The sequence below is a fragment of the Phyllobates terribilis genome, unplaced genomic scaffold (assembly GCF_046119375.1).
Source record: "Phyllobates terribilis strain yellow unplaced genomic scaffold, ASM4611937v1 Scaffold_1__5_contigs__length_1240528914, whole genome shotgun sequence".
Lineage (NCBI taxonomy): Eukaryota > Metazoa > Chordata > Amphibia > Anura > Dendrobatidae > Phyllobates > Phyllobates terribilis.
This window is the reverse complement of record NW_027362761.1, coordinates 33,538,146-33,682,324: the sequence shown is the minus strand read 5'-3', so window position 1 is coordinate 33,682,324 and position 144,179 is coordinate 33,538,146. Positions and strand designations below refer to the sequence as shown.

At 45.3% G+C, this 144,179-nt stretch overlaps 1 protein-coding gene across 1 annotated transcript; it reads left to right on the top strand.

Moving 5' to 3' along the window:
* The first annotated feature begins 39,646 nt into the window (after positions 1–39,646).
* Positions 39,647–130,790, top strand: SHC2 (SHC adaptor protein 2). The gene is made up of 13 exons (XM_073660715.1): positions 39,647–40,374; positions 74,923–74,993; positions 88,100–88,160; positions 88,270–88,389; positions 92,668–92,721; positions 92,812–92,863; positions 103,633–103,759; positions 106,339–106,525; positions 106,684–106,750; positions 107,048–107,212; positions 112,625–112,920; positions 120,850–120,984; positions 128,465–130,790. Exons 1-12 carry the CDS (start codon positions 39,700–39,702, stop codon positions 120,982–120,984), a joined length of 2,010 nt encoding a protein of 669 aa, XP_073516816.1. The 5' UTR covers positions 39,647–39,699; the 3' UTR covers positions 128,465–130,790.
* Positions 130,791–144,179: the final 13,389 nt, after the last annotated feature.

The window sequence follows — 144,179 nt, the reverse complement described above, 5'->3', positions numbered from 1 at the left end:
ATTTTACACTACTGTCTGACGCTGTAAACCCGTAATACTGGGTTATGCTCTATTGTGCGATTTTTTGTCACCTTTTAGCTAATCCAACTGTCTAAAAACCTTTTATCCAGGAATCCAGAACAAAATACCTTTAATTTAGATAAAATCAAGTGATAACAGTAAGATTGTACGTCTATTCAATGTTAGCCAAGTGCTCTAGAAATTGAAAACCTCAATTCTACTGTAGAACCACAAAATTTAATCCATCTGCGTTGGATCTCTTGCCCTCTTCGTAGCCAGTATTCCAGAAAACACGAAATCAGATGATCTTCATATTACCATTCACTAGTGATGAGTGAGCACTAATATACTCGGGTGCTCGTTGCTCGTACTGAGCAATTCCTGATACTCGAATGCTCGTTATGAGTATAATGGGAGTCAATGGGAAAGCCAAGCTTTTTTTCCGGCAGACCCTACAAAGCGGTCTGGGAGGCAGTTAAAATGTTCCAATGGATGGGAAAAGTGCTGAATGGAAGGAGAACAACATGGGGAAGACCCTTGAAAGTATCTCTGACTCCCTGATCGCTGCTGAGAACAATGGTGTCACACTTTTACTCCACTTTAAGGAGTGAGAATAAAATATTCTAAACTGACAAGAAATTGCATTTTACAGGAACAAAAATGTTAAGAATCATTTTTTCCTGTATAATGACTTGCATATAAGGCCAGATTTAAAAAGGATTTTAAAAAATTATAATTTAAGTAAACCAAAATTGTTTTTTCATCAAAAAATAGAAAATTTCAGTTTCATTTATGAAGAAAGCAAGATTTCCAAAAATTAAGGACACAGAGGGACTCAGATACACCCTGTATTAGACATAAAAGAGGGTCTCATATGCATTTTGTTCAAATTGTCATGTAGTGGTACTCCTAGACTTATAACGGCTATGCACTTTTGAGGGTTATATACCAAGGAATTGTACTCCAGACCACGTAATAGTCTATGGGTGAGCACTATAATACCGATAAAAGTTTGAACAAGTTGTTTTGAGGCTTACTGTATATAGCAACGAAATCTACCCAAGAAGATGTAATACCCTATGGATGATCAATATAATACCGATACATTTTGAAAAAGTTTTTCGAGGCTTATATACCACTGAAATCAACCCAAGAAGATGTAATACCCTATGAATGAGCAATATAATACCGATTAACTTTGAACAAGTTTTTTTAGGCTTATATAGCCATGAAATCTACCCAAAAAGATGTAATACCCTATGGATGAGCAATATAATTCCGATCAATTTTGAACAAGTTTTTTGAGGGTTATATATCAAGGAAATGTACTCCATGTTGCACAGCTTCTGGATATTCACAGTTGTAGTAGAAAACTTCACAGAGCAGATTACATGGGATAACAAGCTTTCACTTCTCAGAACATGAGTTAAAGGAAAAAACGCACAGTCACACAGTACTGCATCAGGAAGTAAGAACAAAACAGAAAAAACGAGACTTTTTTTCTTTTACAATACAGTAAACAAGGAAACTTTACACAACATTGCCATCTACTGTCAGATCAGCATAAAGTCCTCCTTCACACAAACAAAGAAGTCCACAACTGTTGCATATACCAACACCCTTTCTCAACAGTAAGGACTTATTCAGTCAAATCCAATTTCTTCATCAGTCCCTGATGTTTTTCAGCATTCAATGCCTTTGTGAAAATGTCTTCTGTCATATTTTCAGTTGGACAATATTCTAATTTCAGGATTCCTTGCTCCTGATGGTCCCTCAAGAAATGATACTTCACATCAATGTGATCGGTTCTTGGGTTAACTCTTTCCATCTGAGCAAGAACAAGACAAACCTGATTGTCCTCATTTATTTTTGCTGGTTCCAACTGTGCTTGTCCTAGGTCTGTTAGCAATTGTCTTAACCATAGAACTTCTTGACTCACATGTGCTGCTGCAATATATTCTGCTTCTGTTGACGACAGCGTTACTATTGATTGTTTTTTACTAGTCAAACTAATTGGTCCACCTGAGAGAAAGAAAAGATAGCCACTGGTAGATTTTCTGTCAGTTGGATCTCCAGCCCAATCTGCATCAACGTATCCAGTTAAAATGCATTTATCACTTGTAGGCAGTTTCAGTTTAACATTACTGGTTCCTTTCAAATAACGTATTACTCTCTTCACAGCATTCCAATCCGCTTTATTTGGCTTGGACACTTTTTTACTCAGAAGTCCCACTGCTGCTGCAATGTCGGGCCTTGTAACAGTCACTAGATACAGTAATCTTCCTATCGCCATTCTGTACTCTTCATTATTTGGTAACACATTTTTCTCACTACTCATCTCTTTAAGATAATTAGCTTCCATTGGAGACTTTGCTGGTTTTGCATCCTTCATTCCAAATGTTTCAGTTATGTCTTGAATCATGTGTTTTTGATTAAGTAGGAAACTTCCATCTTCTTCTCTTTCTATCTGTATTCCTAAGTACTGTTTCACATTTCCCAAGTCTTTGATCTCGAAATGTTGATTCAGGATTTTTAGCTTGTCCTCTTTATCCCTTTCTTTTTCAAAACAAACTAAAATGTCATCAACATATATGAGTAGATAGATCCATCTGTCCATTAGTCTTTTTGTGTACAGGCAAGGATCAGCTTTGCTTCTTTTAAATTTTTCATTTGTGAGCACCTCTGTGATTTTATCATTCCACGCTTTAGCAGCTTGTTTTAAACTGTATATACTTTTCTGTAATTTGGGTTACATTCATCTTTGAATCCTGGAGATTGTTCCATGTAAATATCTTCTGTTAAACTTCCATTCAAAAATGCTGTCTTTACATCCAGATGTTTCAGTTCCATTTATAAAATCATAGAATCATAGAATTTTAGAGTTGGAAGGGACCTCCTGGGTCATCTGGTCCAACCCCCTGCTCAAAGCAGGATTCACTAAATCATCTCAGACAAATGTCTGTCCAGCCTCTGTTTGAAGACGTCCATTGAAGGGGAACTCACCACCTCTCGTGACAGCCTGTTCCACTCATTGATCACCTTAACTGTCAAAAAGTTTTTTCTAATATCTAATCTGTGTCTCCTCCCATTTAGTTTCATCCCATTGCTTCTAGTCTTTCCTTGTGCAAATGAGAATAAAGATGATCCTTCTACAATGTGACATCCCTTGAGATATTTGTAGACAGCCATTAAGTCTCCTCTCAGCTATTTGTTTCATTGCTGCAACTGCAAACAAAGTTCTTATTGTAGTATGTTTGACAACTGGAGCAAATGTTTCATCATAGTCTTCTCCATATTTTTCAGAATAACCTTTAGCTATGAGTCTTGCTCGGTATCGTTCAGCTGTGCCACTTTACTTTAAAAACCCATTTACATCCTATAGCTTTTCTTCCTTCTAGTAATTCTGTTAGTGTCCATGTTTTTGAGTCATGCATGGATTTTATTTCTATTTTGTTGCCTCTATCCATTTATTGGCTTCTTCTTCAGGAAGTCGAGATATGTCTTCTCAAGAGGTAGGCTCATAAATTTTACTTGTACTTGCCTTGTATGAAAGACGTATTGGTGGTTTTCCTTTGTTTTCTCTTATTGAACGTCTTGGTTCTGTGTCTGTTTGTAGTTGTTTCTCTTCACTTTCAGTATTCTGTTTTTTATTAATTTCAACTTCTTTTTCATCAGCTATTCCTTCAGCTATATCATTGCTGTTTTTCTCATTTTTTGTTTCCAGTGAAATCATAGTGTCTTCATTTAGATCCTCAATGAATGTCACACTGTTACCATAACTCTGTCTGTTTTGGGATCTAGGATTCTATATCCTTTGCAATTTCCACTATATCCAACAAATATTCCTTCCATGGAGCTATTTTGAAGTTTGGAATGTTTTTCTGTTGGAATGAATACAAAAACTTTACAACCAAAAACTCTTAAATGATTTACACTTGGTTTCATACCTTGCCACAGTTCATATGTTTTTTTTTTTCAATTTTCTAGAAAAAAGTCGGTTCTGTAGATATGTAGCTGTCATTGCTGCTTCACCCCAATATTTCTCTGATAGTTTGGAATCTGTCAGACTACACCTTATCATTTCCGTCAGAATTCTGTTTTTCCTTTCTGCTACTCCATTTTGTTCAGGTGTGTATGGAACAGTCTTTTGATGCACTATACCATTTTTTTTAAGTAGTTTTCTATTTGGTGTCCTGTGAATTCACCTCTATTATCACTTCTAAAGACAATTGGCTTCCTCTGAAATTTGTTATTCGACTTTGTCACGTAGTCTAGTAGTTTATTGAAAACTTCGCTTTTGTTCTTGATCAAGTATGTGACTGTGTATCTTGAGCAGTCATCTATAAATGTCACCATATATCTATTGCCTCCTGATGTAGTCACTTTCATGGGTCCACATACGTCAGTATGCACCAAATCAAGTGGTCTTGTGCTTTTCGTCTCACTTTCTTTAGGAATAGATATCCTTATGGCTTTTGATTTTATGCAACATTCACATCTTACAGTAATTGAGCAATCAGATATCAATAGATCCTTTGTCAATTCTTTCCTTTGTAGCTCCATTGTACTTTCAGGATGTCTGTGTCCTAGACGTCTATGCCACATGTGAATACAATTCTTGTGATCATGTGTACACAACTTCATCTGTTCCTTTAATGTGTCTAGATGATATAATTGTTCATCTGCCTTGACATTGGTTATTACCTTGTTTCCTGCTAGGATTGTACACTCATCATCTTTGAATTTTACAGTAAGTCCTTTAGCTATTAGACGTTATACAGATAACAATCCTCCTTCTAATCCTGGAACATATAACACATCCTGTACAAGTATTTTTTAATTAGTCCTATACTTGTTAGAACAGTTTAGCATTCCTTGTCCAACACCTTCTGCAGTTATTTTGCTTCCATCTGCAAGATAAATGGCTTCCTTCTTATTTAAATTAAGTTCAGTAAAGAAATTTGTATTACTTGTCATGTGACTTGTTGCTCCTGAGTCAATAAACCAACCCAACGATGATTTCTTATCAGTCACTTTAAATGTGCCATTCCAATTATTTTCACATGAATCAGAAATTGTGTTTTTCACCTTCTGTGTATTCTCTTTATGATGTAATTTCTGTTGTTCTGCTTTCCATATAGTACAGTCTTTCTTTAAATGTCCTTTTTTCTTACATCTGAAACATTCTCTTGTCTCTTTGTTATAGGGTCTTTTTGATTCTGTAGCTTTAAGAGCATTTCCTTTATCTTTTTCAGTAGAAGAATCATTTGTTTGTTCTTTCCTTCTTTGATATTCATGTATGAGTCTGGTCTTCACAAACTCTACTGTAATGTCTGTTTCAGATCTTGTCTCTAGTGCATTTATCAAAGCAGTATATGAATCCGGTAAACTGCACAATAATATTGCTGCTACATGGCTTTCCTTAATATCTTCACCAGTTGATCTCAGCTGTGATATCACTTCCATAATAGAGAATATATGCTTCTGCATGTAATTGTCTGCACTTAGTCTCATACTGTAAAGCTTTCTTAGCAGAAATAACTTGTGATTTAAGCTGGGCCTTTCATGTAGCTTTCTTTGTGCTTCCCACATTCCCTTTGCTGTATCCTCATTCCTTATGCGGATTAATTGAGCATCATCCACTAATAGGCTGATGGTAGCTTTAGCTTGTCTATTTTTCTTATCCCATGTCTGATTATCCTCATCAGGTCTATCTGTAGTGATTACTTCCTATAAATCATCTTTAGACAATAGCATTTCTACTTTGAACTTCCATAACTGATAATTCTCATTATTCAGCTAAGCTACTGTGAGTTTTAGCTCTGTGCTACTTGTCATCTTTAACTTGTCTTACTTGTTCGGAGAGAATTGTACTGAAGAATTCTTCTGCATTCACCAGGGTCTTGCTGAGAGTTCCGGTGTCCTGGGTGTCTGGGGTCCTCGGTGCCTGGGCCCATAACCTGTTGCACAGCTTCTGGATACTCACAGTTGCAGTAGAAAACTTCACAGAGCAGATTACATGGGATAACAAGTTTTTACTTCTCAGAACATGAGGTAAAGGAAAAAAACGCACAGTCACACAGTACTGCACCAGGAAGTAAGAACAAAACAGAAAATACAAGAGAGACTTTTTTCTTTTACAATACAGTAAACAAGGAAACTTTACACAACATCGCCATCTACTGTCAGATCAGCATAAAGTTCTCCTTCACACAAACAAAGAAGTCCACAACTGTTGCATATACCAACACTCCAGACCACAGAATAGTCTATGGGTGAGCAATATAATACCAATAAATTTTGGTATTTGGGGTCAACATCCCCACTGATAACTGACTATCAGCAGCATCCAAACTCTTGTCTCTTACTTCATCTTTTGGACTTACTCAGTGGTCCTCCTCAGCCACCCACACAGATGGACAAACATTGGACCTCATCTTCACCCGACTCTGCTCCCTATCTAACCTCTAAACCTGCCCCCTCCCCCTTTCTGACCACCATCTACTCACGTTCCCATCCCTGTCCTCCTCACCTGTCACCCATGTCCAACAACTAGCACACCCACACAGAAACCTTGCACATCTAGACACTCACACACTTTCTGACTCTATTCTACCACTGACATCCATATCTTGACTTCACGAGACAGACAGCGCCACTGCTTTCTACAATGCCACTCTCGTATCAGCTATTAACTCGGTCACCCCTCTTGTACATGGCAGAGTGCAACGAATCAATAACCTTGGCACAATAACCTCACTAAAAAGCTTTGTCAAGCGTCCAGAGTTGCGAAGCCGCGTTGGAAGAAAACACATTCGCAAGATGACTTCACTGCATTCAGACAAGCAACACTGACATTCAAATCAGCCCTCACCTCTGTTAAACAGGCCTACTTCACAACTCTCATCTCTTCCTTATCCTACAACCCTAAACAATTATTTAACACTTTTAATTCCCTCCTCCGACCTCCACTGCCCCCTCCGACCTCTCTCATCGCTGCTGAGGACTATGCCAAACACTTCAAAAATAAGACTTACCAAACAAGGCAAATCTTTATTGTCCGACCACCACAACCCCTTTGATTTCCAGACCATTGCCCTTCCCTCATAACTTTGCTCTCCAACATCACTAAAGGAGAGCTTCCTCGCCTCCTCTCCAAATCACACACTTGTGTACTCGACCCCATCCCATCACACCTCCTCCCCAACCTCACCCCCCACACTCATCCCATCCCTAACCCATCTCTTCAATCTATCACTAACTTCTGGTACCTTCCACTCTTTTTTAAAACATGCCACAATCACTCCAATCCTCAAAAAGCCATCGCTCGACTCAACCGCTTTGTCCAACTATCGCCCCATATCACTGCTCATATTTGCCTCCAAACTCATTTAGCAACATGTTCATGCTGAACTTTCCTCTCATCTAACTCTCTCTTCGACAACCAACAATCTGGCTTTCGTCACTACCATTTCACCGAAACTGCCCTAACCAAAATTACTAATGACTTACTTACAGCCAACTCTTGCAGACAATTCTCCATACTCCTCCTTCTAGACCTGTCCTCTGCCTTCGACACAGCTGACCACAGACTCCTACTACAGTTTCTCTCTTCCTTTGGTATCAAAGACCTTGCCCTATTCTGGATCTCCTCATACCTTTTCAACTGCACATTTAGCATCTCCCACTCCCACAATACCTCCTCATCCCGCCCTCTCTCTATTGAAGTCCCTCAAGGCTCTGTCCTAGGACCCCTACTCTTCTCCATCTATACACTTGGCCTGGGACAGCTCATAAAGTACCATGGTTACCAGTACCATCTGAACTCTGATGACACTCAGATCTACCTCTCTGGCCCAGATGTCACCTCTCTGTTGTCCAGAATCCCAGCGTGTCTATCAGCCATATCCTCCTTCTTCTCTCGTTTCCTCAAACTCAATGTGGACAAATCTGAACTCATCATCTTTCCTCCATCTCACGTATCTTCCCCATCTGATCTATCTCAATAAATGACACCACGCTTTCCCCTGTACCAGAAATCCGCTGCCTCGGACCTTTGACTATACCCTGTCCTTCAAACCACTTATCCATGCTCTCGCCACCTCCTTCACTTCCAGCTCAAAAATATTCCCAGAATCCATCCTTTCCTCAACCCTCAATCTACTAAACAGATTGTGCATGCCCTCATCATCTCCCGCCTCGACTTCTGCAACATCCTCCTCTGTGGCCTACCTGCTAACACTCTTGCACCTCTCCAGTCCGTCCTTAACTCTGCTGCCCGACTGGTTCATCTCTCTCCTCGCTACTCCTCTGCTACCCCCCTTTGCAAATCCCTTCATTGGCTCCCAATTGCCCAGCGTATCCAGTTCAAACTACTAACACTGACTTACAAAGCCATCCATAACCTTTCAACTCCATACATCTCCCGATATATTCCCTTACGTAATCTCCGCTCCTCCCAAGACTTCCTCCTCTTTTCCACACTCATTTGTTCCTCACCCAATCACCTCCAAGACTTCTCCCGAATATCCCCAATCCTCTGGAATTCTGTGCCTCAACACGTCCGATTATCCGCCACATTTGGATCCTTTAGACGGAACCTGAAAACCCATCTCTTCAAGAAAGCTTACAACCTGCTATGACCACGCTGCCACCTCACAACCACCAGAGCTGCTGCAACCCCCCAACCTACTGTCTCCTTCCCAATCATCCTGTAGAATGTAAGCCCGCAAGGGCAGGGTCCTCTTCCCTCTGTACCACTCTATCATTGTTAGTTCATTTACTGTAACTGATATCTGTATTTTGTATGTAACCCCTTCTCATGTACAGCACCATGGAATCAATGATGCTATATAAATAAATAATAATAATAATTGTGGAACAAGTTTTTGTAGCGTTATTTACCACTGAAATTTACCCAAGAGCACGTAATACTCTATGAATGAGCAATATAATACCAATAAATTTTTTAACAATTTTTTGAGGGTTATATACCAGCGAAATGTACTCCAGACCACAGAATAGTGTATGGGTAAGAAATGTAAACAAGCTAAATTTTTAGATGCTTTTTGGGAGTGTTATATACCATCAAAATGTAACAGAAAGCACGTAATACTCAAATGGATGAGTAATCTAATCCAGAAATATTTGTCAAAGCTTTTTCTAAGTTTTACATACCACTGTAATGCTACAATAACTGTGTTTAACTGTATGGATGAGTCATTGAATCCATAAAGAAAATTTGAACGTAAACATTTTGAAAGTATACTTGGTGTACTTATACAGTCATAAAGGCTAAGCAGAAAGTGCAAAGCCGGATAAAAATTATAAGAAGAGTAGCCATAGACCTCTGAAAGGCAACAACTGGTGGGCCTCATTACAATATTGAATATTAAAACCACTTTACGTGCTGTTGTCATCTGGTGGTGTGCAAAAGTGTGGGCTAATCCAGGCTTTGTTCATTTTCATGAGAGTGAGCCTGTCAGCATTCTCCATTGACAAGCCAAAGCGCCTTTCTGTTATGATCCCCACGGTGACACTAAAAACCCCCTCAGACAAGACTCTAGTGGCAGGGCAGTACAACATCTCCAAGGCATAGAGGGACAGCTCATGCCAGGTGTCCACCTTTGAGACACAATAGTTGAAAGGCGCAGAGGAATTAGGGAGTACAAAGGTTTGGTTGGCCAGGTATTACTTGACCATCTTTTAAATCTTTTCCCTTCTTGTCAAAAATACTCAGTCATGAGGGCATGGACGCTGGGAGGATGTCTTGAAATTGGCCAAGGCCTTTGACAGTGTACCCCTGCCTCTGCTGTACTCGGTGTGTGTCTTCCTCGCCTCTCCTCCTTGGTTGGGCAATGAAGCTTGCCCCATGCTGCTAGCGTTGTCTGATGTGAATTTTTTCAACATATTTTCCACAATGGCCTTCTGGTGTAGCACCATTTTAGAACACCTCTCCACCTCAGGAATAAGAGACACAAAGTTCTCCTTGTAGCATGGGTCTAGCAGGGTGAGCAACCATTACTGTTTTTGGACTAAGATGAATGTAACGCTAGGGTCACGGGAAAGGCAGCTGTACATAAAGTTTGCCATATGTGCCAAGGTCCCTACAACCAACACTTCCCTGTCTCCACCATGAGGACCACACTCCATCTCCTCCCTCTCTTCCTCTTCATTACCCTCCTTAGCCCATCCACGTAGGAGAGATGGGACAAAGCTTGTGTGGGTACTACTCTGTTTTGCACTATTAGCCAGGTCCTGTTCCTCCTCCTCAGCCTCCACCTCCTCATTATTAACTAATCCGTGCTGAGCAGATGAGATGAGGCTGAGCTGGGTGGCATCTCACTGTATCCTGTCTTTCATTGTCTCCATCTGGTCCGCATGTAAAGTGTAGCATCGGCGTCCCTGCCCTCTGCTAGGCAGGGACGCCGTCTCTCTCACCTCCGCGCTCCTCACGTGGGTCCCTCCAGCGCTTCTCTCTCTCGCCCCCCGGCTCCTGGCGCGGCTTCTCCCTGCGCTCCGTTCCCTGCTGTGGCCGGCGCGCGTCCCTCCTCCAGCAGAGTGCTTAGGGCGTGCGCGCGCGCACTCCCCCCCTCTTAAACGGACTGCGCGCGTCTTCCTAAAAAGTCCCCGGCCAATGGCCAGAGGACTTCCCACATTTAAGGCACCTCCTCCAAAATGGAGGTGCCCGAGCAACAGTTGTCGCACTGTGTCTTCACCTCTGCTTCAGCCCTCAGGTCCCTCTGCTAGCCTGACTAGTCCAGCCTGATTCCTGCCTGTCACCTGTCTGCTACCTGGAAGCACCTGCCAGCACCCGCTGAGTCTATCTTCCAGCTAACCTGGAAGCACCTGCCAGCACCCGCTGAGTTTATCTACCTGTTTATCCGGAAGCGCCCGCCAGCACCTGCCGTGGCTATCCACCTGCTTACCCGGAAGCACCTGCCAGTACCTGCCGTGTCTATCTGCCCGCTGGGTTGAAGGTACCTGCCGTCTACCCAGAGACTGTCCCCGTCACTTGCCGTGACCTCCTGCCTGTCTACCCAGAGACTTTCCCCGTCACTTGCCGTGACCTCCTGCCTGTCTACCCAGAGACTGTCCCCGTCACTTGCCGTGACCACCTGCCTGTCTACCCAGAGACTGTCCCCGTCACTTGCCGTGACCACCTGCCTGCTTACCCAGAGACTGTCCCCGTCACTTGCTGTGACCACCTGCCTGTCTACCCAGAGACTGTCCCCGTCACTTGCCGTGACCACCTGCCTGTCTACCCAGAGACTGTCCCCGTCACTTGCTGTGACTACCTGCTTGCCTTCCCTGGCAGTCACCCGCTTCCTTACAAGGACTTCCCCTTTGTATTGCAGCTCAGAGGTTCCACCTCCCGGACCCGTTACATAAAGCTTCATGTTCAATTGTCAGCAGCGACTGTTTAAATAGGCACAGAATCGGGATCATTGTACTGATGATGGCGTCATCGTCACTCACCATCTTTATTGAATCCTCAAAGTCTTGGAAAACCACACAAATGTCAGATATCCATGCCCACTCTGCAGTTGTTATGTGCAGAGGCTGACCAGAATACTGACAGGCAGGTTGGAGCTGGTATTCCACAACTGACCTCTGCTGTTCACAAAGCCTTGCCAGCAGGTGCAGTGTGGAGTTCCAGCACGTGGTCACGTTGCACACCAGTCAGTGAGCTTGCACTTGCATGCGCTGCTGCAGCTCTTCTAGAGAGGTGGCAGCTCTAGCTGACTCACTTAAACGGGCAGAGACACAGCGTACCTTGACCATATGCTCTTGAAAGTCTGGGTAGGTTTTCAGAACAAGCTGAACTAACAAGTTGAGGTCATGTGCCAATCATGGGACGTGTGTGAGCTTGCCAAGCTTCACAGCCACCACCAGGTTATGGCCATTATCACACACAACCATGTCTGGTTGAGCGTCAAAAAACACAGATCTGTCTGTTATTCCTTTCAATAACTCTGGCGCGGTGTGCAGCTTGTTTCCTAGACAAATTGGCTTCAGCAGAGCCTGTTGCTGCTTAGCTGAGGCAGTTCTGCAGAGCTTCCGGCTGATGTGGACAACATGCTCTGAGATAACAAATTGGAGATGGAGGAGGAGCAGGAGGGGGTGCAGGAACTGGTGTAGGAGGTGGAGGAAACTCTGGTAGAAGTGGGGCCAGCAATCCTTGGTGTCGGTAGCACATGTGCCATGCCAGGGTGGGACTCGGCCCCGACCTCCACAATGTTCACCCAGTGTGATGTCAGGTAAATGTAGCGTCCCTGGCCACAAGCGCTTGTCCACGTATTGTTCGTTAAGTGGACAATCCCATAATTGTCTTAGCAGGACAATTTGTTTGTTTTATTTCAAAGCAACAAAATTTGACACAAACCAAGTTTTACAGTATAAGTGACAATAGTCAAATTTTGAACAACCACATTTCTACAACTGTTCCAGGCCAATTTTGTTTCTTTATTTCAAACTAACAAAATTACACACGAACAGAGTTCAACGGTATATATCATAAGTAAAGATGAGCGAACCCGTGGATGTTTGGGTTGGCCAGTCATACAGTAAAAAGTTGGTTTTGGGTCCGAACTTGTCCTCAAACTTGACCCCGGACGCTAACCCAATACAAATCAATAGGGACATGAACTTAGGTGTTTTAAAATGGCTTAAAATGGTCATAGACAGGGCTATGGGAGCTGCAAAAGGAAGCTAAATGGAGGTAAGAGCAGGACAATTGCCCTGCAAACAAATATGGATAGGAAAAGGACTTAAAGGGGTCCTGTGACTATAGCAATCATGGTAAAATAGGAAGTAAATGAATATGTTTCCATATTTATCCCATAGAAGCTGATAATACATTTCACCCACAGAGCATGTTTTCAAATTTCCTTGAGAAAGCTGATTAAAAATTTCACATTCACACAATGGGGCACAGTACCCCCACAGCCCAAAAATGTCTGCTCCAGTAGTGTACGTTACAAATGCCGCAGATGAAAAGCTGTTAATATGATCTTGGGTCGAGCTGGCGGTCTGCAGCGAGGCTTGCTACCGGCAGACAAGTTAAACATTTCAACCACAAAGCATGCTGTTGACACATTTCCTCTACAGCTCCAAAATTTCACCTCCAGTAGCGCACAAGCAGCCGCAAATAAAAAGCTCGTAGTTTGATTCTGAATACAGCTGGTGGCCCACCGCGAGGCTACGTACTGCCAGTCCCAGCCCCTTTACCTTGAGCCGCCTCCCAATGCTTTTGACTTAAGGTACCAGGGGTCCAAAGTGTTTCCCTTGAAAAAATTAGTGTTCAAAGCTGGCAACAACACATGAATATTTCAGCTAGGAATAATGGAATTGTACTTTGTTTCTATTTTCTTGTTTGTTCCAAATGGGGCCATGATTAAGAGTGGACCCGGTGGATCACAAAGTGAAGGAGCTGGACGCACTTCTCGGCCATCCAATCTCAAACCACCCACAGGCCGGGTTGCAGAGTACACACGGGTAATGGAGAATGCAGTTTCTATTCTGGAGATGCAACCTGAGAAACGTGTACCACTTCCAAGGATGGCAGCAGTCAAGCAAATTAACCATTTCTCAACTGAGTCAGCAGTTGATATTGCATTACAGAAAAGCCATCCATGACAATTTAGAGGCTCTGTAATTGGAATGGGTAGTTAAATACTTTAATGGCCTTTAGGTCTGGTCACAAAGGTAGAGTAAAATTATTTTTTAGGCGCACTACTCATACTGACACGGCTGCAGAGTACATAGAGGCTTTTGCTAGTACCCCCATAGAAGGTATACTAATAACAAATTTCACCCACAGAGCATGTTTCCACATTTATCCCACAGAAGCTGATAATAAATTGCACACTCAGACAATGGCCCACAGTACCCCCTCCAGCAGGGTTGCAGAGTACACACAACAACTTAAAGGCACATTACTCCCACAGATATGGGGGATCAAGAACACTTACTGTATTTTTCGGACTATATCAGATGTAGCGGACCATAAGATGCACCCCAAACTTTGGGGTGGAAAATAGGAAAAAATATTTTTTATAAAATGGGGGTCTGTCTTATAGTCTGAATAGGTATACACTGTGTTCCAAATTATTATGCGAATAATATTTTCTCAGATTTTCCCAAATTACCTATATGAATTGCAGTCATTGTAATTTTCCAGTCAAATAACTATTAGAGTACAATTGAAAGGTTTTTGTACAAACTGCCTATGATAACAGTATATTTTTAAAAAAATAAAAAACTCAAACTGCACTCAAAATGCATGTTCCAAATTATTATGCACAGCAGAGTTTTCAACCTTTTCATTTTAATAAAGAAAAAAAAATGGTCATTTTTGAAATTATAAGCATTAGCAGGTTATTGCAAACTAAAATCAAACAGTTTTCAACTCAAAACTTTATTCTAGGTGATGTTACATTTGCACATAGGACCCCTTGTTCGAAAGGAGCTTCTGAACTCTCTTGTCCATTGAATTTGTCAGGTTTTGGATGGTTTCTGCTTCAATTGTTTTGCATGAGGATGGCATACCCTCCCAGAGCTGTTGCTTAGATGTGAACTGCCTCCCGCCATCATAGACACTACTTTTGATGATGCTCCAGAGGTTCTCAATGGGGTTGAGGTCAGGGGAGCATGGGTGCCACACCATAAGTTTGTCCCCTTTTATGCCCATAGCAGCCAGAGATGCAGATGTGTTATGTGCAGCATGCGGCTTGGGATCGGGCCTTTGTGGTTCGGGGAAAGCGGCCGTGTAGCGTCGGCGTCCCTGCCTCCTGCTTGGCAGGGACGCTGTTCCCCTCACCTCTCCGTGCCCGGCGTCTTCCTCCCGCTCTGCTGGCAGCGCGCGCTGCTTCCCGGCCACTGTGCTTAGGGCGCGCGCGCGCACGCTCCCCCTCTCTTAAAGGGGCCGTGCGCGCCGTCCTAAGGAGTCCCCGGCCAATGGCCGGAGGACCTCACCATATATAAGGCACCTCCTCCAAAATGGAGGTGCCCGAGCAATGTTGTTGCATAGCCTATCACTCTGCTTCAGCCCTCAGGTCCCGTTACCAGATACCTGCCAGTTACCTGCCAGTTACCTGCCAGATTCCTGCTTGATACCTGCCTGATACTTGTCTATCTACTTGCATTCCTGTGGTCCGACAGTCTGCCTACCAGCCCTGCCAGTCTGTCTATGGATCTGATTGCCCGCTCACCTGGGAGCGCTCATCTGCTACCTGCCTGCTAGCCTACCTGGAGGCTCTGCTGTCACGTGCTGTGACCACCTGCCTGTCCAGAGACTCTTACCTGCTCACCTGGGAGCGTCCGCCTGCTACCTGCCTGCTAGCCTACCTGGAGGCTCTGCCGTCACGTGCTGTGACCACCTGCCTGTCCAGAGACTCTTACCCGCTCACCTGGGAGCGTCCGCCTGCTACCTGCCTGCTAGCCTACCTGGAGGCTCTGCCGTCACGTGCTGTGACCACCTGCCGGTCCAGAGACTCTTACCTGCTCACCTGGGAGCATCCGCCTGCTACCTGCCTGCTAGCCTACCTGCAGGCTCTGCCGTCACCTGCTGTGACCACCTGCCTGTCCAGAGACTCTTGCCCGCTCACCTGAGTGCCTCCACCTGCTACCTGCCTGCTAGTCTTCCTGGAGGCTTAGCCATCACTTGCTGTGACCACCTGCCTGTCCAGAGACTCTTGCCCGCTCACCTGGGAGCGTCCACCTGCTACCCGCCTGCTAGCCTATCTGGAGGCTTAGCCGTCACTTGCCGTGACCACCCACCTGTGAAGAGACTGTCCCCGTCACTTGCCGTGACCTCCTGCCCTTCTTCCCAGAGACTGTCCCCGTCACTTGCCGTGACCTCCTGCCCTTCTACCCAGAGACTGTCCCCGTCACTTGCCGTGACTACCTGCCCGCCTACCCTGGGAGCCACCCGCTTCCTTACAAGGACTGCCCCTTTGTATCGTTGCTCAGAGGTTCCACCTCCCAGACCCGTTACAGTTTGCTTGGGCCATGGAACCCGGTGGCACCCAAGCTCCCTTGCTCTCGGACTTGTGTCATGAACTTTCCCGTCAGAGGTCCCAATAGGAGTCCATCCTGAGTCATCTGCGTAGTGTTAACTCCCGCCTGGACACATTGTCTACCTCTTCGGGAGCTGCCTCCACATGCACACTTACTACCCCGGCACCGCCGCAGCCCATCAACACCATGGCATCTCTTCCAGGTCCCCGCCTCTCCGCTCCTCCTCGTTTTGGCGGAGATCCCAGCCAGGCACGGGGCTTCATTAACCAGTGCACTCTGCACTTTGAACTGTTGGCACACCAGTTTTCCACCGACCGAGCCAAAGTAGCCTTCATCATGTCCCATCTCACGGGAGAGGCACTGGCTTGGCTAAATCCTCTATGGGAGAGAGGAGACCCCTGGTGTCCAACCTGCCAGCCTTTCTCATGGCTTTCCAGAAAGTCTTCGACGAACCAGGACGGAAGACCTCATCCGCATCATCTCTGCTACGCCTCCGTCAAGGAAATCTCACCGTGGGCCAATATGCCATACGGTTCCGTACCCTTGCTTCGGAGCTGGCCTGGGATAACGACGCCCTGGTGTCTGTCTTTTGGGAGGGTCTGTCCGGCCGTATTAAAGATGAACTCGCCGGTCGGGACATTCCTACCACTCTCGACGACTTAATAACTCTTGCCACCCGGATAGACATCCGGTTCCAGGAGCGCGCCAAAGAGGTCACCCGTGAGAGGAGGTTTCCACGTCTAGCCCCTACCTTCCAGAAGCCCGTCACTTCTCCCGTTACTCCCCAGGTGCACTCACCCGAGCCTATGCAGGTCGACCAGACCAAGATGGTCAAGACCCGTCAAGAGTTACGCCGAGCTGAGGGGAGCTGCTTCTACTGTGGCAGTAAGGAGCACCGGATCCGTTCCTGCCCGGAGAGGTCGGGAAACGCCTGTGTCTAGGATCGCTCAGAGAGGTCGTCCTAGAGAAGAGTAAATCCTCTCCATCTCTGTTGCTGTCGGTCTCTATCATCTGCGAGGAGAACCGTTATTTTGAACTAGCCCAACTTGACTCTGGAGCTGCCGGAAATCTCATTTCTCAGTCCCTGGTAGAGAAATATCGCATTCCCACCAAACCTCTAGCTGTACCCTTATCTGTCGCTGCCGTAGATGGGGGCCTCTTACCACATCCCATCTAACTCATCACCGAATCCATAACCCTGCAGGTGGGAATGCTGCACTCAGAGAGCATCTTCTTTCATGTTCTGCCTGGACTCTCTCACGCCCTCTTGCTAGGCCTACCTTGGCTTCAGAAACATGCACCCGTGCTTGATTGGCAGACCAGAGAAGTCCTTCGCTGGGGACAGGACTGCCATAAGACTTGTTTAGTTCCCGTCCATCCTGTCCGTCCTTCTCCTACCCCAGCCAATCTACCTGGTCTTCCGGTTCCCTATTGGTCTTATGCGGACGTCTTTAAGAAAAAGGAGGCAGAGACATTACCCCCTCATAGACCATAAGACTGCCCAATCGACCTGATGCCCGGCGCTACTCCTCCCCGTGGGCGTATTTACCCTTTGTCCGCTGCTGAGACCCGGTCCATGTCTGAATATATTGAGGAGAATCTGGCCCAGGGATTTATCCGGAAATCGACCTCCCCGGCGGGAGCAGGCTTCTTCTTCGTCAAAAAGAAGGACGGCTCACTCCGTCCCTGTATAGACTATAGAGGCCTTAACCAGATCACTGTGAAGAATAAATACCCCCTTCCGCTCTTTCCGGAATTATTTGATCGTCTGAGGGGGGCTAGAATCTTCACCAAGCTGGACCTCCGTGGGGCGTATAACCTGGTCCGTATCCGTCAGGGGGATGAATGGAAGACGGCATTCAACACCCGGGACGGCCACTATGAATACCTGGTAATGCCCTTCGGTCTCTGTAACGCTCCCGCCATCTTTCAAGAGTTGGTCAATGACATCTTCCGGGACCTTCTCTACTCCTGCGTAGTGGTGTATCTGGACGACATCTTGGTCTTCTCCCCGGATCTCCTCACTCACCGGAGGGATGTTCGTCAGGTCCTGCTCAGGCTCAGGCAGAACCACCTCTACGCTAAATATGAGAAGTGCCTCTTTGAGCAGACCTCGCTTCCGTTCTTGGGCTACATAATCTCTCAGACCGGCCTACGAATGGATCCTGAGAAACTGTCTGCCATCCAGAAGTGGCCCCGACCAGAGGGGTTGAAGGCTATTCAGCGGTTCCTGGGCTTCGCCAACTACTACCGCCTCTTTATACCGCACTTCTCTTCCCGGACTGCCCCAATCTCTGTGCTCACCCGTAAGGGCACTAATCCCAGAGAATGGCCGCCCGAAGCAGAGGAAGCCTTTCTTTCCTTAAAACAGGCTTTCTCTTCCGCCCCGGTGCTGCATCGTCCGGATGGCAACAAACAATTCTTCCTGGAGGTGGACGCCTCCTCCTCTGGAGCAGGAGTGGTACTTACCCAAAAGTCGTCTTCCGGAAGAATGGTAACTTGCGGCTTCTTCTCCAAACTCTTCTCCCCTTCTGAGCGCAATTATTCTATAGGAGACCGAGAGTTATTGGCCATTAAGCTGGCACTGGAGGAGTGGCGTTACCTGCTCGAGGGGGCTCTTCACCCAGTAATTATTTACACGGACCACAAGAACTTGGCTTACCTCCAGAGCGCCCAGAGACTTAACCCGCGCCAAGCCCGGTGGTCCTTGTTTTTTGCCCGCTTTGATTTCGTTCTTCATTTTCGCCCGGCAGACAAAAACATCAAAGCTGACGCCTTGTCCCGATCCTTCCTGGTGTCTGATCTAGAGGAGGAGCCTAAGCACATCATTGATCCCGCAAGAGTAATGCAGGTGGCCCCCGTGAATCTAAATCGTCTCCCTCCCGGTAAGACGTTCGTAACAGTACCTGATCGGAAGAAGATCCTACACTGGGGTCACTTGTCTAAGCTAGCTGGCCACGCCGGTCAGAAAAAGACACTCCAGCTTATTACCCGGCATTACTGGTGGCCTACCCTGCACAAGGACGTAATAGACTTTGTTTCAGCCTGTGTGTCCTGCGCCCGCAACAAGGTTCCGAGACATCTGCCAGCCGGTCGCCTCCTTCCTCTTCCAGTACCTGCTGCCACATGGCAGCATATAGCTATGGACTTTATAACGGATCTCCCTGTCTCTGCCGGTTGTACGGTCATTTGGGTGGTCGCTGACCGCTTTTCCAAGATGGCTCACTTCATTCCCCTGCCGGGCCTCCCGTCTGCACCCGAGCTGGCTAAAGACTTTATCCGCCACATCTTCCGTCTCCATGGCCTGCCCCTCCACATCGTGTCGGATCGTGGGGTTCAGTTCACCTCACGCTTCTGGAGAGCCACTTGTAAGCTGCTGGATGTCACCCTGGACTTCTCCTCCGCTTACCACCCACAGTCCAATGGTCAAGTGGAGCGGATCAATCAGATCCTGACCAGTTACCTCCGGCACTTCGTTAATGCCCACCATTCGGACTGGGTGGATCTCCTACCATGGGCCGAGTTCTCTTACAATAATCACGAGAGCGAATCTTCCTCCAAATCCCCATTTTTTGTAGTCTTCGGTCAGCATCCTCGGATCCCATTTCCCGTCTCCACCTCAGTGGACAATCCGGCTGCGGAATCTCTCGTTAGCGAATTCTCCTCCATTTGGGAGAGTACCCGATCCGCACTCCTTCAGTCGTCCGAGCGGATGAAAAGACACGCTGACAAAAAACGCCTGGATCCTCCACAATTCCGTCCTGGAGATAAAGTCTGGCTCTCGTCCAAGTATGTCCGGCTCAAGATTCCTTCCTACAAGTTAGGCCCACTGGAAGCCACTGGAAGTTATCAAACAAATCAACCCAGTGGCCTATAAATTGAAACTCCCGGCCAACTTGTGGATCCCTAACTCCTTCCATGTATCTCTCCTCAAACCCGTGGTACTTAAATCTTTTTCCAAGTCTACAGGTACGCCTCCTGCTCCGGTTTCCGCTGAAAACGAGTTTGAGGTAGAGAACATTCTGGCCACCAAAAGGGTAAGAGGAAAGACCTTTTTTCTAGTGGATTGGAAGGGGTTTGGTCCTGAAGAGAGAACGTGGGAGCCCCGGGAGAACATCCATGCACCTCTCATCCTTGATAAATTTCTGTCTGGCCTAAAAAAGGGGGGCCTAAAGGGGGGGGTACTGTAGTGTCGGCGTCCCTGCCTCCTGCTAGGCAGGGACGCTGTTCCCCTCACCTCTCCGCTCCGTGCCCGGCGTCTTCCTCCCGCTCTGCTGGCAGCACGCGCTGCTTCCCGGCCACTGTGCTTAGGGCGCGCGCGCGCTCCTCCTCTCTTAAAGGGGCCGCGCGCGCTGTCCTAAGGAGTCCCCGGCCAATGGCCGGAGGACCTCACCATATATAAGGCACCTCCTCCAAAATGGAGGTGCCCGAGCAATGTTGTTGCATAGCCTATCACTCTGCTTCAGCCCTCAGGTCCCGTTACCAGATACCTGCCAGTTACCTGCCAGTTACCTGCCAGATTCCTGCTTGATACCTGCCTGATACTTGTCTATCTACTTGCATTCCTGTGGTCCGACAGTCTGCCTACCAGCCCTGCCAGTCTGTCTATGGATCTGATTGCCTGCTCACCTGGGAGCGCTCATCTGCTACCCGCCTGCTAGCCTATCTGGAGGCTTAGCCGTCACTTGCCGTGACCACCCGCCTGTCAAGAGACTGTCCCCGTCACTTGCCGTGACCTCCTGCCCTTCTTCCCAGAGACTGTCCCCGTCACTTGCCGTGACCTCCTGCCCTTCTACCCAGAGACTGTCCCCGTCACTTGCCGTGACTACCTGCCCGCCTACCCTGGGAGCCACCCGCTTCCTTACAAGGACTGCCCCTTTGTATCGTTGCTCAGAGGTTCCACCTCCCAGACCCGTTACAGGCCGTATCCGGACTATAGGCTCCTGCCACCTGCGCTGTCCTGCCAGCTTCCTATGGCTCCAATATTCCTCCTGTCACTCCCTAGGGAGTCTCACGTGATTATGCCATCTTTGTCGCCCACTAAGCACGTTTCACTGTATGGATGACTAATTGAATCTATAAAAAAAATTGAATGCTTTTTTTGGATTGTTATATCCCACAGAAATATACCCTAGAGCATGTAATACTCTATGGATGAATAACTGAATCCAGAAAACTGTTTCAACACTTTTTTTGAGTATTATATAACACCAAAATGTACCACACAGCACGTAATACTGTATGGATGACAATATAGTCAATTTTTTCACACAAAAAAAAAAGAATGTGATCATCTGCCACAGCTATATATTTAGCCACTCTCCCTGCTCCTGCAACTCGCTCTCCCTCCCTAGGCTAAATGTAGAATGTATCTGTGTCAGGATTCCTATTGTCCTTCTACAGTTTAACCATTAGCGGCTGCTATTGTTCACCTTAATGATTGTGCTACAATATCACTCCTTACCACTGGAGGCTGCAGTTGTGTTCTGCAATTGCCCTTTACCAAGATGGCAGATTCTGAACCTATGAAATCCATCTTGTTTCCTGTTTTGGCCTACTTAAAGCCACATGGATTTCTCACTCATTGCTTGAGTATTGTGTCTAGCTGTTTAGTCTAGTTCCAGTCTCCAGCTCCTGGACTGTCTTACCCAGACTGTTCTCACCTATCTACGGATTGTTTCCTACAACTCCTTTGCTAACTCCAAGAACTTCTACTATCACTTGCTGTTCCTGTTTGTGCTCCTTCGGCCACTGGATTCCAGCAGTTCTATGCCAGTATCGTAAAAATCTGATACAAACAGCAAGGCGCAAAATTAGCCCTTACAAGGATTGTTAATATGATGGTTCAGCTTCAGCACCAGTATCAACACTACAGGACTCTGCTTCATTAAACTGTGCACACACACTCCTGGACAAGCTCTTTCTTCCTCAAATAAGAACTGTCACAGAGCTGTGCAATCGCATCAGTGTGCCGAGCCTGGCGGCGCCTGTCCTTTTATAACCCCTGATGATGTCATACGGCTATCCAATGACAGTAATGCCACTACCAAGATGGCTACAGCATTATAGTGACTCGCAGGCAATCCCTGCATGCTTATTTACTGTGTCTGTTGCAAACAAAGAATTTGAGATTGAAATCGAGCACCGCGTAATGCTCACCGAGTAACGGGCACATCCGAGCACCCAGATACTCAAGTGATATCCGAGTATCACCAAGCACATTCTCTCATCCCTAGTGGGGTGTAAAGATTATGGACAGTGCAGAGATATATGAGATGAAGGACTGCTGATAAGCTGTGCATGAAAGAAAGATCCCCTGATCTATTTGCTGTATGTCCAGTAGGTCAAAGCCACAAATCTAAACTAGCAATGAGTGAACAGAAGTGGAAATGTCTGCAGTGGGAGACAACTAGTAGCTGGCACTTTAGGCATTTTTACTGGGGTAATACAGCATTTTCTGTTAATAAAGTGATTTACCATTTTGCTATTTAGTATGCTGGATAGCAATTGGACATAAGTTTATTGAAGAGACTGTGACCCCAATCTTGCTGCCACTAAGCTTGCAGTTGATGATTCCCCTTGAATGTATGGACCAATGTCAGTCAAATACCAGTTTGTCGGTTCAATAGACATATTTAAAGAGAATCTGTCAGCACAATTTTGTAATGTGAGGTAAATACAGTACATGGCTGTAATGGCGCTGTTTACATTGATTGGTGAAGAAATCTGCTTTGTTGTTCTTCTTTAATCACCATTTGAAGTTTTCTGCTAATTAGATGTTGGTGCACAGGGGCCGGACTGCATATGTAGCGCCCCGAGGGTTCGGCCGCTACAGGGGTATTGCACCTCTGCCAGAGGTGTAATGTTCCACTCCCGGGTAAGGATGGAGTATGGACCAGGGCTCAGTTAGCTGCATACAGCACACACACCCCATTTCCGGGGGACAGCTCAACGGTGCTCCCATTAGACAGTAATGCAGGCACGACAGAATCTGTCCCTGGCTGGTGTGGGGAGGGGGGAGAAAAACCCAGTGATGTAGGAGCAGGAGGGGAGGGTTTCTGGGCATAGGTAGGAGCCCATTGGTTGCTGGTCACCGGGGCTCATGGTCAGAGGGAGGTATAAAAGGTGGCCACCATCTTAGTTCTAGGAGAAGTTCTGTCCAGAGAGGAGAAGACAAGGAGTAGAGGCTCTGTAGGAGCTCTACCCCAGTAGGGCCTGGAGAAGAGGCCAAGGGAAGGAGGAGAAGACAGAACAGGAAAGAAGGAGAAGAGACAGAGAAACAGAAGGGCTCAGGAACAAGAAGGTGGAAGGGACCCTAAGAACCCATGAGAATCTAGGGTGCAGGGTCAGGCAGATTAAGGGTGCCGGATCCCAAGTTGGTGGAGGAGAAACTACCCTCAGCCAAAGACCGGACGTCGTGACCATTTATTGGTGCGACACCTCATCAAACCTGCTAGGAAGGCATCATATAGGACAGCGGAGGACGGGGCCCACGTTTAACCGCACAAGTCCGCAGTAGCGGGACAAAAGTGGGTCGCTGTTGAGGCAGGCCAGAGGAAGGATTAAAGGGGGTCCTGAGCCATACTCCTGAGCTGCCTGGGAGTTGACCGAGCCCCTCACCTGGTGGACGCCGCACGGCTCGGGCAGTCATTCCCTGCAGAAGTGACTTGGATATTAACCGTGAGTAAAGACCCTGGACTGCAGTACGTTGTCTGTGTGCTTTTTCGCTCCTCCGGCACTACCGGTACTGGGACTCTCACCACCATCACTCCCACCATCCACTACACTGCCCTGGGGCCGCACTCTTCCCGTGGTGAGTCACACCATCCCAGCTGCATACATCATCAGCCCCAGCGGTCTGCCCTGCAGCGGCGGTTCCTAATAACCGCAATCCACGGGTGGCGTAGTCGGACATTATCTAAAAGACTGCCACTGGTCTGACCACCCTGAGCCACGGGACTGGGTCGCCACCACTACCCCCATCGTCTACCTATTGCCCGGTTCCGGGTGCCCCACGGCCCAGGGGGCGAGTCAGCTTTGGCGTAGTCGGCAGGATTTCGTGCCCGCTAACAACAGGTACTGCGCGCCTGAAAAGAGACTGTTTCACTGTACTAAAGATGGCGCCCGCCCCAGAAGAACGAGCACCATAATGTGCACGCCAAAAGACCACAGGAGGCCGCCTCCCATCGTGGGCCAGGTCCCAGAATGGCGCCAAAGAAGGAGCCCGCCCCCAACAGCCATGAGTACGGCTGTGGAAATGTCCATCAAGGTGGGGGGGCTGCCCCTGAAAGTGATTGTCACCAAGTTGCCCCGGGACCACCCCCAATGGGGGTGGGAAGAGAAGAAAACCGTGGGGCAGGGCGCGGTCTGGATCAGTCCAGACAGACCGCACTCGGGGAAGGACGCCTTCAGCAGCACGAGCCTCCTGGCCCGAAGTCTGCTGCGGGCTGAACCGCCCTGCAGCCTAGCAGAGGTCTTAGCGCAGCTCCCTAGAGACCCGGAGCGTGCGCAAGCTGCACTGGAGGACCTGGAGCGGAGGATGGTCCGGGCACAGCGGGGTGCACTCACCGAATGGAAAGAGGAACTGGCCCGGCAGGCTGAAACCCGCCAGCGGCAGGTACCGCCCGCACCCTGGAGTCCGCCTGCCTCTGAGGACAGAGCAGGAGAAGTGAAGGCCGGACGCGGCGTCACGGAGGAAGTTATGAGGACCGAGGCAGGTACAGGGGACGTCACCACCCCAGGCCCAGCAGCTGCAAGCCTGCCCCAGCCTCCCGTAGCAGAACCCGAGGCCCCACTTACCACACCGGTTGCCGCGCCGCCACTGCTCCCCGCTAGGCCTCAAGCGGTGAGCGCCTCGGCCACGCCCCGCCCGGCGCCACGCCCATCGACCCCGGGCGCCGTAAAGCGAGAAGCGTCATCGGCCCGGTCGCAAGGCCTGGATGACCCGGGCGCCATTGCTAAGCCTGCGCCCCTGTCCCGGACGGGACTGCCATCGGAGGAACTACAGCACTACGGCTATGAGGAGAGCCAAGAGGGCCCGGACGGGTCTGAAGAACCATATGAGGAGGAAGAAGGAGCATATGGAGGACACCGCTACTGGTAAGTAGCAAAAGCATATGTGTAAATAGTTACCCGTCGGGGTACAAAGGACTTTTGTGAAACTGTTTCCCGTGTGAACTTTACCCCCTACATCCCCCTGCCAGGCTGAGGACTGTGAGCAGCCATTCCCCTCCCCAAAACTGGCCGAGGACTGAGAGCGGCCAATCCCCTGTAAATAGTTGCGCTTCCTAAAGCGCCCCCTACTGGTTTTATAAAAAGACTACCACGTCTACCTCGGGACAGCAAGTCCCTCTTGTTTACAAGTTTGCCAAAGTTCCTGCACTTACAAGAAGAGTGCACACCTGGTCGCAAGTTGCACGGCGGCCATGACCCAAGAATCTAAGAATGTGCTTTACTTAAAAATGTTTGACGTAGGAAAGTTTTATATGCTGCTAGGTGATAATGCAAGAGTTTTATAAGGTGTTTTATACAAAAGAGTTCCGGAAGTATTGAAAATATTTCATAATGCCTAGTGAAAGAAAAGTGTGTCCCATAAAGGGAATTCATCTGTGTCGTCCGCTTCTAAATGTAAAAAGTTATTGAAAAAGTTTTTGCATGTCCTGTAATCAACTGTTTTTGCTCTTTTCCAGCCCGAGGACGTGCTGTGGTTTACCAGGAGGGAATGTAGCGCCCCGAGGGTTCGGCCGCTACAGGGGTATTGCACCTCTGCCAGAGGTGTGATATTCCACTTCCGGGTAAGGATGGAGTATGGACCAGGGCTCAGTTAGCTGCATACAGCACACACACCCCATTTCCGGGGGCAACTCAACGGTGCTCCCATTAGACAGTAATGCAGGCACAACAGAATCTGTCCCTGGCTGGTGTGGAGAGGGGGGAGGAAAACCCAGTGATGTAGGAGCAGGAGCGGAGGGTTTCTGGGCATAGGTAGGAGCCCATTGGTTGCTGGTCACCTGGGCTCATGGTCAGAGGGAGGTATAAAAGGTGGGCACCATCTTAGTTCTAGGAGAAGTTCTGTCCAGAGAGGAGAAGACAGGGAGTAGAGGCTCTGTAGGAGCTCTACCCCAGTAGGGCCTGGAGAAGAGGCCAAGGGAAGGAGGAGAAGACAGAACAGGAAAGAAGGAGAAGAGACAGAGAAACAGAAGGGCTCAGGAACAAGAAGGTGGAAGGGACCCTAAGAACCCACGAGAATCCAGGGTGCAGGGTCAGGCAGATTAAGGGTGCCGGATCCCAAGTTGGTGGAGGAGAAACTACCTTCAGCCAAAGACCGGACGTCGTGACCATTTATTGGTGCGACACCTCATCAAACCTGCTAGGAAGGCACCATATAGGACAGCGGAGGACGGGGCCCACGTTTAACCGCACAAGTCCGCGGTAGCTGGACAAAAGTGGGTCACTGGTGAGGCAGGCCAGAGGAAGGATTAAAGGGGGGTCCTGAGCCATACTCCTGAGCTGCCTGGGAGTTGACCGAGCCCCTCACCTGGTGGACGCCGCACGGCTCGGGCAGTCATTCCCTGCAGAAGTGACTTGGATATTAACCGTGAGTAAAGACCCTGGACTGCAGTACGTTGTCTGTGTGCTTTTTCGCTCCTCCGGCACTACCGGTACAGGGACTCTCACCACCATCACTCCCACCATCCACTACACTGCCCTGGGGCCGCACTCTTCCCGTGGGGAGTCACACCATCCCAGCTGCATACATCATCGGCCCCAGCGGTCTGCCCTGCAGCGGGGGTTCCTAATAACCGCAATCCACGGGTGGCGTAGTCGGACATTATCTAAAAGACTGCCACTGGTCTGATCACCCTGAGCCACGGGACCGGGTCGCCACCACTAGCCCCATCGTCTCCCTATTGCCCGGTTCCGGGTGCCCCAGGGCCCAGGGGGCGAGTCACATACAGGGTCTTCTCTTCCCTGTCTGTGATTCCCCGCCACTCCACCTGCCTCCGGTCTTCAAATGGTGAATAAAGAAGAACTACAAAGTGAATTTCTTCACTAAAGGTATCAATTTAATCTGTACCACAGCACCATTACAGCCATGTCTCTACTTTTTAAAATCATGCTGACAGGTTCCCTTTAAGATACATATGTCCAGTTTTTGTCATAATCCTTTATTGGTATAGATCTAGATTTAGTTGTTTTTATTTGGTATGAAAGCTTATATATATTTTAAGACAGTGTCGGATACAGGCAGACAGAAGACAGCCCTTGTAAAATATGGGACCTTTGCGGTCCAATAGCTCATCATTATGCACAACCCCACCTGCTATGACGGTAGAAGTAGGCCCCCTTACCTCTTGGTCTCCTGTGTGGTTGCACCAATTCTATGTCAGCCACTGTTTAAAGACATATAGTAATGACTCGCCCCCTGGGCCGCGGGGCACTCGGAGCCGGGCAATAGGGAGACGATGGGGGTAGTAGTGGCAACCCGGTCCGTGGCTCAGGGTGGTCAGACCAGTGGTAGTCCCTTTATAGGTTTTAAGTGATGTCCGACTACGCCACCCGTGGACTGCGGCTATTACGAACCACCGCTGCAAGGTAATCCCCTGAGGCTAGTGGTGTGTGCAGCTGAGATTGTATAACTCCCCACGGGAAGAGTGTAGCCCCAGGGCAGTGCAGGGGATGGTGAGAGTGATGGTGAGGAGAGTCCCGGTACCATTAGTGCTGGAGGAGCAAGGAACACACAGACAACGTACTGCAGTCTAATGCCTTTTACTCACAGTTCATATACTCCGGGTCACTTCTGTACAGGCAATGACCGCCCAAGCCGTGCTGCGTCCACCAGGTGAGGGGCTCGGTCAACCCCCAGGCAATTCAGAAGCGTGGCACAGGACCCCCTTTTATCCTTTTTCTGGCCTGCCTCACCAGTGACCAACTTTTGTCCAGCCGCCTCGGATCTGCACGGGTAAACGTGGGCCCCGTTCCCCGCTGTCCTTTATGGTGCCTTCCTCGCAGGTTTGATGAGGTGTCGCACCAATAATGATCACGACGTCCGGTCTTTGGCTGAGGCTAGTTTCTCCTCCACCAACTTGGGATCCGGTACCCTTAATCTCCCTGACCCTTCGCCCGGTATTCTCATGGGTTCTTAGGGTCCCTTCCACCTTCTTGTTCCTGAGCCCTTCTGTTTCTCTCTCTCTTCTCCTTCTTTCCTGTTCCTTCTCTTCTCAGGCCCCGGCCTTTTCTCTAGGCCTGCCTCTGAGCAGAGTTCCTACAGAACCTCTGCTCCCTGTCTTCTCTGACTGAACTCCCTCTGACTGAACTGACCCTGATCTAAGATGGTGCCCACCTTTTATGCCTCCCTCTAGAACATGAGCCCAGGTGACCAGCAACCAATGAGCTCCTACCTACGCTCAGGAACCGTCCCCTCCTGCTCCTACATCACTGGGTTTTCCTCCCCACTCCAGCCAGGGACATGGTCTGTCGTGCCTGCATTACTGCCCAATGGGAGCACCGTTGAACTGTCCCCCGGAAATGGGGTGTGTGTGATGTATGCAGCTACCCGAGCCCTGGTCCATACTCCATCCTTACCCGGGAGTGGAATATCACACCTCTGGCAGTGGTGCAATACCCCTGTAGTGGCCGAGCCCTCGGGGCGCTACATTCCCCCCTGGTAAACCACAGCACATCCTCGGGCTGGAAAAGAGCAAAAACAATTAAGTACAGGACATGCAAAACTTTTCAAGACTTTTCACATTTAGAAAACGGACGACACAGTTCAATTCCCTTCATGGGAAACACTTTCCTCACTTGTTACACTATTGTAAAACACTTTGCTAATGCCTCTGGAACTCTTTTGTCATATAAACATTATAGAAAACTTTCACATTACTATTTAGCAGCATATAAAACTTTTTCATATAAAACATTTTTAAGCAAAACACATTCTTGGATCCTGGCCGCGGTGCAACTTGCGACCAGGTGTTCATTCTTCTTTTAAGTGCCAAAGCTTCAGCAAACTTTTAGACGTGAGGGACTCTCTGTCCCGAGGTAGACGTTGCAGTCTTGTAATAAAACCAGTAGGGGGCGCTTTAGGAAGCGCAACTATTTACAGGGACGGCCGCTCTCAGTCCTCGGCAAGTTTTGGGAAAGGGGATGGCTTCTCTCAGTCCTCAGCCAGGTTAGGGATGAGGGGCAACGTTCAAACAGGTAACAGTCTCTTAACAGTCCCAACGGGGACCACACACTCTCTAGAAACAGTTCCTTCAACAGTCCTTATACCCTGACGGGTAACTATATACATTTGTGTGCTGCCATTTTTCAGTGGCGATGTCCTCCTTGCGCACCCTCCTTGGGATAGTCTTCAGACCCGTCCGGGTCCTCTTGGCTCTCCTCGTAGCCGTAGTGCTGCAGTTCTTCCTCGGTAAGCCGATGGACATGGAGGGCGTACGGTCCTTTTGCGCCCTCGTGTCGGGTAAAGGTGACCACATCACCAGGGTAGAGGTCACGTCCACGGTGTCCCTCGGGTAGATGGCTTTCGACGTCCCTGCGGGTTACAAAGACGTCGCCGACGGTTTCCGGATCTCTTATAAAGCCCCAGCCATTTTCCATGTGGAACTTTATCACGGTCCCGGTGGCTCGGGGACCGCGGGCGGCCCGGGGATCTCGACGGGCCCTGCGCTTCTGCTCGGCGCTCTGGGCCTGGAGCAGCTCCTCCCTAACGCGCCTCTCTCGCCGTTCCCGCTCAAAGGTCACCAGCTGCTGTTGGCAGGAATCCAGACGACGGGCTGCGTCCGCCCGGGTCTCCTGAGTGAACCCCATTAAGTTCTCACCAGCGGGGTCCCACTCGAATTGGGCATCCTCTAGTGGGGGCAGGGTGACTTCTACGGGCTCCGGAGCAGGTATCAGGGGCTCGCGCGGGGGCTGGGTCTTCCATGGTTGGCCGCTGACCAGCTCGGCCGGCCACACTAACGGCAGTCCATCCGGACCGGTGTGTTGGGCAAACAGGTCCATGCCCAGCGGTGGTATAGCAGAGGGCCTCAATTTGGGAGCAGCGCCCGGGGGCACTCGGCCTTGCGACCAGGCCGGGGGTCTGCTGGTTGTGCCCGATGGCGGCCCAGTCCAGGAGGGGGGCGCTGGTGGGGTGACGGCGCCCGGGTTTACCAGACCTTGCGACCCGGCCGGTGATGCCTCCTTCTTCACCGCGCCCGGGGTCAGGGGTCGTGGGGCGTGGCCACGGCTTCCGCCGCTTGAGGCCTAGCCGGGAGTAGTGGCGGCGCGGCAACAGGTGCGGTGAGTGGGGCTTCGGGCTCTATAACGGAAGGCTGGGGCAGGCTTGCTGCTGCTGGGCCTGGGGTGGTAACGTCCCCTTTACTTGCCTCGGTCCTCGTGGCTCCCTCCGCGACGCCGTCTCTGGCCTTCACTCCTCCCGCACCATCCTCAGAGGCAGGCGTACTCCGGAGTGCGGGTGATGCTTGCTGCTGGCGGGTCCCAGCCTGTCGGGCCAGTTCTTCTTTCCACTCGGTGAGTGCACTCCGCTGCGCCCGGACCATCCTCCGATCCAGGTCCTCCAGCGCAGCTTGCGCACGCTCCGGATCTCAAGGGAGCTGCACCAGGATCTCTGCCAGGCTGCATGGCGATTCAGCCTGCAGCAGGCTCCGGGCCAAGACATTGGTGTTGCTGAACGCTTCTTCCATTCCCAGGTGCGGTCTGTCTAGACTGATCCAGACTGCGCCCTGCCCCACAGTTTTCTTCTCTTCCCACCCCCATTGGGGGTGGTCCTGGGGCAACTTGGTGACAATCACTTTCAGGGGCAGCCCCCCCACGTTGATGGACATCTCCACAGCCACACTCATGGCTGTTGGGGGTGGGCTCCTTCTTTGGCGCCATTCTGGGACCTGGCCCACGATGGGAGGTGGCTTCCTGTGGTCTTTTGGCGCGCACATTATGGCGCTCGTTCTTCTGGGGCGGGCGCCATCTTTAACACAGTGAAACAGTCTCTTTTCAGGCGCGCAATACCTGTTATGTTCTGCTACCAGAGCTAAGGAAAGAGAGGAGATCTGTCCCTACGATAGAACTCAGCTGAATCCCTACGATGAAACAGGAAACCTGATCCTGCGATCAGACCTGCTAATGTCCTAAGCTAGTCTGTACGGAGACCTATAGATGTGGGGAAGGAATCCCTACAAGTACTAAGGACTGGGAGGAAAATGGGACACCTCCTAACAGAAATAGTAGCAGACAGACGAACAAACAAAATATATAGCACATAGAGGTCCGTAGACCAAGCAAACTAACAGAGTTAGATGCAGAGCACAGGCTAGCTAGAAAGTAGTTATACAATGAAGTCCAGCAAAGCCAGAAGGGCGGAGCAGGATTAAATAGGCCAACAAGGTCATGTGACCAGCAAAGGAAAAAACCTAAGAGCAAGGTTCTAACAGTACCCCCCCTTCTAAGAGGATCCTCCGGATCCCCTAGGACCAGGCTTATCAGGAAATCTCCTGTGAAACGCTCTGATAAGTCTGGACGCGGAAACATCATCAGACCTCACCCAAGAGTTATCCTCGGGTCCGAAACCTTTCCAGGCCACAAGATACTGCAAACTACCTCTATACCGTCTAGAGTTAAAGATGCGAGAAATTTCATATTCCCCGTCCTCCACCACCGGAGGAACAGAGGCAGAGGCGTCACCATCCGACACAACAGCTTTTTTTAACAGAGAGACATGAAATACCGGATTAAGTCTCCAGGAGGTAGGAACCTCCAACCTAACAGCAGATTGGTTGACAACCTGAAGCACCTTAAAGGGCCCTACAAACTTGGGACCCAATTTCTTAGAAGGAATCCTCAACCGCAGATTCCTAGAGGACAACCAAACCATGTCACCAACAGCGAACAAAACCTCCTGTCGTTTCCTATCAAAGTAGTCTTTAGATTTTCTGTTGGCCTCCTGAAGATTACCACGCACATCCGTCCAAACTCTCTCCAAATCACCGGAAAAATTCTCCTCCTCAGGCACGGCAGATCCCAACTTGGAGAACGACCCAAACGACGGATGTCTCCCAGAACAACAAAAAAAAGACGAACAACCAGCAGAAGAAGATGTATGATTGTTCAGAGCAAATTCAGCAAGTGGCAGAAACTCAGACCACCCCTCTTGATTGTCTGCCACAAAACAACGCAAGAACTGCTCAACATCCTGGTTTTTCCTTTCTGTCTGGCCATTAGATTCAGGATGATATCCGGACGAGAACGACAAATGAACTCCCAACCTGTCACAAAAGGCACGCCAAAAACGAGCCACGAACTGAGGACCCCTATCAGAAACAATGTCAGTAGGAACGCCATGAAGTCTGACAATTTCCTTGACAAAGGCCTTAGCGAGAGTTTTAGCGCAGGGCAGTTTGACAAAGGGAACCAAGTGACACATCTTGCTAAAACGGTCCACGACCACCCAGATGATAGTAAAACCCTCAGAGGGGGGAAGGTCAGTTATAATGTCCATAGCCAAATGTGTCCAAGGAGCACTGGGAACCTCCAAAGGACAAAGCAACCCCGCAGCAGGAGTATGTGAGGACTTAGATCTAGCACATATAGTACATTGACGCACCCACTTAATGACTTCCTTCTGCCATCCAGGCCACCAAAAACTGCGACCCACCAGTCTCTTGGTCTCAGAGATTCCGGGATGACCTGCCAACCGAGATTCGTGACACTCAACAAACAAATCTCTCCTAAAGGTCCCAGGCACAAACAACCTCCCATGAGGAGTGTTAGATGGGGCATTCTCCTGTGCTTTAAGAATCTCATCTTCCAAAACGGAGTCCAAAGCAGCTATCACAACACCTTCTTGTAAAATGTTCTCCTCTTTCTCAGCACCGACTATGGGAGAAAAACTGCGAGACAAGGCATCCGCCTTAACATTCTTAGTACCAGGGATGTAAGTAACGGAGAAATTAAACCGCGAGAAAAACAGTGCCCACCTAGCCTGACGGGCATTTAGGCGCTTGGCAGCATCAAGATATATCAGATTTTTATGATCCGTAAGAACCTGAACGGGAAATTCCGCACCATCCAAGAAGTGTCGCCAGTGTTCAAATGCGAGTTTAATAGCCAATAATTCCCGATTACCAATATCGTAATTCAGTTCAGTCTCCGAAAATTTTTTTGAAAAAAAGGCACAGGGATGTAATCCATCCCCGTTATCCTGAGACAATACTGCGCCAACCCCCACAGAGGAAGCATCAACCTCAACCAAAAACGGCTTAGTCACATCAGGCTGCATAAGGATGGGAGCAGAGGTGAACCTCTCCTTGAGATACACAAAAGCTTCAATGGCCTCAGAAGACCACTGAACCGCATCAGCACCTTTCCTGGTGAGATCGGTCAGAGGTTTGACAATACTAGAAAAATTTTTTATGAATTTTCTGTAATAATTGGCGAAACCTAAAAACCTCTGTATCGATTTCAAACCAATAGGCCTAGGCCATTCCTGTACAGCTTGAACTTTAACCGGGTCCATCTCAAAACCTTCGCTGGAGATAATGTAACCCAAAAAACTAATTCTCTGTACAGCGAACTCACATTTCTCCAGCTTAGCAAAAAGCGAATTGTCCATTAATAACTGTAATACCTCACGTACGCTCCGCCAATGAGACTCCAGATCCGGCGAATAAATCAAAATGTCATCCAAATACACAACCACATTTTTGCCGATCAAAGGTCTAAGGATGTCATTAATAAGATTCTGAAAAAATGCAGGAGCATTAGTAAGACCAAAAGGCATAACCAGATTCTCAAAATGACCCACAGGAGTGTTAAAAGCAGTCTTCCATTCGTCACCCTCCTTCATGCGCAACAGATTGTATGCCCCCTTAAGGTCAATTTTAGAGAACCACTTGGCCCCCATTAACTGGTTAAACAGATCAGGAATCAATGGCAGTGGGTAAGGATTGCGTACAGTAATTTTGTTAATCTCACGAAAATCCAGACAAGGACGTAAACCGCCGTCCTTTTTTTTTACAAAAAAAAATCCAACCGCCACAGGAGACTTAGAGGGCCTAATGTGACCGGCGGCCAAACTTGTCTGTATGTATTCCTCCAAAGCCTTCCTCTCAGGAATAGTAAGGTTAAATAAACGACTTTTAGGAAGAGTCGCTCCAGGGACAAATTCAATAGAACAATCATAGTCTCTATGGGGAGGCAAAACCTGCGATTCCTTCTCAGAAAAAACTCTCCAAAAATCCTGAATAGGAACAGGCAATTCTCCCCTATCCAAAGCTGCAATACGCCCGTTACAACACTTGTCATAACATTTATGGCTCCAGGATTTAATTTCACTGGTAGACCAATCCAGTACAGGATTGTGAAATTTTAACCAGGGCAATCCCAATATTACTGGAGAAGGCAAGTTATTCAAAACTACCAAATCCAATTTCTCATGGTGAACACCATTAATAGTGAGAGGAAATTCACAGACCTTGAGAGTAATATTCTTCAAAGGGGAACCATCCACAGAAACCACAGCAATGGGGGATGATAAAGGTTCGGGTTTTAAATTGAGTCTTTCCAAGAATCCCCCATCAATTACATTCAGAGTAGACCCACAATCAACAAACACCCGAAATTCCATTAATTTTTCCTGAGCAATCGTGGAAGCAGCTAAAAATACACCCTTGGAATTTAAACAGGCAATACGGGCATGACTGACCATTTTTTTTTCTTTCTTCATACGAAGCTCACAGCCTTTAATCAAATGACCAGATTTTCCGCAATAGAAACACAAGCCTTCAGAAAATCTACGGTCTTTTTCTTGAGAGCGAGGTGCCACCGATCTAATCTCCATTGGTTCACCACTGTTAGTACACACATTCTCATAACCAGAAACTGACATAGCAGAGGATTTGCTCTCATTAACCCTTGCACGCAGTCTCCTATCCACCCGTATAGCTAATTGCATAGCCTGTTGCAAATCTTCAGGTGTAGGATAAGCAATTAGCAGGTCTTTAACCCTTTCATTGAGCCCAGCAAGAAATAGACTTTTCAGAGCAGAATCGTTCCACCCTGTTTGAGTAGACCAACGACGGAAATGAGTACAATATTTTTCCACATTACCTGATCCCTGTTTCAAACGTCTCAACTCAGTCTCAGCTGATGCGACACGGTCAGGATCATCATATAATAGTCCCAAAGCAGAAAAAAAACTATCCACTGATCTAAAGCATGTATCACTAGGTTGCAAAGAAAAGGCCCACTCCTGAGGCTCTTTGCGCAAAAGTGACATTATGAACCCTATGCGCTGGGATTCATCCCCAGAGGACTTGGGTCTCAAACGAAAATACAATAAGCAAGCATTTTTAAATGAAAAAAATTCTCGGTGTTCACCAAAAAATAAATCCGGCAAACATACCTTAGGCTCCAAGAAATGTGCTCCAGGACAGTTACTCACGTGCTGACGGAGCTCGGCCACCTCCAGAGAGAGTCCCTGCAGGCGATGAGCCAAATCCTGAACCGACACCATGATGGAACAGAAAAATCTTTCCTTAGAGAATTTGCAGGCTGGACTTACTGTTATGTTCTGCTACCAGAGCTAAGGAAAGAGAGGAGATCTGTCCCTACGATAGAACTCAGCTGAATCCCTACGATGAAACAGGGAACCTGATCCTGCGATCAGACCTGCTAAAGTCCTAAGCTAGTCTGTACGGAGACCTATAGATGTGGGGAAGGAATCCCTACAAGTACTAAGGACTGGGAGGAAAATGGGACACCTCCTAACAGAAATAGTAGCAGACAGACGAGCAAACAAAATATATAGAACATAGAGGTCCGTAGACCAAGCAAACTAACAGAGTTAGATAAAGAGCACAGGCTAGCTAGAAAGTAGTTATACAATGAAGTCCAGCAAAGCCAGAAGGGCGGAGCAGGATTAAATAGGCCAACAAGGTCATGTGACCAGCAAAGGAAAAAAACTAAGAGCAAGGTTCTAACAATACCAGCTTGTGGCGGGTTGGTAACGATCCTGCCGACTACGCCAAAACTGACTCGCCCCCTGGGCCGCGGGGCACTCGGAGCCGGGCAATAGGGAGACGATGGGGGTAGTAGTGGCAACCCAGTCCATGACTCAGGGTGGTCACCAGTGGTAGTCCCTTTATAGGTTTTAAGTGATGTCCAACTACGCCACCCGTGGACTGTGGCTATTACGAACCGCCGCTGCAAGGTAATCCCCTGAGGCTGGTGGTGTGTGCAGCTGAGATTCTATAACTTCCCACGGGAAGAGTGTAGCCCCAGGGCAGTGCAGGGGATGGTGAGAGTGAGTCCCGGTACCGTTAGTGCTGGAGGAGCAAGGAACACACAGACAACGTACTGCAGTCCAATGCCTTTTACTCACAGTTCATATACTCCGGGTCACTTCTGTACAGGCAATGACCGCCCAAGCCGTGCTGCGTCCACCAGGTGAGGGGCTCGGTCAACCCCCAGGCAATTCAGGAGCGTGGCACAGGACCCCCTTTTATCCTTTCTCTGGCCTGCCTCACCAGTGACAAACTTTTGTCCAGCTGCCGCGGATCTGCGCGGGTAAACGTGGGCCCCGTTCCCCGCTGTCCTTTATGGTGCCTTCCTAGCAGGTTTGATGAGGTGTCGCACCAATAAATGATCACAACGTCCGGTCTTTGGTTGAGGGTAGTTTCTCCTCCACCAACTTGGGATCCGGTACCCTTAATCTGCCTGACCCTTCACCCGGTATTCTCATGGGTTCTTAGGGTCACTTCCACCTTCTTGTTCCTGAGCCCTTCTGTTTCTCTCTCTCTTCTCCTTCTTTCCTGTTCCTTCTCTTCTCAGGCCCCGGCCTTTTCTCTAGGCCTGCCTTTGAGCAGAGCTCCTACAGAGCCTCTGCTCCCTGTCTTCTCTGACTGAACTCCCTCTGACTGAACTGACCCTGATCTAAGATGGTGCCCACCTTTTATACCTCCCTCTAAAACATGAGCCCAGGTGACCAGCAACCAATGAGCTCCTACCTACGCTCAGGAAGCGTCCCCTCCTGCTCCTACATCACTGGGTTTTCCTCCCCACTCCCCACTCCAGCCAGGGACATGGTCTGTCGTGCCTGCATTACTGCCTAATGGGAGCACCGTTGAACTGTCCCCCGGAAATGGGGTGTGTGTGATGTATGCAGCTACCCGAGCCCTGGTCCATACTCCATCCTTACCCGGGAGAGGAATATCACACCTCTGGCAGAGGTGCAATACCCCTGTAGCGGCCGAGCCCTCGGGGCGCTACAGTAACAGCAGTTGATGTCAAAATGATAAATGTTAATTCATCTAAATGATGTTTTATATACTTATTCATATTGCAACATTTTAAAATACACCTGTACAGGGCCTATTCCATCATCCCTCTATATGTACAAAGATTCTGGAAGGATGAGATAGTGGGGAAAAAAGACACAGAAAGCACTATCTAAGCGTAGTAAGTTTGTCCGATTTATGAAGGAGATGAATGCTTATACAGGTGCTTCTCACTAAATTAGAATATCATCAAAAAGTTAATTTATTTCAGTTCTTCAATACAAAAAGTGAAACTCATATATTATATAGAGTCATTACAAACAGAGTGATCTATTTCAAGCCAATAAAAACACAAAAGTCATTATCTCAGTAAATTAGAATACTTTATCACACCAGCTTGAAAATTGTTTTTAAAATCCGAAATGTTGGCCTACTGAAATGTATGTTCAGTAAATGCACTCAATACTTGGTCGGGGCTCCTTTTGCATCAATTACTGCATCAATGCGGCGTGGCATCGAGGCAATCAGCCTTTGGCACTGCTGAGGTGGTATGGAAGCCCAGGTTGCTTTGATAGCAGCCTTCAGCTCGTCTGCATTGTTGGGTCTGGTGTCCCTCATTTTCCTCTTGACAATACCCCATAGATTCTCTATGGCATTAAGGTCAGGCGAGTTTGCTGGCCAATCAAGCACAGTGATACTGTTGTTTTTAAACCAGGTATTGGTACTTTTGGCAATGGGGACAGATGCCAAGTTCCGCGGAATTATGAAATTTCCATTTCCACAAAAAGCTTGTCGGCAGAGGGAAGCATGAAGTGCTCTAAAATTTCCTGGTAGACGGCTGCACTGACTTTGGTCTTGATAAAACACAGTGGACCTATACTAGCAGATGACATGGCTCCCCAAAACATCATTGATTGTGGAAACTTCACACTACACCTCAAGCAGCTTGGATTGTGTGCCTCTCCACTCTTCCTCCAGACTCTGGGACTTTGATTTCCAAATGAAATGCAAAATTTGCTTTCATCTGAAAACAACACGTTGGATCACTGAGCAACAGTCCAGGCCTTTTTCTCCTTGGCCAAGGTAAGACACTTCTGGCATTCTCTATTGGTCATGAGTGGCTTGACACAAGGAATGCGACACTTGTAGCCCATGTCCTGGATACGTCTGTGTGTGGTGGCTCTTGAAGCAATGACTCCAGCAGCAGTCCACTCCTTGTGAATCTCCCCCAAATTTTTGAATGGCCTTTTCTTAACAATCGTTTCAAGGCTGCGGTTATTCCGGTTGCTTGTGCTCCTTTTTCTACCACACTTTTTCCTTCCACTCAACTTTCCATTAATATGCTTGGATACAGCACTCTGTGAACAGCCAGCTTCTTTAGCAATGACCTTTTGTGGCTTATCCTCCTCGTGGAGTGTGTCAATGACTGCCTTCTGGACATCTGTCAATTCAGCAGTCTTCCCCATGATTGTGGAGCCTACTGAAACAGAATAAGGGACCTTTTAAAATGCTTAGGAAGCCTTTGCAGGTGTTTTTTGTAAATTATTCTAATTTACTGAGATAATGACTTTTGTGTTTTCAATGGCTGTAAGCCATAATCATCAACATTAACAGAAATAAACACTTGGAATAGATCACTCTGTTTGTAATGACTCTATATAATATATGAGTTTCACTTTTTGTATTGAAGAATTTAAATGAATTAACTTTTTGAAGATATTCTAATTTAGTGAGAAGCACTTGTATATCACACTCACCTTTATGAGTTGTGCAGTTAGGCACAACTCTAAACATCGTTTTGGGTAACATAAAGATTCCTTCACTTGGTAGCTGCCGTTCCAGTGTACCTTGTAGGTAACTATTCCTTTCCAGATAACCTTTCACGTTGATGTATGAAAAACAAAGAATGGGGTTTTCTGGCTGGTGGTTCTGTTTCAGACGGAATCTCCAAAGTGAGTCAGAGGAATATTTTCATATTCTCTATATGTACAGAGAGATGTGTACAGTCCATATTCTCCTGATTTATATATCTGTATATGCAAACACACAAAAACATGTCACATACATTTCACCTTCTCATAATGCACTGAGATTACACGATTATTAGAGAACATAGAAACAAACATGATAGTTATCTGCTCTTCCTAGTATGCAGTTTTTCTGTAACCATTGTTTCGGGAGATTTGGTTGCTTAGAAACGTTCCAAGATAAGGACAAGGCATTCACAAGATAAATGTAGAATATACTGTAGTGCATGATATGCGGTAATAAACATAAAGGTTTAACTTGTCTTTTTATTAGGTATCCTGCTATGTATAGCTGTATATTAAGAGGTGGGGGATGCGATGATACTATGGCAGGTTCTGCTGACCTGAGCTGGGATGTTGCATGAGGTGGGGGCTACATGAGTAATATGAGAATGACATCATCTTGTGAGAGTGGATCCTCCCCAGGGAGAAGAGAAGAGCAGGAGGAGGGAATGAGAGAGAAAAGCAATCACTCTGAAAGCTCTGGATGGATCCCAGCACACGGCATGCTGGCTGACTCCAAGTATGGACGCTTTCGCAATGAGTCTGTAACTTCAGCAGAGGAACAGACAACTCTACCAGCCGGAGCTATGAGTGGACAAGTTGCCCCTAGTACACCAAGCACATCACCATCACTGGGTCAACCATTCTCTGAACCACAGTGCCCAGAAGAGCAGGATGTAGCTACCACCTTCTGCATGATGATACCCAGGATGGGACAATGGAAATTCTCAAGTCCTGCAGCTTTTCTGAGCCGATCCCCATCCGGTGCCAGCAAGGATTTATCCTTGGAGAAGTCAGGGGCTTCTGGTGGACTAGGGTCAATGTTTGGAGCCTGCGATCCTGTTTGCTCGACACCTTGCACTCTGCAGGTGATAAACCGGTTGCGAGGTGGTGCAGGAGGAGGAAGTAGAAAGGCTTCTCGAACAGAGACATTTAAATTGCCTGGGGAAGAATGGACTCGTAAAGGGACTTTTATCAGCAAACCAGCCCAGGGTTGGCTTCATCCTGATGATCGATTGCAAGGACCTGGGGTCTCTTATATCGTGAGGGTAAGTGTTGGTGAATACAGGTTCAATTAAGTTAGGAGAGGTGACATGAATAATCATATAGGGTGGGGTATACTGAGAGTAAAACAGACACATTAATGTGACAAAATGGTCTAGGGATTGGAGGCCATTCATCTGAACTCAGTAAATTAAACCCGTAAAGCCAAGGCAACGACAGTGATATTAATATACAGCTATAAAAAAACAGTCAGAAAAGATGGCCAATACAATATAAAATCATTCCATCCTGAAGGCCTACAATTCTTTAAGTGATACGCCCTATGTCCCACAACATTCAAATATGAGCAGTTCCCTTTAATTAATGGATCAGCGCTGCAAGAGCAGTGCGCAGAGTGTTATGTTCTGTTACCTAATTGGATAGCTTTTCCCTTCCCTGGTACTGATTTGTAAAAGTGCTGATGCAATGTTTTTCTTCTTTGTTTTGCTGTGCGCTCATTGGATGATGGCTCCTTTGTTTTGAAGGAGCAAAGGAAGGGCTAGGGTAACCATATTAGATTCTGGAACAGTTGTTCTTCTATAGTCCATCCATAAACACATCAGACCAGAATACCATATACATTTCACAATTAACCAAGTCTCATATGGTTTCCAATTCCTAAATGCATTATTACTATTATTTAATATATTGAGCATAATCTATAACGTTACAAGTTAGAATTATTGTTTGACATTTTTGGATATTTTCAGTTACCGTACTGAAGACATCTACACATTTATAGAAGTAATTTGTACTCTGCTATGTCATATGTTATAAATCTTCATTGCACATTATTTGTTACTTTACTTTTTTTTAAATATTACTGAGGGGGTCAGTCTACCTTGTATAATCTGTGATTTCGGCTGACATCTACCCCTTCTGTTGGACATGTCCTTGCCCTAGATTGCCCTGTTAGGGCTCATCTTCTCTGATGCATCTCCCATGGGTAATGAGCTGAGCCAGCGGAGTGTTCGCCGTCTGACATCCATTCTGGAGATTTTCAAACTCATTGCTTAATTCAATACATTTCATTACACGACAAGAGCAAGATGGAGGAATAGAAAAGATAGGATAAGGCAGATAGGCTGAAGAATGAGGTATATAAGATGAGCTTACAGGAGGTAATTTACTTGATTTTAGAATAAGATATGCTAAAACTTTTCCTTGCAAATTATCATTAACCATTTAAGATTCTCATGTGTTATAAAGATGAACGACCTATCTCCTAGCTCTGCCCTCATCATAAATTATTATTCCTTGCAATCACTGGGATAACTAATGTGTCATCACATGTTTTATGTACATCTAATATGATGAGATCATTTGAAGACACCAACACAGACATCGATCGCTTAGAAGTCACACGCAGCCTCCATTGTCACCCATGTCTGTTTACACATATCTATGAATGTCCTGAAGAGGGCAGGTCAGGCTACTGTCTAAGCATGGAGGATCGAGAATTCTAGAAAAGCTCCTAAAGAAAACCTCACAAATATACACCCATCAGAAGATACACAACACAGTATATTCTTCTTTCACTAATTATGGGTATTGGTGGGCCATGGCTTGTGGTATGACAGGTCTTTATTAATATACCTATTGTTTTCAGCAACATTTCTGCTGTTTTTTCAGATCAATGCCTTTCATGCTATTTAATCTATTCAATAAATGAAGTACATTTATGACACGTTGTTGTAAGTGTTAAATATTGTATTTAATTCCTGGCAAATCATAGTACAAAAAAGATCCATTGGTTAAGAACCATAAGGTGGCTTCAATGTAATCGATAGCAATATGTGGTAAATAGATCATTATTCTGGCATCAAACAGTTGCAAAGTTTGGTGCAAAGGGTATTTCCTAAAAATTATGTGACTTTGCACAGGGCCGGCCTGACACTTTAACCTCTGGACCTCTAATTTACTATCACGTATGCCAGAAAATGTAAATTAGTGTAAATTTTAGCTTGAATCTATGCATATTTAATTTTTCTTTTGTTCACGGGCAGCCCTAAAATGTGCCAAATTTATTATGAGGCATGTGCCACCTCCTAATAAATCTGGTGCGCCTTACTCCTGCAGATGTAAAGTCTGTCAGAAGCAGTCAGCACCATAAAATGCTACCTCAGACAGACTTGACTCAAGCAACTCTATCTAGCAGATGCCAGAAGAACCCTGGCCATCACCCTTTAACCCTTATAGAGGGATCTGGACTTACTGCAGGCTTCGCTGGATTGCATCCATGGAGTAGCTGCTGGCAAGAAGAGGGAGCCCGAGCCAAAGATGTTAAACTAGTCGGGCCAATAACCAAAGAGTCAAAACCATAGTCAGGATTACAGCAGAGGTCAGATACCAAATGGTTAGTGAAAGCGAAGTCAGTCAGGATTCTGAAGAATGGGGTCTTAAGGTAAGATCAAAATCAAAACAAGAAAACCACCAGCAAACCCCCCCCAAAAAAACTGGGGTGTGGTACTGCCCCATTGGCCACAGCAAGGAGCTGGCTACACAGCACACATGCCCATTCTGACTGTCTGAGTAGCACCACAAATCCCAAGCACACCAGTATACCTGGCTGGACAACATTTGCACTGCCCATTAATATTGGCCATAACACATCTATCACCAATGCTTCTCACGGGATGAATATGGCCGCAACTGGCAACAGAAGCAGAAGCCACAGGAGCAGGTCCGGATAGAGCTACAGCAGTGTGCTGTTACTTCAAGACTGGCATATGAAAAACTGGACTTGATAAACTCCCAGCATGATGTAAAGATTTATATGAGAAAAAAAGCATTTGGTCTCATGCCAGTTCAGAGAATATCAGATTAGTCCATGTTCACATGCAGCATTTTTTATGCAAATGAAAAACTGCTTTTTACAGTACCAGCAAAAGCTATGAGACTTCAGAAACCTCGTGTACATGCTTTTTTCTTCCTGGCTGAATTTGAGAACTGCAACGTTGAAATCTACAGCGTGTCATTTCTTTCAGCGCGCATCATTTTTTTCATCCATAGAAAGCAATGAGAAAGTGAAAAAAACATTGCAAAAAGCACAACAAACATTGCTGCAGCGTGTCCGCTGCATTTTAAGCATTTTTGGTGAATAAAACTAACTTTATTAAACATATACTGTAGATAAAGCACACATGTAATCCGCACCCAAAAAAAGCGCAACTAAAACACCGCAAAAAAATGAGAAGACAGGCATTTTGAACGCAGTGTTTTTACAGCCAAGAGAGTAGGTTTTGGCTGCAGAACAAAAACCTACAGAATTTGTCCAAAGCCAAGGGCCAACCAAGTATACAATTATCAAACCTATAAAGAAAGGCTACACATACCATAAATAATTCAAAGACATAACTTTATTAACAAATAAAAGAGACAGTCTTAGAAATAACAATAAAGAAATGAGTGGTTATGTTTACATTAATCCAATGATTCAAAATATATCTAAAAATTGGCTCCAAAGTGCAACATTTGATACAGTGTTATAGGACATATTAAAATAGATATGATCAAAGAATAAGGCGAAGATGACTTCCCTAAATATGGTAAACGTTCCTAATATGTAAATTCCCTTCTGAAATATCACAGCATCACCACTAACAGAGGTAGATATGTAGGGGAAAAAAGTTCTTACTTAGTAGAAAAATAGTAATTCATAAAAAGTTATTTGGATTGAAAATGAAAAATATGTAACACTATATGCAAATATCCAATAAAGTGCAATAATAAGAATGCAAAGTGACTACAAAGCGCAAAAGGAGTGCTACATATAATAAGCTGCACAATATGGCATAGATGACTAGGTCTTCCTCATAAGCAGATAATGGATGAGCCCTTCCTTATGCGTTCACATAAGGAACCACACAGAGGAAAGGCGTGGATGTTCTGTTTATATTACTAGAAGATATAATATGTCTTCAACCTGTGCAACTGCTTAATCATATTAGTGGTGTCTATGAGATCACATGTATGGGGCTAAGCGCATTCCTGCTCATAACTCACAATTACTGGTGGATGTTTAGGAGATCCATTCATGAGTGGGACTTTGTGTAGCACACTGCTGGCATTAAATTAACAGATGGCAGCCTAGAAGCCCATATTCAGTTCCTCAAAATAGCTAATTAGTGTCTGCCCTGTGGTCGCATTTTTTGCGTTTTCAATTTTTCCTCCTCTTCTTCCAAGAGGCATAACGTTTTTAAGTGTATGGAGTGAGGCAGCGCTGAATGGCCGGGGGTATGTATAACATATACATACCCTCTGGTCCCAGGTCTCATACCGGCGAATCCCCGCAGCGCACAGTGCCTGCGTTGGGGGCATTCATAAGTCTGCAGTCACACAGAGTGACTGCAGACTTATCACTTTTGACCGGACAACCTCTTTAAGCAAAAGGCACCACTAACCAAATAACACCATGATGACCAAGGAGATCTCCAAACAAATCAAGTTGTTGAGAAGTACAAGTCAGGGTTGGGTTATAAAAAAAAAAAAAAATTATCCCAATCTCTGATGATTCCCTGGAGCAGTATCAAATGCATTATTATCAAATGGAAAGAAAATGGTACCACATCAAACCCAAGAGAGGGCCGCCCACCAAAACTCTCAGTCCGGGCAAGAAGGGCATTAATCAGAGAGGCAGTAAAGAGACCAAAGGTAGCCCTGAAGGAGCTGCAGAGTTCCCAAGCAAAGGCTGGAGTATCTGTCCATACGACCACAATAAGCTGTTACACTCCATAGAGATGGCCTTGATGGAAGAGTGGGCAGAAAAAAGCCTTTACTTACACATAAAAATTGTAGGTCTTGCTTTGAGTTTGCCAAAAGACATGTGGGAGACTCCCCAAATGAATGGAGGAAGGTGCTGTGGTCAGATGAGACCAAAATTGAACTTTTTCGCCACCAAGGTAAATGCTGTATTCTAGCGCCAAACCAACACAGTTCATCACCCCAAGAACAACATCCCCACAGTGAAACATGGTGGTGACAGCATCATGCTATGGGGAAGGGAATGTTTTTCAACAGAAGGGACAGGGAAAATGGTCAGAGTAGAGGGGAAGATGGATGGTGCGAAATACAGGGAAATTCTTGTGCAAAACCTGTTTCAGTCTGTCAGTGATTTGAGACTGGGACAGAGGTTCACCTTCCAACAAGACAAAGACCCAAAGCATACTGCTAAAGCAACACTCGAGTGGTTTAATGGGAAATGTGTAAATGTTTTGGTGTGACTTAGTCAAAGCCCAGACCATAATCCCATTGAGAATCTATATTCAGACTTGAAGATTGCTGTTAACCGGAGGAAACCATCTAACTTGAAGGAGTTGGAACAGTTTTGCCTTGAGGAATGGGCAAAAATCCCAGTGGCAACATGCGGAAAGCTCAGAGACTTATCCACAGTGAATTGCAGATACAATTGTCGCAAAAGGAGGCTCTACAAAGTACTGACTTTAGGAGGGTGACTAGTTATGCACAATGAAGTTTTCAGTTATTTTGTCCTATTTGTTGTTTGCTTCACAATAAAAAGAAAACCAAATTGCCACAGTTGTAGGCATTTTCATTACATGAACTGATGCAAACCCCCCAAAAAACTGTGAAATTCCAGGTTATGAGGTATCAAAACATGAAAAATGCCAAGGGGGTGAATACTTTCACAAGCCACTGTACGACATTTTGATAGCTTTTTATTGGATTTTTTTTAGTGAGGAGTGGTGACTAAAAATGCTATCCTGATGTTTTGTCCTTCTCTCTGTAGCACCCATTTAATCCGCTTCGGTAGACAGGGTGTCTAGTTGTTCTCACCTTAGTATGGCGCAGTGCATCCATCCAAATCTTGCTGGGAGCTCTAGGTGAATGCAGGAATGTCTTCCTCTTCTGCCAGGGGTCAACTCGGAAGAACCCCTCTCCACACTCCCTACACATTCGCAAGAGATGAGATTGAAACACTTAGGCCGTGTTCACATGTTCAATATTTGGTCAGTATTTTACATCAGTATTTGTAAGCCAAAACCAGGAGGGGAACAAGCAGAGGAAAAGTATAATAGAAACATGTGCACCACTTCTGCATTTGTCACCCACTCCTGGTTTTGGCTTACAAATACTGATGTAAAATACTGACCAAGTACTGAACATGCGAACATGGCCTTAAGGGTTCCCTGAAGGGTCTAGTTTCCAAAATGGTGTCACTTGTGGGGGGTTTCTACTGTTTAGGCCTATCAGGGGCTCCCCAAACAAGACATGGCGTCCGCTAATTCAAGCAAATTTTACATTCAAAAAGTCAAATGCCGCTCCTTTCCTTCCGAACCCTGCCATGTGTCCAAGCAGAGGCTTTCTCAGGAGAAATTGCACAACAAATTTTGCGGTCTATTTTTTCTTTTTACCATTGCAAAAATAAAAAAAATTGCGTCTAAAATAACATTTTGTGAAAAAAGTTAAATGTTCATTTTTTTTTCACATTCCAAAAATTCCTGTGAAGCACCTGAAGGGTTAATAAACTTCTTGACTGTGGTTTTGAGCACCTTGAGGGGTGCAGTTTTTAGAATGTAGTCAATTTGGGGTATTTTCTGTCATAAAGACCCCTCAAAGTCACTTCAAATGTGATGTGGTACTTAAAAAAAAAATGGTTTTGTAAATTTTGTTGGAAAAATAAGAAATCGCTGCTCAACTTTTAACTTTTTTAACTTCCTAACAAAAAAAAATTTTTGGTTCCAAAATTGTGCTGATGTAAAGTAGACATGTGGGAAATGTTATTTATTAACTATTTTGTGTGACATATCTCTCTGATTTAAGGGTATGAAAATTCAAATTTTGAATTTTCAAATTAAAATTTGAAATTTTCAACGTTTTTGCCAAATTTCCGATTTTTTCACAAATAAACGCAATTCATATCGAAAAAATGTTACCACTATCATGAAGTACAATATGTCACGAAAAAACAATCTCAGAATCATTGGGATCCATTGAAGCGTTTCAGAGTTATTACCTCATAAAGTGACAGTGGTCAGAACTGTAAAAATTGGCCTGGTCTTTAACTTGCAAACCACCTTCAGAGGTAAAGGGGTTAAACGCATCCAATTGTGAAAGTTATTATTATTCCAAGATTTATTGATTAAAATGAACTTTCGTTTGTGGGAAAACCCCTTTAAGTTTATGCAGCAAGCTTACCTGTGGATCTCATTGTAGGACCAATCTTCATGCCAGTTTTGATTATCTAATCATTTATTTTGAAAATTTTCCACATATGTAGGATGGGTTATTGTTAGATAGTAGAGCTGGTTATGCTTACGTATATATTCATTGTCCATTGAATTGATATATTTGACATGTTAAGTATATTTGTCATTTTTTATTCCTTTGTCTATTTTGATCATCTTTGGAATATTAAATACATATGCCTTTTTCCTTATCATTCTCATGTCTAATATGATTCAGGGTGAACATTAGGGAATTCAGGGCTGCTGACGTTGAGCGGGGACGCCTTACCGTTTAACATTAGGGTGCCAACCTCCACAGCAAGGCAGGGAAAGAGATAGGACATTCTAGGGTAAGATTAACCCCTTCTATGCCACACTTGTGTGAAAGAATTATTCCCTGATAATATACCTATGTCTCCTTTTCTCCGCAGTAGGGTAGTATGACTACCAAGGATTATTGAATCCCCACTACCAAATATGTGTATAAATCTTTTACCGTCGTGCTATATTTGTATGGGGATATTTTATATGTTTTGTTGTTAGTCTTTATGCTTTTAGAATAAAAGCAAGTTAATATTTAGGTGTCTACAGTGAAGGAAATAATTATTTGATCCCTTGCTGTTTTTGTAAGTTTGCCCACTGACAAAGACATGAACAGTCTATAATTTTAAGGGTAGGTTAATTTTAACATTGAGAGATAGAATATCCCAAAAAAATCAAGAAAATCACATTTTATAAATTAGATATATTTATTTGCATTTTGTGGTGAGAAATAAGTATGTGATTCCTCTGGTAAACAACACTTAATACTTGGTGGCAAAACCCTTATTGGCCAGCACAGCAGTCAGACGTTTTTTGTAGTTGATGATGAGGGTTGCGCACATGTCAGGAGGAATTTTGGTCCACTCCTCTTTGCAGATCATCTCTAAATCATTCAGATTTTGAGGCTGTTGCTTGGCAACTCAGAGCTTCAACTCCCTCCATAAGTTTTCTATGGGATTAAAGTCTGGAGACTGGCTAGGCCACTCCATGACCTTAATGTACTTCTTTATGAGCCACTTCTTTGTTGCCTTGGCTGTATGTTTTGGGTCATTGTCTTGTTGGAAGACCCAGCCACGACCCATTTTTAATGTCCTGGCGGAGGGAAGGAGGTTGTCACTCAGGATTTTACGGTACATGGCTCCATCCATTCTCCCATTGATGCGGTGAAGTAGTCCTGTGCCCTTAGCAGAGAAACACCCCCAAAACATAATGTTTCCACCTCCATGCTTGACAGTGGGGACGGTGTGCTTTGGGTCATAGGCACCATTTCTCTTCATCCAAACACGGCTAGTTGAGTTAATGCCAAAGAGCTCAATTTTTGTCTCATCTGACCACAGCATCTTCTCCCAATAACTCACAGAATCATCCAGGTGTTCATTGGCAAACTTCAGACGGGCGTGCACATGTGCCTTCTTGAGCAGGGGAACCTTGCGGGCACTGCAGAATTTTAAACCTTTAAGGCGTAATGTGTTACCAATGATTTTCTTGGTGACTGTGGTCCCAGCTGCCTTGAGATCATTAACAAGTTCCCCCCTGTGTAGTTTTAGGCTGATCTCTCACCTTCCTCATGTTCAAGGATACCCCACGAGGTGAGATTTTGCATGGTGCGCCAGATCGATGTCGATTGACAGTCATTTTATATTTCTTCCATTTTCTTACTATTCCACCAACAGTTGTCTCCTTCTCACCCAGCGTCTTACTTATGATTTTGTAGCCCATTCTAGCTTTGTGCAGGTCTATAATCTTGTCCCTGACATCCTTATAAAGCTCTTTGGTCTTGCCCATGTTGTAGAGGTTATAGTCTGACTGCTTCATTGAGTCTGTGGACAGGAGTCTTTAATACAGGTGACTATGTAAGACAGCTGTAGATTTATACTCTAGGCAGAGGGATAGCTCGAACAATTTATGGGCAAGTCTCCCACTTCTCATCTAGTTTGCTGGAGCAATGATTCTTTTTAAGCCGGACTCGATATCCGACAGTTAAAGGTTTTGCTTTGGCATTCAAGTTGTGGTTCTTTTCTTGTCTCTGATGAACGCTTTTATTCTCTGTTCCACAATGACATTAGCTACTTCTAGTCGTCGCTGATGCTCTTTGAACCAATCAGTGTGTGGTAGATGGTTGACTGTCTCTGGAACGTGCACTTCCAAGGCAACATCTGCTGGTAGTCTTCCTTGTCGACCAAACATCAGGTAATAAGGCGTATACCCGGTGGAACAATGGACATTGTTATTGTAGAGATAGAACAATTCTGGCAGTAGATTCAGCCAATCAGTTCTCTGCTGAGCAGGTATTGCATGTAGCATGTCAATTAGAGTCTGGTTCATTCACTCACACGGACCATTACACTGAGGATGATATGCAGTTGTTCTCACTTTCTTACAGCTATAGAGGCTACACAGTTCTTGGAACAGTTCAGATTCAAATGCAGCACCTCTATCAGTTAGGATCTTTTCTGGATATCCATAAGATTGTACAAAAATCTTCTAGAAAATTTTGGCTGTCGTTTTTGCTGTAAGATCTTTGACTGGAACTGCCACAGCAAATTTCGTATTCAGGCCATAGCTAGTGAGTGTGTTGAAGACCTCTGACAGGTGCTCAAGGTGTTCCTCATATCTTCTGGAAAACACAATCACATCATGCAGGTAAATCAGGACCGTCTCAAAGTTCTTATGACCTAGGCAGTATTCCATTAGACTTTGGAAAGTTTCTGGGGCATTGCACAGTTCAAATGGCATAAAATTGAATTCAAACAGGCCCATAGTCGTTATGAAGGCTGTTTTCTCTTGGTCTTCTGGGGCTACAGGTACTTGCCATTACCCGCTGGTCAGGTCCAATGTTGAGAAGAATGCAGCTAACTTTAAGGCTGTGAAGGATCCCTCAATACGTGGCTTGGGGTAGGCATCTTTGTGGGTGACACTATTCAGCTTTCTATAGTACATAGAGAAGAGGATGTTCCTGTCTTTCTTCCTCACAAGGACAAGTGGTTCCGCCCAAGGACTGTGACTGTCTCTGATAACATCTGTGCTTTTCATGTCCTGGATTAACTTTTTCACTGGCTGGTACATCAATGGAGGAATGGGCCGGTGTCTTTGCCGGATAGAGGTGCATCTCACATAATTAGAATATCATCAAAAAGTAAATTTATTTCAGTTCTTCAATACAAAAAGTGAAACTCATATATTATATAGAGTCATTACAAAGAGAGTGATCTATTTCAAGTGTTTATTTCTGTTGATGATTATGGCTTACAGCCAATGAAAACACAAAAGTCATTATCTCAGTAAATTAGAATACTTTATAACACCAGGTTGAAAAATGATTTTTAAATCCAAAATGTTGGCCTACTGAAATGTATGTTCAGGAAATGCACTCAATACTTGGTCGGGGCTCCTTTTGCCTCAATTACTGCATCAATGCGGTGTGGCATGGAGGCGATCAGCCTGTGGCACTGCTGAGGTGTTATGGAAGCCCAGGTTGCTTTGATAGCAGCCTTCAGCTCGTCTGCATTGTTGGGTCTGGTGTGTCTCATCTTCGTCTTGACAATACCTCATTCTCTATGGGGTTAAGGTCAGATGAGTTTGCTGGCCAATCAAGCACAGTGTTACTGTTGTTTTTAAACCAGATATTGGTACTTTTGGCAGTGTGGACAGGTGACAAGTCCTGCTGGAGTATGAAATGTCCATCTCCAAAAAGCTGGTTGGCAGAGGGAAGCATGAAGTGCTCTAAAATTTCCTTGTAGACGGCTGCGCTGACTTTGGTCTTGATAAAATACAGTGGACCTACACCACCAGATGACATGGCTCCCCAAAAGCATCACTGATTGTGGAAACTTTACACTTGACATCAAGCAGCTTGGATTGTGTGCCTCTCCACTCTTCCTCCAGACTCTGGGACCTTGATTTCCAAATGAAATGCAAAATTTACTTTGCATTACTTAGTGTGGCAATGACTGCCTTCTAGATATCGGTCAAGTCAACAGTCTTCCCCATGATTGTGGAGCCTACTGAAACAGACTAAGGGACCTTTTTAATCGCTTACGAAGCCTTTGCAGGTGTTTTTTTGTTAATTATTTTAATTTACTGAGATAATGACTTCTGTGTTTTCATTGGCTGTAAGCCATAATCATCAACATTAAAAGAAATAAACACTTGAAATAGATCACTCTTTAATGACTCTATATAATATATGAGTTTCACTTTTTGCATTGAAGAATAGTGATGGGCGAGCACTAAAATGTTCGGGTGCTCGATGCTCGGGTCGAGCAGACTGGAATATTCGGGAGTAGTGTTGAGCCACCCCCGTAGTGTTCGAGTTCGGTTCGGTTCGTCGAACACCCGTGTGTTCGCCGAACTGTTCGTCGAACTGTTCGTCGAACACCTTCGAACACCGTTAAAATCAATGGCAGGCAAACAAAAACACATAGAAACACATAGAAAACACCTTCAAAGGTGTCCAAAAGCTGACAAACTGCTCAGAAGACACAACTAACACATGGAAAAGTGACAAGTACATATAGTCATGCGAAAAGAAAAGAGGTGGAGGAGTAAAAGGAGGGGGAGACACAGATATAGGCATGTCATGCCCTTCTAAAATCCAAAAAGTGAGAAGCCGACACGTTCAGTCCGCTCCTGCCCGTGCCACCTCCGCGTCGCCGGGTTTGTGCCAGAGCCGCGGTGAACCCTGACGGCCAGCCCCCCTCTCCCAATACTGGTGCCTGTCCGCTGGTGGGTCGAGCGAGCCCCCCTGTGGTGGAGGCAGCTCTAAGCTTTTTAATTTAAATTGTCTCTCTAATTTGAATGAATACACTTTAAATCCATTTACAAGGATCTATTGGAGGGCAAGTCTCATGCCAGCAGCCGCGTAATTCCAGCTCCAGTAGCGTCCACTAAAGCTGCTGCAGTTAAAAAGCTTTTATAAGGATCGAGCTCGGCTGTCCACCGCAAGGCATCCTACTGCCAGTCCCAGCCCCTATGCCTTGGGGTGCCTCCTGATGCTCTTCACTGAGTATCCCGTGGTCCCGAAGCATTTCCTTTGAAAAAATTAAGTGTCCAAACTACAGGTGGTGTAGCTTGCTTAACAGCCGGGATAATGCGCTGACTAGCAGACACTGCTACTAGGCACAAAGTATTTCCTGGGCTAGATGCAGTTAAAAATTTGTAATTAGATACTCTCGTTGGATGCTGAGAAAGCATTCCATAGAGTCTCCTGGCACGCCATATATGATTCTCTTAAAAAGCTTGGGGTAGGGGTCTAGGGGACCCTTTTATAGCCAAAATCACGGCCCTGTATCGCAATACGTCACCTAGGCTGAAGATAAATGGAACTGTAGCACCCTGAGGGCTCGGTTGCTACAGAGGTATTGCACCTCACCCAGAGGTGTGATATCTCACTCTCAGGTAAGGATGTAGTGTGGATCAGGACCCGACACCTGCATGCATTACACCACATTGCCGTGGGGCAGGGCGACCAATATGCCCCTGAGATGGGCACGACAGTCCCTGTCCCTGGCTGGAGTGGGGGGAGGGAACACTGAGGAAGGGGAACCCTGTAGTGCAGGAGCAGGGAGGAAGCAGTTCCTGGGTGCATTGAGAAGGGAGTATAAAAGGTGGGCACCATCTTAGTTCAGTGCAGAGAAGTCTGAGCAGAAGTGGCAGGGAGCAGGGGCTCTGCATGAGCTCTGCTCCGGAGGCGGGCCTAGTAACAGAGGCCCAGGCCTGGAAGAGGGAGAAGGAAGGAAGAGGAGCGGAGAAGGCTCCAGGAACGAGGAACGAAGGGATCCCAGGGGTGCGGACGGGCGAGTCGCCACCGCACGCCCGAATCCACCTGCGTGGAGGGGTCAGGCCAAAGGGGGAGACCGGTCCCCGAAACTAGTGGAGGCAGGAAACGACCCTCAGCTAGAAACCGGAGGCTGTGACATTTTATGTGGCGCAGCCCCTCGCTACACCCGCTAGGAAGGCACCACATAGGGTCAGGGAAACTGGCGCCAAGTTTACCAAGAGGAGGCCCGAGGCAGCCGGACAGAAGGGTTGGTAAGAAAGGCCAGACAAAGGACACACAAAGGGGGTCCTGTGAAGCGCTCCAAAGTTATCTGGGAGGTGTCTGAGCCCCTCACCTGGTGAGCACAGTACGACGTGGGCAGCCGTTACCTGCAGACGTGGTCTGGATAATAAGAACTGTGAGTAAAGGCCCTGGACTGCATCACTGACTCCGTGTCGTTACTGCTGCTGCCCTGCACCATCACCCCATCCTCCGCATACACTGCCCTGAGGCTATACTCCTCCCGTGGGGAGTTATGCTACGCTCTGCTGCACCCACAACACCAGCCTCAGCGGTCTGCCCTGGAGCGGCGGTTCACTCTGACCGCAATCCACGGGTGGCGTAGTCGGACATTTAAACATCAAAACCACATAAATAGTTCCGCCACTGGTTTGACCGCCCTGAGCCACGGAACCGGGTCGCCGCCACGGAGACTACAACCACCAGCATCCACCAAAAAGGGTCCGGCTCCGGGTGTCCCAAGGCCCAGGGGGCGCATCAGAACATTTTCATCACCTTTCACAATCACCAATGGAACAAGGCAGGGATGTTCTCTGTCCCCTCTCTTATACATCCTAGTGACGGAGCACCTGCTCTCATCAATTCGCCATAACCCCAATATTAGGTGGATTGAGGTGGGAGGCACCGAGTACAAGTGCTCTCTATTTGCTGATGATGTCCTAGTATATATCACTCAATCACATATATCCATCCATGCTGTTATGGCTGAAATAGATCACTTTGTTACATGTCAAATTTTAAAATCAATGCAGCGAAGTCTGAGGCCCTCGATGTCTCCCTCCCCAAATCCATATAGGATTCCATCCAGTCCAACTTTCCCTTTGCCTGGCCCTCACAGGGTATCAAATACTTAGGAATTCCTATTCATAGAGACCTCTCCCATCTATGTTATCTTAATTTTGGGCCCTTTATTGAACAACTCCATACAGACCATGGTTGACAAGTTAGAACTGTAAGATTCACTACGTGAACCACTGGTGTTTTGTGGAAAAGCACATGTGCACTGTGTTCCAAATTATTATGCAAAAAGTGTTTAGGAGTGATAAGGGAAGAATTTGTTTGTTTGTCAGTTAAACTCATTGATGGTGATGTGTGTCAGGGCTCTTTATATCACTGTAAGCAATTGCAGACACCTGTGCTAATTAGTTTGGTAGGTGTGTCCAATGAAAGGCAAGACTACTTAAGAAGGCTGTCTCACATTATTAAGCAGCCTACATTTTCTGCCAAAATGGGAAAGAAAAAGGATGTGTCGGCTGCTGAGAAGCAACAAATTGTGGAGTGTTTAGGTCAAGGCATGACTACAATCAACATTGTGCGATGATCAGGATGAAGTGTCTTGGCAATCAAGAAGTATGTAGCTGATTCACAGTACACACGTGTGCGTGCTGATAAGGGCAAATTGAGGACTCTTTCCTACAGGCAATTACGTCAGGTTGAAAGAGCAGCGGCAAAAAAGCCTTGTCATAGCAGCAGACAAGTTTTTGAAGCTGCTGGTGCCTCCAACGTCCCCCGAACAACAAGATGCAGGGTCCTTCAGAGGTTTGCAGCTGTGCATACGCCATCCTGTCAACCTCCTCTATCCACTTCACACAAGCAGAAACGGCTCCAGTGGGCCAAACATTACATGAAGACTGATTTCAAAACTGTTTTGTTCACGGATGAGTGCCGTGCAGCGCTCGATGGTCCAGATGGATGGAGTGGAGGATGGCTGGTTGATGGACACCCCACGCAAACACGGCTACAGCGCCAACAAGGAGGAGGTGGAGTAATGTTTTGGGCTGGAATCATGGGGAGAGAGATTGTCGGCCCCTTTAGGATCCCTGAAGGCGCTAAAGATGAACTCCATAATGTATGTGGATTTTCTCAAACAGCACTTCCTGCCATGGTTCAAGAAGAAGAACCGTGTATTTCACAGCAAGATCATTTTTTTGCATGACAATGCACCATCTCATGCTGCACATAAAACATCTGCATCTCTGGCTGATATGGGCATAAAAGGGGACAAACTTATGGTGTGACCCCCATGCTCCCCTGACCTCTACCCCATTCAGAACCTTTGGAGCATCATTAAAAGGAGTGTCTATGATGGCGGGAGGCAGTTCACATCTAAGCAACAGCTCTGGGAGGGTATTCTGTCCTCATGCAAAACAATTGAAGCAGAAACCATCCAAAACCTGACAAATTCAATGGACGAGAGAGTTCAGAAGCTCCTTTCGAACAAGGGGTCCTATGTGAAAATGTAACATCACCTAGAATAAAGTTTTGAGTTGAAAACTGTTTGATTTCAGTTTCTAACAACCTGCTAATGCTTATAATTTCAAAAATGACCATTTTTTTGGTCTTTATTAAAATGAAAAGGTTGATCGAAAAGTTTGGGGGATCTAAGAGTGTGGCAACCCAGTAGTCATGATTACTTCGAATTCTGACAATATGAGGGTCATGCTGCAGGTAGTGCAGCAAGAAGGCACTTATGTGTCTTGCGCATCTCGGAGCCCCAAAATTATTTTCCGGGCTAGATGCAGCTAAAAATTATTATTAATTTTAAATCTGGTGAAGCTTTAGTATAGATGGCCTAATAGGATCAGTGCTGCACACTGCTACAAAGCCCAAATTATTTTCCAGTCAAGATACAGATAAACATGATTAGTAATTTTAAATCTGGTGGAGCTTATTATAGATGGCCTAATAGAATCAGTGCTGCACACTGCTACAAAGCCCAAATTATTTTCCAGCCAAGATACAGATAAACATGATTAGTAATTTGAAAGCTTAAAACGGTTGGTAGGGTGATTTTAACCAATCATCAAGCTTTTACTCTCCCCAGGATGACACAGGGGTAGAAAAGTCGTTTCGGATCCATGATTTGTTCATCTTTATGAACGTGAGTCTGTCTACATTATCAGTGGAGAGCCGCGTGCGCTTATCTGTCAGCACACCACCAGCAGCGCTGAACACACGTTCAGACAGAACGCTGGCTGTGGGGCATGACAAGATCTCCAAGGCGTAAGTGGCTAGCTCCGGCCATTTATCCAGATTGGAAGCCAAAAAGAGCAAGGGTCCAGTGACACAGTCATGGCTTCAATGTTTACTTGGAGATACTCCTGTACCATCGTCTCTAGGCGTTGACTATGTGTCAGACTTCTTGTCTCCTGTGGCCTTGCAAAGGATGGGCTAAAAAAGTGGTGAAATGATTCCGCAAAATTGATGTTACCAGCAGATACTGTGGTTCTGTTACGGTTTGAGTGCTGAACACTTGACGGTCCCACGGTTGGCAAGTTGGAACTGTAAGATTCACTACGTGCACCACTGGTATTTTGTGGAAAAGCACATGTAAGATTCTGCAACAGTCTCTGCTGATACTCCTGCATGCGTGCATCCCTTTCTATGGCAGGAATAATTTCTGCAAATTTACTTTTGTACCGGGGATCTAACAGTGTGGCAACCCAGTAGTCAGGATTATTTCTAATTCTCACAATTCGAGGGTCATGTTGCAGGTAGTGCAGCAAGAAGGCACTCATGTGTGTTGCGCATCCAGGAGCACCAAGTCCCTGTTGTGTTGGTGGCGAGGTAACAATCATGCTTCCTTCCTCTGTCCTCTCCCCCCAACCTCGCACAACAGAAATGTGATCAAGGTCTCCCTCATCTGATGAGTCTTCCATCAGTTCGTCCTCCACTTCTTCCTGGGCTCCTGCACCTTCCTCACTAGTTTGGCTGCTACCATGCGCCCTGGTAAAACCATCTCCCCCACTCTCACATGCCTGCCGCCTTGGTGCTGCCGACCGTCTGGACCTTGCAGATGTTAGCCCTTCCGCATACAACTCCTCCTCCTCTACTTCCTCCACCTCCTCTTGTGCCACCACCTGACTCCGAATTCTGTTTAACATGTGCTCCAGCATGTAAATCACCGGAATAGTCATGCTGATAATGGCATCGTCAGCACTAAACATCTTCGTCGCCATTTCAAAACTGTGCAGAAGGGTGCATAGGTCCCTGATCTGAGACCACTCCTCCAGCGTGATTTGCCCCACCTCTGGATCTCGTTGGCCCAGGCTATACGTCAGAACGTATTGCACCAGGGCTTGTCGGTGCTGCCACAGTCGCTGCAACATGTGCAGAGTTGAATTCCACCGGGTAGGCACATCGCATTTTAGCCGGTGAAGTGGCAGGCCCAACGACTTCTGTAGAGATGTAAGTCGCTGAGCTGCGGGATGCGAACGGCGGAAGTGAGCACACAGCGACCGTGCCCTCTGCAGAAGGCCATCTAGTCTGGGATAGTGGGCTAAAAATTGCTGGACAACCAGGTTCAACACGTGAGCCATACAAGGCACGTGTGTGACATTGCCCCGGCGAAGGGCCGCACCCAGGTTTGCAGCATTGTCGCACACGGCCTTCCCTGGTTTCAGGTCCAGTGGAGACAACCATTCATGAAATTGGTTCTCCAGAGCTGACCACAACTCCTCAGCTGTGTGACTCACATTTCCCAGACATTTCAATGTAAAAACCGCCTGATGACGTTGAGCCCTACTGCCAGCATAGTAAGGAGGTGTGCAGGATCCCTTCTGCGCAGTTAGAAAGCTTGTGGCATGACCAGACAGGCTTTGGGTGCAGGTGGAAGACCGAGAGGAGGTTGAGGAGGCAGAAGCAGTGGAGGAACTTTGACATAAAGAGGATTGACGCACAACTCGTGGGGACGGCAAGACTTGGACAGCAGCCCCTTGTCCTGCTGTCACCATAGTTACCCAGTGCCCAGTCAGCGACATGTAACGCCCCTGTCCATGCCTACTCGTCCAAGTGTCTGTGGTGAAATGCACCCTGTCACACACAGAGTTTCTCAAAGAAGCGGTGATGTTGTGTGTGACATGCTGGTGGAGCGCAGGCACACCTTTCTTTGAGAAGTAGTGCCGACTGGGCATCTGGTACTGGGGCACTGCGACGGACATAAGGTCTCGAAAATCCTCTGTGTCCACCAGGCGGAAAGGCAGCATTTCTGTAGCCAAGAGCTTGCAGATGGTGAAATTCAACCTCTTAGCTTTCTCATGGCTAGGAGGAAATGGTCTTTTACTTGTCCACATCTGAGGGACCGAGGGCTGGCTATTGTGCTTAGACGGGGTTGATAAGGGTGTCCCCGGCAAACTGCCGGTCTGTGAGGAAGATGCAGGCGGACATGTTAGGTTGCCTTGATCCAAAGGTGGTGCTATCGATGTCGGACAGCGCTCAACACCAGCTGGTGTTACCACCTCCAAAGAAAATGATGACCTGCCAATCACGCTGGCTGTTGCGGGTAAAGAGGTGGCAGGTCTGCGCCCCAAAACAGGTGTGACTGCTGTCCCCCCAGTCACAGAGGATGAAGAGGCCGCGGATGCACAAGATATGGCAGACGGTGGTTGGCCCGGCCGGCTAGGCCGCATTGTAGCACACTGAGCTTCCCACTGCAACTTATGCTTCATGTCCATGTGCCGGTTCATGCATGAAGTACTCAAACTATGTATTTTTTAGCCTCTACTTAGCTTTTGCTGACAAATGTTACAGATAACACGAGTTGGGTCATCTTTATCGATCTGAAAAAATGCCCAGGCTATGCAAGGCTTAGCACCCATGCGACCTGAAGAGCCACCACGACTTGTGGTGAGAGGCAGAGTTGTGTTTGAGGATGCAGTTGTTGACGTGCTTCCAGTACTACGTCTCTGTCCAGGAAGGCGCAACCTGACCTCGTCGTCACTAGCATCTTCCTCCACCTTCTCTGCTGACCTCATCTCTTGGCTGACTGTGGGTTGACAGTAAGTGGGATCTCCAACCTCATCATCATCACCCTGTGCGTTATCACACCCGTCGTCCTCAGAGCCAACCTGTTCCTGCCCTGACAAAAAACTAAAGTTGTCGCTCCAATCAGGTATTTGAGTCTTATCATCGTCTTCCTCATTGTCTTCACCAACAGGAGTTACAGTTTGGGAATGAGGGTCTACATTATGGTCAGAACCTTCTGCGTCTGGTCCTGGATCCGACTCATAAAGATTCTGGGCATCAGTGCAGATCATTTCCTCGTCTGGATTCACAGAAGCGCTGGAGTCGACCTCTGATTCCCAGGCTATAGTATGAGTAAACAGCTCTGCAGACTCAACCATCTGTTCTACCTCATACTCAGACGGGCAGCTGGAGATTTGGGAGCTGTGAGGAAGCAAGTGCGATTGGGGTGACACCTTTGAGGACTGGAGTATTTGTGATGTTGAAGTTGATGTGGAGGAGAGCCCACTTAAAGGAGCACTTGATATCCGTTGAAGCACCTGCTGTTTTTGTGCCTCATCTGGAATTTGTAGCGATTGGCGTGGCCGTAAGAAAGGGATCTTATCACATTGTCCGCTAAAAGAAGTAGACATTTTAGTTTGGCTGGAAGATGGTCTTTCTTCTGCAGATGTTACTGTTGCTTTAACACCTACCCCACGGACACAACCTTTTTCCCGTTCCCAACACGCCTATTCCCCATTCCACCAGCAGCAGGCCTTTTTCCACTCATTTTGGTGGTTAACTAATTCACAACTCTGGAGTTGTTTGCACAAAAAAACAATGGATGGTAACCGAGCAGAGCTGAGTGGCCAAACTGTGGTATTAGGCCAAAACTATTGGCTGGGTTAGATGCAGAAAAAAATTATATTCAATTTGCAACCTGATGGAGGTCAGTATAGATGGACTAATAGAACAAGTCCCACACACAGCTAGAAGCCCAAATATTTTTTCAGAGGTAGATGCAGAAAAAATTTTTATTCAGTTTGCAACCTGATGGAGGTCTGAATAGATGGATTAATAGAACAAGTCCCACACACAGCTACAAGCCCAATATTTTTTCAGAGGTAGATGCAGAAAAAAAATATATTCAGTTTGCAACCTAATGGAGGTCAGTATAGATGGACTAATAGAGAAAGTCCCACACACTGCTAGAAGGCCAAATATTTTTTCAGAGCTAGATGCAGACAAAAAATTATTTTGAATTTGCAACCTGATGGAGGTCAGTATAGGTGGACTAATAGAACAAGTCTCACACACTGCTAGAAGGCCAAATATTTTTTCAGAGCTAGATGCAGAAAAAAATTATATTCAGTTTGCAACCTGATGGAGGTCTGTATAGATGGATTAATAGAACAAGTCCCACACACAACTAGAAGCCCAAATATTTTTTCAGAGGTAGATGCAGATAAAAATTATTTTTAATTTGCAACCTGATGGAGGTCAGTATAGATGGACTAATAGAGAAAGTCCCACACACTGCTAGAAGGCCAAATATTTTTTCAGAGTTAGATGCAGATAAAAATTATTTTTAATTTGCAACCTGATGGAGGTCAGTATAGATGGACTAATAGAGAAAGTCCCACACACTGCTAGAAGGCCAAATATTTTTTCAGAGCTAGATGCAGATAAAAATTATATTCAATTTGCAACCTGATGGAGGTCAGTATAGATGGACTAATAGAACAAGTCCCACACACAGCTAGAAGCCCAAATATTTTTTCAGAGGTACTGTAGATGCAGATAAAAATTATTTTTAATTTGCAACCTGATGGAGGTCAGTATAGATGGACTAATACAACAAGTCCCACACACAGCTAGAAGCCCAATATTTTTTCAGAGGTAGATGCAGAAAAAAATATATTCAGTTTGCAACCTGATGGAGGTCAGTATAGATGGAGTAATAGAACAAGTCCTACACACAGCTAGAAGCCCAAATATTTTTTCAGAGGTAGATGCAGATAAAAATTATTTTTAATTTGCAACCTGATGGAGGTCAGTATAGATGGACTAATAGAGAAAGTCCCACACACTGCTAGAAGGCCAAATATTTTTTCAGAGCTAGATGCAGATAAAAATTATATTCAATTTGCAACCTGATGGAGGTCAGTATAGATGGACTAATAGAGAAAGTTCCACACACTGCTAGAAGGCCAAATATTTTTTCAGAGCTAGATGCAGATAAAAATTATATTCAATTTGCAACCTGATGGAGGTCAGTATAGATGGACTAATAGAACAAGTCCCACACACAGCTAGAAGCCCAAATATTTTTTCAGAGGTACTGTAGATGCAGATAAAAATTATTTTTAATTTGCAACCTGATGGAGGTCAGTATAGATGGACTAATAGAGAAAGTCCCACACACTGCTAGAAGGCCAAATATTTTTTCAGAGCTAGATGCAGAAAAAAATTATATTCAGTTTGCAACCTGATGGAGGTCAGTATAGATGGACTAATAGAGAAAGTCCCACACACTGCTAGAAGGCCACATATTTTTTCAGAGGTAGATGCAGAAAAAAATATATTCAGTTTGCAACCTGATGGAGGTCTGTATAGATGGATTAATAGAACAAGTCCCACACACAGCTAGAAGCCCAATATTTTTTCAGAGGTAGATGCAGAAAAAAATATATTCAGTTTGCAACCTGATGGAGGTCAGTATAGATGGAGTAATAGAACAAGTCCTACACACAGCTAGAAGCCCAAATATTTTTTCAGAGGTAGATGCAGATAAAAATTATTTTTAATTTGCAACCTGATGGAGGTCAGTATAGATGGACTAATAGAGAAAGTCCCACACACTGCTAGAAGGCCAAATATTTTTTCAGAGCTAGATGCAGATAAAAATTATATTCAATTTGCAACCTGATGGAGGTCAGTATAGATGGACTAATAGAGAAAGTTCCACACACTGCTAGAAGGCCAAATATTTTTTCAGAGCTAGATGCAGATAAAAATTATATTCAATTTGCAACCTGATGGAGGTCAGTATAGATGGACTAATAGAACAAGTCCCACACACAGCTAGAAGCCCAAATATTTTTTCAGAGGTACTGTAGATGCAGATAAAAATTATTTTTAATTTGCAACCTGATGGAGGTCAGTATAGATGGACTAATAGAGAAAGTCCCACACACTGCTAGAAGGCCAAATATTTTTTCAGAGCTAGATGCAGAAAAAAATTATATTCAGTTTGCAACCTGATGGAGGTCAGTATAGATGGACTAATAGAGAAAGTCCCACACACTGCTAGAAGGCCACATATTTTTTCAGAGGTAGATGCAGAAAAAAATATATTCAGTTTGCAACCTGATGGAGGTCTGTATAGATGGATTAATAGAACAAGTCCCACACACAGCTAGAAGCCCAATATTTTTTCAGATGTAGATGCAGAAAAAAATATATTCAGTTTGCAACCTGATGGAGGTCAGTATAGATGGACTAATACAACAAGTCCCACACACAGCTAGAAGCCCAATATTTTTTCAGAGGTAGATGCAGAAAAAAATATATTCAGTTTGCAACCTGATGGAGGTCAGTATAGATGGATTAATAGAACAAGTCCCACACACAGCTAGAAGCCCAATATTTTTTCAGAGGTAGATGCAGAAAAAAATATATTCAGTTTGCAACCTGATGGAGGTCAGTATAGATGGACTAATACAACAAGTCCCACACACAGCTAGAAGCCCAATATTTTTTCAGAGGTAGATGCAGAAAAAAATATATTCAGTTTGCAACCTGATGGAGGTCTGTATAGATGGATTAATAGAACAAGTCCCACACACAGCTAGAAGCCCAATATTTTTTCAGAGGTAGATGCAGAAAAAAATATATTCAGTTTGCAACCTGATGGAGGTCAGTATAGATGGACTAATACAACAAGTCCCACACACAGCTAGAAGCCCAATATTTTTTCAGAGCTAGATGCAGAAAAAAATATATTCAGTTTGCAACCTGATGGAGGTCTGTATAGATGGATTAATAGAACAAGTCCCACACACAGCTAGAAGCCCAATATTTTTTCAGAGCTAGATGCAGAAAAAAATATATTCAATTTGCAACCTGATGGAGGTCAGTATAGATGGACTAATAGAATGATGCTATGCCCAAAAGATTTTACTTCACTAGGTGCAGTAAAAAAATTGGTATTCTATACACAGGTGGTATATCTTGCAACACAGATAGGCTACTCCACTGACTAACACACTCTGCAATAGGCCAAAAAGGATTAGCTTTGCTAGATTCAGCCAAATGCTGTGAAAAAAACTTGCACAGCACTGGCACAGACCTGCCTGGCAAAAACTGATAGGAACTGATGTAACCTAGTCCTGAAAAGGACTCCAATTACAATTAGTCTTTACTCCCACAATCTATCTATTTAAGAGCACAGACCTGCCTGATAAAAGTCGTAGGAAATGCTGTAACCTAGTCCTTAAAAGGACTGCAATCACAACTATTCCCTACTCCCAAGCTATCTGTAGATTTGTGCGAAAATTGGCTTGAAATTAACAAGGTATAGCGCACACAGCAACAGCGGTGCCGTCTAACACGCAGCTGCAGCAGTGAGAAAATGGTGGCGACGGGGAAAATGGCTTGGTCTTATAGGGCAAGGACATGTGACATACACTGCCAATGACACATGCCCTTGCTTGTGTGAAAAAAAGCACTTCGCTCCGTGTGTGCGCTGCTGATAGGCTGACAGATTGCACCTCCCCACTGTAAATGCGGGAAAGAGAAAAAAAAAATGGTGATCTTCATTGTTCCTGCAGAGATCCATCCCCTGCCCCTCCCCCCACCCCGCTGTACACTCAAACTGTGTATTAACATTAATTTTCATCATTACTGAGAAAAAATCCAGTTATGATTTTGGTGCACGAACAGTTATCGAACATAACCTCGAACAGCCGAATTTTTCTCAAATTGTTCGTGTTCGCCGAACGGCTCGAACACCGCCCAAAACAGCTCGAATTTGAGATTGGCGAACAGTTCGAGTAGAACAACGCTCATCTCTACTCGGGAGCTCGACCCAAGCAACGAGCCCAATGTAAGTCTATGGGAAACTCGTGCATTTTTCAGGCGGTTCCCCCCGGCGGTCTGCAGAGGGCCTAAAAATTACCCAAATCGATGGGAACAGTGCTCAAATGACATGGGAACACCATGGGGAAGACCCCTGGAAGCATTTCTTACTCCCAGGTCACTTCTGTCAACAATGTTGTCAGAGATATTACGCCACTTTTACGGACTCACAATAAAACATACAAAAACGAAACCAAAATGGATTTTCCTGGGAAATATGTTAAGGAACATCCGTTCCAGGGTAATGACTTGTATATAAAGCAAAATAAATAACCAAAAACAAAAATGCTCCTCCATACCTTGGGCTATTTTCACACGTAGCGTTTTTTGATGCGTTTTTGCACTTTTGCATTGTTTTTAACCATGACAAATGCATTCATCAGGAAATGTCATTTTCATTTATGATGGAGGGACTCTGAAAGTCACAAAGCCTATTTTTATAGGGCCATCAGGCGGCCTTTACTATTCTTAAAGGGCCAGCAGTCGGCCCTCACTATTCTTAGAGAGCCATTAGCCAGCTATGTTTTATTGTTCCCATTACTAAAGAGTGGGTCTCCTATACTGTTATTGCATATGCAGTGAGTGGCAGGGCTGCCCAAAATTTGGATGCATTCCAATACCACTTTGAAAATTTGGACACACCCCAATACCCCTTTGAAGAGACTTAGAGGAGGGCCTCCTGAAAACAATGTTCCCATTATTAGGAAGTAGGTCTCCCATTGTGTTTGCCTATGCAGTGAATGCAAGGGTTGCCAAAAATTTTGAGGCACTCCAATGCCCCTAGGAAGAGACGTAGAGGAGGGCCTCCTGAAAAAAAAAATGTTCCCATTATTAGGAAGTGGGTCTCCCATTGTGTTTGCCTATGCAGTAAATGCAAGGGTTGCCAAAAATTTGGAGGCACTCCAATGCCCCTTGGAAGAGACGTGGAGGAAGGCCTCATAAAAAAATGTTACCATTAGAAAAGAGTGGGCTGACAAACATTTACCCCTGGGGGGTATACATGAACATACTGTATAATAATTTTTTTTACGGGCATCATAAACACCCTTTAAAAAAATTATGTGGGTGTTGCATCACGGACCACGGTCACCCTGGTGATATGGTGGTGGAGGATGAGGAGAAAGAGGAGGACAAGAGCAAATAGCCAAAATCAGGAAGCTTATACCCATGTGTGGGTGTGAAAAGGTGAATGGGAATACACCTCCCAAAAAAAGACACTGGATTTGAGTTTATGTTACGCTGCTATCATTTGGTGTTGTTGAGAAATCTGGCCCAATCCAGCCCTTGTTCATTTTTATAAGAGTCAGACTGTCAGCATTTTCAGTTGACAGGCGGATGCGCTTATCAGTTATAATTCCACCAGCGGCACTAAAACCCCGCTCTGATAAAACGCTGGCGGCAGGGCAGGCCAGAACCTCCAAGGCATAGAGAGCCAGTTCATTCCACGTATCCAGCTTGGATACCCAATAAATATAAGGCACAGCGGAATCACGGAGGACATTGGTACGGTCAGCAAGGTACTCCCTCAGCATCTTCCAAAACTTTGCACTCCTTGTGAGAGTACCCCGCGCCTCAGGGCTTGTGCGATGGGAGGGGCTGAGAAAATTCTCCCAGAACTTTGACAGTGTTCCCCTGCCTCTGCTGGATTGAAGTTGTGTCTCTCTCGCCTGTACTCCTTGGTTGTCCAACGAACTGTGACCTCTGCCGCCAACGTTTTCAGATGGGAATTTTTTTAATAGTTGCGCAACAAGGGACTTCTGGTACTGCCCCATTTTTGTAGACCTGTCCGCCTCAGGAATAAGAGATATTAAGTTCTCCTTGTAGCGTGTGTCTAGAAGTGTCACCAACCAGTAATGACTGTCACCCAAAATTTTGAGAATGCGAGGGTCATGGGAAAGACAGCGTAACATAAACTCAGCCATGCGTCCCAGACTGCTAACAGGCAAGACTTCCGTGCTCTCACCAAGAGGATGACTGACCATGCTCTCCTCCTCCTCCTCTCTGTCCTCAGGTCATCCACGCTAAACAGACTTGGGCAGGTAGTTGGGCAGGTAGTACCGTCTATAGCGCATGAAACTAGCTCCTGTTCTTCCTCCTCCTCTTCCTCATTGTCACCCAATCCACGTTGTAATGAGATGAGGCTGGTTGTGTGTAATCACCCTGTATGGTTCCTTGCTCCATCTCATTGTGCTCCGCCTGCAATGCATCTAATTTGATTGTGAGCAGAGAGCTCCGGGTAGGATTTGAGAAACCGCTGAACCACGAGGTTAAGCACATGGGCCAGGCATGGTACGTGTGTGAGATCGCCTCGCCTCTGAGCCGCCACCAGGTTCCGGCCATTGCCACACTCGACCATGCCTGGCTGTAGGTTCAGCGGTGTGAGCCACAGATCTGCCTGCTCTTTCAGAGCTGTCCACAACTGTTCAGCATTGTGCGGTTTGTCACCTAAGCATATTACCCTCAGCACAGCCTGTTGCTGCTTCCCCGAGGCAGTGCTGCAGTGCTTCCAGCTTGTGACTGATGTGGTCATTTCGGAGATGGAGGCTGAAGAGGAGGAGGAGGCTGAGGAGGTTGAGGTGTAGACTGTGGGGGCAACCCTGATTGACCTAGGGCTCGCAATCCTTGGCTTGGGAGGACATGTTCCGTCCCAAGGTCCAACTGGGTCCCGGCTATCACTATGTTAACCCAGTGTGCTGTCAGCGAGATGTACCATCCAAGCCCACAAACACTTGTCCACGTGTCCGTGGTTAGGTGGACTTTCCCGGTATCTGCGTTGTTGAGGGCACGGCAAATGTTTTGGGACACGTGCTTGCGTAATGCGGAGACGGCACATCGGGAGAAACAGTGGCGGCTAGGGACCGAGTACCGAGGTATGGCCGCCACCATCACCTTGCGGAATGCTTCCGTATCCACGAGCCTAAAAGGCAACATTTCGAGCGCAAGCAGTCGTGAAATGTGGGAATTTAGTAGTGTGGCCTGTGGGGCGTTGGCTGCGTATTTGCGATTGCATTCCAAGGACTGGGGTATGGACAACTGAACGCTGTGCTGGGACAAGGACGTGGACGTGCTTCCTGATGCTGCTACTTGAGAGTGTGCAATGACAGGTGCAGGGCAGGAGGCATCTTGGCATGCAGCATGGACAGGGGATCGGCTTGCATGCACAACAGCGGAAGAAGCAATGGTGCCACCAGCAGACACTGTTCCGGGACCCGGGGGTTCGGCCCACAAAGTCGGGTGCTTTGCTGCCATGTGCCTGATCATGCTAGTTGTGGTCAGGCTGCTAGTTTTCCCACCCCTGCTGATGCTGGCCTGGCAGGTGGTGCAAATGGCCTTTTTTGGGTTATCGGCAGAGTCTTTAAAAAACAACCAGACTCGGGAAGACCTAACAGTTGTACTGGCAACTTCCTTCGTGTTGGTGTTACGGGGAACGTTTGCTTGCCTTCTGTCTGTGGCCATCACACTGCTTCTTACTGCCTCTTGGGTTGCTCTGCCTCCCTCCTCCTCCTGTGTGCTGCTGTCCTCCTGCCAGGTTGGGTCAGTTACTATATCATCCACCACCTCGTCTTCCACTTTCGCACCCTGGTCCTCCTCCTGACTTTCTTGCAATTGTGTCTCATCATCGTCCACCTCTTGTGCCACTTTCCCACCGTCGCCTTCATGTGACCCTGGCTGCTCAAATATTTGGGCATCGCTACATGCGATCTCCTCTTGCCCCGCTTCAAGTGGACCGGGCGACAGGCCCAAATCTATAAATGGAAAAGTGAAGAGCTTTTCAGAGTGTCCAAGTGTGGGATCAGTTGTCTCCGGGCACTCGGCATGGTGGGAGGAAGGAGGATCAGGGTGAGGAATATGCAGTCCAGACTCACGGCTACTGAGACTTGGGTGGCGGTGGAAGACAGGGTGGCGGTGGTGGTGGTGGCAAAGTGACTGGAAGCATTATCCGCTATCCAACCAACAACCTTTTGACATTGCTCTGGGTTCAATAGTGGTGTGCTGCGGTCCCCTAGTAATTGGGACAGGAAGGTCGGGCAAAAAGATGTGGGTGTTTGTTGTGGCACAATTTCAGCTTGCCCATGGCCTCTGCCTTGGCCTCTGCATGCACCATAACCATCACATCCAGTTCCCTGTCCCTTGCCACACGCCTTGCCCATTTTAAATGGAGGACAATATCTTCCACGCCCACTACAAATGGCTGAATTTGGAGCGAAGTTATATGTAATCCGTGCGATGGAGAAACCACAGTTTTTTATACCTGGCCTGTAGGTAACTATTTTGAACAGCAAACCGGTGTCAAAAACTTTGCTGACACACTGAAAAAAAATTAGAATGGAGGCCAGAAATGGCAGAATTTTTAGAAAACGTATATGTGATCCGTGTGACGGATAAACCACAGTTTTAAATACCTGGCCTGTAGGTAACTATTTTGAACAGCAAATTGGTGCCAAAAACTTTGCTGACACACTGAAATTTTTTTTAATGGAAGCCAAAAATGGCAGTATTTTCAGCGCAATTATATGTGATCCGTGTGACGGAGAAACCACAGTTTTAAATACCTGGCCTGTAGGTAACTATTTTGAACAGCAAACCGGTGTCAAAAACTTTCCTGACACACTGAAAAAAAAATTGAATGGAGGCCAAAAATGGCAGTATTTTCAGCGCAATTATATGTGATCCATGTGACGGACAAACCACAGTTTTAAATAGCTGGATTTTTAGCACTGTAATATGGAAAGGACCTAGCTGTATTCTGCAGTGCCAGCAAGCAAATGGCGCAGAAAAACGTTGTTCTCTGGATTGCTTTTTAAGCAAATAATGAGGATTATGATCCAAAAAAAATTATTCCTGGCCCCTGAGACCTGGGCCTTTGTCTATAAATATCTAACAGCAGCAGTAGGCAGAACTGGAATGGAGCCTCTTGTGCTATATGCACAGCAGTCTGCTATATACTCAGCCTGCCTATACACCCAGCCTGCCTGATATCTCTGCAGATGGATTAGTCCTCAGAAGGACTGTTTGTTAAGATGGATATGTGTAATGTACTTGTTTTCTCCCTACACTACTTAATACACAACCAAATCTCTCCCTAGCTCAGCAGCACCTCTCCCTACACAGCCATTGCGGAGTAGACTGACGAGCACAGCGGCGCCAGGTCTGATATACACCTGATGATGCAGTGCGGCCAGCCAATCACTGTAATGCGACAACCAACATGGCTGTGGCATTACAGTGAGTGACAGGCAATCCCTGCATGTTCATTGGCTCGAGTATGCTCGCTCAACATTATTGAAGAACTGAAATAAATTAACTTTTTGATGATATTCTAATTTTGTGAGATTCACCTGTAGGTGGGTTTGAACCAGTGGGAATGGTGTGCTGGATGATTTCCACTTTCTGAAAGTCCATGGAATTCTTACTGAAGTCTTGATGGTGTTGTTTCAAGACTTTCAGAACTCCACTCCTCCACTCTTCTGGTGTGTTCTGATCTCCCACATGGATCTCTTTTCACCATGGGTTTTCAGGGGTTTTCACAGGTCTAACCTCTGTCTGGGCACCTTGTTGGCAGTTCAACGCCTCTTGACTCAGGATATCCTGGAAGGACACTCTTGACAGCTTGGCAACAGCGCGGTACTTTCCCAAACATATCTGTTCTTCAGTGAGATTCAGAAAACGAATAGGGACTCTCCCTTCGGTTACCGTAGCTAGACTCGTGCGACTAGAATAGACACTTCACCATTCAGAGGGATCGGTTCCACCAGGACATCATAGCTTTGATCTCGCAATCCTTTTCATGCTTTGCACCAGATGAGCGTCTCAGTACCTGCGGGTAAAACGATAGGATGTCTACTCACCACCTGGGCCATACCGATTGTCCCATCTGGACCAGCAAACTATTGGTGTCAGTAGGCAGATAGTCCTCTGGATCACTTCTCTTTCTTTGGGTGGAGCGAGAGTCAATTCATGATTAAGGGCATCTAGCATCTTTTGCCGGAAGTTTTGCAAAACATTCATACCCAGGACAACAGGGGGAAATCCATCATCCTGGACGTCAACGATAATTAAGCCCTGTATTGGGAGATCTGCTTGGCCAATGTTTACTATAGGTTCTCAATAACTTTGCTGTGGAATAGCTTGTCCATTACTGGCGATAAAATTTATCGAGGCTTCAGGAAGGTGCAGTAACTTGTCAGGATTCCAGTAGCGTTCATAGAAGGAGGCTTGGATGGTGGTGACTTGAGAGCCTGTGTCAAGTAAAGCTGAGAAAGGAAATGGTGATCTTTATCACACAGCTGACTGTGGTCTTCCATATACAGGAGCTAGGACTGCCTTTCTTACCTTCAGCTTTCCTAGACCACACACTGGTGCACACAAAATGTCTCCTTCTCTAACAGTGCTAAGCCCAGGACCTAGTCATGTGGTCTCACCATGTGACCTTATGACATATATGGGAAGCAGGGCTGCTTCATTAACTCTTTACAACCTCCTGATAGCAGAACATAATAAGTACATCACTTTATGCATATATAAACCACTTCTCTGTACATTATCTGCAAATGGAAATGTGAACACTGTGCAAACATAATAAGGTACCTGATAGCTCTGCTACATCTTAAAGGCACATACACAACATCTTTGGGTCATTACATAAGTTCAACAGTTAAGTTCTTGTTGTGATTAAAACTCCAACTCTGCTTGTTTTGAATTGTTAATTGTTTGACTTTTTTTTTATACATGACCTGTTTAAAAATGACAAGTGCTTTGGAATACACTGGTTCTGTATAAATAATTCTTATATTATTATTATTACTATTGTAAAAAAAATGGCCTATGACCTCTGTTGCTATGGTCAACGACTAAACAGTTTTTCTGTATTCCACTTGATGCTCTTGCATATCATATCTCAAGAATGAAGTGAACACACCTTAAGATACAACATAAAATAAAAGCCAGCTACATTTATTTTACTCTGATAACATATCATTATAAAAAAGTCCCCACCCATTAACTGACCTTGTTCTAACTATCATACATTAAACCTGGCTTCTTTTTTTATTCCTTCTATTAAGCACATACACCGATTACATTCATAGTACATGTACTTAAGATGTATAAAATATTGCAATAGGCATGTTATTCCTAAGAAATGAGGAAGATAAGTGGCTGCCAGATAGCTTTGGATTTTTTTCTAAGGAACAATAAAGTATTACACATATAACATGTAATTTAATATGTTCAATCTATGTTTCCCCAGTGGTGGACTGCAGAGAAAATTTGTACTGTTCCCATAGGTATTGGATTAGCTAGCCATAGAATCCAGATAACTGCAGAGAGTAAAGAACCTTACCCAACTTTAATAATACCATCAGGCCCAACCCATAGCCAAAAATATAGATACATTATAACTTTTCCTGGGTGAGTGTCAGCTAAAGCATTTATTGAAAATTACAAACAGAGAAACTTATGACATGGTAGAACAGTTCACTCATGGTTTGAGACATCCATTGAACCAAATCTTTGATTACCAATATTTTACTGCCTGGTGTGACACATACAAGCGGGTTCAGGAAAAAAAGAAAGCCTCATGGAGGAAATAATCACTCATGGGCATGTGACCTAGGGCGAACATAATGGGCCTTCCTCCATGGTTTAATCCTCTCCTGAACCCACCCTCAGCAGTGAAAGGCTACACACCTATACAGCAAGACTCCCTAGCTAGATTACCAAGAGTAAAGATCATTACCCAACTTCAATAATACCATTAAACTTATCCCGTAACCAAATAATACACTCTGACACATTATAACTTTTCCTGGGTGGGGGTTGGTGAGAATTTATTGAAAATTATCAACAGTCCTATAACATGTTAGAATGTGGTAGCTGCACTGAATGCCCACATCCACATAACAAGAAGCATGGGACACCCATTGGATGACGTCTTTGATTACCAATATTTTACCATCAGGAGGAGCCATGTACTGCAAATAGCCTATGCTTCAATCCCCACCTAGGACATACAGAGCTTGCTCTATACCATCTTGAGAGCTAGACAAGAAAGTATACTGGTCTATACTATAAGATTAAGTGAACTCCATGCACTAACATTAAAGGCGCTCTCTCCAAATGTAATAAAATGTCTTCATCCCATAATACAAATGGCAGCCCATCCTAGTCACATGTCAGGCTGGGCTGCAATCAGAAGAAACCCAGCTTCTGAGATATGGGTCTCAACTGACAGAGAAGCTGTATCGTAAGTACACATATCTGAGCTGCCAGAGTAGTGTGTGGCAGGAAAAAAAATAAATCTCCTCTGCTGACTGAGCACAGAGGCCTGGAGAAAAAAATCCTTTGTGCTCAGTCAGCTGAGAAGAAGATTTATTTCTTATCCAGTCACACTTCCGGTCGCTCTTCATCTCTTGTAGGTACATGTGCTTATGATACTGGTCTTCTGTTAGTTGAGACACATCTCAAGAAGTGTGTTTTGTCAAACACTGTCCTGACACGACACTAGGACAGGCTGCCGTCTGAATTACGTGACCAGGTCCATTTTATTACATTCTTGGAGAACTCCTTTCAGTGATTATTGTCCTAAACCCCTTCAACTCTGAGCCTGTTTTCACCTTCCTGGCCAGGCTAAATTTTACAATTCTGACAAATATCAATTTATGCGGTAATAACTATGGAAAGCTTCAACATATCCCAGTGATTCTGAGATTGTTTTTTTGCGATACATGGTACTTCATGTTAGTGGGAAATTTAGGCCGGTATTTCTTGCATTTTGTGAAAATATCAGACTTTTGGTGAAAATTTCGCAATGCTCTAAAATCACATAGTTATATCACACAAAATAGTTGGTAAATAACATTTACAACAAGTCAACTTTACACAGGAATAATTTTTAAACATAATTTTATTTTGATAAGAGGTTAGAAGTGTTAAAATTTGACCAGCAATTTCTCAATTTTCCAACAAAATTTATAAAACCAATTTTTGTAGGGACTGCATCACATTTGAAGTGACTTTGAGGGGCCTATATGACATAAAATACTCAAAAGAGACACCATTTTAAAAACTGCATCCCTCAAAGTGCTCAAAACTACATTCAATATGTTTATTAACCTTTTAGGTGCTTCACAAGATTTAAAGCAATGTGGAAGGAAAAAATTAACATTATACTTTTTCCCTCAAAAATGTTGATTTAGCCCCAGTTTTTTCATTTTCACAAGGGTAACAGGAGAAAATGGACCATACAATTTGTTATGCAATTTCTCCTTGGTATGCCGATACCAAATATGTGGTGGAAAACTATTGTTTGGGCGCACAGCAGGGCTCGGAAAGAAGGAGCACCACTTGACTTTTGGAGTGCCAAGTTGGCTGGAATAGACTCCATGTCGCGTTTGGAGAGACCCTGATGTGCCTTAACAGTGGAAAATCCCTACAACTAATCCAATTTTGCAAACTACACCCCTCAAGGAACTTATATAGAGGTGTGGTGAGCACCCTGTGTGTGCTTCACAGAATTATATAACGTTGAGTTGGAATAAGCAAAGGAAAAAAAATGGAAAATGAAAAAATTTAAAAATGCCCAGTTGGGAAGAAGTTGAATCAAACATTGCATCGTGAACATAATAGGACCAAGCAATGCAGTAGGCAAAGAAGTAAAACAGTTAATGCAAAAAAGTCGGCTGAGGTTGTGTGACCAAAAGCAATCCTTTTTGACAGTAGGTCACCCTAAATTTTTGACGTAAATAATGTCACTATGAGAAAAATTTCCAACACTGTTAAGTTTCTGCAAAAACTACTGTCTTGACACACCTCCGGCCAACACTCACTGACAAATATGAGCCTGATGTGAGCCATCCACATTATGTATGAGCCCAAAATTGACCCAAAACCAATTAAGCCCCTGGCATCAATAAATAAGGAGGTGTCTCAATACCCAATTTCTTTTTACAGGAAATGCAGTCAGGAGATCATCCTTGTGTATTTTAGTTAAGTGAATTCTGTGGCAAGTGACCTTTATTCCTTAAGTCACCAAGGAAAACTGCGAAGAAAAGAAAAAAAAACATTGTTATTGTAAGAATAGCAAGAGCTTACTAGAGTAGGTAGTCGAATACAAATATACAAAACTATTATTATTTTATTATTTGGACTAAGATGTGATTTATCAGGGCATGTGGACTACATATAGGCAAGGATAATCACATGGATGCCATGCTATACATGCATGCAGTTGGAGCTAGGCTTTCAAATTGAGGTTTTGGTCTATATAAATTTGAAAACAAGTCATCTTAAAAGAAAGATCTTAAAAAGTGGTTTAATGTACTGTATGTAAAGTGCTATTTTTATATTTTAAATTGGTGGCTTAATTTAGCAAGGTTTAATATTCTGTTGTCTTATTTTTCAATTTGTAGTACATGGGATGCATTGAAGTTCAACGTTCAATGAGGTCTCTGGATTTTAACACAAGAACCCAAGTGACAAGGTTGGTAATAACAATAACATTTAAAAAAAATTTCCCACCAAATAGATTTATTACCTACAGTGGGGAAAATAAGTATTTGATACACTGCCGATTTTACAAGTTTTCCCACCTACAAAGAATGGAGAGGTCTGTAATTTTTATCATGGGTACACTTCAAATGTGAGAGACAGAATCTAAAAATAAAAAACAGAAAATAACATTGTATGATTTTTAAATAATTAAATTGCATTTTATTGCATGAAATAAGTATTCAATCACCTACCAACCAGCAAGAATTCTGGCTCTCACAGACCTGGTAGTTTTACTTTAAGAAGCCCTCCTACTCTGCACCCATCAATTTATTAATTGCACCTGTTTGAACTCATTACCTGTATAAAAGACACCTGTGAACACAATCAATCACACTCCAACCTCTTCACCATGGCCAAGACCAAAGACTGTCTAAGGAAACAAGGGAAAAAAATTGTAGACCTGCACAAGGCTGGGATGGGTTACAGGGTAACAGGCAAGCAGCTTGTTGAGAAATTAACAACTGTTGGCGAAATTATTAGAAAATGAAGATCACTGTCAATCTTCCTCGGTCTGTGGCTCCATACGTGATCTCACCTAGTGCGGTAAGTTTGATTCTGAGAAAGGTCAGGAATCAGCCAAGAACAACACAGGAGTAGAGATGAGCGTTGTTCTACTCGAACTGTTCGCCAATCTCAAATTCGAGCTGTTTTGGGCGGTGTTCGAGCCGTTCGGCGAACACGAACAATTTGAGAAAAATTCGGCTGTTCGAGGTTATGTTCGATAACTGTTCGTGCACCAAAGTCATAACTGGATTTTTTCTCAGTAATGATGAAAATTAATGTTAATACGCAGTTTGAGTGTACAGCGGGGTGGGGGGAGGGGCAGGGGATGGATCTCTGCAGGAACAATGAAGATCTCCATTTTTTTTTTCTCTTTCCCGCATTTACAGTGGGGAGGTGCAATCTGTCAGCCTATCAGCAGCGCACACACGGAGCGAAGTGCTTTTTTTCACACAAGCAAGGGCATGTGTCATTGGCAGTGTATGTCACATGTCCTTGCCCTATAAGACCAAGCCATTTTCCCCGTCGCCACCATTTTCTCACTGCTGCAGCTGCGTGTTAGACGGCACCGCTGTTGCTGTGTGCGCTATACCTTGTTAATTTCAAGCCAATTTTCGCACAAATCTACAGATAGCTTGGGAGTAGGGAATAGTTGTGATTGCAGTCCTTTTAAGGACTAGGTTACAGCATTTCCTACGACTTTTATCAGGCAGGTCTGTGCTCTTAAATAGATAGATTGTGGGAGTAAAGACTAATTGTAATTGGAGTCCTTTTCAGGACTAGGTTACATCAGTTCCTATCAGTTTTTGCCAGGCAGGTCTGTGCCAGTGCTGTGCAAGTTTTTTTCACAGCATTTGGCTGAATCTAGCAAAGCTAATCCTTTTTGGCCTATTGCAGAGTGTGTTAGTCAGTGGAGTAGCCTATCTGTGTTGCAAGATATACCACCTGTGTATAGAATACCAATTTTTTTACTGCACCTAGTGAAGTAAAATCTTTTGGGCATAGCATCATTCTATTAGTCCATCTATACTGACCTCCATCAGGTTGCAAATTGAATATAATTTTTTTCTGCATCTAGCTCTGAAAAAATATTGGGCTTCTAGCTGTGTGTGGGACTTGTTGTATTAGTCCATCTATACTGACCTCCATCAGGTTGCAAACTGAATATATTTTTTTTCTGCATCTACCTCTGAAAAAATATTGGGCTTCTAGCTGTGTGTGGGACTTGTTCTATTAATCCATCTATACAGACCTCCATCAGGTTGCAAACTGAATATATTTTTTTCTGCATCTACCTCTGAAAAAATATTGGGCTTCTAGCTGTGTGTGGGACTTGTTGTATTAGTCCATCTATACTGACCTCCATCAGGTTGCAAACTGAATATATTTTTTTCTGCATCTACCTCTGAAAAAATATTGGGCTTCTAGCTGTGTGTGGGACTTGTTCTATTAATCCATCTATACAGACCTCCATTAGGTTGCAAACTGAATATATTTTTTTCTGCATCTACCTCTGAAAAAATATGTGGCCTTCTAGCAGTGTGTGGGACTTTCTCTATTAGTCCATCTATACTGACCTCCATCAGGTTGCAAACTGAATATAATTTTTTTCTGCATCTAGCTCTGAAAAAATATTTGGCCTTCTAGCAGTGTGTGGGACTTTCTCTATTAGTCCATCTATACTGACCTCCATCAGGTTGCAAATTAAAAATAATTTTTTTTCTGCATCTACCTCTGAAAAAATATTGGGCTTCTAGCTGTGTGTGGGACTTGTTCTATTAGTCCATCTATACTGACCTCCATCAGGTTGCAAATTGAATATAATTTTTATCTGCATCTAGCTCTGAAAAAATATTTGGCCTTCTAGCAGTGTGTGGGACTTTCTCTATTAGTCCATCTATACTGACCTCCATCAGGTTGCAAATTAAAAATAATTTTTATCTGCATCTAGCTCTGAAAAAATATTTGGCCTTCTAGCAGTGTGTGGGACTTGTTCTATTAGTCCACCTATACTGACCTCCATCAGGTTGCAAATTCAAAATAATTTTTTGTCTGCATCTAGCTCTGAAAAAATATTTGGCCTTCTAGCAGTGTGTGGGACTTTCTCTATTAGTCCATCTATACTGACCTCCATCAGGTTGCAAACTGAATATATTTTTTTTCTGCATCTACCTCTGAAAAAATATTGGGCTTGTAGCTGTGTGTGGGACTTGTTCTATTAATCCATCTATACAGACCTCCATCAGGTTGCAAACTGAATAAAAAATTTTTCTGCATCTACCTCTGAAAAAATATTTGGGCTTCTAGCTGTGTGTGGGACTTGTTCTATTAGTCCATCTATACTGACCTCCATCAGGTTGCAAATTGAATATAATTTTTTTCTGCATCTAACCCAGCCAATAGTTTTGGCCTAATACCACAGTTTGGCCACTCAGCTCTGCTCGGTTCCCATCCATTGTTTTTTTGTGCAAACAACTCCAGAGTTGTGAATTAGTTAACCACCAAAATGAGTGGAAAAAGGCCTGCTGCTGGTGGAAAGGGGAATAGGCGTGTTGGGAAGGGGAAGAAAGGTTGTGTCCGTGGGGCAGGTGTTAAAGCAACAGTAACATCTGCAGAAGAAAGACCATCTTCCAGCCAAACTAAAATGTCTACTTCTTTTAGCGGACAATGTGATAAGATCCCTTTCTTACGGCCACGCCAATCGCTACAAATTCCAGATGAGGCACAAAAACAGCAGGTGCTTCAACGGATATCAAGTGCTCCTTTAAGTGGGCTCTCCTCCACATCAACTTCAACATCACAAATACTCCAGTCCTCAAAGGTGTCACCCCAATCGCACTTGCTTCCTCACAGCTCCCAAATCTCCAGCTGCCCGTCTGAGTATGAGGTAGAACAGATGGTTGAGTCTGCAGAGCTGTTTACTCATACTATAGCCTGGGAATCAGAGGTCGACTCCAGCGCTTCTGTGAATCCAGACGAGGAAATGATCTGCACTGATGCCCAGAATCTTTATGAGTCGGATCCAGGACCAGACGCAGAAGGTTCTGACCATAATGTAGACCCTCATTCCCAAACTGTAACTCCTGTTGGTGGAGACAATGAGGAAGACGATGATAAGACTCAAATACCTGATTGGAGCGACAACTTTAGTTTTTTGTCAGGGCAGGAACAGGTTGGCTCTGAGGACGACGGGTGTGATAACGCACAGGGTGATGATGATGAGGTTGGAGATCCCACTTACTGTCAACCCACAGTCAGCCAAGAGATGAGGTCAGCAGAGGAGGTGGAGGAAGATGCTAGTGATGACGAGGTCAGGTTGCGCCTTCCTGGACAGAGACGTAGTACTGGAAGCACGTCAACAACTGCATCCTCAAACACAACTCTGCCTCTCACCACATGTCGTGGTGGCTCTTCAGGTCGCATGGGTGCTAAGCCTTGCATAGCCTGGGCATTTTTTCAGATCGATAAAGATGACCCAACTCGTGTTATCTGTAACATTTGTCAGCAAAAGCTAAGTAGAGGCTAAAAAATACATTGTTTGAGTACTTCATGCATGAACCGGCACATGGACATGAAGCATAAGTTGCAGTGGGAAGCTCAGTGTGCTACAATGCGGCCTAGCCGGCCGGGCCAACCACCGTCTGCCATATCTTGTGCATCCGCGGCCTCTTCATCCTCTGTGACTGGGGGGACAGCAGTCACACCTGTTTTGGGGCGCAGACCTGCCACCTCTTTACCCGCAACAGCCAGCGTGATTGGCAGGTCATCATTTTCTTTGGAGGTGGTAACACCAGCTGGTGTTGAGCGCTGTCCGACATCGATAGCACCACCTTTGGATCAAGGCAACCTAACATGTCTGCCTGCATCTTCCTCACAGACCGGCAGTTTGCCGGGGACACCCTTATCAACCCCGTCTAAGCACAATAGCCAGCCCTCGGTCCCTCAGATGTGGACAAGTAAAAGACCATTTCCTCCTAGCCATGAGAAAGCTAAGAGGTTGAATTTCACCATCTGCAAGCTCTTGGCTACAGAAATGCTGCCTTTCCGCCTGGTGGACACAGAGGATTTTCGAGACCTTATGTCCGTCGCAGTGCCCCAGTACCAGATGCCCAGTCGGCACTACTTCTCAAAGAAAGGTGTGCCTGCGCTCCACCAGCATGTCGCACACAACATCACCGCTTCTTTGAGAAACTCTGTGTGTGACAGGGTGCATTTCACCACAGACACTTGGACGAGTAGGCATGGACAGGGGCGTTACATGTCGCTGACTGGGCACTGGGTAACTATGGTGACAGCAGGACAAGGGGCTGCTGTCCAAGTCTTGCCGTCCCCACGAGTTGTGCGTCAATCCTCTTTATGTCAAAGTTCCTCCACTGCTTCTGCCTCCTCAACCTCCTCTCGGTCTTCCACCTGCACCCAAAGCCTGTCTGGTCATGCCACAAGCTTCCTAACTGCGCAGAAGGGATCCTGCACACCTCCTTACTATGCTGGCAGTAGGGCTCAACGTCATCAGGCTGTTTTTACATTGAAATGTCAGGGAAATGTGAGTCACACAGCTGAGGAGTTGTGGTCAGCTCTGGAGAACCAATTTCATGAATGGTTGTCTCCACTGGACCTGAAACCAGGGAAGGCCGTGTGCGACAATGCTGCAAACCTGGGTGCGGCCCTTCGCCGGGGCAATGTCACACACGTGCCTTGTATGGCTCACGTGTTGAACCTGGTTGTCCAGCAATTTTTAGCCCACTATCCCAGACTAGATGGCCTTCTGCAGAGGGCACGGTCGCTGTGTGCTCACTTCCGCCGTTCGCATCCCGCAGCTCAGCGACTTACATCTCTACAGAAGTCGTTGGGCCTGCCACTTCACCGGCTAAAATGCGATGTGCCTACCCGGTGGAATTCAACTCTGCACATGTTGCAGCGACTGTGGCAGCACCGACAAGCCCTGGTGTAATACGTTCTGACGTATAGCCTGGGCCAACGAGATCCAGAGGTGGGGCAAATCACGCTGGAGGAGTGGTCTCAGATCAGGGACCTATGCACCCTTCTGCACAGTTTTGAAATGGCGACGAAGATGTTTAGTGCTGACGATGCCATTATCAGCATGACTATTCCGGTGATTTACATGCTGGAGCACATGTTAAACAGAATTCGGAGTCAGGTGGTGGCACAAGAGGAGGTGGAGGAAGTAGAGGAGGAGGAGTTGTATGCGGAAGGGCTAACATCTGCAAGGTCCAGACGGTCGGCAGCACCAAGGCAGCAGGCATGTGAGGGTGGGGAGATGGTTTTACCAGGGCGCATGGTAGCAGCCAAACTAGTGAGGAAGGTGCAGGAGCCCAGGAAGAAGTGGAGGACGAACTGATGGAAGACTCATCAGATGAGGGAGACCTTGATCACATTTCTGTTGTGCGAGGTTGGGGGGAGAGGACAGAGGAAGGAAGCATGATTGTTACCTCGCCACCAACACAACAGGGACTTGGTGCTCCTGGATGCGCAACACACATGAGTGCCTTCTTACTGCACTACCTGCAACATGACCCTCGAATTGTGAGAATTAGAAATAATCCTGACTACTGGGTTGCCACACTGTTAGATCCCCGGTACAAAAGTAAATTTGCAGAAATTATTCCTGCCATAGAAAGGGATGCACGCATGCAGGAGTATCAGCAGAGACTGTTGCAGAATCTTACATGTGCTTTTCCACAAAATACCAGTGGTGCACGTAGTGAATCTCACAGTTCCAACTTGCCAACCGTGGGACCGTCAAGTGTTCAGCACTCAAACCGTAACAGAACCACAGTATCTGCTGGTAACATCAATTTTGCAGAATCATTTCACCACTTTTTTAGCCCATCCTTTGCAAGGCCACAGGAGACAAGAAGTCTGACACATAGTCAACGCCTAGAGACGATGGTACAGGAGTATCTCCAAGTAAACATTGAAGCCATGACTGTGTCACTGGACCCTTGCTCTTTTTGGGCTTCCAATCTGGATAAATGGCCGGAGCTAGCCACTTACGCCTTGGAGATCTTGTCATGCCCCGCAGCCAGCGTTCTGTCTGAACGTGTGTTCAGCGCTGCTGGTGGTGTGCTGACAGATAAGCGCACGCGGCTCTCCACTGATAATGTAGACAGACTCACGTTCATAAAGATGAACAAATCATGGATCCGAAACGACTTTTCTACCCCTGTGTCATCCTGGGGAGAGTAAAAGCTTGATGATTGGTTAAAATCACCCTACCAACCGTTTTAAGCTTTCAAATTACTAATCATGTTTATCTGTATCTTGGCTGGAAAATAATTTGGGCTTTGTAGCAGTGTGCAGCACTGATTCTATTACGCCATCTATAATAAGCTCCACCAGATTTAAAATTACTAATCATGTTTATCTGTATCTTGACTGGAAAATAATTTGGGCTTTGTAGCAGTGTGCAGCACTGATCCTATTAGGCCATCTATACTAAAGCTTCACCAGATTTAAAATTAATAATAATTTTTAGCTGCATCTAGCCCGGAAAATAATTTTGGGGCTCCGAGATGCGCAAGACACATAAGTGCCTTCTTGCTGCACTACCTGCAGCATGACCCTCATATTGTCAGAATTCGAAGTAATCATGACTTCTGGGTTGCCACACTCTTAGATCCCCCAAACTTTTCGATCAACCTTTTCATTTTAATAAAGACCAAAAAAATGGTCATTTTTGAAATTATAAGCATTAGCAGGTTGTTAGAAACTGAAATCAAACAGTTTTCAACTCAAAACTTTATTCTAGGTGATGTTACATTTTCACATAGGACCCCTTGTTCGAAAGGAGCTTCTGAACTCTCTCGTCCATTGAATTTGTCAGGTTTTGGATGGTTTCTGCTTCAATTGTTTTGCATGAGGACAGAATACCCTCCCAGAGCTGTTGCTTAGATGTGAACTGCCTCCCGCCATCATAGACACTCCTTTTAATGATGCTCCAAAGGTTCTGAATGGGGTAGAGGTCAGGGGAGCATGGGGGTCACACCATAAGTTTGTCCCCTTTTATGCCCATATCAGCCAGAGATGCAGATGTTTTATGTGCAGCATGAGATGGTGCATTATCATGCAAAAAAATGATCTTGCTGTGAAATACACGGTTCTTCTTCTTGAACCATGGCAGGAAGTGCTGTTTGAGAAAATCCACATACATTATGGAGTTCATCTTTAGCGCCTTCAGGGATCCTAAAGGGGCCGACCATCTCTCTCCCCATGATTCCAGCCCAAAACATTACTCCACCTCCTCCTTGTTGACGCTGTAGCCGTGTTTGCGTGGGGTGTCCATCAACCAGCTATCCTCCACTCCATCCATCTGGACCATCGAGCGCTGTACGGCACTCATCCGTGAACAAAACAGTTTTGAAATCAGTCTTCATGTAATGTTTGGCCCACTGGAGCCGTTTCTGCTTGTGTGAAGTGGATAGAGGAGGTCGACAGGATGGCATATGCACAGCTGCAAACCTCTGAAGGACCCTGCATCTTGTTGTTTGGGGGACGTTGGAGGCACCAGCAGCTTCAAAAACTTGTCTGCTGCTATGACAAGGCTTTTTTGCCGCTGCTCTTTCAACCTGACGTAATTGCCTGTAGGAAAGAGTCCTCAATTTGCCCTTATCAGCACGCACACGTGTGTACTGTGAATCAGCTACATACTTCTTGATTGCCAAGACACTTCATCCTGATCATCGCACAATGTTGATTGTAGTCATGCCTTGACCTAAACACTCCACAATTTGTTGCTTCTCAGCAGCCGACACATCCTTTTTCTTTCCCATTTTGGCAGAAAATGTAGGCTGCTTAATAATGTGAGACAGCCTTCTTAAGTAGTCTTGCCTTTCATTGGACACACCTGCCAAACTAATTAGCACAGGTGTCTGCAATTGCTTACAGTGATATAAAGAGCCCTGACACACATCACCATCAATGAGTTTAACTGACAAACAAACAAATTCTTCCCTTATCACTCCTAAACACTTTTTGCATAATAATTTGGAACACAGTGTACATGTGCTTTTCCACAAAACACCAGTGGTTCACGTAGTGAATCTTACAGTTCTAACTTGCCAACCGTGGTCTGTATGGAGTTGTTCAATAAAGGGCCCAAAATTAAGATAACATAGATGGGAGAGGTCTCTATGAATAGGAATTCCTAAGTATTTGATACCCTGTGAGGGCCAGGCAAAGGGAAAGTTGGACTGGATGGAATCCTATATGGATTTGGGGAGGGAGACATCGAGGGCCTCAGACTTCGCTGCATTGATTTTAAAATTTGACCATGTAACAAAGTGATCTATTTCAGCCATAACAGCATGGATGGATATATGTGATTGAGTGATATATACTAGGACATCATCAGCAAATAGAGAGCACTTGTACTCGGTGCCTCCCACCTCAATCCACCTAATATTGGGGTTATGGCGAATTGATGAGAGCAGGTGCTCCGTCACTAGGATGTATAAGAGAGGGGACAGAGAACATCCCTGCCTTGTCCCATTGGTGATTGTGAAAGGTGATGAAAATGTTCTGACGCGCCCCCTGGGCCTTGGGACACCCGGAGCCGGACCCTTTTTGGTGGATGCTGGTGGTTGTAGTCTCCGTGGCGGCGACCCGGTTCCGTGACTCAGGGCGGTCAAACCAGTGGCGGAACTATTTATGTGGTTTTGATGTTTAAATGTCCGACTACGCCACCCGTGGATTGCGGTCAGAGTGAACCGCCGCTCCAGGGCAGACCGCTGAGGCTGGTGTTGTGGGTGCAGCAGAACGTAGCATAACTCCCCACGGGAGGAGTATAGCCTCAGGGCAGTGTATGCGGAGGATGGGGGTGATGGTGCAGGGCAGCAGCAGTAACGACACGGAGTCAGTGATGCAGTCCAGGGCCTTTACTCACAGTTCTTATTATCCAGACCACGTCTGCAGGTAACGGCTGCCCACGTCGTACTGTGCTCACCAGGTGAGGGGCTCAGACAACTCCCAGATAACTTTGGAGCGCTTCACAGGACCCCCTTTGTGTGTCCTTTGTCTGGCCTTTCTTACCAACCCTTCTGTCCGGCTGCCTCGGGCCTCCTCTTGGTAAACTTGGCGCCAGTTTCCCTGACCCTATGTGGTGCCTTCCTAGCAGGTGTAGCGAGGGGCTGCGCCACATAAAATGTCACAGCCTCCTGTTTCTAGCTGAGGGTCGTTTCCTGCCTCCACTAGTTTCGGGGACCGGTCTCCCCCTTTGGCCTGACCCCTCCACGCAGGTGGATTCGGGCGTGCGGTGGCGACTCGCCCGTCCGCACCCCTGGGATCCCTTCGTTCCTGGAGCCTTCTCCGCTCCTCTTCCTTCCTTCTCCCTCTTCCAGGCCTGGGCCTCTGTTACTAGGCCCGCCTCCGGAGCAGAGCTCATGCAGAGCCCCTGCTCCCTGCCACTTCTGCTCAGACTTCTCTGCACTGAACTAAGATGGTGCCCACCTTTTATACTCCCTTCTCAATGCACCCAGGAACTGCTTCCTCCCTGCTCCTGCACTACAGGGTTCCCCTTCCTCAGTGTTCCCTCCCCCCACTCCAGCCAGGGACAGGGACTGTCGTGCCCATCTCAGGGGCATATTGGTCGCCCTGCCCCACGGCAATGTGGTGTAATGCATGCAGGTGTCGGGTCCTGATCCACACTACATCCTTACCTGAGAGTGAGATATCACACCTCTGGGTGAGGTGCAATACCTCTGTAGCAACCGAGCCCTCAGGGTGCTACAGTTCCATTTATCTTCAGCCTAGGTGACGTATTGCGATACAGGGCCGTGATTTTGGCTATAAAAGGGTCCCCTAGACCCCTACCCCAAGCTTTTTAAGAGAATCATATATGGCGTGCCAGGAGACTCTATGGAATGCTTTCTCAGCATCCAACGAGAGTATCTAATTACAAATTTTTAACTGCATCTAGCCCAGGAAATACTTTGTGCCTAGTAGCAGTGTCTGCTAGTCAGCGGATTATCCCGGCTGTTAAGCAAGCTACACCACCTGTAGTTTGGACACTTAATTTTTTCAAAGGAAATGCTTCGGGACCACGGGATACTCAGTGAAGAGCATCAGGAGGCACCCCAAGGCATAGGGGCTGGGACTGGCAGTAGGATGCCTTGCGGTGGACAGCCGAGCTCGATCCTTATAAAAGCTTTTTAACTGTAGCAGCTTTAGTGGACGCTACTGGAGCTGGAATTACGCGGCTGCTGGCATGAGACTTGCCCTCCAATAGATCCTTGTAAATGGATTTAAAGTGTATTCATTCAAATTAGAGAGACAATTTAAATTAAAAAGCTTAGAGCTGCCTCCACCACAGGGGGGCTCGCTCGACCCACCAGCGGACAGGCACCAGTATTGGGAGAGGGGGGCTGACCGTCAGGGTTCACCGCGGCTCTGGCACAAACCCGGCGACGCGGAGGTGGCACGGGCAGGAGCGGACTGAACGTGTCGGCTTCTCACTTTTTGGATTTTAGAAGGGCATGACATGCCTATATCTGTGTCTCCCCCTCCTTTTACTCCTCCACCTCTTTTCTTTTCGCATGACTATATGTACTTGTCACTTTTCCACGTGTTAGTTGTGTCTTCTGAGCAGTTTGTCAGCTTTTGGACACCTTTGAAGGTGTTTTCTATGTGTTTCTATGTGTTTTTGTTTGCCTGCCATTGGTTTTAACGGTGTTCGAAGGTGTTCGACGAACAGTTCGACGAACAGTTCGGCGAACACACGGGTGTTCGACGAACCGAACCGAACTCGAACACTACGGGGGTGGCTCAACACTACACAGGAGGACCTTGTTAATGACCTGAAGAAAGCTGCGACCACATTCTCAAACATTACCGTTAGTAACACACTACACCGTCATGGATTAAAATCTTGCAGGGCATGCAAGGTCCCCCTGCTCACGCCAGCACATGTCCAGGCCCATTTGAAGTTCGCCAATGACCATCTGGATGATCCACAGGAGGCATGGCAGAAGGTCATGTGGTCAGATGAGACCAAAATAGACATTTTTGGTATCCATTCTACTTTTCGTGTATGGAGGAAGAAGAAGGATGAGTACAACCCCAAGAACATTGTCCCGACCGTGAAGCAGGATGGGGGAAACATCATACTTTGGGGGTGCTTTTCTGCAAAGGGGACAGGACGACTGCACCATATTGAAGGGAGGATGGATGGGGTCATGTATTGCAAGATTTTGGCCAACAATCTCCCTCCATCAATAAGAGCACTGAAAATGGGTTGTGGCTGAGTCTTCCAGCATGACAATGACCTGAAACACACAGCCAGGGCAACTAAGGAGTGGATCCGTAAGAAGCATTTCAAGTTCCTGGAGTAGCCTAGCCAGTCTACAGACCTGAACACAATAGAAAATCTTTGGAGGGAGCTGAAACTTAATGTTGCCCAACGACAGCCCCGAAACCTGAAAGATCTGGAGAAGATCTGTATGGAGGAGTGGGCCAAAATCACTGCTGCAGTGTGTGCAAACTTGGTCAAGAACTACAGTACTACTACTGTAATTGCAAGCAAAGGTTTCTGTACCAAATATTAAGTTCTATTTTTCTACTGTATGAAATACTTACTTAATGCAACAAAATGCAAATTCATTATGTAAAAGTCATGCAATGTGATTTTCTGGATTTTTTTTAGATTCTGTCTCTCACAGTTGAAGTGTACCTACGATAAAAATTACAGACCTCTACATTCTTTGTAGGTGGGAAAACTTGCAAAATCGGCAGTGTATCAAATACTTATTTTCCCCACTGTATGTTCATGGTGGGTGATAAATGTATGAATGGTTGGGGTCTGACCACTAGCATTCCCACCAATTCTCATGACAGCGGTTCCAAAGTCCCTTATGTGAATCAAGTGATGTTGATAACTGCTCCATTCACTTCAATTCCCATTAGATCAATTACTGTTCTGAGGGGTAGTTCAACCTTTAGCTGACTGCTCAACATTGCCTCATTCCAGTCTGTAAAAGCATGCGCAGCCATCATAATGCTGAGCTGCTAGCTGTCTTCCTGCTGGTACTTGTGTCACAGCATTGCTCCTGCTGTCACTGATGCTGTGCCTTCTACCTTACACTAGTTTACCTCCTCATTTTAACCCTTCTTTAACAGCCCCCCACCTGTGCCGAGTGATCAGTGGCAAAAGTCACTGATCGCATTTCTGCTCAAGTTTTGGCACAGGACAATTTTTTCTTTTGATTTTTTTGCTTCGCCCTTCCACTGTGTGTCCATCTTGTGTTCCCTGAGCACTGATCAGTTACGCACATCACTAATCAGCATCTGTACTTAATTTTGGCCCAGGAATGAAGGGTATGTACACACACTCCCGGCTAGTGGGCACACTGGGTGGGGGTATGTTTCTGGTGCAAATTAAGCTAGAGTTTGGGCGCCTTCAGCTTAGGAAACTTTCTCCATAAACATTACGTAGACACTCGGTTTTGATTGTTTGTTTTATAACTTACTTGTTATTAAAATTGTTAGATTTTGTATTCATGCTCTCTAATTGTTACGTCACAGAGAAGCCATCAACAGACTTTATGAGGCTGTCCCTGGAGTGAGAGGGACCTGGAAGAAGAAGGTGGGTGTAATGATTTGTTTGATGACAAAGAAAAAGATCATGACCACCCTCTACACGAGAAATGCTGTCATATGTAACATGTCACGTTTTATATTTTATTTCTTTAAAGGCACCAAATAAATCTTTAGGATCAATCTTGGGTAGGAGTAATCTTCGGTTTGCAGGAATAAGCATTGCTATAAATATATCCGTCGAGGGACTGAATCTCAGTATACCAACCACCCGACAGGTAGCTAGTTTCCCTTTAATCCAATTAATTGATGGTATTTTTGTATAATCTGAATGATGGAACTCCTTCATATATTTGATTTTGTAGATTTATATACAGTATACTTTTCTATAACATGTGGATAGTCCAGAAAATGTGATAATCTAGTGTCAGACCTGTATATAAAGGATTATGTCTGAATTTTCACACTGTTTTAAAGGTGTTGTACCATAAATGCAAATTATCAAATATCCTCTGGCTCTGGATTGCCAGATTTGAATTGAGAATTTTCCCCGCTGCTCTGTTCATTGTTTATGGGACAGCTGGAAATCCTTGAGTACTGAAATCTGCTACCTCTAGCAGACCCATTGCCATCAGCAAACTATCATCCATTGTGTTGATATTTGTCATTAGGCAAATATCAATCAGAACCTGTAAGGATTATCAATCCCCCCAAACAGTGCATAAGGTTATGTTGCTCTTTGAAGATTATGTCATCTTCACCTTTACTAATCCATTCTGCTGCTCTGCCTGAAATTGCTGTTTTAATAAATATGACTTAAGTGATCTGGACATGACCAAGCACTTCCCAAGCTTCTGCCTCCATGGCTTTATTCACTGCCCAGCCCCAGCATCCTCTGCTTCTCTGACAGCTCACTAACTACTCAGTGAGCTGTCAGTCAAGCAGGGGAAGGTGAGTCTGGGCGGGGAATACATTCAGGGAGGAAAAGGGTTGGGAAGTGCTTTGATACTCCCTGAGCACTTAAGTCTCATTTGGGAGCAACACATTGCATTAGAAAGAGTGTGAATGACATTATCTTTTAGAAAGCAACATGGCTTTTTGGGGGTAAAGGGGTGTATTGATCGTTGCGACAGATTCCTTCTAAGTTATTTACAACCTAGAGGGTCTTTAAAAGGAATCTGTCGGTATGTTTTTGCTATGTAATCTGATGACAGCAGGAGGTAAGGGCTGAAACACTGATTTCAGTAATGTGTCATTTATTAGGATGTGTGGTGCTGTTCACTTACAATGAAGGTTTAATCACCAGAATATTATCACTGCTGGACTCAGGCACCTGCTAGACTGAACACGCCTCCTTCTCTAATAAGCAGCTCACTGTCAATAGACAATGTACATAGAGAGCTGCAGTGTGGGGCATTGGCTTTTGAGCTCTGCTATATGCTCCATCTAAGAACTCTAATTGTGTCACAACCGCTGCACCCAGTAAACTAATTTATCTGCAGCTACAGTGACTATTTGGGCCCCACAAGTGTTTTCCCACCGCAAGATACATTCTATACTTTTATCTGGAAAACTGCAAATCTGCCAGCTTAGTGTCCATACATTGTGCCCAGCATGCACCCCATAATTTGTTAAGTGGGCTATCACCACTACAGTAATGTCTGGCGGACCTGTGTGTGGACTTGCTTTTTGCTGGATAAGTTGAAGTTTTTATTGGTAAAATTTTGGGGTACATAACATTTTTTGTTTGCTTTCAGCAAAGTTAAGCTCATATTTATTCTGTGCTCTACCCTGAGCACTAACGACGAGGTCCATCTAAATGTGATTCAGACGAAACATATAACGGAACCACTAAAATGAAGCAGAGAGAGACACTTTGGACTCCATTTGACATCTGTTCCAGTGGTGTCTATTGTTTTAGGAATACATACAACTGTGGTCGACCACACTTTTGTGTGCTAAAAAGACACCTAAAATAATAAGACACCACTGGAACAGAGGCCAAGTGGAGTTCAAAGGGCTCCATCTTTCTCATTATGGTTGAGTCGAGGGTTTCATCTGAATTATATTTTTGGGGGACTTAAATGGAAACTCCAACATATGTGCTTAACGTAGAGCACAAGATAAATGTGGACAAAGCCTTATTCTGATCTTTGGGAGGCAGAATGAACAAATAAACAGCAGTTCAAGAATTATTGTTTTCAATTTTATTTTTTACGCTGTTCATTGTATTATATAAGTGATAAGACAGCTTTATTCTTCAGATCAGTGTAATTTTTATATTTTTTGTAATGTTTTGCTACCTTTGAACACTAAAAAGGCTTTTTATATTTAAAAAAATGTGTTTTTTCTTGTTATATTCTTCTGAGACCTATAACTTTCTTACTCTTTTTTTGTCTAACAGAACTGTATAAGGGTTTATTTTTTGCCAGACAAGTTGAAGGTTTTATTGGTACCATCTTGGGGTGCATAGCATCTTTTGGTCACTTTTTGTTTGGATTTTTGGGATGTAGTGAAAAAAAAATTGAATAGCAGTCAGATATCAGTCATGTGTTATTCAATATTCATGGACTATTTAAGAGGAGAAGATTGAGAAACCTTTTTTTCTTACATTGGAGAAAAACTGATGAAACTGATGAAAATCTGATCAGAAACAGTGCTGAAACTCTGACTATTTTTCTTGTACAAGACAAATACTGACATCTGAATGAGTCCTTACACTGACACAGACTGACACAGCCTGCTGATGGTATGGCCTAACAGGCTAACATACCTCAAGGTCATTATTTTATTGTCGTGATCATGGGGTGCCGAAAGAGTAAAGGGGAAGCCTTTTGCCATATGGATGCCACTGTCACTACTGACATTGCATCTGTGAAGCCCAGCTGCGCTTGGTATCACAGATCCTGGAAGAGTGCATTGATGGATTCCTCCACAAGACGCCCCCATAACCATTCACACATCTCCACCTTCCACCTCAGACCAGCAGAGGGAGCCCGTTAGGGATAGATAAATAGGGAAGGTGGAGCCAGGCAGTAGGTAGTCTAGGCTGGAGTCGACAGAGAGCAAACCTGTTGAGAGAGTTCCTGCAGTAGAGAAGCCTGAGAGAGGTCAGTCTGCAGTGGAGCACAGTCCAGACTCAGTTGTAGCTCAGAATAGTGAGCTTTAGGTGTGCCGGCGCCGTAAGATCGGTGAAGCGCGGCAAGCTGCCGTTAGTGTGAGTAGCCTAGTGAGGGCCCGAGTAGGCCGAAGGCGAGTGGAGAGTTAGTACATAGGGGGCAGAGGAGCTTAACTAGCTCACCCCGAAGCAGTTACCGGACACCGGGTCCGAAGCTTACCGGGATCTCCACGACCCAGTAAGATATAACCGGAATCCCTGGAGAACTACAAGTCCCAGGATCGCTAAAGTGCTGATACGTATGAGAGCCAGGAGACACATAGGCCCCGCAAGCTGAGGAGCGTGTACTCCAAGGAAAGGCCCTACCACAAGGTCAGCCAGCGCAGGACAGAGACAAAGTTAGGCCTAGCTCCAGGCAGGTCAGAAACTTACTACGCAGAGACAAGAAACAGGAGGCCCAAAAACCCGCTCATTGGCGAGGATCCTGACATGCACCCTTCACCCTACAGAACTCCGGGACGTGCCTGAATTTCCATCAGTAAAAGGTACTGAAGTGACTATCGTGTCTGTCCCTGTTCTTGCTCTGACCCGGCTGGGTCTCGCCTGTCCTGCATACCCCGTCATACACTGCCCTGAGGCCTAGCTCCACCTGTAGAGAGCTATACCATCAAGCTGCCTTATGGTCGGCCTCAGAGGACTGCGCAGCGCTGGTGATTATCACCAGAAGCCACAGGTGGCGTCACGAACTCTTTCTTAAAATTAACAAATATCCACCCTTTTAAAGAGAGACCCTAGGGTACGGGCCCGGGAGCCGACCACCGCGACATCCCCAAGGCAAAGGCCCGGGTACCGAGTCATCCCCATCCCCTGGGCTGGTCACATCTATGGGATTAATTAGCCCCAATCTGTTCTAAAACTCATCGGGACCAATGATGCACTGTCATCTGTCATATAGAGCTGACATCCACAGCATTTTCATTCATTACGGGTGCTATACACTTAATTTTCAGTGCCGTAAAGAAGCGGCACTGAGGAATAAGGCCCTTTAGTGACCACCGTTAAAAGACGTATTGGCGATTGTTAAGAGGTTCAGACTGTCTATTCTAAGTTTTCACTGTCTAAGAATTAGTCTGCTTTGATAAATGTGCCCCAGTGTTTTTTTTTCCTGACTCTCTCAGCCTGTTTAGTTCAGATAGTGTATAAAGTCACCTTGGGATCAATGCTCATGTTTCACAAAGTATAATCAGCTTTGCCCTCGAGTGACGTGTAAATATATTACTTTTTTCTTGGAGCGGTGGCAATGTTATTGAGTGATAGTATATAAGTATTATACATGCACTGTGAGAGTTGGTATATATTGCTCTCTGACAATGCACACAGGGGGGTATGATTCTATATAAATTCAGTTCTACTCAAAACATATGTGTTTTTTTTACAGGTTATTGCTAATCATCACATGCAAGCAATCTCCTTTGCATCAGGAGGGGATGTGGTAAGCAATCTTTCAAGTCCCAGTCCAATGTACTTCAAGTGAAATGAAATTAACTGAGAACAAGCCATCATATTTCCTTTTCTTTGCTAGGATACAACAGATTATGTGGCATACGTGGCCAAGGACCCTATTAACCAAAGAGGTACATATTATGTGAATTGCCCTTTATCATAATATGAAGTTATTTTATTTTCATTATTACTGTCTGTGAAAAAAAGCAGTTTGTAACCAGGTAAGCCAAACCTCCGACTCCTCAATTTCCATGACTCTGACTCCCTCATACATGGCTCATGTGTAAGTGATAAATTTACTGTAGCACAGATTCATCTCAGCTAAAAGTCTAGACCCTTAGATCAGGAATAGGACAAACATTTATAGGACATTTCATAACTTTCCCAAATTCCTATGAAAACATTTACACAGGGCTGTGGAGTCGGTAAGCCAAACCTCCTACTCCGACTCCTCAATTTCCATGACTCCGACTCCATGACTCCGACTCCCTCATACATGGCTCATGTGTAAGTGATAAATTTACTGTAGCACAGATTCATCTCCGCTAAAAGTCTAGACCCTTAGACCTGGAATAGGACAGACATTTATAGGACATTTCATAACTTTCCCAAATTCTTATGGAAAAATAGTCCCCACAAACTGCATTGAACTACTGTACCCAATTTATTATATATTTTAGGAGTTGGAGTCGGTCCATTTTATACTGACTCCGACTCCACCAAAATGGACACCGACTCCACGACTCCGACTCCACAGCCCTGTTTGTAACATGATCCATTAGCTGTGCCAACCATAACTGTATTTTCAGTTTGTACTGAGTTAGGCCAGAACTATTCACTTGTATTGCGCTGTTAGGTAGTAGCTACACATAGCTTGGTTATAGTCTCTCATCGAGAGCACAGTCTTGTCAGATACACACAATATTAGAGCACAGTGCTTTTCAGTTACACATGAGGGTAACAGAACGGAGGATGGCGGTCACACTTTAGAGTGGAGGCATTATAACAAAGACACAGATCAGAAGAAAGGCAATTACACATCAGAATAAAGGAACAGAGGTTAGTGGTTACACTTAAGAGTTTAGGCATAGAGCTTTGCTGTTGTTAACAGGAAAAAAAACAGTCCTTTAACATATTTTACAATATAATTAACAGAAGGTGGTTGCAAGGCTTAGCAAACTTGTTATTGGCATTAGAATAATTGTCTTAAAACGATAGTCTTCCCAAAGTGATCAACAATCATTGCTATATCCAGATCGATCCACCTCTAATCAAGGAGTGTTTACTTTGGTAAGGTCAATTAAAGTAGCAGTCCAGAGCGGGTCCATGGCAATGCTCCCTCTAAGCCTAGGCAGCTTCTGAGTGGAGTATTTAAGGAGATGGCACCTTGCAAGTATCATGAACGTGTCTTATTCTAATTCATAGACACCTGCATAATTATTGCTGGGCTTTGGATAGTGTGCAGCAATGTTTCTCCACCTCAAAACAAATGAATGTTAGTTACCATACGATTTTCTGAGTAAACCTGCAAAACTGAGCAACCATAAAAGTTCTTCAACCACTTAACAATCAATATTTATGAAGCCAATTGACAACCCTGCCAGATTTACATGACCAAAGGGTTTTTCAGCAGCATCACAGCCAGGTCTCTGCTCATCTGCCATTTAGCTACTGGTGACAACACTGTAATTTGTTAGTATATGTCATCAGTTATATAATAACCTCCAAGTTTTACTCACCTGTCCCGACACAAGTACTGCACCTGGTTCCCTTTTCCTATGGTCACCTCCCTTTGCAACCCTGCTGGAAGATACCAGTGTCCTATACAGTCACTGTTCCCGTGTGTATCCACAAACCTGGCTCAGCTTCATGTTTTGTACCTGCTCCGCTTGTTTGCCTGCTGTCCTGATAACTCAGCTGTCTTGGTCCTCAATCATCCACTCGTTGTCTATCAAGGCATGTTCCGCTACACCATTGCATCACGTTCATGTTGCTCACCCAAACCTACAACTTGGAGAATCCACAATGTGACCTGTTAATATCAAGTACTTTACATCCCCATCTTTTACGAGTACATGACATCTCTATCTAATACTGCTCATTACATAAGAACAATTTATGAAAGAAAACGACACTAACACATCATCAGTTAAAGAGAATACCTGTTGTTTAAGAGCATACCTTCGCAATTATTCAAACGGTGGTGCAAGAAAAAAATTCACAAATTCGTATGATCGATAGAAAAAATAGAAAAATCAGCACTCACCATTTAATTAAAAATAATGTCCTTTATTTCATGTGGCGGGACAATCTTTTTAGAAAAGCGAGGGGAATGGGGAGATGGATCAGGACAACAGCCGTTTTGCACCTATCCAATCACTTCTGCGGGTCCAAGTATGGACATAACCCAAATTTAATACACACAGTACACAACATGCTCATCTAATATACCCGGCACTTGACTTCCCCCATCTGATACACCCAGTGCATGACATCCCCCATCTAATATACCCAATACATGATATCTCTAATCTAATATAACCAGTACATGACATCATCTATCTAATATACCTAGTACATGACTATACCCAACTACTATACCCAGTTTATGACACCCCCCTCTAATAGACCCAGTACAGAACATTTCCATCTAATATTCCAAGTATGTATAAGACATCCACATCTAATATACCCAGTATATGTCATCCCCATCCAATATAGCTAGTACATGACCTTCCCTATCTAATGTACCCAGTACACAACAACCCCATACAACATACCCTATCTAACATACCCAGTAGATAATATCCCTCTTCTAATATTCCCAGTACATTACCCATTTAATATACCTAGTATATGACATCCTTAACTAATATACCCAACACATGAAATACCCCGTAGATGACATCCTAGTCTAATATATCCAGCTCATGACATCCCCATCTAAAATATCCAGCACATGACATCCCCATCTGATATACCCTGTACATTACATACCCCATCTAATATACCCAGTACATGGCATACCCTATTCAATATACCCAGCTCATTACATCATCATCTATTAAACCCAAGGCATGAAAGCCCTATTTAATATACCCAGTACATGACATACCCCATCCATATACCCAGCAGATGACATACTCCTCTAATAGACCCAGTACATAACTTCCCCATCTAATATACTCAGTACATCACATCCCTTTTATAATATACTCAGTACATGTCACCCCCATCTACTGTAATATACCTAGTACATGACATTCCCATCTAACATATCCAGTACATGACATCTCTCATCTAATATACCCAGTACATGACATCCCCTATTTAATATATCCAGCACATGACCTCCTCAATATACCCAGAACATGTCATACCCCATCAAATATACCCAATACAGAACATCCCCATCTAATATACCCAGTACATGACATCCCCTATTTAATATATCCAGCACATGACCTCCTCAATATACCCAGAACATGTCATACCCCATCAAATATACCCAATACAGAACATCCCCATCTAATATACCCAGTACATGACACCACTAATATACCCAGTACATGACACCACTATCTAATATACCCAGTACATGACATCCCCTATTGAATATACCCAAAACATGACATACCTGATCAAATATACCCAATACATAATATCCCCATCTAATATACCCAGTACATGACACCATTATGTAATATACCCAGTACATGACATCCCCTATTGAATATATCCATCATATGACATCCCTCATCTAATATACACAGTACATGACATCTCTCATCTAATATTCCCTGTACATGACATCCCCTATTTAATATACCCAGCACATGACCTCCCCCAATATACACAGAACATGTCATACCCCATCAAATATACCCAATAGATAACATCCCCATCTAATATACCCAGTTCATGACACCACTATCTAATATACCCAGTACATGATATTCCCTATTGAATATATCCAGCACATGACATCCCCTATGTAATATACTCAGTGCAATATCCCTCTTCTAATATACTCAGTACATGACATCCCTATTAAATATACCCAGTACATGACATCCCCTATTGAATATATCCAGAACATGACATTCTCTATTGAATATATCCAGCTCATGACATCCCTTATGTAATATACTCAGTGTGATATCCCTCTTCTAATAAACCTAGTACACGACATCCCTAGTAAATATACCCAGTACATGACATCCCCTATCTATAATATAGCCAGGCAAGTGTCTGTCTGTCTGAAGCCTCTATAGACTGCCCCTGCGCAGTCTGGATCTAGGAAGAAGGAACACATCCCAGACAGGGATGAGGGATTGGGAGTGTTGTACCGGAGTTCGTGGTATGCGTAGGCACCGTAAGCACACACCTGACTGGAAGGAGTGTTGTCGCGGCGCCTCTGTTCGGGCCGGAGGCCAGGGGAGGAGTGTGGCATCAGAATCGGCGCATGCACATAGTGCGCTATCTAGTGCCATTTTAGCGAAGACTCATTTGCAGTGTGTCTTCAACAAAATGGCGCCGAACAGTGCGATATGCGCACGCGTGTACTCTGGCACCATTTTGTTGAATACGCTCTGCAAATGTGTCTTCACTAAAATGGCGCCGGATAGCGCACTATGCAGGCGCTGATTCCGGCGCCATTTTAGGAAAATAACACAGGCGACGCGCTGCAGGGGAGTGATGGAAAGGTGAGTAGGATATTTCTTTTATTTAATTGATGGATGGATGGGGGAGCATATACTAGGATGGGGGCGCAGGATGGAGGAGCACATAACAGGATGGGGGAGCATATACCAGGATGGGGGAGCACATAACAGGATTGGGAGGCCAGGATGGGGAAGCACATAACAGGATGGGGGCGCAGACTGGGGGAGCACATAGCAGGATGGGGGACCAGGATGGGGGAGAATGTACAAGCATGGGGGAGCACTTAACAGGATGGGGGACCAGGATGGGGGCACATATACACAGAAGGGGGAGCACATAACAGGATGGGGGATCATATACCAGGATAGGGGACCAAGATGAGGGAGCATATACCAGGATGAGGGAGCATATATCAGGATGGGGGAGACTATGCCAGGATGGGGGAGCATATACCTGGATGGAGGACCATATACTAATAAAAATGCTCGCAACCCGGGAATAGACTGGTTTCAATAGCTAGTTTAATATAACCAGCATATGACATCCCTCATCTAATATACACAGTACATGACATGTCATCTAATATACCCAGTACATAACATCTCTCATCTAAAATACCTAGTACTTTACATCTCTCATCTAATATCCCCATTACACAACATCTCCTATCTGATATACTCAATACAACATCCATCTTCTAATATACCCAATACAACATCCCTCTTCTAATACACCCAGTACATTACATCCCCATTAAATATACCCAGTACATGACATCCCCTAGTTAATATACCCAGCACATGACATGCCTCTGCTAATATACTTAGTACATGACATCCCCATTAAACATACCCAGTACATGACATCCCCATTAAGTATACCCAGTACTTGACATCTCCCTATTTAATAAACTCAGCACATAACATTCCCCATCTAATATACCCAGTACAAGACAAGCCTCTTCTAATATACCCAGTGCATTACATCACCAAACCCCAGATAAAAATTATGCCAGCAATCCCAGTATAAAATATGATGATATGCCATTTTCTGAAATGACAGTTTAAAAACAAAACATAAGATTATTTTGTATATACGTGGTGACTTAATAATGTACAGAATATAAGTGTATCCATATTCTGTTTACTATATGAACAAGCTCAATGACATATCTGTCTGTTAATTGTTTCAGTGGTATAACTACAGTACTTGTAGATGTACCTTTAACAATGAGTCCTCATAATCATGCACAGAAAATAAATGAAAAAAGAAAATCTACAATCGGAATAAAAACAGTTTCAGGCTGGGTGCCCACGTAGCGTTTTTCAAGCGTTTATGCTGCGGAATTTCCACAGCATAAACGCTTGTGAAGCGCTAGGTAATCCGCACCCCATGGTCCCCAAGGGGATTCCGCATGTTCTATGCACATGCTGCGGATTTTTCCGCAGCGTTTATGCTGCGTACAAAAATCCGCAGCATGTCATTTAATTTTGCGGAAGCGCAGCGGAACTCCCGCCATTGACTTGCATTGAGACACATAGAAACCGCGACTGTACATTTTTACAAGCGGCTTCTATGCGTCTCTATGTGCGGATGGTACCCAGTTCTGGAGGAGAGGAGACTCTCATCCAGACCTGGGTACCATTGTACCTGTAAAAAAAGAATAAAATAACAAATAAAGTTTATATTCACCTGTCCGACGGCTTCTCTCTGAATGCCGGCATCGCTTGAGGACCTGCGGTGACGTCACAGTCATGTGACCGCAGGCCCTTCACCGCTCTGTCTCGCGATATGCCGGCAGCCGGGAACCAGACAGGAACGAGCGCTGCTGCACACACCGGGGCCTCGGGGGTGAGTATACAGTCATGGCCAAAAGTTTTGAGAATGACACCAAAATTATATTTTCACATGATCTGCTGGCCTCTGGTTTTTATTAGTGTTTGTTTGATGTTTATATCACATACAGAAATATAATTGCAATCATATTATGAGTACCAATAGGTTATATTGACAGTTAGAATGAGTTAATGCAGCAAGTCAATATTTGCAGTGTTGCCCCTTCTTCTTCAAGACCTCTGTAATTCTCCCTGGCATGCTCTCAATCAACTTTTGGACCAAATCCTGACTGATAGCAGTCCATTCTTGCATAATCAATGCTTGCATTTTGCCAGAATTTGTTGGTTTTTGTTTGTCCACCCGTCTCTTGATGATTGACCACAAGTTCTCAATGGGATTAAGATCTGGGGAGTTTCCAGGCCATGGACCCAAAATCTCTATGTTTTGTTCCATGAGCCATTTAGTTATCACCTTTGCTTTATGGCAAGGTGCTCCATCATGCTGGAAAAGGCATTGTTGGGCGCCAAACTGCTCTTGGACGGTTGGGAGAAGTTGCTCTTGGAGGACATTCTGGTACCATTCTTTATTCATGGCTGTGTTTTTAGGCAAGACTGTGAGTGAGCCGATTCCCTTGGCTGAGAAGCAACCCCACACATGAATGGTTTCAGGATGCTTTACAGTTGGCATGAGACAAGACTGGTGGTAGCGCTCACCTCTTCTTCTCCGAATAAGCTGTTTTCCAGATGTCCCAAACAATCGAAAAAGGGATTCATCAGAGAAAATGACTTTTCCCTAGTCCTCAGCAGTCCACTCCCTGTACCTTTTGCAGAATATCAGTCGGTCCCTGATGTTTTTTCTGGAGAGAAGTGGCTTCTTTACTGCCCTCCTTGATACCAGCCCTTGCTCAAAGAGTCTCCGCCTCACAGTGCGTGCAGAAGCACTCACACCAGCCTGCTGCCATTCCTGAGCAAGCTCGGCACTGCTGGTAGTCCGATCCCGCAGCTGAAACAGTTTTAAGATACGGTCCTGGCGCTTGCTGGTCTTTCTTGGGCGCCCTGGAGCCTTTTTGACAACAATGGAAGCTCTCTCCTTGAAGTTCTTGATGATGCGATAGATTGTTGACTGAGGTGCAATCTTTGTAGCTGCAATACTCTTCCCTGTTAGGCCATTTTTGTGCAGTGCAATGATGGCTGCACGTGTTTCTTTAGAGATAACCATGGTTAACTGAAGAGAAACAATGATACCAAGAACCAGCCTCCTTTTAAAGTGTCCAGTGATGTCATTCTTACTTAATCATGACTGATTGATCACCAGCCCTGTCCTCATCAACACACACACCTGTGTTAATGGATCAATCACTAAAACGATGTTAGCTGCTCCTTTTAAGGCAGGACTGCAATGATGTTGAAATGTGTTTTGGGGGTTAAAGTTCATTTTCTGGGCAAATATTGACTTTGCAAGTACAGTAATTGCTGTTAAGCTGATCACTCTTTGACATTCAGGAGTATATGCAAATTGCCATTACAAAAAATGAAGCAGTAAACTTTGGAAAAATTACTATTTGTCTCATTCTCAATACTTTTGGCCATGACTGTAGCTTTATTTGTTTAATTTTTATGGTTCACACTGTATAAATCCATGCCGTTTGCATGGATTTATATAGTGTGACCTAGTTGTCAAGCACTTTCCAAGTGATGCTATCGCCTGGAAAGCGCTTGTCAATCTGCATGCGGAAACGCATGTGAATCCGCATGTATTCTGCAGGAAAAACGCATGCACAATCTGCATGAGTTTTTTTCTGCCAGGGAGATGCAGAAATGCTGCAGAAATTTTCTGCTTCATTTCTGCATCGTGGGCACATAGCCTCAGGCTGCGTGCCCACGATGCGTTTTTCATGCGTTTCCGCTGCGGAATTTCCGCAGCGGAAACGCATCAAAAACGCATGGTAATCCGCACCCCATGGTCCCCAATGGCATTCCGCAATGTCAATGCACATGCTGCGGATTTTTCCGCAGCGTTTCTGCAGCGCTCATAAATCCGCAGCATGTTCATTCATTTTGCGGAAGCGCAGCGGAATTGCCGCCATTGACTTGCATTGAGACGCATATAATCCGTGTCTGTACATTTGTACAAGCGGATAATATGCGTTTCAATGTGCGGATGGTACCCAAGTCTGGAGGAGAGAAGACTCTCATCCAGACCTGGGTACCATTGTACCTGTAAAAAAAAGAATAAAATAATAAATAAAGTTTATATTCACCTGTCCGGCGGCCCCTGCAGCGCTTCTCCTTCCAGGACCTGAGATGACGTCGCGGTCATGTGACCGCAGGCTGTCTCGCGAAATGCCGGCAACCCGGAAGGAGCCAGGACGAGCGCTGCAGCACACGCGGCGGGGGATCGGTAAGTATAGCTTTATTTTTTACGGTCACACTATATAAATCCATGCTGTTTGCATGGATTTATACAGTGTGACCTAGTTGTCAAGCACTTTCCAAGTGATGCTAATCGCCTGGAAAGTGCTTGTCAGTCCACATGCATAAACGCATGTGGATACACATGTGAATACGCGTGTATTTTGCAGGAAAAACGCATGCACAATCTGCATGCGTTTTTTCTGGCAAGGGAGATGCAGAAATGCTGCAGAAATTTTCTGCTTCATTTCTGCATCGTGGGCACATAGCCTTAAATAGGTTAGATTAGAAAAAATATATTTCACTGTATGATTTTAATTAGTCAAACATATACAGTAGGCAACATATTCCCACATATTCAACTGAAATAAACTGTGGTAATTTAATCATTTTGTCTGGCTTATCAATTTGTAGATTTTATTTATTACAATGTTTTTTTTTCATTTACCAAAATTCAATTATTAATATTAGTACAAATAAAATGAACTCAATTTGAGCTCATCTGCATTCCCTAGATAATTATAAAAAAATAACAATTTGATTTTATTTAAAGAGGACCAGTCACTGTTTTTTTTATTAATTTAAACTGAGTGCCAGACACTTCTCCATTGTTTCTGGAACAGTTTTTCTTTTCCTTCTATGCCTCTCTGCTCCAAAGTTACGCCCCCTGATAATAATAAAGATGGAAATTTTCCCTTTAACAGCCAGGCGTGTAACACTGAACTTCTTTGTGGGGACGGCCATGTTTTGATTGGCTAACGTAAAAGGAGAAACAGAAAGTTTCCACAGTTTTGTGGTATATGCTCAGTTGGTTAATGGAAGATTTGCAATATTATTACCAGGGGTAAAACTTTGGATTGGAGGGGCACAGAAAAAAAACCAAAAGGTGTTCCATAATCAGTGAAGCAGAGACAATTGGATGAGGTACTCAGTTAAAATATATAAAAAATCCAGTGAAAGTTCCTCTTTGAACAAAAATTAAAGGTAATAGAAGTAAAATACTGTATGTGAATACCTATTTAAAGGAAATCTGTCACCAGGTTTTTGCTACCCCCTCTAACAACAGCACAATGTAGGGTCAGAGACCTCGATTCCAGTGATGCCACTTACTAGGCTGCTTGATGTCATTTTCATACATTCACTGTTCTATCTTCTGCAGATCTAGCAGTTCTCTGAATACTAAGCTCTGTACTATTACTCTGCCCACACCACTGATTGGCAGCTTTCTGCCCACGTACAGTCTACACATGAAGTTGCCAATCAGTGCTGGGTGCGGGGTCATGCAGAGTTCTTGACTACCAGGCAGCAGGTTTACTAGTCCTCTAGTGATAATATCCTGCTGTTTTTATCAAAACTGCACTAAGCAGCCCAGTAAGTGAGACATCACTGGAATCAGGATCTCTGTTTCTACTTTACTCTGCTCTCAGGTTAGGTGGCAACAGATTTAATTTAAAGAATCCAGTTCAATTCTAGAACCCAAGCAATGCTGAGCTGGTTAATAAATATCAGTGGATTAGTAGAAACTGGCATGGCAGACCGTGGGCAAGATTGTCCAAGTTATTTGTCATTAGTCATTTTTCAGATGCCTTTGGGTAATAAAAGCAGCATCAGAGTGGATGTTTTGGGCGACTGTTCCCTGTTTACCTGCGCCAGATTGATATATCTTCCCCACTGTTATTAAGCAGTAGACTATGATTTTGTGATGTATAAGTCATAGAAGTGCCACAAGTAGATGGACGGGATGAGAAAGATGGTGAATGATGATGCTAGTAGGGAAAAGAACGGTTTCCACAAGTCAAGGTGACACATGATGGGCAACATATAACCATCTGTCCATAATTTTCTTTCCTTGTTTCATACCTCAGACCTTCTGTTTAATTCATCTTGGTGTTAATGTGTGTTTTTGTCTCTTAAACCACCCTCACTGTCCTACTTTATACCATCCCTGTCCTCCCATCTGTCCCCTTGTGTTCCTAAATCATCCGCAGCCTGCCACATTCTGGAGTGCTGTGATGGCTTGGCTCAAAGTGTAATCAGCACTGTAGGACAAGCTTTTGAGTTGAGGTTCAAACAGTTCCTGCACAGTCCCCCCAAAGTGGCAGCACCCCCAGACAGGTACGATGGAAACCCAATTTAATCCACATTCTTTAGTCCTTAGCTTCAATTCATATTCTATTTCTATCTATAAAATACATATTTGATCTAATGAAGAGTAGGTAAGACTTGGCTTATGTACACGTTATGTTTTTGCCTCCTAATTGTTAAAAGATTTATCCTGAACTATTTTTTTTTACTAGTGGCCTAAAAACTAACAGGCAGGCAGTTGCTAACCACCTGCCTGTTCTACCCGGTGCCAGCACAGAGCAGTCATTGACCGCTCCTGCTGACGATTCAGCTGCTCCATATCAACAGAGCAGCTCTTCCTCTTCTGGGCTTCTCTGTCGACAGGGCGTGATTGCCGGCGTCATGCTGAGTCACAGCCGGCTCCCCGCAGTTAGGCAGCATTCATTCATGCCCCATCAATGTAGCGGAACGGAAGAAAGACAGCTGCTCTATCAACTTGACATCAGCTGAAACCACTGAATCACCGGAAGGGTAGTCTGTGACCGCTCTGTGCATGTGGAGATCGGTGCCTGCCTGGCACAGCAAGCAGGTATGTAGCTACCACCTGCCTGTTAGTTCTTAGGCCCATATAAAAAAAAAAAAGAAATCGTCCTGGACAACCCCTTTAATATACAAATTACTTGTGACTTTTCCCTTACTTTAAATATTCTTCAGTGCTCCAGTTTCTTTATTTTATTTCTTTTGAAAGTTATTTAATTCCTGATGCTACCCTGAGTATTTTTTTATACAGCTCCAGAGTTATTAACCTTTCTTTTTTTTTAGTGCAACCAATATGCTTATTTTTATTGTCTTTACTAAGTAGGTAGAGCTCACAGGATTCTCTAGGGGCGTATCTTTCCATAATTAAATACCTAAACTTGACCATATAATACATAGGCCCTCCCCAAGGAATACGGAAAACCTACAAAGAACAAGGAGTATAGCAGCCAAAGTAAAATAGAAATCTTTATTGATGAATTACAAACAAGATAAAAAAAATTCTTAAAAAGAGGACGTCAAATAGAAGGCTAAAGCCCCCGTCTCACATAGCGATATTGCTGGCGAGATCGCTGCTGAGTCACGGTTTTGGTGACGCAACAGCGACCTCACCAGCGATGTCGCTATGTGTGACCCTTTGCAGCGATCAGGCCCCTGCTGTGAGGTCGCTGATCGCTGCAAAGTGTCCTGGACCATTTTTTGGTCGTTGGCCTCCCGCTGGTCAGCACACATTGCTGTGTGTGACCAGCGGGACCAACGATCTGGCTGGTAACCATGATAAACATCGGGTTACTAGGGGCACACGCGCACTTAGTAACCCGCTGTTTACCATGGATACCACTCTGCTACGGTGCGCGGAGGCTACCGTTCACCTTAGCAGAGTCGTATCCATGATAAACATCGGGTTACTAAGTGCGCGTATGCCCCTAGTGACCCGATGTTTATCATGGATACGACTCTGCTAAGGTGAACGGTAACCTCCCGCGCACTGTAGCAGAGTGGTATCCATGGTAAACAGCGGGTTACTAGGGGCACACGCGCACTTAGTAACCCGATGTTTACCATAGTTACCAGCCTGCTCCTGCTTAAGCAGCAGGCTGGTAACGGGAGCAGGACATCGTGGAACGATTCTTTCCACGATGTCGCTGCTCCCCTGATCGCTGGTGAGCCTGCCTGTTTGACAGCTCACCAGCGATGTATTAGCGAAGCAGCAACGATCCCTGACAGGTCGTATCGTTGTCGGGATCGCTGCTGCATCGCTTAGTGTGACAGGGCCTTTAGGCCGCACAGGGAGCCTCAGTGCCAAAGTGACAACAGCTAATCAGGCTAAAGAAGAACAAATTATATTGGCAAGTAGATACATGTTATGCAGTCAATATAATAACAAATCTGCAAAAGAACATGATAAATAGCAAACTTCAAAGGAAAATGCAGAAGAAAAACATCTTGTTTAGCAAAAGGATCTAATAACTCGTGTAAATAAATAATGGAATGAACTTCTACAAAGTTATTACGCCAGAACATCCTTATGCTAGTATAACCAACTGGTCAATAAAATATAAAAGGAATCCTAAATAGGAGTAAAGCAATAGTGATTGCAAAATACATTGCGAAGTCAAGAGGGGCAAGATCTGTGTGATGTTCAGCCAAGAAGAACACCCCTGACGCGTGTTTCGCATGCAGCGTCTTCCTAGGGGTCAGTAACCTTGTGAGCACAGACGCCTTGGTAAAGACTATAAAAAAAATTGCATATTGATCACATTGAATGAGAAGGCCCTTTTTTGCTACCTCTCTATGACGTATTAAAAAAATGAAATAAACAAGAAAAGGATTACTAAGGGGAGATGCAGGTATAAAATAATAGTAAAAATTGGCTTTTTTTTGTCATGATGACCCATTTTATGTGAAATGTACCAATCTATAACGTTTCCATGCCTAGTTGGGTAATCCTCCATAAAAATCCATATGAAAACAATGCACATCGACAATGCACCTACAGGTTTACTACTTGCTTTATAATACCCACTCAGTTTTTCTACAATCACTTGGGGAAGGCATATATGGTCACTTTTTTGTGTCATTTGTCTCTAAAGGATAGTGGTTGGGAGTGAAGAGCTTGCTTGGGCAGCTGAGGAGGATCATAATTCCGAACACAACTATTACAATAGTATACCCGGTAAAGAACCACCTCTCGGAGGAGTACAAGACTGCAGAGTCAGGGATCCGGGTGCAACAAACCAGCCAAGCGCACAGATAATCAGTAATGGACAGTGGACACAGGTACTTTAATTCTACTTGTACATGTAACCTGAAAAATACATGCAACAGTGCAAATCTAGCCGCCTCAGTTAGTATGAAGAATGGTATCACTCTGTACTATGTCCATGCATATATCTACATTTTTAATGCCTCCCTCTTTATCTTATTTCTCTTTGTAGATGGGATCTCCAGCAAGAAGAGCACCAGTAACACAATCTGGATCACAGTGGGAACTGGAAGACCATGGTAAGATTACTGAAAAAAGTTTAGAATTTTGCAAATTGGATACTTAAGTTCATGAGACAACCACTCAAGCAGTCAACAGCATGGAATCCTGACAGAGTGCATATTACACACTGTTGGGATTCAGCTACCCGCAATGCCATAGAGGCACTGCAGAAATTTTATTTTATCCCAGAAAACACCTTTTTACGATTGTAAAATTCTCTGAATCATTACCATTAATCACCACTGCTATATCCATCTTTGGGCTATGAATTTGAAACATGCATTTTCCAGATTCTTAACATATTCTTTTATCAGGGCCAACAAATGAAATGTTCCATGGAAGCAATGGTCGTGCTTTAGGGCTAAGAGACTATGAGGAACACATGTATGTCAACACACGAACTCTTGATGGGCTAAATACAGAAAAGGAGCCCTATATGATCCCAGAGGATAGTCCCAAGAAGGATATCTTTGATATGAGTAAGTGTATATAGGATCGATCTATCTATCTATCTATCTATCTACCCCATATCTATCTATATATATATCTATCTATCTATCAAAATAGAGGCAGCACTCCAATATAAGAAAAAAGAAAAATATTTAATGGCCCATAGAGGCAACGGTGACGTTTTATTCCAAATAAGAACCTTTCTCAAACAGTGTTCTTGAGAAAGGTTCTCATTTGGACCAAAACGTCACCATTGCCTCTATGGGCCATTAAATATTTTTTATTTTCCCTTTTGGAGTGCTGCCTCTATTTTTTGGAATATATTCGAGGACTGGTTGCACCTGGTAGGCTATGCACCTTATTATTTATTGCTGGTGCTGCATCTATATTTTTATTTTACATTTATCTATCTGTTTTCTTACTTAAATCTGAAAAGTTTTGCATCAATGTTAATGTTCACAAGAACCAGACAGTGGAATTTATATTAGATTTACCTTTCCACACTGTACTCAGTTAACGTGTAATTCGCTGGGGCCATTATCAGTAATGGCTACATTCGTCAGTATATGTAGACAGAGGGAGTTGGCCCTTGGAAAAGGAACTGAGACAGTCTGAGATATGTGGAACAATACACATCAAATGCATTAGAAGAGTGGTATAGTGTAGATATGTGTGTAGTAACAGAGAGAACTGACCACACAGTATTAGCACAAATGGATATCTAGGAAAGGGAGACTGGACTATACTGTCAAAATTAGAGATATAAAAATTACTTGAATAGTTCAGCTTTCCTTTAAGTCTGTTCCATAATGAAATGAATGGTGGATGCATCAACAGCAGTAACAATAGTGTTCCTGATTCTAGATTTGCATATCCAAACAGGTTTCTAGAAAGCATATGCTAATGTTACTATTAATTGCAAGAGAAAAAATTCTCATTTGTCATGTATGCGATACATTGCCTTTGATTTACGGGAACCTATGATGACATTTTCTAGACCACTTCCTTTAGCTTATACTGGAAGGCAATAGGTTTATAAAAATGTATATATTCTGTATTGTTGCATTGTATTATAAACATGTGCTTTGGGCAAATTACCAATGAAGAACCATGGAGCATGGAGGCTGCTTTGTGATGGTGTATCCCAATCATGCCAGAAAGCCTGTGTTTAGTGCCTGGTTACTGTGACTCTTCAGAATAGTAGTACTGCCACCAGGCTTCTCAGTAGTAATTTGCATGCAGCAGAAGCTCTGTTTTAACTTTATTTATTTATTATTTTATTACATAGTACAGCCACATAGAATTTATAGGGACATGTTTTAAAAAGGACCTGTCACTTGCTCACATAAATGGAATTAAATACCTCGCAAAGATCCCTGAGGTCTGTTTGTCTTTTCCGTTTAGCACTGCGTCACTCCATTGCAGAGATAATCACATTTGTTGCATTTGAAGCTCAGTATGTGAAATCTCTGTTGCAGACTAACTTTGTGTGCTTTCACCCCTTCCTCACAGACGCTGCAAATCACAGCTCGGATGCATCTGAGACTGTTAGGCTATGTACGCACGTTCAGGATTTGAATGCAGAAAATTCCTTAAGGTTTCTGCATCTCCTGGCAGGAAAAATGCTGCAGAAAAAAGCACGCATTTTGCCGCGATTTTGATGTGTTTTTGATGGGTTTTTGTACATCAATGAATGCTTTTTGGAGCTAAATAAAGATATTTGAAAAAAGAAACGTGGGACATCGCTTTAACCCTTGGATTACCGTCAGACCTGTATTGATTATATTGGTTAATTTAAATGATTAAAGAATGTGTCTGTTGTATTTCAAATAAAGTATTTTACTCTGTGTGTGTTTATTTAACTCTTAACTTTATTTTAATTAGGTTTAGTAATGAAAGGGTCTGACTGACATCTTGTCATCACTAAACAAAAGGGCTAGGTGTCAGCTAATCCAATAAACCCAATCTCATTAGCATTCCCATTCAAGTCATTTCTGGGGCAGCTGACAGCTGCTATTTTTAGCCTACGATGGTGCCAATAGGCAAACATGTTCCCTGGCTTTTAATACCAGCTCACAGATTTTTTTTTAGCTGCTACATCCCCACGATCAGCAACCAGTAGTGCTTTGGAAGCAGCGTATTTTCACTGCATCCAAAACGCTGTTTTCTAATGCCGCACTTTTGTTGTAAATACATGTGAATCCACCACATATAATGACATTTCACTCTGTCAAAATCTGCAGTGGAGACTAGCGTATCCGCTACAGAAATTGACATGCTGTGGGTGAGTTTGGGTACGTTCCCACGATCAGGAGCCACTGAAGATTTGAAGCTGCTTATTTATGCAGCATCAAACCCGCAGCGTCCAGATGTTACAGCATAGTGGATGGTATTTCTACAAATACCATGTCCACTATGTGTGCATCTGAGGCTGCGGATCACCAGAGGACACTGACATGTGGTACGTCTCTCATGTCAAATTCTCTTGCGGAGTCACTAGTCTCCATAACATAAATTTAAGCACTTGAATGTATTAAATGCAGTAAATCCACATGGTTCACTGAACACATGCTGATATACCTGCATTCAATAGAACGCAGCGTTTTGGACACAGCAAAAATATGCTGCGTCCAAAGCGCTGCTATGTCTGGATCGTAGGCACATAACCGAAAATTTTAAAAAATGGCGTGGGCACCCGGGTCATTTTCATAACCAGTAGAGGGAAAGCTGACTGCTAGGAGCTGATATCACTAACTGGGGAAGGGGCCATTGGCCAAAAATGTTCCCTGGCTATTAATAACAGCCCACAGTTGTTTTATTAGCCTTTACTGGCTAGATTAAAGGGGGACCCCAGAAAAAATTGACGTAGGGTCTCTCTATAAAATCTAACCAGAAAAGGCTAAACAGACAGCTGCGTGCTGATATTAATAGCCAGGGAAGTGGCCCTGGATATTAGCCCCCTTCGCAGCTAATAATATCAGCTCTCAGCAGTCCCAGAAATAGTGCATCCATAAGATGTGCCAAATCAGGTGCTTAGCCTCCGCTCCTGCGACTGCCGTGTAGCAGTGGCGAGTGGGGTAATAGGGTTGGGGTTTATGTCAGTCTTGTATTGGCGACTGACATGAAGCCCAGGTTAGTAATGGAGGGCATCTATAAGACGCCCCTATTACTAACCCCATAGTAAAGGTTTTCGATGCTTTTTCAATAAAGACACGGCCAGAATAAAGTCTTTTATTGAAAATAATTTATGTAAAAATAAAAAACACTGTATATTCACCTAACGCCTAATCCCCAAATCCCTTGTCTCCTGTGAAAAAAACAAAAATAGAAAACAACCATATCCCTCACCTGTCCACCGTCATGATGTAATCCCAGTGTCCCACAGTGACACGGGTCATATTTATTGCAACCACTCCTGTCAGTGTACATCGCTGCTGCTGGGGCTGAGTTCACCTGAGTTCATCAGCTGAAGATCAGCTGATAAGCCCCGGTGACCTCATTTACTGCAATAGTGTTGCATGGGAACATTCTCACGCAGCACAAGTGCCGTAAAGGGAGGTTCCGGAGCTCTCAGCTAATCTTCAGCTGATGAACTCCAGTGAATTTAGTCCCGGCAGTGCAGCGATGTACACTGCTGGGAGCGAGCGCGCTCCAGTCAGTGTATTGGCGGCTGCTGGGTGATCGGGTCGCCAGGGGACATCAAGAGGACAGCGGACAGGTGAGAATAAGGTGTTTTTAGTTTAATGTAGATTTTTACTTTTTTTTTTATTTTTTAAAACACATGCACAGACGCCGGCTGAGGAGACTGCTTCTCCCCACAGCTGCGCCTGCTCCCGCTGTTATCAATGGCAGCGGTGGTCGGATAATGGGAGGAGTAGTCTTCTTCCCCGACCCGGGTACCATTCTTTCTGAGTTTTTGACTCATTGACGTGAATTGAGTCAGTCAAATATGCAGCAAACAGCCGCAGCAAATCCACAAGTATATTTATACCTCAATTAACTCAATGGATGGAAAATGCTGCAGAAACGCTACAAAGAATGGACATGCTGCCGATGTAAACGCAATGACAATCCTGTCAGGAAAATTCCTGACCATGTGCACAGCACATCAGGATTGTCATTGCATTACATGGCACACGGATTACCTAGCGTTTTTGGTGCATTTCTGCACTGAAAAAAAGCTGCAAAAATGCATCAAAAATGCACAGTGTGCACATAGCCTTACACTGCTAAATCAGCAGCCAAGCTGTGAATGGCAGTGTTTAAGAGGGAGTGGTGAAAGCATATGCCCCAAAGAAGACGGTTAAGAAATGCCCAGTTGCTTTGCAAGCAGAGATTTCACATACTGCACTCCGAAAGCAACAAATGTAAATATCTCTGCGATGGAGTAATGCAGTGCTGAACAGAAAAGAGTGACAGAATCAGAGGAGCTCAGGGATTTGTGCAAGGTATTTAACTTAATTTGTTTGAGCAACTGACAAGTTCTCATTAAAGAAGAGTGGCCAAAGAGGACAGTTTTTGCTCTTATTTTATCCCCAGCTACTTCCCTGAATATTATATTTTTTCAGAAATGCACTATATGGTTCCGGAGATATGGGTATTTTTATTTAGTTCTACTTTTTATGGTCTTTACAAGGAGGCATTGTTCACGGGGTAATGATACGCTCTACATAATCTTTAGCGAGTGGGAGTTGCCCACAGGATTCCTGGGGTGTGTGTTTTTAGACTGCTCTTTGTTGTACTTTTGGTAACACAGTGTTTTATCTACTGCAGCTTATGAGAACATTGGCAAAATGTGTGCCTGTGTGTGGTGGCAAGTTTCAGTTTTGTTCTACCGATTTTTTGTACTTTGTACTTTTTCTTCTTGAAATATTCTACATATGGAGCATTTCCCTTATTTGTCTTGTCCCCTCAAGCAAGAAGCCCAGTAAGTGACCCAGCACTAGAATTAGTGTCCCTCTCCCTATTTTATGCAGACCTCAGATTGGTAAGCATGAACCTGCTGACAAATTCCCTTTAACATGGTACATAAGGGTAGGTGATCTTCTACCTCATAAATTGTGAGATGACAACAGTAGAGACACAAAAAATGCAAACAAAATAACAATTTTAATTGCTAAGCACAATGGGTGTAATAAGACCTTAGCAAACGTTTGAGTGTGGTTTGGGAAAAATTCAGTTCACTTGGCCAAATAAAATGTGTTTTGTGGGTATTACCATTATTATTATCATCTGAAATGTACAATCATATCAGTGGGTCTTGTGTCTTATTTAAAAGTCTATGAATTAGCATTATCTGAAAACGTATTGTGATCATACTATGCAGCTGTGTTGCTGTATTTACTGTTTTTCATTACAGATGCATTAGAAAATGTGTTATTAATAATAAAGCCAACCAATTAAGACATTAATTTAACATATTTAGATTTTTTTTTCACCAGGACCATTTGAAGATGCTTTAAAACTTCATGAGTCTGGTTTATCAGTGTCCCAAAAGTTAGAAGACCAGTGGCCAAGTCCTCCAACTAGGAGAGCACCAGTTGCCCCCACAGAAGAACAACTGAAAGGAGAACCATGGTACCAGGGTAAAATGAGCAGGAGGGAAGCAGAGAAGCTTCTTCAAAGAGATGGTGACTTCTTGGTTAGAGACAGTATTACTAATCCAGGCCAGTATGTCCTGACCGGCATGCACAGAGGACAACCTAAACATCTCCTGTTGGTAGATCCTGAAGGAGTGGTAAGGAATGCTTTATTTGCGTTTTGTGCTCCCTATCATCCATGTATCGATCTCTAGCCTCAGACGTCTCCTACCTGTGCATGGTGCTACTGACTTTCTATCTCTCTATCGATCTGTACCATCTGTGCGACTGGCAACTTTGGGATTTCTGTGAAAACACAAATTTACTTTGATGGTTTCCAAAAAATCTAGACAGTTGGAATGTATGTGTATAATGAGATGATTCATTTTGCATGTTCTCATTAAGAATAATCATTTTTCCCTTATTTAGAGCAGAGGTTGGCAACCTATGACATGAGTGTCATCTGTGTCATATTTGCCTTGCAGAGCCGCTGTTCTTTAATGATTAGAAGAAAATAAACTATTATACTCACCAGGGTCGTACATAGAAGTCATGGGGTTCCATAGAAGAAGTATACTTCACCTCCCATAGTCCTCCAAATAGTATAATGCATCCCATAGTCCTCCATATAATATACTGCACAGCTCAGTCATCCATGTAGTAGAATGCACAGCCAATAATCCTTCATAAAGTATAATGCACAGCCCATAGTCCTCCATAAAGTATAATTCTCCCCATAGTCATCCATAAAGTATAATGCACCCTCATAGTCATATATAGTAGTATAATACACCCCAGTCATCCTATAAAGTATAATGCACCCCCATAGTCATCCATAGTAGCTTAATGCACCCACATAGTCATCCATTAAGTATAATTCAGCCCCATAGTCACCCTATAAACTATAATGCATCCCCATAGTCATCCTATAAAGTATAATGCATCTCATAATCATCCATAGTAGTATAATGCACCCCTATAGTCATTCTATAAAGTATAATGCACCCCATAGTGCTCTATACAGTATAATGCACCCCATAGTCATCCATAGTAGCATAATGCACCCACATAGTCATCTATAAAGTATAATTCAGCCCCAAAGTCAACCTATAAAGTATAATGCATTCCCATAGTCATCCTATAAAGTATAACGCACCCCCATAATCATCCATAGTAGTATAATTCACCACCATAGTCATCGTATAAAGTATAATGCACCCCCATGGTCATCCTATAAAGAATAATGCACACCATTGTCATCCATAGTAGTATAATGCACCCCATATTTAAAAAAAAAAAAATACTCACCGTTCCTTCGCTCTCGCGCCATTCACTTCCTCTTGAGAAGCCAGCAGCTGACTCTGGCATGCGACGGGAGCGTGTGACGTCACTGCCATGCGCCCTGTCACGTGAACGTGACGTCAGTTGCTGGCCTCTGATTGGCTGGCAGCGTTTATTGTGGTGCGCGGACCCACGCCCGCAATACAATTCAACTGTATGTGCGTCCTTGAAGCTTTTGCTGGCGTTGGCGGGCCCTGGCCCTCACCTGCCAGGCCCCTGACCCTCCGGACCCGGTTGTTACGCCACTGGCTGAGAGGGTGGGGTTTTGGTTACATTGGCAGCCGAACACTATTATTTTGTCCCCAGTTAGAGCTATTCAGAAACCACAAGTGACTTTCACCAGTATACCGGATTCCATTCTTCACAGAAGGAAGACTGCGCTAACTGGAGCGCTGATTCCCAGGCGCCATCCGTGTGATCCTGATGCGGCACACTGTTGCCACACGTGTAAGACACTCGAACACACGGGACACGGATATCTCCGGTACTGGTTTTTCCGGTACTGGAGATATGCGGACGTGTGAAACCGGCCTTAGAGTATTGAAAGGACTTCATTGTAACATGAACTGCATGCCATTACGAGAATTGTATTCACATATTTCAATATTCATTTCCAATTAGAAGGAAGCATCAATTGCAGGGATATTCATTGTATAGAATATGAAAGGCAGTTTCCTACGGAAAAATAATCATATCAGCTTCCACAATATTGTAATTAAATGGGGTTGTCCACTACTGGGCATCCCTTTATTAATAGGCCCAGTGATGTAAGAAAAGTAAAAATATGATACTCATCTCTCAGAACTGTGACAATCCTCTGTAGTCAGAGCTGTGTCCCCTGCCTGTCTGCTGGAATATGTAACGCTGGCTACAGATGACAGGCACCAGTCCTGGAGTTCAGCATCATTTTATTACATTTATCCATACCTCCCAACTTTTTCAGAAAAGAAAGAGGGACACATTATGGGTCGCGCATAGCGCGCCACCGCAAATTTTGGCCACCCCCCTGGCCACACCCCAATCCACACCCATTTATCCTTCTTTCTCCCCCGGCAGGAGGAGTTGTCAGAGGGGCGCTGGCAGTGAGGGAAATTCAGCAGACGGCCGAGACTGCAGGTTGTAGACCCAAATCCAAGACTGTCCGCTGTATCCAGGACAGTTGGGAATAGAGATGAGGGGATGGATTCACGTGACTCCAGTCCAGCATTCAGATCAGTAATACCTGGCGGCTGGACAGGAGGCCGTGAATCTCTAACCATTCGGCATCCCCAGCGGCTTTTGGTCACCCATCGCTGGCACTACGCCATCTGTGCGTCCTGCTCATCTCTAGTTGGGACCTATGGATTATTTTTTGTTCCTTCCTTCACAGTCGGAGCCGCCAGAACTTTCTCATCTTTATGTAGCTTCACTATATGACATCTGGCTTATTTGTGTCTGTAAAGCCATGTTCACACGTTGCAGAAATACTGTGTTTTTTATTTTATGCAGATGTCCGCACCAAACTCCACAATAACAATCTTCTCCCCCTTCTTTCATGCGTTTCTGGTGCAGATGTGAAGCCGCGTTTTTAATGTGTTTTTTTATAGTACAGAAAAGCTTTGATTATGCACTTAATAAAGTATCAACAGTTTTTTTTAGGCTCCACATAGAAGCATCTAGAGAGAAAAAAAGCACCAAAACCGCACAGTTCGGCGGCGTCCTTGGGCGCATAGTGGGCACCTTTTTTGTTAAAGTAGTTTTTATTAAGGATTTTTTACATAAATGGGGTAAAGAAAAGGGGAAGACACATTATAATTACACAGTAATATAGAAAAAGGGGGAGACACATTATAACTACACAGTAATATAGAAAAAGGCGGGAGACATATTATAAATACACAGTAATATAGAAGCAAACAAGAACAAAATAAAAGCAAATTTAAAGGGATGAAAGATAAAGGCAAAATAATGGATGGAAAGAGTTAAGGATGAGAAAGGGGAAGGAAAAATATAGTTTATTAAAGAAAATTGAAGGGATAGAAGAAAAATTAAAAAGATTGGTATGTACAGCATAGGAAAGGAAAAGGGGTTACGATACACATGTAATATACCTTATATATAAAACATTTAAGAGGTAGGAGGGGAAGAAAAGGAATAGGAAAGGCAAGGAAAGAAAAGGGAAAGGAAGAACACCTGTAAAAACATGTGGAGAGACAAGCCTATAGAGAAATACTAACTTCTAAATAATGTAAAATACTGTTTGTTGAATTCTAATAGCGGGCGCAGGTCTCATGAAATCACATCCACTTTGCTTCGACAATTAAACACAGCAGAATTTTTGTGCAAATGAGCAGCAGAAAATACGCAGCATTTACACTACATGTGAACACGGTCTAAATTTATAAGCAAAGTGGACGTGATTCCATGAAATCTCCACCCTCTGTGGTCTGAAGACGCTGCTGAACTCTGTGGTTGTGGCATTTTCTCTCTATAGGCTTCTTCTGAAAAAAATGCATGAAGAAAAAAAACGTCGCAGCATTTTTAAGTGCAGAATCAAAGCTTTTCTGTACTGTTAAAAAAGGGTTAAAAACTCTGTTTCATATCTGCCCCAAAATCTCATCAAATAAAGGGAAAATGCATAAAAGAAACGCCGCAGACACACAATAATCAGAGAAGATTGTTATTGTGTCGTCTGGTGCGGACACCTGTAGAAAAAAAGCAGCAGAAAGAACGCAGCATTTATGCTACGTGTGAACACGGCCTCAGCGTTACAGTTTTATTACATTTTTTATGGGTTTAATAGAGAGAAAGTATCAATCATGCCATTTTTTTACATCATTTACCGATCCCCGTAAATAATCTGATTGCTGTGTTGTGCGGGTCGTTACGATTACAGGGACACCAAATGTGTCCATGTTATTTGCTGATTTGTGATGTTCATTATTTTTTATAAAAGGCATTAAAAATTACAATATTTTTTTTCATTATCAAGTGTTTTTCATTATTTTTTTTAGCAATTTTATTGGCTGAAAAAATCTCTTATTCTCCCTGTAGAATAAAAATGCATACATTGTACATAGCAGTGTATTTCCATCAGTTTAAATCAAGTAGACAGAATTCTCCTAGAGACATTGCTAGAGCTTGTGGCTCAGCAGCTTAAATGTCTGTATCAATAATGTTTTAGGCTGTGTGCCCTCTATGCGTTTTTTAAGAGTTTCCGCAGCAGAAATTCCACCTCAGAAACACTTAAAAAACGCTTGGTAGAAGGTCTGCAATGTTCCCCAATGATAATCCACATGTGCTGTCCACATGCTGCGGATTATCATTGTGGAAAAATCCGCAGCACTACCAATTATTTTGCGTAATCGCAGCATTTTCGCCGCCATTGACTTGCATTGAATCGCTTAATATCCGCATGACTACATGTGCACATGCGGATATTAAGCGATTCAATGTGTGGATGGTACCCGGGTCTGGAGAAGAGGAGACTCTCCTCCAGACCGGGGAACCATAGTACCTGTAAAAAAAAAAGAATTTAAAATAAAAAAAACATTATACTCACTTTCTGATGGTCCATAGTGACCTGGCTCTCCGGCAGCTCGCGATGGTCTAAAAGGTTGCATGGATTTATATAGTGTGACCAAGTTGTCAAGCACTTTCCAAGTAATGTTAAAATCGCTTGGAAAGCGCTTGTCAACCCGCATGCGAAATCGCATGTGAAAAACGCTTCTCTTCCGCTTGTCCCTGGCAGGAAAAACGTATGTAAAATCTGCATGCGTTTTTTCTGCCAGGGAGATGCAGAAATGCTCAGGAAAACTCCGGAGCATTTCTGCATCGTGGGCACATAGCCTCAAGGTTGTGGATTCAAGACCAGGGACTCAGAGAAAAAAAAATACATTTTTGTAATTGTTCATAAATTTACTACTTTTAAAGGACCAAAAAAATAAGTTTCTTCAGCTCAGTATACAGGCACCATAAAAATACATTGTTATACACAATGTATTTCTATGGACTTGTATGAACTGCTTCTGGATTCATTGCCTGCAATGTAGAGCCATCATCATTGACAGCTGTAGCCCAGTGGTTTGTGCTACAACCTCTGGACACCGAGCTCTTTGTTGGATGTGAGTTTGAGTCCTGAGGAGATGAGATCATGTAAGAAGAGGTAAGTAATATAATTTAATTTATTCACTGACCAGCAAGCAGCCACGCCCCAAGTGATGAAAACATCAGAGAGGTGAGTATATATAGAAGCTGGGAGAACAGCTGTGCAGTGATGGGACAGTCCTACCGAGTAAGGGACGGTTGGGAGCTATGCATTTATCTCACATTGCTTGGCCCGTCAGTTAGGGGTTGTCCAGTAGTGGACAAACCCTTTAAACAAATATAAACTTTACACTCAATCTCTGAAAGAAAATGTAGTATGAGGCTAAAACTAATGTGGATGATAAAATAAGAAAATGCTTCTCCATTTCCGATCCTTCCATTTCATGAGCTGTTGTAATAAAAGGCTTCAGCTGGCTTATACATCAGAGATCTCAGGTGGCCAAGTTCTGAACGACTTGTCGATAATGGTTAGTTTGACTAGTTTCTTGTCATGGGTGACATGTTAAAATCAGTCAAACCATCTGATCTCGGCAGTGTTCTGTGTGATTTCACCCATTGCAAAACAAAAGGTGCAGTCTGTGGCCAGGTCCACACTAAGCTTTGTATGGTACACATGTAGGGATGTGGACTGTCTTACCCTGTTCCTGCCCTGAACACAACAGATGTGCTATGTGAATACCGTCGTGTGGATCTATATGTAAAAGTAACGTGTGTTTAATGCAATGTGATGTACTGTGTAAAAGGTGTTAATGCATAATGTGAGTATAGCATAAGAATAAGCTTAGGACAGCATAGGATATAGAATAAGGATAAGTAGGTTTAGCATGAAAGATAATAAATGGTTAAGAATAGGATTAGCCCAGTGGGTGGGCGCTACTGCTGATAAAAAGGGGGCATTTCCTGGTTAGAGGGAGTTCAGTGTCAGCTAGTGAAGTGTATTGTTCAGTTCAGGTTCAGGTGGAGTGGTCGGTTGCTAGGGGCAGCATGGGCCCAATGTTCAGGGCAGTGGGCGGCCAAATGGAGATCCCCGATGGACATTCCAACAGCGTCCAGAGCCTAGGGATCAGGCCAGGTAACATGGAGCGGGCCTGGTCTTCTGACATCACGAGTCCAGTGGACATGAAGTTATGTGGGGGGGCAAGTGGCCAGTCCCAGGAGCACTGCTGGAGTGGACAACGAATTGCTGAGTCTGATGGAGTCAGCGAGCTTGGGGGTAGTCCAGAATTAACTGGTGGCTAGACAGAAGAGGAGTTGTAGTAAGGAGGAAGGAAGTCTGCATTACTGTACCCTATCCCACTTATGCCCATCTGATGAACTTGGACAGTTTAGTATAAGTTTGACTGTTACAAATAACGTGGTGTCCCATGCATTTGGTGTGTATCCCATGTCTGCGGCCTACAAGTGAGTGTGATGCACCCCACACCCTACAACACATTGGGACTGGGACACTTATTGTCTCTAAAGTGCCAGAGCACAACCGGACAGCAGCTCGGTCACGAATACTGCTCTCAGATACTTTACACACATGCAGACTTTACATCAGTTGTCATCAATATTTAAAGGAAAGAAATCCCCACCTCCTGTTTGAATTATAATTTTTCCCCCCTCCCCTGCACGTGTGCCCTGTGACGTGCAGTTCCCGTTGCCATATCCCACGCCTGTGCAATTTACCTTGTACGCAAGGCAAGCTTTATCCTTCGTCTATATTCAGGTATGTTGTGCGCCGGCGAGTCACAGTGATTTGCTGGCGCATGCGCACAACATACTTGATCATAGATGGGAGGATAAAGTGCACCCGGCATACAAGGTAAATTGCGCAGGCGCGGGATCTGGCCATGGGAACTGCACGTCACAGGGCACACGTGCAGGGGAAGGGGGAAAAATTATAATTCAAACAGAAGGCCGGGATTGCTACCCCCGGCCCGCAAGCTTTAAAAACTGTAAAGAATAAAAAGCCATATCACTGCGACAAGACCTCTAATATGAGGCATACAGGTAAGTATAGATTCACATTTCTATCACCTGTATGCCCATATTAGAGGTCTGATAAGTGACAGGGGGTGACAGATTCCCTGTAAGGGTAAAATGTCTACACATATCCTTGTAGATATTTTCAAATGCAACCTCTACACATTCAGGTCCAACTTCTTTCTGTCTGGAATACCACTAACATAACTTTTACCTCTCATTTCTGCTATTAGGGTGCAATCGAGTGGATGCACCCTAACAGCTGCAAGGAGAGGTGAAGGTCAGAAGGATGTGCAGCAGATTTTCTGTTGTATGGTACAGTACCTGCTTTGATCATGACATTTTACTAAATCCACAGGCTATGGAATACCTATGATAAATGTGTAGTTTGGGGGAAAAAACAGTTGCAAAGTTTTCAATAATCTCTGCAAAGGGCTGCAGAGTATGTGAGTGCTATATATGCAAACATAATCGAAAAATATTTTGGTTAATGGGGGAAAGTCACTCAATAGATTTGATGGCGGTCACAAGTGAATGATTGGTTTTCAACTCCAATTATATTATGCGAGGATTATTCGTCGCAATCAAAAACTATAAGGTTCTTGCTATTTTACAGTTATGCAGGTATCTCAATTAGAACATTGCTAATGCATAAGATATGGATGCAAATGTCTTCATCTTCTTTCTTTCAGGTAAGGACAAAAGATGTGTTGTTTGAGAGTATAAGCCATCTTATTTCCTACCATCTGCATAACCAACAGCCAATTGTGGCAGCAGAGAGTGAACTGCACCTACGGCAGGTGATAGCGCGAAGAGGAACATCCTAGGTAAGACAATATACCCTGGTTCCTGGGGTAGAAATAGAAGAAATTATTTTAAACAGTTGGTCAAATCCTGAATTTTGAAGAGATTATTATGTTGACTCTACAGAAATAAAGCATGGAAGTCTAAGTTGCAAAGTGTATAAAACGATGGTGAAGGTTTAATGGGTTGTCCACTACTATACTCCCCCTTGAAAATTAAAAATTTCCTATACTCACCTCTCATACCGGCACCATTCCAGTGTTGTCGTCGCCAGGACTTCCGAGGCTCGTGTGACATTGTTATGTCATGTGAGCCCTGCAGCCACTCAGTGGCCGCTATTGAGCTGCTGTGCTCTCACTTCCTTCGGAGTTCTGAGGTTCATTCAAAGAAAATGAGAGCACAGCAGGCTCAATAGCAGCCATTGATTGCAGCCAACGTCATATAATCCTCGGAAGACCAGGCGCTGCTACAGGAGTTGAGGATTGGGTATTTTTATTTTACAAGGGTAAGAAGCGGTTGTCCTAGTAGGTGACAACCCCTTTAACAATACAATAAGGCCATGGTAAGACACTAAAATGTCAGACACATTTTAGTTTTGCTAAAATTAGGATCACTTTCTGCTTCATCCAGTAATGATTTGGTTAAAAATGAAAGAAAAAAAACACGCTAACACTTATTTAGCATTTTAAAATGTATGCTTTAAAGACATGCCATCCATTTCAAGTGTTTCATACAGGAGGTGTTAAAGGGGTTGCTCATTATATATTTTTTTCTTATTAAACAAATGCGTTGGGGACATGATTTGTGGCACTTCTTAATATCTAAGCATTACAGGTTCTACTTCCACATTTGTTAGTGCAGTTTTCCCCACAGACTGCACAGCACTGTCCACATAATGGCTGCTGCTGGTGGAGGAGCATGTGAGCAGACCAGTACATAATCCTCCTCCAATTAAAACGACTACATGTAAGAAAGATACTCTTCAATTGGATGATGTTGATGGACAGTCCTGATCACATGCTCCTCCACCAGCACCATGTTGTGGACAGGAGAGTTGTGGGGTCTGTGAGGAAACTGCAGTAACAAGTGCAGGGCAAAAACACTTTTTTGTAATCTGTGGCACTCAAGTGGTCTTATAGAGACAGGAAGTTCCCCCTTTTAGCCAATGACACTAATGCAAATCAATCAGTTTTATCAGATCAACTGAGGGTTTAAAAGAGAACCCTGTGCCTACCATTGATATGAGTCTAATTGGCCCTGCTTAACACCTTAGTGACCAGGCCATATTTTTTGAATCGGTCAAATCTTACGTGTCAATTTATATGGCAATAACTCTGGAATGTTTCAACATATCCCAGTGATTTTGAGAGAATTGTTTTCATGACACATTATACTTTAAGTTAATGGTAATTTTTGGGGGGTTTATTTCTAAAATTATCAGAAATGTGACAAAAATTTCTAAAAATGAACAATTTTCAAACTTTGAATCCCTTTAACCCAGACAGTCACACTCCACAAAATAGTTAATAAATAACTTTTCCCTCATTTCAGCTTTACATCAGAGCCATTTGTAAAAAAAAAAATTATTTTGTTAGGGTGTTAGAAGTTTTAAAATTATAGCAGCAATTTTTCATGTTTTCAAGGAAATTTTCATAACTTGTTTTTTTTAGGGAGCTATTCAATTTTGAAGTGACTTTAGGGGACCTATTTATTGGAAGAAGTGATACCATTTTAAAAACATCACCCCTCAACATATTCAAAACTGCTGTCTGGTAGTTTATTAACTCTTCAGGTGCTTTTTAGGAATAAACACAAAGTGGCATAACAGTAATGAAAAATGATATTTTTACCACCTAAATGTTGGTAACTTCTGAACAGGCTGCTATAGCTGTCAGACTCCAAGATCGTTATTTTGCCATGAACTGCTATGGCAACCATCAGGACCACACAATCATGGTCTCAAGGGACCCGATGGGTTTAAAGAGGTAGCTCCCACACTGTTAACCATCTAGATGCCACAGTCACTATTGACAACAGAATCTAAGGGCTTAAAAGGCTATGGTCGGTGCCAACACCGATCGTGACTGATGCAGCACGGTGTCAGCTATAGTGTACAGCTAACAGCTGCTGCATTTTCACCCATTAGGGGATGCTATTCACTTATATCTCAGGTTAAGTCGTATTGGTGGTCACTAAGGGGTTAAAGAAGCACTCCCATCTATATTTTTTTTATTACATGTGTGTATACGTTCATGTAATGGAATGTATATGTGTTAACATACTCACCTTCCGCCGCTCTCTCCGGGATTACATTCATGTAATGGAGTGTATATGTGTTAACATACTCACCTTCCGCCGCTGCTCTCTCCGGGATCCAGCGCTGTTCTGCTTCGCTTCTTAGTGACGTCATCGCAATTCCGACTAGCCAGAATACTGTACATGTGAGCCGGAAGTCTCTTTAACAATGTAAGTCTATGGAGTCTCATTCTGAGTCTCGTTCTAATGCCCCATAGACTTACATTGTAAAAGCTACTTCTGGGTCTCAAAGTGCGCAGTGTGACTCAGAGAGCCTGCAGAGCGGTGACATCATGGAGAAGAGGAACAGAACGGCGCTGGACACCGGAGGGAGAGGCAGTAGGTGAGTATATTAATACACTCACACTACATTACATGTACATACAGTGGGTACGGAAAGTATTCAGACCCCTTTAAATTTTTCACTCTTTGTTTCATTGCAGCCATTTGGTAAATTCTAAAAAGTTAATTTTTTTTCTCATTAAAGTACACTCTGCACCCCATCTTGACTGAAAAAAACAGAAATGTAGAATTTTTTGCCAATTTATTAAAAAAGAAAAACTGAAATATCACATGGTCATAAGTATTCAGACCCTTTGCTCAGTATTGAGTAGAAGCATCCTTTTGAGCTAGTACAGCCATGAGTCTTCTTGGGAATGATGCACAAGTTTTTCACACCTGAATTTGGGGATCCTCTGCCATTCTTCCTTGCAGATCCTCTCCAGTTCTGTCTAGTTGAATGGTGAACGTTGGTGGACGGCCATTTTCAGGTCTCCAGAGATTCTCAATTGGGTTTAGGTCAGGGCTCTGGCTGGGCCAGTCAGCAATGGTCACAGAGTTCTTCTGAAGCCACTCCTTTGTTATTTTAGCTGTGTGCTTAGGGTCATTGTCTTGTTGGAAGGTGAACCTTCAGCCAAGTCTGAGGTCCAGAGCACTCTGGAAGAGGTTTTCATCAGGGATATCTCTGTACTTGGCCACATTCATGTTTCCTTTAATTTCAACCAGTCATCCTGTCCTTGCAGCTGAAAAACACCCCCATAGCATGATGCTGCCACCACCATGTTTCACTGTTGGGATTGTATTGGGCAGGTGATGAGCAGTGCCTGGTTTTCTCCACACATACCGCTTAGAATTATCATCAAAAAGTTCTATTTTCGTCTCATCAGACCAGAGAATCTTGTTTCTCATTGTCTGGGAGTCCTTCACGTGTTTTTGAGCAAACTCAATGCGGGCTTTCATATGTCTTGCACTGAGGAGAGGCTTTCGTTGTGCCACTCCGCCATAAAGGCCCGACTGGTGGAGGGCTGCAGTGATAGTTGACTTTGTGAAACTTTCTCCCATCTCCCTACTGCATCTCTGGAGCTCAGCCACAGTGATCTTGGGGTTCTTCTTTATCTCTCTCACCAAGGCTCTTCTCCCATGATTGCTCAGTTTGGCTGGACAGCCAGGTCTAGGAAGACTTCTGGTGGTCCCAAACTTCTCCCATTTAAGGATTATGGAGGCCGCTGTGCTCTTAGGAACCTTGAGTAATGCAGAAATTCTTTTGTAACCTTGGCCAGATCTGTGCCTTGCCACAATTCTGTCTCTGAGCTCCTTGGGCAGTTCCTTAGAGCTCATGATTCTCATTTGGGCTGACATGCACGGTGAGCTGTAAGGTCTTATATAGACAGGTGTGTGCCTTTCCAAATCAAGTTCTATCAGTTTAATTAAACACAGCTGGACTCCAATGAAGGAGTAGAACCATCTCAAGGAGGCTCACAAGGAAATGGACACCATGTGACTTAAATTTGAGTGTCTGAGCAAAGGGTCTGAATACTTATGACCATGTAATATTTCAGCTTTTATTTTTTAATAAATTTGCAAAAAATTCTACATTTCTGTTTTTTTTTCAGTCAAGATGGGGTGCAGAGTGTACTTTAATGAGAAAAAAAAATAGCTTTTTAGAATTTACCAAATGGCTGCAATGAAACAAAGAGTGAAAAATTTAAAGGGGTCTGAATACTTTCCGTACCCACTGTACACAAACATTTAATAAAAAAAATATAGATGTGAGTGCTTCTTTAAGGCTGGACTGAGTAGAATTATTGCCAGTATCATGCTGACAGGCCTAATGCACTGTGATACACAATCATTGCAGTGTATTTTAGAAGCAATCACATGGTCAAGTCTCATATTGGGAATTAAAAAAGAATATATAAAAAAGACAAAAATGTTATTTAAAAAAAGTACCTCAAAATGGCACCAATGAAAACTTCAACTCATCCCACAAAGAATAAGCCCTCCTAAGCTAGATAAATATATTGTAGGTCTTGGACTAGGGTGACAAAAACTTTTTATTTTAAAAAGTGTTTTACTGTATAAAATTAGTAAAATATAATATGAATTTAGTATTGCTGTGATCATAAAGCTTTGCAAACTGAAGTCATTATAGTATCTACACTGCACAGTGAACACCCTAAAAACAAATTACTGTTTTTTACACCCTTCCTCAAAAAATAAATAACATTTACATAATCTATAATCTAACCGGGGATGCGCATCTCTGTCTGAAGCCTTTATAGACTGCGCAAGCGTGACACGCCTGCGCAGTCTGGCTCCAGACAGAAGAACGCATGGAGCCGTTACAGGTAAGAGGAGTGTACGGCGCCGGAGTTCACGGTATGCGTAGACACTGAATGCATACCGCGATCTCCGGCGCCATACTTACATACTTACCTGACCAGGAGGAGCGTTGCATCTCTTCGCCTGAGACCGGGGCAGGAGTGAAGGCGTCGGAATCGGCGCATGCGCATAGCGCTATTCGGGGCCATTTTACTGAAGACACATTTGCAATGTGTCTTCAGCAAAATGGCGCCGGACAGCATGGTATGTGCACACGCGTACTTCGGCGCCACACTCCTTCCCCTGCAAAACAGGACACAGCCGTGTGGGAGCACAGGGAAGAAAGGTGAGTATAAGTGTTTATTTTTTTTGTATGTGTGCAGCGTGAAAGGGATGAGGGGTGCCATACATACCAGGAATGGGGGATGAGGGGTGCCATACATACCAGGGTTGGGGGATGAGGGGTACCATGCATACCAGGATTGTGGGGTGAGGGGACCATTCATATCAGGATTGGGGGATTAGGGGACCATGCATACCAGGATGAAGAATGGGGTGCCATGCATACCAGGATGAGGGGTACCACTCATACCAGGATTGTGGGTGAGGAGACCATGTATACCAGGATAAGGGGTTGAGGGGACCATGCATAAAAGGTTGAGGGGTACAACACATACCAGGATTGGGGGTTGAAGGGACCATGCATACCAGGATGAGGGGTACCACACATACCAGGATTGGGGGGTGAGGGGACCATGCATACCAGGATTAGGGGGTGAGGGGACCATGCATACCAGGATGAGGGGTACCACACATACCAGGATTGGGGGGTGAGAGGACCATGCATACCAGGATGAGGGTTACCACACATACCAGGATTGGGGGGGAGGGGACCATGCATACCAGGATTGGGGGGGAGGGGACCATGCATACCAGGATTGAGGGGGGTGAGGGGTGCCATGCATACTAGGATTGGGGATGAGGGGTGCCATGCATACCAAGATTTGGGATGAGGGGTGCCATGCATACCAGGATAGAGATGTGGGGGGGGCATGCATACCAGGATTCAAATGAGAGGCCATGCATACCAGGATGAGGGATGGGGTGCCATGCATACCAGGATAGTGATGAGGGGTACCATACATACCAGGATGAGGGGTACCATACATACCAGGATAGGGAAGAGGGATGGGGTACCATGCATACCAGGATAGGGATGAGGAGTGTCATGCATACCAGGATGGGGGTGAGGGGCCCATGCATACCAGGATTGGGTATGAGGGAGCCATGGATACCAGGATGAGGGGTGCCATGCATACCAGGATTGGGAGTGAGGGGTGTCATGCATACCAGGATTGGGGGTGAGGGGTGCCATGCATACCAGGATTGGAGGTGAGGGGATCCATGCATTCCAGGATTGGGGGTGAGGGGTGCCATGCCTTCCAGGATTGGGGGTGAGGGGTGCCATGCCTTCCAGGATTGGGGGTGAGGGGTGCCATGCATTCCAGGATTGGGGATGAGGGATGCCATGCCTTCCAGGATTGGGGCTGAGGGGTGCCATGCCTTCCAGGACTGGGGGTGAGGGGTGCCATGCATACCAGGATTGGGGGTGAGGGGTGCCATGCATTCCAGGATTGGGGGTGAAGGGGGCCATGCATACCAGGATTTGGGATGAGGGGTGTCATGCACACCAGGATGGGGATGAGGGGTGCCATGCATACCATGATAGGGATGAGGGTTGCCATGCATACCAGGATAGGATGGTGGGGACAAGATGGGGGCAGCACAAATACCAGGAGGGGGCAGCACATACCAGCATGGGAGACCATATACCAATAAAAATGCACGCCACCCATGCGTTGAACAGGTTCAACAGCTAGTACATTATATAAAATTTTGCCATTATAAAATACAACTTGCTTTGCAAAAAGCTGTCCTTAACATGGCTATATGTTGACAGAAAAATACTAATAAAAAAAAATTCGAACTGTGGAAATGGACTAAAAAAAACAACAACAAATAGCTTTGTCATTAAGGCCAAGGAGAGGTTTACTTAACCCTCATGCTCGAGGGTGTCACGTATATATGAAGTGCTAAAGGGAACCTGTCACGTTGTACATGCTGTTCACTTTGTGGATAGCATGGCATAGAGAGAAGCTGAGCAGGATGATATACAGGTTTGTATGGAAAAGATTCAATATAACTTGTATTTCATTGAAATCCCTGGTGTTTGTATGTATGAGTCCAGTGGGCGGTCCTACTAGTGATTGACAGCTATCTGTACATACGCAATCATACAGGAAAGACTGTCAATCACTGAACAGGTCCGCCCACTGGACTCATGAATATAAATCCCAGGGATTTCAATGAATAAAATGCAAACTTCACAGAAACATTTCCCACTAATTGTCTATCAATCTGCTCCGCTCCTCCTGGGCTATGACATCCAGCCTGCAGATCAGATACCATTTTCAACATGACAGGCTCAGTTTAATGAAGATTTCCAGGTTTGTAAACTACAAGTGAAATCAGCTTACCATGTCAGTCTTTGTCCTTGCTAACTTACTGTATATAATACATAACTGCTCTGTGTGCTGTATTGCTCAGGCTCCCCCCTTGCTTGGAGATGAACATTTATCAATAGAGGAGAACAGAAGAGCTGCCCCTGAAGCAAGTCACAAAGGTGAAAACCACCATAAAGATCATCAATTAGTGACTCCCTGAGTACTCTTCTGTCAGAGACTGCATCTTGCATTCATGTATAGCTCTGCTATTGTACTCTTCACCACCAGAGGGAGCAGCTGAGCCCATTGTGCTTGAAGAAGAGGATCTGTCATAACTCTCTAACAGTACCAAAAAACTGTTACCAGTTATTAAGTGAAATCATCCAGTATCTGCAGAATCTGGGGCAAGCGCAGGGTAGCACAATGCTAGCTATATATACAGAAATGCATTTAACATCCTGGACTACTTTACCACCATGTCGGTGTATTTCTATCTGTCTGTTCTGGCCTTCCTGCTGCAAAAACTTGCATCCTAACAGATACATTTCGGAGATAGGACTGTCTCCCAAGCATGGCTGACATGCTATGCAGCACTGAATCTATATGCTGAAAATAATGCCACATTATCTGTGATCACGGGGATGTGTGTGCATACATTCCTTACATTGTATGAGCAGAGAGAACACCAGGAGCTAGCTTGTGGGTTCAGACCTTCTCGTCTTGTCCGCTGCTCTATATTAAAAGAAAAAAGCAGATAATCAAATTGCATCTTCCCTGGAGCAATGTAGCTGGTCAGCAAGGATATGGCTATTGTCTTAAACAGGTAAGGTTGGAAAACTTGATTTCACAGGTTTTAAATTGCTAATACTCACTGTCTTAATTTACGCCAATAAGGACCAAATTTCTTTCGACCCCTGCATTACATTAGCTAGGTGAATGCCAATATTCTGCAGACATGGTAATTATAATAGAGTCATAGAGGAGTGATGCAAAGCAATTGTAGCTGGACAAGCAGAGATTGCAGGATATACTGTACATTATAACTTCAGTCCTATGGAAGGAAACTTATAATTGATTACTGCTAACGAGAAAAGATGTTCTCCAGAAAATCTGACAATCAGCACTGGAGTTGGTGTGGATTGATTTGCAGGATCCAGTTCATAGTCTACATCAGTAATCTGTGACCAGTGGACCGGAGCCCTGAGAATCCCTCCTACCTTCCGGCATCCGCTTCTCTTCTTTCGATTACCGGCCTGTCACAACGAGGTGGGAGGTAGTCCTCAGGACATCTAGCCGACAGTCAGAGATTACAGACCTGGGTCCTGTGAATCAATTTGTGCCAACTCTAATCAGCACCTATGGAATTGTCTTTTAGAGTCTTGTGACATGGTGCACTGTGCACACTTCTCAAAGGTTTGTTCACTGTAGTTGGGTATAGTAGACTCATTGAACTGGGGTTTCATTACACCAATAAAGGAAAGTAATGAGCACCTCAAAGAAGGTGTCTTACTTAACGCCTAACCATTGTTTTTTATTAAAAAATAAAATATCTCTGAGTCAACATTTTTACTATTTTATTTTGTGGAAATGTGCGTACTACATGCCATGCTGTCGGAGTCATTTGTACTGATATTGCAGTGACTACCTGCATGTATATACTATATAGTGCATATACATCACATACATTAGAACCATTTTCATAGGAGGCCAATTACTGTATCAGTTTGTATTCCAAGTGTAGAAGGAAACATAAAAGAAACCCACACAAACACCATGCAAACATGGCCTTTATTACATTTGCACCTAGGGGCCTGGTGATGTAAGGCAAATGTACTAAAAACTGAGTCACTTGCTGCCTGTACATATCCTTTCAGCAACAGTCAAGGTTTCATACATAAGTCTGTGTATACAGAACATATTTCCAAATTACAGGTGACTCACATCTCTGCAATGGCTATATATTCTGTAAGCCAATAATACCCAGAAAATTTGGGGCTACATCAAACAGAGTGAGAAACACAAAGGTATGGTAAGTGACAGGAAAGATCCTGGAGGCCTGGAATTCAGCTCTAAATGGCAGATTAAGGCTGTAAACTGTTTGGAGTAATTAGGTAGGAAGAATTGAAGGCGAAACTTGTGAAAAGAAATTCAGCTAACGAGAGAGAGATCGGAACTGAGAGAAAAGCATAGAACATAAAGACAAGAACAACTGGGAGAGCTGGAAGAAGGTTCAAAGCATGATGGGGCAAGAAAATGATGAAGGAGTCATGAGCAGCAAAATGCTAAATACTGACAGAACATTGTAACGGGTGTCTAAATGTCTCAGGAACGCCTATATAATAAGACTTACAACTTGGTTACAAACAACGGGGGCTTTATTTTAAAGAACTCAAATAAACATCTGAATCAAAATATAATTGGAAATCTGAAGCACAAGAAGAATTTATAAAATATCTATAAACTTGAATATATGTGTTAATCATGTTTTGGGAAATGTAAGGCATGTAAAAACATACTTTTTTATTTTGCTTTTTTTGCATAAATCAGTAGTAGATACAAACACACAGAAATTTGCTATATATCATATTTTTGGAAAGTGGCATTTCCTTACCTTACAGTAAAATATATCCCCCCTTTCCTACCTAAAGTCTTCTCGGTAAATGTTCACAATCCCTTTCACAATCCCCCTATTTGTGAAACAGTAAATCTAAGAGAGATTGGGAGAAGAGGGGGGTGCTGCAGAAGTGAAAAGCATGATAGGTAAAGGTTGCAAAATAGGCTCAGAGAATGTTCCGGAGTCCAAAGTGCTGTATATCTCTTAAATCATACCAATAAGATCCTACCCACTCCCCAAGTATGCATATACAGAACTCAGATATAAGGAAGAAGATAGAAAATGCAGGTTATACTGAACGTTTCTCACGCCACTTTTTTAAATATATTTTTACAGATGCCAATGGAGCTATTGAAAAATCATTTAACAATATGTATGATTTAAAGGGAATCTGACCGGTGATACATGCTGCTCAAACCGCATGTATCAGGCACTTGCTGTATGATCTCAGCCAGGTGTTTGACTCTGAAATGCTGCGGTGTTTCAGAGAAAAATATACTTTTAATAGCTGTTAGGGAATGAGCTGCACAGCAGACTAGTTATGCAAGCGGGCTCTCAGTGGCTTCTCCTCGCCCACTGACAGTGACGGACAGTTCATTGCCTACGTGCACGTATAGGCCTGTACAACTAATTACAAGGCTATTATTTCAATGAATGTTGTCTAAATTAAGATTGAAGTGGAAGAGATATTCCATCTAAAAGTATGCTGTTACCAATATACCATACACTATAAAGAAAAATGTATTGGTACGCATCTCTTAATCAGTGAATTCAGATTTTTCATTTAGTCCCATTGCCAGGGGTACTGTAAAGAAAGGCAAGAGCGCAACGTTAAAAATGTTGACAATTATAGGTAGAACCACTCACCTTATGTGGTTTTGTGAGACATAACACTTATAGAACCAGATGCAGCAGCTTCCATGAAACAGTAGATTTAAGTAGCAGGACAGGAAGTGTTTCTACGCTCTCCGACTCCGACTCAAATATTGGTAACAGAATTGTAGGTTTATTGTCAACGCGTTTCAGAGTCCGCTGGCTCCTTCTTTAGGACTACCATAGATAAAACTTACAGCATGGTCCTATAAGGAGATGGAGCATATGCCGTGTTCCCCCCGCAAGACATCAATGCTGCTGTGGTGTAGAATGTGAATAATGTTTTGTTCCTGATATGTTTTCTTGTAGTAACGAGTGTTAATTTCTCTGTGGGCTGCAGTACTAACTAACGTAGACAAGATGTCACTGTCTTCCTTTTCACGCTTGTACAGAACTAGGTGAAAGGTTAAGTTTTGCCAGCAACAAGAGAACAGAGACAGTTATGTGAGAGTTAACTAAGTGTAATAACAGCCCATAGTGGGTGGGCGCTTTGGGAATCTCTGGGTAGTTTCAGGAACAGGAAGAAGTTAGTTTAGTTAGAGGGAATGTGGTGAAGATTACAGAGGTCACATGCAATGGGCTTCTAGGGCCAACATAAGCCTGTTACTCGGGACAGTGGATTGCCATATAACCATTCCGTGCAAATCCGTCTGTCGGCCCTGGAACCTCGAGAAGAACCTCACGGCCTTTGGTCATGCTAAGCCTGCGGTGCTGCAGAGAAACATGAACTCAGAGTCTCACTGCCTTAGGTGGAGAATTCCTAGTGCTAGAGGAGTTAGAAAGAGGTATGCTCTACCCAGACCAAGTTCTAGGGCTGAAGTTATGTGGGAAAGACTGTAACCTGTTGTGCCCTATCCTACATGCTACATGCTTCATTGTAATAACTGTAAACTGCTCAGTAAAAGTTTGACTGTTATAAAGCATTCGCTGCCCCCTGGATTGTGTGCTGCGGTTCTGGCAGATGGAAGTGACGCGCCCCTGGGCCTACTTGGTGTAGCGTTGCGCACGCGGGGACTACCCGGAGCCGGGCCTGTTGGGGGTAGTAGTCTCGTGGCGGTGACCCGGTCCGTGCCCAGGGAGTCAAACTGTGTGGCTGAGTATTAGCAGTAGATGTTGGACGACTACGCCACCCGTTGAATGCAGCTATGGAGCTGCCGCTGCAGGGCAGACCGCTGAGGCCGGTGGAAGGATTGTGCAGCGTGGATGGTATAACCCCCAACGGGAGGGGTATGGCCTCAGGGCAGCCGACGTGGATGATGGGGGTAGCAGGAACCACTCAGAGACGATGCGGTGTAGTTCAGGGTCTTTACTGGTGACAAAAATAGACCCTCCCGGAGTACTGGCTAGCGGTCGGGGCCTGGTCAGTCCTTGAACAGATGGGATCTCCCCTGGCCAGGCGGAGTTGTAGGCCTCCCCTACTAATTGTACTCTACTGGCTACCTTGCTAGAGGCGGGTAAAAGTAGCCCACGTCCCTGAGTGTACCGTGTGGTGCTCACCCGTATGGCCGGTGACTCGGGGCCTTCTAGTGGCTTCCGCTCCACGACGGCGGTGCTGGTCCCACGCGTGTGACCGTGCCTTCGGGTTTCTTGGCCAGAGGACCTGAAATCCCCTGCCGGTCGGTTTCTGCTGCTGGGTAAGGATTAGTCCCCACAGCCTCGGACTCCGGGTCCGGTGGTAACTCTTCAATCAGGGCGAGCTCTACAGCTGCCAGCCCCTGATTCCTTTTAGCACGACTTCCCCAGAGCTCCTGATCTCTTTTTCCTATAGCTGCTTCTCCTCTTCTTAACTAACTAACCCTGCCTCAGCCCCAGTTTTATATAGGGGAAGTTCTTCCCCTCCCAGGACTGGGCAGGAGGTGTGGCATGCATAGGATTCCTGACCAAGAGACCTCCCACCTGCTCTCAGACATAATATTGCTATTACTGTGGAAACCAGACCCCTGGGGTGCCACATTCCCCCCTAGTGAAATTTAGTACTCCGGGACTAAACATATTTTTGTAACATAACAAATTACAAACAGAAACAACGCAATAAAGAAAAACATTAGGATGGTCACGGCGTGTCCGCAACCGGGTGTAACTTTTGAGGAAAACAAAGGTGTCCATTTCACCAAAACAGGGAGACGTAACCAGGTAGGGGTCTGTCCTGCCCCGAGTCCTTATCAGTCTTTTAGTCCGTCCTGGGTTACGCTCCTACTATATGCACAAAGGATTCCCGGTAAATCCACCAAAGACTCCTACAAATAACTAGAAACACATAATTATACACAAGCAACAATAAACAGGTAAACATTAATAAAATAGCTTGAACATTTAGATCCTCCACCGTATGGGCAACTGGCCTCTAGTGACCCTAGTGGACCTACGGAGCTGGCTGACTGGTCCTGAGCTACAGGGTATAGGAGCTGTCAAGGGTAAACTGGGAAGCCGTCTACGGACTCTTTGGCTCACTAGGGGTATGGCAGGCTCACTATAAGCAGAGGGTTGATTCTCCTGGTCTGCTTGTGTGGGGTCTTCTGCCTCCTGGACCGGCTGTTCTTCCAGCTCTACCTGTGTCTCCGTAGGCACTTGGGATGCTGGTTGGAGGAACGTGAGGACGGGTACCACAACAGCACCATTGACTTGAGTCCAAGACCGAGGGAAGTCTCCGAGCACAGTACTAACCATATCTTCCCTTTCCTCTACGGGTCGAGGGTCTTCTTGTTCCTCTTCAGGGTTCCGTAGCTGTTCGGGACACTTCTTCAGGTGATCCCGGGATACAATGGCTGTGGTTTCCCCTCCGTCTTTACTGATTGTACAGATCTTTGGGTTGTCGTGGCTTGAGGGCAGTACGGTGTACGGGTCCTTCTCCCACTGGTCGTCCAACTTGTGGAGCCGTCTTTTCCTCTTCAAGACCTGCTCTCCGGGCACCAGGGGAACAGCGGGAGCATACTGGTTGTAAGTTTTCTCTTGTCTTTCCCTAGCTTGACAGAGACTTCGCTCCACGCTCTCCTGTACTTTCCGGTACTGCGGCTGCCTCTCTGTGTCCCAGTCTGCTTCTGGTGAAGTGTCCTCGGGTGTCAGGACTCCCATCTCCAGATCAACAGGAAGCTTACCAGGTCTTGCCCTCATTAGGTAAGCCGGGGTACAGTTGGTGGAACCTACAGGGATGTGGTTGTATAGGTCCACCAGGTCGGGCAGCTTTTCAGGCCACAGACTACGTTCTTCCAGGGGCAATGTTTTCAGAAGATCTATCACCACCTGGTTCATTTTCTCACAAAGTCCATTAGTTTGCGGGTGATAGGGTGTTGTTCTTATCTTCCGGCAGCCATACAGGGTGCAGAACTCCTGGAAGACTTCCGCTTCAAAGGCAGGCCCCTGGTCCGTCAGCACCTGCTCCGGGTATCCGTGCGGACGGCAGAAGTGCTGCTGGAAGGCTCTAGCTGCTGTTTGAGCCGTTAAGTCCTTGACGGGGACGACAACCAAGAACCGGGAGTAGTGATCCACGATGGTTAACGCGTAGACGTAGCCACTTCTGCTTGGGGTCAGTTTTACATGATCCAAGGCTACCAGTTCCAACGGCTGTCTGGTGATGATGGACTGCAGGGGAGTCTTCTGGCTGGCACGGTCCCTCCTTCTTAGGTTGCATGGGCCACAGTCTCTGCACCACCTCTCGATGGTTCCTCTCATGCCTACCCAATGGAACCGCCCGCGCAGCAGGAACTCCAGCTTCTTCCATCCGAAGTGCCCAGCTCCGTCGTGGTATGCCTCCATCACCATAGCTGCGTCTCTTCTTGGCACCACTACTTGCCAGATTACTTCATGCGTCCGGGAGTTAACCATTCTGCGGCACAACTTCCCCTTGTAAAGGAACAGTCGACTCTTCTCAGCCCACAGTTGCTTGGCTTCCTCCGGAGCGTCTGGGTCAAGGCGTGCATCTGGCCGAGTCAGCATCTCCTTTACCAGTCGGACGGCAGGGTCACTGTCTTGCGTCTCCGCCCAGTTGTAATGAGGTAATGGGTTGAACGTAGCGGATTGCTTACACGACTGCCAGGAACTCTAGCTTAAATGAGCTGTAATTCTCAGGGTTTCTTTCGGTGGGTCGCAGTTTTCGGCTGGCGTAAGCAATTACCCGTTCCTTCCCCTGCTGGATCTGGGACAGTACGGCTCCTAGCCCGATGTTACTGGCGTCGGTGTAGAGGATAAAGGGCTGGCTATAATCAGGGTACGCCAGGATTTCATCCCCCATCTTCAGCTGGCGGAAGGACTCTTCTTCCAGCTTCTCCCATCTGAAGGGTGGCTTCTGGTTCTTGGCCTTCCTGGACTGGCCTATCAGGAGGTCCTGCATAGGAGCTGCCTTTTTGGTGAAACCGGGAATGAACCTTCGGTAGTAGCCTACCAACCCGAGGAACTGCCTCACTTCCTTTACGCTGGAGGGGCTTGGCCATTCCTTAATTGCGGTGATCTTATCAGGGTCGGGAGCCACTCCGTCAGCACTCACCACGTGTCCCAGGTACTGCACCTTTGGCTTCAGGAGGTGACACTTGGAGGGTTTCACCTTTAGGCCGTAACTTGCCAGAGCTTCGAACACTTCCACCAGGTGTTTCAGGTGGTCCTCGTAGGTCTTAGAATAGACGATGACATCGTCCAGGTATAACAGGACCGTCTCAAAGTTTCGGTGTCCCAGACAGCATTCCATCAATCGCTGGAAGGTTCCTGGTGCGTTGCAGAGTCCGAACGGCATGCAGGTAAACTCGCTAAGTCCCATCGGGGTGGTGAATGCGGTCTTCTCCCGGTCCGCCTCTGCTACAGGAACCTGCCAGTACCCGCTAGTGAGATCCAAGGTGGAGAAGAAGTTAGTAGATTTTAAAGCAGCCAAAGACTCCTCTATTCTTGGTAAGGGGTACGCATCTTTGTGTGTGATACGGTTAATTTTCCGGTAATCTACACACATTCTCATGGTGTTGTCTTTCTTTTTGACCAAGACTAGTGGAGCTGCCCAGGGGCTACAGCTATCCCTGATTACCCCAGCCTCCTTCATGTCTCTAAGCATCCCCTTGGCGTGTTGGTAGTGTGCAGGGGGTACGGGTCGATACCTCTCTTTTATGGGAGGATGGTCTCCCGTGGGGATGTGGTGTTCTACCCCCTTGACTCGCCCGAAGTCTAACGGGTGTTTACTAAACACTCTCTCGTACTCTCGAACCACCCGGTAGACTCCCTGTTTCTGGTGGGAGGGAGTGGAGTCAGTACCCAAATGTAGTTGCTGACACCAATCCTCCATTATTTTTGTAGAGCCGTTACCTTCCTCCGGGTGAGATGGAGGCAAGGGTTCCACAGACTGTATAGAATTTTGGTTGATAGTATATAATTTGGCTAGCGTAGCATACCGGGGCAGGTATTCTTCCCTTTTCCCGATATTTATTATACGAACGGGCACCCTCCCATGGCGTACATCAACTACCCCCCGTGCTGTCAAAATGGTGGGCCTACTGTCTGAGTAGACTGGTTCTACCATGGCCTGGTAATCTCTACCTCTCAGACCAATAGCTGCCCGGCACCAAATCATCATTTCACTTTTCGGGGGCATGGCAATAGGGAAAGGGTCACACATTCTTACGCTACCAATCTCACCACCAGAGAGTTCCACCTGTTGCCGTCGCATCAGTGCCCGGATCTCTTTCTGGAGCACTCGCTGCTGGCCAGAGCTGGCGTTCTTGGCAACCTGCTGTAAAATGAAAATCACCTCTGCAAGACAATTTTCAATCACATTAGTTCCTAGAGTTATCTTTGGGTGACTCTCGCGCTTGTCAATGTCTACAATGATCAGTCCCTGTGCTGCCAGTTCGACTCTACCGGTTTTAATGGTCATTTCTTTAAATCCGATCTGTGGCACGGGCTGACCATTACTGGCGATGATACTCAAGTCGTCGTCTGGATAGCGGGTTATATCCGAGTCATTCCAGTACTGCTTGAAGAGCACGTACGGGATGGTGGTGACCTGTGACCCGGTGTCCAGTAGGGCACTCATAGGGATGCCATCCAGTACCACAGGCAAGACTGGACGTCCTCCCACATATTTGTCGCGCCAGTTCGATGGGCCTGGTGATCTTTTTCCTGGGGGTTGGCCCTCTACCCCAGGTTGTGCCAGTTTAAAGGACAGTACCTTGCCATATGTCCGGGTTGATTGCAGCGGCGGCAGATAGGTTGTCCGTCCTCGTTGTACCGGTCGCTGGGTCTTCCTCTGGCCGGTGGGGTCCTCCTTGGTCGACGCCACGGGATGTCCTCCGGTCCGGATGCCAGCTGGATCTTCCCTGGAGTGGAAACCTGTAAAGACTGCACAGTTCGGGTTAGCGCAGCAACGCTTTTAGCTAGCTCTTGGACCTGATGGTGCAGGTCTGGAGCCGGGTCATTGTTCAAAGCCTGCGCATCAGCCCCCACAGGCCCTGCCGACAAGGGCGCCGCCTCCTGGTGGTAAGCGGTAGTAGGGCGCCTGTGGGTCACCACGCCACCCGGTGCCGTTTCTCGGAGCACCCGGATGGCTCTGTCCTTGAACTGTGCAAAGTCCAGATGAGGATCCTGTAAGGCCATTGCCCGCAACTGGGTTCGGTGGGCATTGCAATATAGTCCCTCTATAAATTGTTCGGTCAACAGCCTGTCCTCGTTTCCCACGCCGTCAGGGTCGGTCTGCTTAATGGCTCTCAGGGCCTCTTGTAGGTTTAGTGCATAGTCCCTTATACTCTCATGTGCTCGCTGCTTGCACCTGTTATGCACACGCCCGGGCTAAGCGGCGTGTGCGTGTGATTGGTAGTGATTCCACTGGACCGTGCCGGAGAGTGAATGCCTGGAGGGGCGTGACTAAGTATTCACCCGATCCGACCAGGGTCGCACGACGGCATACGACGCCAGTGCACCAAGGAGGAACCGAGCAGAGGGACCAGGTGCTACTCCAGGACAGACCCCGGACACGGCTGTTGACCCACACAGGGAAATACAGGAACAGGCTGGTAGGCTGGCACACAGACTGGAGGGTATAGGCAGGCACGACTGGTATGCAGGCAGGCGGGTATGCAGGCAGGGGGGTAAAGGCAAGCACAGCTAGAGTGCAGACAGGGAGGCACTAGCAGGTAGGAACACAGGCGGGATAGGACCCAGTACACACCGGGACTCAGGAACAATACAGGCAGAGGGTTACAGGCAAGCACAGCTAGAGTGCAGACAAGGCTGAGCAGGGAGGACAGGGCTCTGTTCACACGGAACAGACAGGAAGGGAAAGACAGAGCCAGATACTCACACAGTACTTGCAGAGACAACAAGCAGGAGTTAGGTACGAGTTCAGACTCTGCAGAAAAAGGAAGGGAACGGACATAGAGGCAAAACAGGTAAAGGACAGGAGAGAGTTCAGACTGGAACTGAGTGTACGGAGGAGACCGACACTGCAGAGGGATACAGGAGCGGGTCTGGGAATACGGCCCCCAGAGAGGCGGAACGAACAGGCAAGGAGCGTGTTCAGACAGGACAGACCAGACACAGGAGCAGGTCTAGGAAATCGGCCACTAGAAGGCGAGAGGAACAGGCTAGGAGCGTGTTCAGACAGGACAGACAAGAGAACACAGAAAGGAGTCAGTTCAGACACGGGAGCTGATACCGCAAAGCAGGAGACATACAGGACTCAGTTCAGACACGGGAGCTGATACCGCAAAGCAGGAGACATACAGGACTCAGTTCAGACACGGGAACTGATACAAAAAGCAGGAGACAAGAGACGGGACCTGGCACCTTCAGAGTGCAAGCACACACTGAAGGAAACACTATGCTCAGGCAGGGATAGAAGGGAGCTGCAGAGCTATATACCAAGTGACAGACAGCAATAGGCTGAGGACGCACAAGGGGTGTGACCCACAGCAGGTACAAAAGGCAGGAAGTGATCGGGCGCCGCCCTTAAGCAGCAGAAACAGACACAAACAGACAGCATGGAGGGAAGCCAGAGAGACATTCTGGACAGGAGATCAAGTGCGCCCTCTTGCACAGTGGGAGATGGACCACCATGCAAGGACGCCGCCAGGTATGTTACAGCACCCATAGAATCTAAGCTTAATCTCGGCTGAGGTGCGGGTATCAAAGGTGTCCCTCAGCCGGGTTAGTATCCCTGCGACAGTCCTCCTCCCAGGTGGCCAGGACTTTACCTCCCTTTGGGCTGCCCCGGTTAGTTGGGCCACCAGGATGCTCACTTTTTGCTCTTCTGTGAGGGGGTACACCTGGAAGAGGCTATCCAGCTTTTCTTTAAAGTCATTCAGGGTATGTGATTCCCCTGAGTACTGGGGTAGCCAGGCTGCTCCCGGGATATAGGGCATGGTGAAAGGCATGACTGCAGCAGCGGTGGCGCTGGCGGGGGTTGAGGCAATGAAGCTCTCCTCCGTATCCGACATCTTTCTCCCCCCCTAGTGGACCGTGGCCTACCTTGCGATGATCCTCTTCTGTAGGCCGCGGCTCCGCAGTGGATCGTCAGGGTTGAGGACCTTCCGTCGCGCTCCTGTGATGTCGGCGTCTGCTGGGCTCCTTCCAGAACCTTACGCAACGTCCGGACGTGAGGCGGGGCTTCAGTTCTCGCGCGCTTTCGGAGTCCACGCCCCTCTTCTTCCCGCGCGGCGTCTTCAAGATGGCGTCCAACGGCGGGAAAACTCCACGGATGGCGGGAAGAAGGCAGAAGATGGCGCCGGATGGCGGGAAAACTTCGCGGATGGCGGGAAGAAGGTAGAAGATGGCGCCGGATGGCGGGAATCTTCACCACTGGTAAGTTTGAACAGTCTTTTTCAGGCACGCAGTACCCGGTGGTTGCGGGCACGAAATCCTGCCGACTACGCCAAAAGTTGACGCGCCCCTGGGCCTACTTGGTGTAGCGTTGCGCACGCGGGGACTACCCGGAGCCGGGCCTGTTGGGGGTAGTAGTCTCGTGGCGGTGACCCGGTCCGTGCCCAGGGAGTCAAACTGTGTGGCTGAGTATTAGCAGTAGATGTTGGACGACTACGCCACCCGTTGAATGCAGCTATGGAGCTGCCGCTGCAGGGCAGACCGCTGAGGCCGGTGGAAGGATTGTGCAGCGTGGATGGTATAACCCCCAACGGGAGGGGTATGGCCTCAGGGCAGCCGACGTGGATGATGGGGGTAGCAGGAACCACTCAGAGACGATGCGGTGTAGTTCAGGGTCTTTACTGGTGACAAAAATAGACCCTCCCGGAGTACTGGCTAGCGGTCGGGGCCTGGTCAGTCCTTGAACAGATGGGATCTCCCCTGGCCAGGCGGAGTTGTAGGCCTCCCCAACTAATTGTACTCTACTGGCTACCTTGCTAGAGGCGGGTAAAAGTAGCCCACGTCCCTGAGTGTACCGTGTGGTGCTCACCCGTATGGCCGGTGACTCGGGGCCTTCTAGTGGCTTCCGCTCCACGACGGCGGTGCTGGTCCCACGCGTGTGACCGTGCCTTCGGGTTTCTTGGCCAGAGGACCTGAAATCCCCTGCCGGTCGGTTTCTGCTGCTGGGTAAGGATTAGTCCCCACAGCCTCGTACTCCGGGTCCGGTGGTAACTCTTCAATCAGGGCGAGCTCTACAGCTGCCAGCCCCTGATTCCTTTTAGCACGACTTCCCCAGAGCTCCTGATCTCTTTTTCCTATAGCTGCTTCTCCTCTTCTTAACTAACTAACCCTGCCTCAGCCCCAGTTTTATATAGGGGAAGTTCTTCCCCTCCCAGGACTGGGCAGGAGGTGTGGCATGCATAGGATTCCTGACCAAGAGACCTCCCACCTGCTCTCAGACATAATATTGCTATTACTGTGGAAACCAGACCCCTGGGGTGCCACAGAAGCCTGGAGCCAGTGAAGGTTTTTGGGCCACAAGTAAGTGAGATGCACCTCACACATAGAAACACACCAGGACTGGGACATGATTTTTCTGTAGGGTGCCAGAGTATGCTGAAGCAGCAGCTCGTCTACGGCTACCTCGCTCAGGCACCTGTACTGGGATTCCACCAATGTAACAAGTTAGTTTGTGAAATTGTGGAAAACTTCCTAAAAGCTTCCATTTTTCACAGTTGGTTGTAGAATTGAAGCTACAGCAACGCAGAAATGAAGTGGCAGACTACATAAAATAACAGAGCGGGGAGCACAGTATTTAGGCGCATAATGCATAAACGTCACCAATACTCTGCTGAATTAATGACTGCAGGGTAATGCACTCCCCTACTGGACTCAGGAGCAATGAAATTATGTTCTGCGGGATGATAAATTATACTTCTCAATCTGGCAGTCTAATCAAGGACAACATCTGCAAGGAGTTTCTATGTTCTCCCTGTGTTTGCGTGGCTTTTCCCCGGGTATTCTTCTACACTGCAAAGACATACTGGTAGGGAATTTATACTCTGAGCCCCAATGGGAACAGTGCTGATGATGTCTGTAAAGCGCTGTGGAATATGATGGTGCTATATAAGTAAGCATAATAAATAAAATCAGTCCGAATTTGGCGAATGCCAGGAGAACGTTACCTGCCTATCTGCATTGTGCCCACTGCAAAGTTTGGTGGAGGAGAGCTAAATGCTATGGAGTGTTTTTTTGGTGGTTGGCCTTGTCCCTTAGTTTCAGTAAATGAAAATCTTAATATTTCAGTATGCCAAGACATTTAGGACAACTGAATGCTTCCATTTTTGTGGGAATAGTGTGGCGAAGACCTTTTTCTATTCCAGCATGATTATTTCTGTTCCAACCCCAGTGCACGAAGCAAGATTCACTAAAGGGATTGTACCAAGTTTGAAAGTTATCTCCTATCCATTTTATAGGGAATAATTTCCCCAAAGCTTGATGGCTGACTACTAGCACCCCCAGCCATCCTGAAAGCGAGGACTCTGAAGGGCTCCATGTATATGTGTCACCCCAGGCCTGGATGCCACAAATAATAAAGGCTGTGTCTGAGAGCAGGAGGGAGGTTCCCTGGTTAGGGATAATTAGCATGCAGCACCTCCTGTCCCAGGCCAGTAGGGGGAGCAGGCTGCCCTATAAAAGTTGGAACTGGGGGCAGGGTTAGAGAGACCAGAAAGACCAGAGAGACCTGGGAGACCTGGGACCGTGACGGAGTCTAGGCCCAGAGAGTAAGTGTCAGCAGCAGGCTGAGGAGGTCGTGAGGCAGTGGAGGAACTGCTAGCCAGGGACGTACGGCGCTGAGAGCCTGTCCTGGCAGAAAGGGAGAATTACCTACCGGACATTGGGGTCCGAGGCTGTAAAGACTCTAAGTCCAGCAGCAGAGAACCAATCCGCGAGGGATTTCATTTCCTTTGACCTAAAAAGCCCGGAGGCTCTGCCACAACAGAAGGGACCAGCAAAGCCAAGAGAAGCCAGAGGTAAAAGGAGCCCAAGTTGCAAGCCATACGGGTGAGAATACACGGCACGCTCAGGGACGTGGGCTATTTTACCACTAAGAGGGGAATAGTCAGAAAGAGCATAGAGAGCACGGTAGGCCTACACCCTCACCCTGACCAGAGGGGCTTCCTGAGTGTTCTCAGATATCCAGGCCCCTTCTAGCCGGTACTGTTGTTGGGTCATTACCATCTGTTATAATAAAGACCCTGAACTGTTTAAGCGGACTCTGCATTCTGACCATCACGGCCGGAACTATCACCCCCAACATCCACCTACCCTGCCCTGGGGCTACACTCCTCCCGTGGGGAGTTATACCATTCCTGTGCTGCTCACCAACACCAGCCCCAGCGGTCTGTCCTGCAGCGGCGGTTATCCCTGACCGCAATCCACGGGTGGCGTAGTCGGACTTTCACATGAATATATACATAAAGAGACTGCCACCATTTTAGCTTGACACCCTGAGCACGGGACTGGGTTGCCACTACTACCCCTATCAGCACCGCGCAACCTAGAGACCCGGTCTTGAGTACCCCACGGCCCAGGGGGCGAGTCAGCTTTTTGGCGTAGTCGGCAGGATCGTGACCAACCCGCCACAAACGGGTATTGCGTGCCTGAAGAGACTTTATATTTACCTGAGTGTAGTTTCCCGCCATTCGGGGCCGTTTCCCGCCAAAAGGCACCATCTTCGGGATGCCGCATGGGAAGAAGAGGGGCTTGGACATCAAAACCGCGTGAGACCTGAAGCCCCGCCCTACGTCCGGACGCTGCGCAAGGTCCTGAAAGGAGAGAGAGAGAGACGCTGACGTCACCATGACGCGACGCAAGGTCCTCGCCCAGAGCTGCGCTAGTGGAACCGCGGCCTACGGAAGAGGATCAACGGAAGGTAGGCCACGGTTAACTAGGGGGGAGTAAGATGTCGGAAGCGGAGGGGCCCACTACCACCAGCGTGGCT

What these genes read in the sequence shown, in the direction of transcription:
- SHC2 (XM_073660715.1), top strand. Translation starts at nt 39,700, where the DNA reads ATGAGTAATATGAGAATGACATCATCTTGTGAGAGTGGATCCTCCCCA. An exon ending in TTGCATCAGGAGGGGATGTG is followed by an intron (nt 92,722 to 92,811) that starts GTAAGCAATCTT and finishes TTTCTTTGCTAG; the next exon opens with GATACAACAGATTATGTGGC. An exon ending in GTGGCAGCACCCCCAGACAG is followed by an intron (nt 103,760 to 106,338) that starts GTACGATGGAAA and finishes TTGTCTCTAAAG; the next exon opens with GATAGTGGTTGGGAGTGAAG.